Here is a 144,179-nt window from a genome sequence, read left to right on the forward strand (position 1 = left end):
CTGTCCTCAAACTGCCCTAGTCCTGCTTCAGTCTCGTAAGTCTGAAATTGCTGGTATGAACGATCATGCCTGGCATTGAAGAGTGTTGAACATTCTTAGTGTTTTAGTAAGTTATGGAAAAAACACATTGTCTAACAGTGGCAGGGACAGGAGGGAGGCGAGGTGATAAGATGCTCATCACTATGGAAACCTTGAACTTAGGATAGACTAAAGGGGAGATTTGCCCCAAGAACTCTGAGGAGATGAATGTAAGGAGACAAGGAAAGGAAACCATCCATGTAGCTAAACCAGGGTTAGAAAAAAAAAGGGATAATACTTTAAGAGCAAATCAGAGAACCAGGTGAAGTTTATGGTCTAGACATTTATTAATAATTAGTCCCAGTTATTTCTGGGAATTAAGTGACAGGGAGAAAAAAAAAGAAATTTTTAAATACTGACCCATAGTAATGAAAGTTCTTGGCTTCTACAAACTGATATGAAATTTCCCATTTTTTCATTACCTTGTAGGTTACAGTAAGATTTTAGAATCACTGAATAATAGTCATTATTCAGGATAATATAGTAATTCAGAATAATATAGTAATTCAGTATTATTACTATAGTAATAATATAGTAATATTATTGTATAATAATAAAGTAAGTCAGAATTTTAGTTCTGACATACAAATATACCTATTAGTGATCTCTTTGCATTCTTTTGTTTGTTTGTTTTTGTTTTTGTTTTTCAAGACAGGGTTTCTCTGTGTAGCTCTGGCTGTCCTGGAACTCACTCTGTAGCTCAGGCTGGCCTCCAACTCAGAAATCCAGCTGCCCCTGCCTCCCAAGTACTAGGGTTAAAGGCGTGTGCCACCACTGCCCAGCTCTCTTTACATTTTTAAGCAAATTCACTGCCATTTTAATTTGATGAACATAGAGAAGTCTTAAAGTAAGCTAACTGAAATTATAGATGTCAAACATAAAAACATATTAGTAATATTTGGCTAACATAAAAATTCTAGTAATACTTCTGTGAAGTTGGTAGGTAGGAGTCATGAGACTCAAGCCCTTCAACATAAGCAGTGAGTAAATAGTTACACTTATTAGCTTCTATCCATTACATTGTCAAAGACAATGTTGAAGAATGTATATAACTTCTTATTTTTATAACTTATTTATGTAACCAAGTTTTGTATAACATTGTTTTAATATTTTATTATGACTTGGAAAAGGCTAAAATGTAAATGGTTGAAGAAATGTTAGTGATTTTATTACAAAACCAGATTGATAATAGAACTGAATATAGTTACTCATTTTATTAATTATACAAAATACTGGACATTGGCGCAGGAAATCCACAGCTTTACTTCATAAACAGACCTGACGACTATGAAATGGAGTCCATTCTGATACAGTTAAGTATTAGCTAAATCACTTTCACTGTGTTTTTTAAAGGTAAAAGAAACCAGAAAAGCAATGAGAGATTCTGACAGTGGATTAGAAAGAATGGCTGTTGGTCATCATATCCATGACCGAGCTCATGTCATTAGAAAGTCAAAGAACAACAAGACTGGAGATGAAGAGGTCAACCAAGAGTTCATCAATATGAATGAAAGTGAGTCACTACAAACACAAAAGTTGTCTGTCAAAAGTTAATAGTAGCTACATTTCTAGGACTTAATGAATTTTAATTATTACGATAGCTTAAAAGAATGTGAAGAAAAGTTTTTGTCAAAGTTATACAACTGTGGTTCTATCATCTAAAATGTATTTTACAACAAATTATAATTTGTTAATGTGAGGTATCAATCAGTTTTCTCATAAGATGATAAAATTAAAGATTTTGAGCGTTTTTTTTAGTAATATCAATAGGCAAAATGTGCTTTTTAATTTTCTGATTGTCAAGAAGCATATTTAAAAAGTTTAAAGAAACAAAAATCAATCATAATTTCATTCAATCTCAAAGAACCACTCAAATTTTGATGAATTTCTTTTTAATAGTTTTATGCATGTAGAAACATCTTTTCAACTTGACTATTTTGCTATTTTGTTCATACTGTGCTCAATTTATGCCACCATTATAACTGCAAGAAATTATTATTTTCAAAGATATTCTAAATGATTACCTAAAAGTTTCATTGTAAACAAATTATAACTTCTACAGTTTGTACAGATGATTTTAATTTCTAGTATACATAAGATAACATACATAATGCTAAGCAAATCTTTGTTTTTTAGGTTTTTATATTTATTCTTCAATGCATTTAAGCCCTTCTAGTGTCTAACTTTTCTCATATTTTATATTAAAATCACTAACATTATTGACAGTATTCATTTTGTCTAAACATTAAACTTTTATGCTTTAATTAAAATTAAATCATATTGAAATGTCAGTACATTTATCTTAAATTTTCAGAAGGTACTTTGAATAATGTTTTATCATAGTAAAGAGCTTAAATTAATGTATCATTCAGAAAAAGAAACTATAGTTGAATTAGATAAAAATTACTCCTGGTTAGGTGGCACTTACTACCAAATGTAACAGCTCAAGTTTACCCTCAAGGTCCTACAAGGTAAAGAAGAGAACCTACTCTTCGAAGTTGTTTAACCTCCACGTCTGCAAAGAGTACAAGCCAGAACACATGCACAAACACACACAGAAATAATAACTATAACTAAGTATTCTTATGCCACAAGAGGAAAGCCAAATTTGAACTTTCTTTATTATAATCATTGTGATCTTACTAAAATATGTACTGAGTCACCTAGAGCAATGGGTTAGTTGTTAAGACTACATGCTACTCTTACAGAGGACCCTAGTTCAATTCCCACTATCAGGATGTTGTGAGCATAGGGAAGCCCTAAATGAGTGAAGTCCTAAATGAATGTACATCATTGATGTGGGTACACCCATGACAAGGACCAAGACCAAAGACCAATGAGAAATTGGCAAAAGCATTCCCCACATGGGTCAGCTTAGGCATTGGCAAAGTCTTCTTCCTCAAGTTCAAGTGTGAATGCTTACAGTGTGTACAGAAACTAGCAACATCAGCCTCCTCCTCCTAGATATTTTGTAGATTTAGACTGCTAGTCTACAGATACCTCTTGTGCATACTCGCTAACCCTTCCCATGGTGCTGCTCAGTAAAGGCTGTGAGGTTCTAGTTCTTGTTTGGGGGTAGTTGGTGCTACTCCAACAGAGTGCTTATACTCCATCTGACCCCAGCTTTCCGGTATGTATGTCTGTTTGTCATTTCTCTATTCCCTTGCAGGCCCTAGTCAGGGTTTCAGGGCCATCCTGTGTGGGATGCATCACCAAGTGGCTCACAAGTACTTTTAACTACAGTTCCAGAGAGATGCCTCTGGCCTCCAAGGACACCAGCACTTATATGTGCTTGTCCACACATATATATATAATTTAAAAATAAGTCATATACATATATATGTATGTAGATATGTACATTGAGTATTTTGTAATAATGTCGGAAAAATTAAGTTTAAGATATTTTTTATAAAAGTAATCTAAAAGGCATCTATGTGTTGTTTTTGTGAAAGTTAGTTTCCCTAATGCATGACATCGTAAGTTGAGTGTTAGGAAATTGACACCAAGCTTAAGAAGTCATTAGGAATGTAAAGCACTGAATAGAAACGCAAGCTACTGAAGCGTGTCTAAGAACGTAGGGAACATTACAGTAATTGTAAAATGATTCAAATTATCATGGTCATTATGAGGTCATTCAAAAGATTTCATCTAGTCCATGTAGAATAATAGGGTAATCAAGAAGGTAAATGAAAAACCATATTGTCAGTAACCATATAGTGAATACGAGGGAAGTATTGCAGAAGCTTCTGCCTTTGTTGTCAGGTTAGGCTACATGAAGTGTGTGATGACCCAAGGCAGTACTGAGAGAAGAAACCTAAGTACTTGTTCTGTTTATTTTGATATTTAATATAGGCGATGCTCATGCTTTTGATGATGAGTGGCAAAATGAAGTTCTAAAGTACAAGCCTATTGGACGATCAGGAAACACTGGGATGCGAAGCATGGGTCATGAGCATCCAGGGTCACGTGAACTCAAAAGAAGGTAAAGACTATTTCTAAAAACAGTGCTTTTAAAGAGATTTACAAGTTATGTAGATTAGGTTGTGGAGATAGCTCATTCAGTAAAGGTTTTGCCATGTAATCACTGTGTAATACTCAAAATGGACATTAAAAAGAGAAAGTAGCCTGACATAGTAGCAAGCAGCTGTAATCCCAACACTGAGGAAGAAGAGACAGATAGATACCTAGCTTACCTTGTAAATCAAAGCTTAAACAATGAGAACCAAAAATGACCTATATAAGTGCACATAACACACCAACATGAACTTACCCACACATATGTACTCTCATCCTCATACACAAACACAACAATGAAAGAAGTGTGTAACTTTACCTTTTAACAAGTTCTTAAGAATATCCAAGATGTATCTTTTATGAAAAAGGGAACTTTATATTGAATCTAAATAGCCCATACAAATCAAAATTTGTTTCTGAAAAGTTTGTTACACAATACTATTGCATATTATGAAAGTATTTAAAATTCATTTATAATTAAATGCTGAATTTTGACTTGGTAAGAAAGTTAAGTTTTTAAAATACAAAGCCTTTTCATCTATATAAATATCTAAACCTTGTGTGAAATGGATATGTTTGAGCATTTACATTAGGATCTGTTTTACAATATCACCACAGTATATAAAGTTTCCTTAGGATTGTTGGTACCTATTTTTTCTGATGATTAAGTACAGTTCTTAAAATGTATAGCATTTATACATTTAGTACATATTCTGAAGTTAATTCTTGGGAGCTATGACTTGACTCCCAAGTTCTTGGGAGAAACTTCAAGTTTCTTGAAACAGAATAACTCTTGAAGCAGAAATCCAGAGAGATTATAGGGTTGGAGAAGGCCTCATGGAACCAGTGCTGGACAAATGGGCATCGAGTAATTCAGAAGCCGTGTATAGAATTCCATGAGCTGGCATAGTTTCTTTGAAAGTACTTGTTTAGGAATTTAGAGCCTGAATACTTTCTATAAAAAGACTTTAAAACTTGCCTCTATCTTTTTGGTAATATTTGTCTCACATTGAAAGGTTATGGTTAAACATTGTTCAAAGTTTAAACACAAAATCTAGGTCCCAGTTAGAGAAAGTATGTTCATTTGAGATGCTCTGTCAATCTATGGCCCTAGCAGCTGAATTTTTCTTTTTAGTAGTTCTATCCAGTAGAATTTTCGGAAGTAATTTCCACATGAGAACGTGTGCGGGCCAACATGTTAACTATTAGATATGTGTGACTGCTGATTCTCCTTGACACTTGGGTGGCACAACTCAGGAGCTGAGTTAAGTATAAATATTACTTATGGCTATCATTTTTAATAACACTGTTTAAGCTGCAAGTGATTCAGTAAATCTTAGGTAATAGCTCCTACTTTCTTATATGTTCAATAAAGTAGTTGTCCAGAGTTATTAAGGAACTTTAAAGATAAAACTCTAAATTACAGTGGCTTTTAACTTATTTGCAGTGACATATAAATCATTGAGGATTTTCAAATGGTATTAATAGTCATATGTATATTTCTTAGAGAGAAAATCCATCGAAATTCAGCCATTGAGAGTGGAAGAAGATCAAACATTTTTGTGGACAAACTCAATGTCAAAGGATCACCTGTGAAAATCACCAAAAAATAAATAGCCGTGCATTTCATTTGTTTAGTTGGTTATTTTAACAAAGAAAGTCATGGCATGGTGCTCAATAATACACAAAAGACCAATCTCCTGTTGTTAAATCAGTGCTGTACTTTGCAACTTTCTTCTGAATCTGAATGTTCTTGTAAGTTTTAGCTTTAACATTGTTCATACTTTAGGAATAAAATTTTGATGTTCAGCAATGTGGTTAAATTGGTTAACTGTCTATATAAAACTCTTTACGATGTACTAACTTTAAAACACATGCTGATTTCACTTTCGCAGTTATTTTGATAATCACAATATATAAGTAAAACTCAAATATAGTATATATTTTAATAATAGATAATATATGTATACACACACACACACACACATATATATACATAAACCCTTGCTTGGTTTATATGTATATATATATGTTTTATAATGTATATATAAAGAACATCATGGTGATGGTTCTGTATAGCAGTGAATTGTTAAACCACTCTGAGCTCACTGCACCTGCCCAAAATGCTCTGGATTCATGAATGAAGGACATAAACACAGACACACACATACATAGCATTACTTTTAATATGCCTTACTAGCTCAATGGCTGGGCATGTCTAAACCTCCCTTTGGATAGCATACACTACTACCTTCTGGTATTCCTGAGTTAACACTTTTTAAATCTATCTCTGCTACCCAAGACCCACTCGGGGCAGTGGCCCCTGGGGCCGCTTTCCTGACTCTTAATCCTGATCTCTGCTTCCTACCCATCATGGCATGGTCCATCCTATGCCCCTCTCATGGCAGAATTCCTTCTTCTTCATGTTTGGACATGCAGATTCCTGTGTTATTTTAGGAGCAGAATTAAGACAAAGCATTAGAATCAATCCCCAACATTTCTGAACTGGTTCTGTTACTTAGTTCAGCACACAAAAGTAAGATATTAAAATAAAATACATCCAGTGTCTGCTAACACCACAGTTGAGTGGTGTGAATCAAATTTCATAATGTGTTATATAATTAGCTAGCTTAAAACCTTAAAATAATAAAGCTATATTTGAGGTCCAGGAATGGTAGCTCAGACCTCTGATCCAGAAATCCTGTGATGATTTCCTGCCTGTGGGTGAGGCAGGAAAATTGCAGTCTTGGACTTTGAGGTCTTGGACTATAGAGTAAAAGACCCTATCTCAAAAATAAATTATTTATACATATATACATATACACTATTAGTATTTTATAAGAAGTTATTACTTTGAAAAAGAACAGGAATAATTAGTTTCTTTTCAAGAAAATACGTTAAATTACTAATGTAAATGAATTTCATTATAATTTTGGCATACTGTATAGGGTTTGTTCTATATCACACTCATACAATTTATTATAATTTATTTACCTTTCTCTTTAAAATTTTAATGTTGCATATTTCTATCTTGTCAATGCTTAATGAGAGACTCTTTGTACACACAAAAAAGTACATTTTCTGTTTTAAAACTAGAGTAATTGATTTTCTCAAAATTCATTAGATGTGTATTCCTGAGTAAGGTGGTAATAACTTAGTTTTTCCTCTTTTAGTTATACCATTTAAGAATTCAGTTAGCCTTTTTACTCTGGAATTCAAGCGCTAACCTATCTTTATAAGTTGGGGCTGAAGTTTATAAGAATATAGAGAGCTTAGTTCTTTCATAATTTTTATCAAGGTAAAAAATCATCAAAAAAGCTAGCATTATTCTGTACGCCTCATGATGTTCTAAAGAATAAAACTATGTTCACACTTCATTAGATAACTATAATATGTGCTTGTTAATTTTACTGATTTTTGTACTATACTTACTTGGTCATTAAAATTTTTTTAAGTGTGTTCATTCATTTAATTAAAATTAATTGAGCATGTATTAGTTAAAATGGTCCTCTTATGCATGGTTTAGTATATCAATAACAGCATTGGGAAGTTGTCATATTGAAAATACATATTTTTATTTCATTTTATATATGTGTGCATTTATGCACCAGTGCCTATTTGTGTATGGTCTCATGTGCACATGTACGTAGAGGCCGTTGGACAATCTCCAGTGTTGTTCCTCAGTTGTCATCCACCTTATTTTTCAAACAAGGCTCTTCATTGGTCTAGTGCTCACCCATTAAACTTAAGTTGTCTGGTTAGCCAGCCCCAGGAACTTATCTGTCTCCCTGTCCCTGAACTTGGATTCTAAGCACACACCACCACACTCATCTTTTTTATATAGGTACCCAGGATCCAGCTCAGGCCTAGTGCTCACAAGGCAAGCACTTTCCCAACTGAGTCATCTTCCTAGTAAAAGGCTTAATTTTAAACAGTATTTTATATAATTGACTTGATAGAGCAAAATTTCAATAGATAACTTTATCTCTTTTTACTTAAATCATTATACATAGAACTTTAAATAATGATAGTCAAATCTGAAGATCCCTTAATAACTGCCTCACAGTGTAACTTTTAATCATAGCAGTTACAGAATATATAGACACATTTTCTCTTTTGATCTATCTTCTATAGAAATCAAATAAGTATTAAAAGGATATATATCTCTTAGAAGCAGTGACTTCATAGGGAACACATAAATTATATGTCATTTAGAGATTGTCACATAGTGTGCTGTGTGTGGCCCAATTTATAAGTTTTTCCAGGGAGCCTGCATAGACCTTTAAAGAGATACAACTATTAGGAAGATCAAGGTGCCAGATTTTGTTAGTTTTCAAATAGAAGACATGTCTTGATAATTTTCCCATAGGCACGTATTCTTTTAGCATTAACCTTTGAACCTGATGCAAACTGTTCCTCATTCCTTTTTAAACAGTCATTGTCTAAGCCATGTGCTGGATGTGAAATATTTCAAAAAAGCCATAAAGCACACCTGAGTACAATCTCTTTTAAACCCGGGATGTATATGCATTGAAATCCAGCTTAAGTTGCTGAAAGTATTTGAGACAGTTTTGCTTTAAAAGTAAAGCATTGCCCTCCATTCCCAGTAATAAGCAAAAGCCTTTGCTTCCTTGATTGATAGTAAGTGATGGCTTAACCTTAAAATGTATACTGGAAATACAGTAAGAGGAGGTAATTCGGCTTTATGTTAAATTGTTCAGTTTTAGTGCAATGGGTGTTTTTTTGTTGATGCAAAAACTGTTTTTTCTCAAAAGGAATAAGAGAAAGTTTATTGTGGAGCCAATTTCAATGGGCATGAACCAAGAATACAAATTCAGATTACCCTACTAACATAGCACTGTTTTCGGAAAGTCATAAATCAAGGTGTTTTCCAAATATGTTGTTTAGTTCATGGTATAGCATAGCTGGGCAAGTCTGTGATATGTGCCTCAGATGTGCTCTGAATGATATTCTTGAAATTATGAAAAGATTTTTAATAGTGACAAAAATGGGAGAAGCATGAAAGCGAAGTGGGGAAGCTTTGATAACGAAGGGTATCAGGAAGATAAGGAGAGGGACCGGAGATGGTAAGGGGGATTGATTAAATAATTAATTAATTTAGATGAACCTATTTTTTATTGCTTATTTTATTTATTTACATTTCAAATATCCCCCTTCCTGGTTTCTCCTCTATAAACCCCCCACTCCACTCCCTCCCCCTCCCTCCACGAGGGTGCTCACCCACCCACACCTTACCACCCTAGCATTCTACACTGGGGTACTGAGCCTCCACAGGACCAAGGGCCTCTTCTCCTACTAATGCCAGACAAGGCCATCCTCTGCTACATATGGGGCTGGAGCCATGGGTCCCTCCATGTGTACTCTTTGGTTGGTGGTTTAGTCCCTGGGAGCTGGGGGTGGGGGTGGGGGTCTAATTGGTTGTGTTCTTCCTATGGGATTGCAATCTCCTTCAGCTCCATCAGTTCTTCCCCTAACTCCTCCATTGGGGTCCTCGTGCTCAGTCTGATGGTTGGCTGCTGGTAGGGGATTAATTTGATCACAATATAATTGCTGATGCAAAAAGAAATCCCAAAAGTGATGAGAAGATTTATTCTGGAGCCAAATAAGAGATTTGGGAACACAGATTAAAGTTTCCTCCAATACTATATTTTAACATGGTGGTAGTTTCATGTAGATTTATAATAACAGAACAAAGATCCTCATAATCATAAGACATACATTAGTGGAAACACTTGGTAGGTCAGTTACAGCAAGATAGAAATCGCTGTTAGACCTCATGCTGTCTGCTGGCATTCTTCACCTTTGGTTTATGGAAATTAGTGATCTCTTAAATTTATATATTACAAACTGTTTCACCAGATAGCCACAAAGATGGTACGTCAGAGTCAGTCATGGAGTGGCTATTAGAGGGGTAAAGGTAGCCTGGGATAAGTTGTGATTAGACTCTGGACATTCCAAACCCTCCACAGACATAAGTTCGTACTAGTCAGCCTTACAAAACGTTCAGTTTAAAGTGTTTTTTAAACCAGGCTTAAGTGAAGATATTCTGAAGAGACCCTTGTGCTTTGTGATCTACCAGACTATTGAAACGATGGATCCTAAAGAAATGGGAATTGTCCTAGGATTCTTATGCTCCCAGAAGGAAAAGGTGCTATCACATCTTTTCACAGGGTGGGTGGGTGGGTGGGGGGGACACTTTCTCTTTCACAAAGAGATTTCATACCATTCTCACAACTTATCAAGCCACCTTATAGGGTAAGAATGAAATTGGGAGGACGGGTCAGTTGTTGGCAGGACCACACCTTAACCAGGACTGTTGAGATGCACATATCCTTAGTGCTCTATTTAAACTTCAACCTCACTTCAGTACCACGAATGTGAACTTGTGGGATTCACTGGATGTGGTGGTTTGAATATGCTTGGCACAGGGGATGGCCCTATCAGGTGGTGTGGCCTTGTTGGAAGAAGTGTGTCAGTGTGGGGGTGGGCAATGAGACCCTCTTCCTAACTACTCGGGAGTCAGTCTTCTCCTGTCTGCCTTTGGATGAAGAGGTAGAAATCTCAACCCCTCCAGCCCCATGCCTGCCTAGATGCTGCCATGCTTCTGCCTTGATGATAATGGACTGAATCTCGGAACCTGTAAGCTAGCCCCAGTTAAATGTTGTCCTTTATAAGAGTTGCCTTGGTCATCATGTCTCTGTTCACAACATTAAAATCCTAAGACACTGGGCTTCTCTGTCCCTCCTCCCACTGTGGCCGTGTTGAATAAAACTTTTTTTTTCCTGCTTTTCACATTTAATTTGGCTTTTATAAGCTTGTTGAGGACAGATGACTGAGCCTGGCTTGGGACAAAGTTTGTGAGGACTTTGAGGACATGACCACGCCTAAATATAGTTGAGAAGAGTTTTAATTGTCAATATGAGGGAGAGCACAGCCAGAGACATCTGGAAGGGTCCAGACTGAACATGGCCAGCAGAATAAACCAGACCATTGGAGGAGAGGGGGAGAACAAGAGAGGGAGAGAAGAGAAAAGGCCAGCTGGGAACTAAAAGGCCAAGAGAGTACATGGGAAACAAGAGAGGTGAAATAGCTGAGTTATATAGGAATCAGAAACTGGGAGAAGGGAAGGGAAGCCCAGCCACTGAGATGGAGAGGTAGGGGACAAGGTGAGAAGTACTGGGAGAAGACACAGGTTTTAAGTGAGACTTGTCCCAGGTTTCTTTGGGACCTGGTCATGACACAACCCCACTCCAAATTTGATAACAGTTTCTGAGAATTTATACTCATACATGTATGAAATTGTCAAACTATAAATACATAAACCACAAAGGTAGGTAATGAGTGGCTATTTGGCTCCAGACCTGCAACACAATCATGCAAGTTGTAATAGACTTGTATCTTTAACACAAGAGCTTTTTTTTTTTTTTTAGAACCTACTAAACAGCTAGCAAGATACCACGTTTTGTGCCCCATGGCACAGGGAAGGCTCATCCTCTGTAGTTTTTATAAATAAACCAGTGAGAGTAAGGACAAAGAATTGGTAAAGAAGAAATCCCTGGATCACATCAAATCCAGCCATTGCTATTTGAATCTGATCCCCCCCACCCCACCCCCTGTCTTCTACATCCTATATAATTGTGACATCTAATTGGACTATTATACCAAAAGTTAAAAGAAGCAGTAACAATAGCCTAAAAATAAAGGTATTAGATGAGTAGAGTACATTTTTCTTTTTTTGGGGGGGATATTTTATATTTCAGATGTCATCCTCTTTCCCCATTTCCCCTCCCATCCCCCCTCCTATTTGCTTTTACACCATTTTAATTATATGCAAGCATTAAGGTCAGTTCTAGGTTGAGGAACTAGCAATACAATAGATGCAAATAGTCAAGGAACAAACATGACAATAAACAAATAGTCAAAGAACAAGCAAGGCAATAAATTTCCATGAACACTCCCATGATCACTGTTTCTAAGAGCTTATCAGGATGACCAAAATATCTGAGTCTACTTCCCTGTCCTAGGCCAAAGTCATTTTCATGTCCGAAGCCTGCCTACTTGTTCTAGCCCAAGATTTAGATTCCTGCCTGAAATTACTTCTTTGTTCTAGCCTAAGGTTTAGATTCCTGTCTGAAATTACTTTTTTGTTCTAGCCTAATGTCAGAATCCTGCATAAAGCCCACTTCCTTGTCCTTGGCCAATGAGGAGAGTACATTTTAACCAGCTAAAACCTACATTTTTAAAAAACTATATAGTGTTTTCCATCTATGTGTCTTGTACTCCATGAAATATTTCAAGTTAGGAGTATTTAATGTCTTTTTAGCTTTTGTTATCTCTTTGCTTGTTTGATTCCATTACCATCAATTCATATGGAGTAGCTAGATTTTCCCTTTTATTGAAAATACTTTTCTCATATAATATATCCTGATTAGTTTCTCCTATTCCCAGTTTCTCCCCACCTCCCTTCCCACCTGAATCTACTTCTTCTCTTTCAATAGAAAATAAACAGGCTTCTAAGGGATAATAATAAAATATAATGCAATAAAATATAACAAGATAAAATAAGAAACAACACATCAGAATTGGACCAAACAGAAGGAAAAGAGCCCAAGAAAAGGCACAAGAACCAGAGACCCACTCATTTGCACATTCAGAACCCCCATGAGATCACTGAACTGGAAGCCATAACATGTATACAAAGGGCCTGGGGCATAATGTCTATCTGTGGGTCTCTCTATTCCCCTCTGCTTCAGGAAGCTTCTTTGCTGCTGGAAGCACAGTGTACTAATTTTTGATTATAGCAGAATGTCATTAGGAGTCATCTGCTTGCCACATCCTTTCAGTAAATGACTGTGTGGGACATAAAACTATGCCAGAAAGTTCGGTAAGGTAGAGTAGGTCGAGACCCGGCGACTCAGTGGGCACACACCAGCTCCTTGCCGAAACCTGACTTGGAACACTTGCTGTTGTATTTTAAAAAGCGGCTGCCGGATAAGCCAACTGGCTAAGCTGCAGCGGCTCTGCCTAGCTCAGGCGCCATGTTGTGTGCGCCACAGCTAGAAACGGCCAGTCAGAAACACCAGCCAGGCTACCCACGAGATGTCATGGGGGATGGCTCTGCCAATCTTCACACTGTCTCTGCAAGGCTGAGTATTGCCCAGACCATCCCGCCAACCACGCGGGCCCGGTAGAAAAATGAGACTCAAATGCTTAGATTATCCAAAGGCTTTATATATTTGGTAATGATCAATGAGATGCCCATACAATCAGATCTCTCTCTCTCTCCCCTCTCACCCTTAGCTCCTCCTCTTCCTTCTCCTCCCCCTTCCTTTACTCCTCTTCCTCCTCTCCTTAATCCTCCCACCTTAGCTCCTCCTACAACTTGCCATGATTCTCACATAAAAGAAACGTGTCCTTTGGTCATATAGGCTCAAAGCAGGGTTCTCCATGCTAATGAGGTATCTAGAGGCCCAGAGGGCTTAGCCAATAAGCTTCCCTTCCCAGACGTTCCTCCGTGCAAAAGGTATTTAATCTTAGGCCCACCCTGAGAAGTGATGTATGGTTTTACCCGTCCATTTTCTGCTATGACAATAAACTGTTTAGAACCACGGACCGTCTCTTATCAAGATCAGCCATGAGGAACCCGGGGAAGGCCTTTGTCTACAGTCACAGTTTTATTCTTCTGTAGAAGGCCTCTCTGGCTCACAACCACAACCACCACCAAGTCTGCCTCTGCCAAGCGAAGGACAATCACCCATGGGACAAGCCGGGGCTCCCACTCCAGTAGACACTGTCCCCAGCCCACGGCCCCCAACTGTTCTCTGTTCTTCCTTGACTCCCAGTATCACCTGAATTTACAAGAGTCTGAGAATCCCACGGCCCGGCCTCTCCGCAGGCCCAGGAAGCCCCCAACCAGCTCTGGCCTTCCCACCTTTCAGACTCTGCCTTCCCACCCCCAGAGAGGTGTATAGATACCTATGGTAAAACCAAATATCCTTTCCGTCTGTCAGCAGCGGCCGCTCCTCCGCTGGGCGTGGACTCTTGGGGAGGTGGAAAGCCAAACCAGGAAAGTTTGACTGCATCTATCCCATAACCCATGCCATCGCCTGAGCGGGTGCTGGGCCAGCCGGACTTTCTCCCTTCCTCTCTCCTCTTTCTTTCTGTCCTCCTCTGTCCCCCACTTTTTCTGGCTGTACCCCTTTTCCAGGTCCCCTTCCCTTCCCCTGGATAAACTTCCTTTTATACTAAGCTGATTCCTCAGGGGACCGCTTCGCCATGGGCCCGCTGAGGCGCTTCCTCCTGCATCACTGCCACCTGTTTATAAAACACAACAGAAAGGCAGGCTTATGGAAAGGCAGCAGCCTGGCGAGTTCACCAGTCTCACGGGTGGAGGTCAGTAAAGTCATTCGCCTAGGCTAACGTAAGGAGGTTTTATGGTTTTGGACCGCGTGGTGATGACGCGTAAACTAGGCACTGGGATTATGTCCTTATTAGGTACAAAAGCCGAGCTCCTAGGCAGGCACTTCTGGGTGGGTCGCTGGAAACAGGGAGATGAGGACTGAGGATCTGTTAGGCTGTAGTGCCCTCTGAGGGGTGGGGGAGTTTTTTCTGTGTAGTAGGAGTTGTGTGGAAGGAGGGCAGATAGGGTTTTGAGGCTGAGGGGTGGGGTGGGGTGTGTTGAGCAGGGGTTCTAGCCTAACACCACCAAAATAGAGAAAACAGTTGGTTCACATCACCATTTTCAGCAGAGAGAGAATATGGTCTGGCTTGAAAGGATCCTTCCAGTCAGTGTGTTGAGCAGTTACTGAAAAACAGCAAAGACAAAAGCAATGAAATCAACCCAGTTCTCATGACAATAACCCCAGGAAGAAATAGCCCTGTGGAGAGGTGGAAGGAAGTGGGAGGTTGGCATATGCCGGTAGATTTAGATGACAGGAATCAGCCAGTGGTGCCAAAGTGACTGCATCTTTGGCTAGGTCAACTGGAAAAACAGAGATTCTTTTCCTAAGATGGAGACTGTGTGAGGAGGTTTGGGGAAGATCTTCGGATATGTCACAAGATGCCTTGTGAGATGTCCAAGCAGAAGTGTCACAGTGCGGTTTTGTGGAGAGAATGCACAGCTAGTCTTACTGACGAACAATAAAGAAGGTTTTGAAGAAAATTTATTTGTAATTCAACATTTATCTTCTCATTCCCCCCCGATATTCTCTGATGCTGTACTAATGAATACATTTTGTGTGCTCCATTTAAATTGTTATAAACGTTTTCTCATTGTCATGTGGGTAAACAACTATGTTTAAAATTTGCTGCTTTTGTTTCGTTTTGTTAAAACAAGTTCTCACACTGTCTAGTCCAGACTGGCCGGGAATTCAATGTAGACCAGGCTATCTTGGAACTTAGAAGAGATCTGCTTCCGAGGTGTTCTTTTTAGAGGCGTGTGCCACCATGCCTTGCACATTTTTTATACAGCGATGGTTTTTATTTTTTCCTTTAAAGACAAAGTGTTCAGACTACCTGCCTCAGTAGTAATGACACCTCCCTGTGACAATCCTCTGCATAAATGGCACTTTCTCCTCCTGACCAGCAGAGGGCGCGCGCTATCTCGAGCTCAGACAGAGGTGCCTTTCCTTTGCCTTCCTCTGGCCTTCCTCCTGACCTTCCTTCCGGAAGTGCTCCTGGAGCTCGGGTAGCCGGCGTGACTTTGAGCACTTCCCGCTCTGCTGCCGGCGCCAAACTCAGCAGAGCTCAGCAGAGCACAGCAGAGCAAGAGACCTGGAAGTGGCTGTTCCAGGCTTGTCATGCAGCTGCTGCGGATCGCCGCAGCCCTGGGGCGTGGGCCGCTCCCTCGGGTCCCTGCTGTCCTGGGCTGGCAGGGAAAGCAGGTATTGGTGCCGGAGAGCTTTCCAGAGCCGGGCAGGTGGCGACACCCTTCCTTACCCGGGGTCTTGAGCAGCTTGATATCTGACTTCCCGAGTCCGCATGCTAGCTTGGCCTTGCGACCCGCAGCTCTGCGCTGGGGTTCCACCTCCTGATGGGTATGATCTACCTTAAAGAGACGTGCCCGCGAAGGTCAGATGAAAGTTAGTGTCCCTGGGGCTCGAATCCCGGATTTTTGACTCTTTATCCAGTGCTTCTCTTTCTAATGGGTATGGTTGGATGCTCTCTGAACGAGTGGGTCCTATTCAACTTCCCGGTGCTCTTCTCCGGTCATGTTTCCCAGTCAGGTATATAGATTAAACTTTGTAAGTCTTTGGAGTGAGATACTCAGAGCAGGGAAGCCATTGGTAGATGTGGCCCCTTAACCTATCGCGGAGCCCTCGTTTGTTTTGCTCCCAAATGTCCCTGTGGTTTAACCATCCAAGCACCTGTCTGCTTTGACATGTTGCCAGTTTCCCTCTTCCCAGAAGTGTTTGCCAAGCGTTTGGGTGTGCAGTTTTGTTTTGATTCAATAAATACATCCCACTCCCCACTGTAAAGTTGACAGGAACAACTACCACCCCAAAAGGCACTTCATTGGTTTCGTGCAGGTGAAACTGGAAACATTTTGGGGTTGTCTTGAGGCTGCTAGTTGGGTAGACTTGTGTGTCCTTATATACCCCTGCTAACTGTGAGTTACAGGACAGGGGAAGACAGGAAGTCTAAGGAATTCACCCTAAAACTTGTATTTCTTGTTAAAGTGGTCATTGAGGTATAGTTCTAGTTTTATGATAGTGTGTATGTAAAAGTTAGCCACGTGACTCAGCCATAAGTGTCGTTGTCACGTATGACAACCTGAGTATCAGTCTTGGGACCCACACAGTGGAGGGGTGAGAACGGAGTCCTTCAAATTGTCCTTTTGACCACCCCATGACTGCTCTTCCAGAGGAAGAGTTGAATCCCCAAAACTGACATCTTTGCTCAGAGCCATTCATGATCTCTTATAATAGGTGTGTTAAACTGAGCTTTTAAAACTGTTTTTTCAGGCTAATTGGAAGACCTGCCGGTGGTGTTCGTCAGGACCAATTCCCAATGAAAAAATACGAAACATCGGAATCTCGGCTCACATTGATTCTGGGAAGACGACGTTAACAGAACGTGTGCTGTACTACACTGGCAGAATCGCCACAATGCACGAGGTGTGTGCTTAGCGATTGATTTCAGAGCAATTCAGAACTCGATTTTAAGAGTTCTGTACTTATAGATTCATAAGCTTCACAAAACCTCGTTTTAGGATGAAGACAGTGGTCACAGGGCAATGGTTCTCTACCTTCCTAATGTTGGGACCATTTAATACAATTCCTCGTGTTGTGGTGACTCCAACCATAACATTATATTTGTTCCTACTTCATAACTGAAACATACTATACATATCTGTGTTTTCCAGTGCTTTTAGACAACCCTTGTGAAAGGGTCATTTCACCTCAGAGGGGTCGCAACCCACAGGTTAGAACCACTGTCACAAAGGCTCCTTAGGCAAAGTCAGATGAACAAAGGGGAGAGGTCAAGCCGGCTTGAGATGTTACCATGAATAATCTAGAAGTGATCACTGTGAGTATCCTGAGTAGATGTTGAGATGGCATCACGGACCCTTACACAGCTGTCACAGTAGTCTGAAGCATTTTAAGGAAGGATCTGTGTTTATAACGTTAAATGGAAAGTGAATCTAAAAAGTGCTGTCAACGGGGAAAAAAAAAAAAACCAGCTTTCATCTTAAAGGAAATAAAAGTTCTTAACTGGAGCCATTTTGAGTGACTTTGGCTCAGAAACAGAGTTAGGTTGTCCCAAAAATCATGTTCCAACATGCAATCAGTTTCATGATGTTTTAATTTTATAGAACAGAGAAAGTCAGATATCAAGGCAAGTTTAAAATGCATTGGTGGGTACACTGGAGAAGCGAGCACAGAGAGGCAGGGGACTGTTCTACAGGCCCAGGATGACATTCTTAGCGTTAGGATTGGCAGATGCTAGTTTCCTGCTAAGTTAATGGCTTCTAAAAGGTTTTAGTTTATTCTCATGAGGTGTTACTTCAGATGCAGAGTAGGGCAAGGCATGGCCCAGCACAAGGTAAGTAGCCCCTGAACCTGCACAATTCCAGTTTCTCTACAGTAGGAAATTCTGATCGGTGCAGCAGTCTCTGGAGGCAGACTCCTCCTAGGAGTTCTGCACTCACAGCCAGACATGGCTTCTTTTCAGGAATTTTCATTCACAGCACTGATTATAAGCTCTACTAAAAACCTAACAGAAAAGCATTGTTTAAAATTATTGACACGCCAACCCACTGAGTAACTTAACCCTTGCTCAAACTGTTCTTCAGTCCCCTAAAGCATATCCTTTCAGAGCTAAACACCCCCATTCTGTGCCTCACAGTCCGAGCGGAACAGAGCGGAGAGGTCTGCTGCCTGAATATCATTAGTTCGTAGACTCTGCAAAGCCAGTAGCCAGCAGTTCAGGGGAAACAGATGGTGGTCCCAAATGCTCGTCAGCTGCCAACAGGGACAAGCAAGCATGAGACTGAGACAGAAACAACAGTTTTGTGAAGTGATACGTAATAGGATTAGGCTCATCTTACAGTTGTGTACGTTAGCTTTGTTTTCTGGTTCCATTTCAGTCAAGATTTCTTTCTTGGGATGAAAGACAAAAATGTGGATTTCTGTGGTCATGTTTAGGTGAAAGGTAAAGATGGAGTCGGTGCTGTCATGGATTCCATGGAACTAGAGAGACAGAGAGGAATCACTATTCAGTCAGCAGCTACCTACACCATGTGGAAAGATATCAACATCAACATTATAGACACTCCAGGTAAGCGGGCCCTTTATTTTGCATTTTCTGTGAGTAAAAATGTGTGTAATTCTTTTTTCTACTATGACCTAATTCATCTTTGAGGATCAGATTTTAAAAGTGCAGAACTGAATTCCTACCAGATGTGGGACTTAAAGCACTTCGCCTATATGTTGCTTCTTTGAAAAACAACACAAGAAAGTAAGAAGGGCTCTCCCTTGACCACAGCTTTCCCCAGTGTCCTTCAGAAGTAATCCTGTTGACCCTTGAACCCGATACTGGGTGCGTAAGATGGGTCACACGAGGAATCTACATCACAGTTTAAAGATGCACGTAATGAGCAGAGATGAAAGACTTCTAGTGTCCTGGCTTGTTAGTTTTTGCCAACTTGACATGCTATCATCATATTGTCTGCAGGTGAGTTTGTCGGGCACTTTATTGATTGCTAATTGGTAGAGGGTCAAGCCTACTGGGGCCACAGTCCCCCACCCCCTGAGGTGGCCCTGAGACATATAAAAATGTGCTGAGCAAGCCAGTAGGCAGCCCGTGTGGTTTCTGCTTTAGTTCCTACACCGGTTTCCCTCATGATGGACTATAACCTTTAAGCCAAATGAAGCCTTTCCTTGCCACATGGCTTTGGTCATGATGTTTTATCAGAGAAATAGGAAACGAAATGTAGAACTTGTTACAGGTTGTGGCATCTGCTGTGACAGACCCGACCATGTTGATTTTGAGAGGGTTGTAGAAGGACTTTGGAATTTTGAACTATGAAAGTCGTTGAGTGCTTAGAACTTAATGGGCTATGGGGAGTGCTTAGAAAGTAGGGACGCTGAACAAGCTGTATGTAGGTGAGTGAGGCCTGGCTTGCAATGTTTCAGAGAGAAGCAAAGACTATCAGGGCCACTTGTGTGATATTTTGAACCAAGAATATATGCTGTCTAGTCAGCTGGGGCTAAAGAATCTATAGTGGTAGTAAGTACCACTGAATTAAAACATTTGCTTTGTCGGGACAGTCCAGGCTTGTCAGCTGGAAGTGAGAAGTTAGCAGCAATTAAGAAGAAGCCAGCATCATTGAAGAGAAATCTGGGATTATTTCCCCAGGATCAGCACAGAGATGCTGTGCTGTTGGCAAAGATTTCCTGTCATGCTGGTAGCTGAGCCTGGTAATGTGTAAGAGTCATATAGGTAGTACTGGTTTTAAAGGCCTGAAGGAGTCTTGGAGATCAGGTGAGGCTTGGTGTGAGTGCAGCCTCAGTTGCAGTAGACGCAGGATTGACAGGTTCGTGGAGAGCAGTTGAGGCTTGGTGTCATGTAATAGGATTAGCCCTGAAGACATCCTAGGAGAGGCTGTGGGTGAAGGCACAGGCCAGTTTCAGTGTAGACCCCAGCATTTTGGAGGTGACAGTACAGTAGGATGAGCACCAAGGATAGCTGGCAGCTGTGGAGCAGAGCTGGCCTGCACCTCGGAGAGGAGCTGTCTGTGCTGTGGAAGGTGGAGTCAGAGAACTGGTTGTGCTCAGGCCCTTTGGAACTTTTACATTGTTGAATTTTGGTTTTGCTTTGCTTTGATTGTAACTGTGTCCTGACTCTTTCCTCTTAGAGTAAGAAAGTATTTAACTTGTTTTGTGATTTTTTTTTTTTTTTAGCAACCCACAGTTATAAGATCTTAGATATTTAAGAGAGACTTTAGACTTTTAAAAGAGACACTGGGTTTTCAAGACTTAAGACTTTTAAAGTTGTTTTATATTGTGATACTGATATTAACATGAGGTCTTGAGGATAAACAAGAAAGAAGAGATTATTGTTTAAGATTGTTGTATTGTTATGTGGCGTTGACGGCGTTGGTTAGTTTTTTGTCACCTTGACACAAACTAGATACAAGTTTGCTAGATAAACCCTTTACACCCCATGTTGGTTTTGGTCAGTGTTTTATCACAGCAATAGGAAACCTAACAAGAACAAGTATTTTGTATCTTAAAAGTTCAAACTGTTCTTTAAAACTCTCCCTTGCTGATTTGTCTCCTTTAGGCCACGTGGACTTTACCATAGAAGTGGAAAGGGCCCTGCGGGTCTTGGATGGTGCGGTCCTTGTCCTCTGTGCAGTTGGTGGCGTCCAGTGCCAGACCATGACAGTCAGTCGTCAGATGAAGCGCTACAATGTTCCCTTTTTAACCTTCATTAACAAACTGGACCGAATGGGCTCCAACCCAGCCAGGGCTGTTCAACAAATGAGGTACTGAGCCCTGGGCATGTTGGCCTTCATATTCAGGACAATTCATTCCATTATTAAGTTGTATCCTAAAGTTTCTTTCTTGATTCAAAACTGCGTTTCTGTGAACTTAGTAAATGGAACATAATCTCAGTGGTTTAATTTACCCTGTGAAATGGGGAAAATGTATCTTGTATTTCTAGTGCAGTTGATTCCAGAAAATCACTACACTCTGCTGCTGTGCTGCTATTAGGGAAGCTGGAGATGCTGGAAGTACTTATGTTTTCTTTAGGTAAACTAGAGGGAGGTTTTCTTCTGAACAAATGTAGCAAATGTAGCATCGTGCTCCTCTCAGACTTTACCCAGCAGAGCTGGTGGGCACGACTGAACCCTTTGTGGTGGTAAGTGGCCTAAGAGCTGTATATCTGATGACAGATATACAGAGGATGTATTTGCAAATGTGATAGTGTTTGAAATCTCTTCTGGGAAAGTAAACAGGGTTTGGTCCTTATTGATGGTTAGCACTGGATGAACTCTTTTGTTTGTTTATTTTTTCGAGGCAGGGTTTCTCTGTGTAGCCATGGCTGTCCTGGAACTCACTCTGTAGACCAGGCTGGCCTCGAACTCAGAAATCCAGCTGCCTCTGCCTCCCAAGTGCTGGGATTAAAGGCGTGCGCCACCACTGCCCAGCTAGATGAACTCTTTTCACTAGTTCTTGTCCGGATTTCGAGAAACTTCTCTTTCTTTGTGACTTGATTACTTGGGCTCTTTGTGTGACTCCTGTGTATCTTTTCTCAGTTTGGGGTGCTCGTGAAGCAGATTTTGGGACTTTTGGATCTGGCTTTCATGTATCGTCTTCCGTCTTCTGTCATGCTTTCTCTCCCTCCTCTTGGGCACTGGCTCTTAAGAGCTCATTTTTATTCATTTTGTGTGTGTGTGTTTGTTTGTTTGTTTTGAGTGTCTGTGTGAACAATCAGTGTTTGTGTGAGCCCATAGCACTCACACATGGGGATTGAAGGACGGCTTTGTGGGTGGGGTCTTCTGTGTTTACATGGGCTCCAGTAACCGGGATTTTCAAGCTTTTTATCAAGATTTCATGTCATTAGCAATGGAGCAATCATATTGGCCCAAAAAGAATTCTTGCAATTTTTAAAAAGCTCATGAATTTGATAGTCTTCTGTGCCTTTTCTGTTACTTTGCCTTTTAAAAATATTCAGTAATTATGTAGCTAATTTTCATAAATTTTTCATTTACTGTAATATCATTTTCATAGAGATACTTTTCAAATCTCTAAGTTTGGTCTGGGAATATAGCTCAGTAGTAAAGCACTTGCCTAGTATGTGCCTGGCCTTGGTTCAATCCCCAGCACTACAGAATCTTAATTAAATTTTATTTTCTTTCCTCGGATAACTATTCTTAGATATTAATACATCTCTTTTAAAAATAATTTTTAGGCCAGGCAGTAGTGGCGCATGCCTTTAATCCCAGCACTTGGGAGGCAAAGGCAGGCAGATTTCTGAGTTTGAGGTCAGCCTGGTCTTCAGAGTGAGTTCCAGGGCTACATAGAGAAACCCTGTCTCGAAAAACCAAAAAAAAAAAAAAAAAAAAAAAAAAAAAATTTTTTTTTAGACTTTTATGGAAAAGTATCGTTTATTCTCCTGTTGTAATTGTTGTCTCCAAGGTGTACTTTCTCAGTCTGCTAATCTAGGCCTAGCCCTGGAAGTTTCTATCCTCTATACAGTCTAGTCCAGGCCTAGAATATTTTTAACCTCTGAGACTTACTGAGTAAGCTCACCCTTTCTGTTCTTTCTGAACTCTGGTTGGCTGGTTCAACTCAGATGTTCTGGCTCAAACTCCTCTCCAAGCTGACTGATTCAATCTGACTTCTCTCTTGGCTTCTGACTGAGTTCCTGTACTTGGCTTTATATTAACTTTGGCAATCTGTTCTAATCTTCCTTCTGCTCACTCTCTGGCTCATTCTTCTTCATCTGAGTCTAGCTTGTTCTCTCTTCAACCTGCCTCTCCAACTCTCCTGGTAAAACTGCCTCCTCTGCACTGCTCTCTCTTAAGTAGCTTCCCCTTTCCTCCCTTGTCTCATGAGAGTTGGGCATATCCTATTCTGTTAAATCTTTCTCTGATTTGTCACTTTGTCTGCCACTCAATCATACATCACTTTCAAACATGGCTGCTTCCTTGTACAAACTAATTTTACCTTCAAAGGTGTGTGCTAAGGTTTGAGCAACACCACAACTAGAAACTGTTTTTTTTTTTTTTTTTTTTTTCAGCAAATAACACAATCTTGGGATCAAATATCCTGCAACTTTTATTTATGTGTATGTGAGTCTCTGTAAGTATATGCCATTCGTGCAGATATACAGGGAAGTGAGAAGGAGGTGTTAAGTCTCCAGGAGCTGGAGTAACAGGCATTTGTGAACTCCTTGACAGGTCCTCTAGAAGAGCAGCAAGTGCTCTTAACCACTGAGCCATCTTTCCAGCTCCAAATTTTCGGTTTGAGAATGAGAACTAGATTCTGCTGTCCCACTGTCTTTTAATGTCCTAGTCATCTGCAATTGATTTTTCTGTCTTTCCCTTCTGTTTCCTTTCAAATGCTTCATGAGCATTTGAGGGAGTCTGGGGTAAAAGATTACTTTGTGTTCTTTGTTGTTCCGACGGGCTAGCTTTTTCAGCTCCTTGAGTTTGGTGTCTGTGTGTCTTCTCTTCTGCTGCTGCTGCCTCTCAGCCCTGATGTCTGCCGTGGTTCTTTTGCCCTTTTCCCTCTTGTCATTTCAAAGTAATTTTGAGAGAAGAAGCAAACAAATGTTTTTGTTTTTCAGATCCAAACTGAATCACAATGCCGCGTTTGTGCAAATACCCATTGGCTTAGAGAGTGAGTTTAAGGGAATTATAGACCTCATCGAAGAACGAGCTATTTACTTTGATGGAGACTTTGGGTAAGTCCTAAAGTACTAAAACCTTATATTTTTAAAAACATCAACATCAAAGAAAAGGAAGACCTAAGTTGAACATAAACTAATGATCTTTTTGAAATGTGCCTGAATGTTAATGACTGAATTGTAACGTAAATGTCTGATATGCAGGAAATCTGATATGTGACCTGCAAAGGGGTCAAGACCCACAGGTTGAGAACAACTGCGCTAGGGCCTGAGCAGGAAAGTAATGAACATACCAACTATAACAACTGAAAGATATACTTAATAGGTAACAATGTCAGTCCAAATGTATTAAGCCATGTATATTAAAATGGAAAGCCAGACTTGATGGTACAAGCTTACCATCCTAGCACTTAGGGGCTGAGTCAGGAGCAAGTTTCAGACCAGTACTGGCTACACAGCAGGATTCTGTCTCAAAGCCCTCCCTATCCACTTCAAGACAGGTGGCGTGCTTCAGAATAGACAAAGGCTGTCTGTCTTAGTTCCCTTGTTAATAGAATTTTCAAAAAATTAGTCAGGCTTCAGATAGGTTAGCTTGAAAATTAGCTGATGTTAACTTTGTTTAAACTATCTTTCTCATCTAAAAATTGAGATAGTAGAAACTTTTGTGTGGGTATTAGCAGATCTCTAGTTTCATGCTGCTGTAATTCAGGTATTAAATAAATGATGTTTTCTTTGCTTTGCTTTCCAGTTAGATGGCAGTAAAAATAGTCCTGTAGCCACCCTGAAAAGAATTTTAATCGCTTATTTAATTAATAACTTTTCTAAGAGTTTTTTGTTATTTTTCCTTATTTTGAGACAAGGTCCCTCTCTCTCTGTGTAGTCCTGACTGCCTAGAACTTACCATGTAGACCAGGCTGTTCTCAAACTCACAGAGATTAACTGCCTCCACCTCCTGAGTACTGGGATCAAAGACATGTGCCACCACACGTGGCTCCCATGACCATGTGTTCTGTGGCTCATTTTAATCTCTAGAATAAGATAAAGCAGTTTATATTAAATCGGGAATGATTTTATATTCCATCATGTATCATTTTGGAAAACATGATAACACCGTAGTTGTTAGTCCTACCCTTGATGTTGATATGTTTAACTGAACATTCCTAGAGTTATGAAAGTAAAGCATTCTTTGTCTTAGTCAGATTGTTCGCTATGACGAGATTCCGGCTGAGCTGAGGGCCGCCGCCGCTGACCACCGGCAGGAGCTGATTGAGTGTGTTGCGAATTCAGATGAGCAGCTTGGTGAGCTGTTTCTGGAAGAGAAAATCCCCTCGGTTTCTGATTTAAAGGCAAGTGCTCTCAAAAAATAGGTATTCTTAAAAACAGTTTTTTTAAATGTGTTTTCCCTGCATGCAGTGCCTTTGGGGGCCAGAAGAAGGCATTGTGTTCCCTGGAACTGGGGTTACAGATGACTGTGAATGACCGTGCAGGTGCTTGACTTCAACCCCTGTCCCCTGGAAGAGCAGCCGGTGCTCTTAATCTTATATAGTTAAAAATGGGTTAATTTTGGGGTGGAGAACATAAATTCTTTTGTTAATGGGCTTTATTAATGAAATTAATAAATGAGTAAAAATATTTAATACAATTCACTTCCATAAAAAAATGAAGATTCTTGCAAGAGACTTTTGAATAAACATTTCCCCAAAATAAGATATTCAAGTTGCAGTACTAATCACTAGAAAAATGCAAATCAAAGTCACAGTGAGCTATCCTTCATGCTACTAAGATGAATGTTATTTAAGACTAACCAACCAACCAGCTAGCCAAAGAAACAGAAACCCAGGAAGCATGTATTGATGCAGATCTGGCAGAGTGTCAACCCTTGGGCCTTTCTGGTAGAAATGTAACAAACACAGTATGGCAGTAAGCCTCTCCCTGGAGGCACATCTGAGAAAGAACGTCCCAGTACTTGAGTGGTATCAGCAACTCCAGAAGCACTGTCCACAGCAAAGTATAGAGAGGACACTTTAATGAGTGTCCACTAAAATGAATGAATGTATAAACATTATGCAGTCTGTACATATAAGTATTTTTTATTCCTAAAGAAGGCAAAATTCTGCGTAATGTGACTATGTAAATGAACTAGGAAGACATTTTGGTGAAAACACTAAGCCTCTGAGATAGTTGTTTTATGATTTTGTTTATGTGGTACACGAAGATTTGTCAGATTCATAGAGAGTAGAGTGAGCTGAGTGTGCAGACCTGGGCCTGTAATCCTGGTACCTGGAAGACTGAGATGGATAATTCCCACTTGTTCAGGGTCATCCTGGGCTACATAGTGAGTAGCCTGGTCTGAGGAGTGAATATTTTTTTCTCAAAAAGTCAAAAATAAGTAAAGTGGTGATTACATGAGTTGTTAGCCTTCATTTCAGGGAACTATTGTTTTAATTTGAGAAAATAAACGTTTTAAGGATGGATAATGATGAGAGCTGTATAGCACTATGAATGTACAGAATGCTGTTGAATTATATGCTTCAAAATGATTAAAACGGTAATTGTATGTATTTTATAAAGACATGAATCTTTTTAAATCACTTGTTATGTGTAGCAGAGATCAGATTGTACATAAGATGTGACATATAAATGTAAATTCAATAAATTGCACTCAGACACAAAAAGAACCCTGTGCAGATGAGGGTCCGTATTGATTTTCGCTGAAGTGTTAAACTGGAACCGTATCTTGTAATGTGAGTTCTTTTAAGGAGTTAGTGCCTTCGCCTTGATGAGTACAGAGCACTCAGAAGACATGTTGGTCTAACCCTAAATAAAGACAAGTATGTTTTGGGAACCATAATAGACCAGGATGTCTATTATTAAAATACGTCAGGTTTTTAAGATTACTCCCAAAGGTTTAGTAACTCACTGGAATTCACAGCATGTAGCATATAGTTTAATTCCATTGAGATAAAACTAAGCAGAGGGAAATGGCATAGGGGACAATCTGAGGGAGGCATGTGTGAGCTCCAGGGGAGCCTCACAGACTCAATTCCTTCAGCAGTTGTGCAGCACTGTGGAGCCTAGGCTGTCTGTGGTGTGGTTGCTGGTATCCCAGCCTTGGAAGATGAGACAGGAGGACCCCAGTTTGAGGTCAGCCTGGGTTACATAGGGAGACCATGTCTCAAGAAATCCAAACCAAGCTGAACAAAGCAAAACCAACAAAGAGAAACGCAGTGTACAAGGTTTTTATTGGGATCTACTTAGCATGTACTCAAATTTTGGTCTTCTGGAAGGAAGGTGTTTAACATATACCACGTTTATACAGCATCAGCAGAGCAGACTACTGTTACCAGTTCAAAAGGATGAGGGACTTCCTGGATACCCAGGACTCTGCACAGGCCTTTGTGGAGAGCCCAGTCCTCAGTGTCTGCAGATTGGGTGGGCATGCGTTAGGTTCTGTGCTGTGGTTGGATGCTTAGTGACATGTTGTGAAATAGCACCTTAAAGTATGAAAATGTTTGCTATGAAAAAGCAAGTTTTGGAAAATGGAGACTTTGTTGGACTGTTTTATAGATGGTTTTAATTTACCCTGCCTTCCACCCTCATATGGTTTTGTGTTTTATAAATGTAGACGAAGCGTGGTAATGGTACAGTGTGTCCCTATCTGTATATTAGAAAGAAGTGGGAAGCCATTATAGTGAAATGGCTTGTGATAGTCTTTCTTTTCCCACAGCCATTTCTGAGTCCTCGAAACAGTACAAGTATTCTTGAGGTAATTTTAAGCAGTCGCAGAGGTCAATGTGTTCACAGATGCTCAGCCCACTCATTCTTGTCATTCAGCCCAGGGCCCAGCCTAGGGAATGGTGCCACCCACATCTAGCGTGGCTCTTCCACCTCAATAAATGTTACCCGAGGAACCCCCCAAAGACATTTTCAGAGGTTCACAACACCCCCCCCACACACACACACACACATCCCTACCCTGGGAGTCTGAGCTGTGCATTAAAAACTAATCTTCACAAAGATTTACAGTAAAAACAGTCCTATCCCATAAAACCATTTCTCTGCCCCATTCTAAAACATGTTAATTTCTGATAAATTTTCCCAGAGATTTGGTTTTGGTTTGGTTTGTTTTTGAGACAAGGTCTTACTAATACAACCTTAACTAGCTGGCCTTGTACTCATAGAGATTCAACTGCCTCTGCCTCGAGTGCTGGGACTAATAGTATATGCTTCCACATCCAGCTTTGTGTGTGTGTGTGTGTGTGTGTGTGTGTGTGTGTGTGTGTGTGTGTGTGTATGTGTGCGCGCGCACATGTCTTCTCCCTCTTATAAAATTATTAGCATGCAGTTTACAGTATTCTATATGTCTATTTTATATGTATGTACCTCTTTGATACCAAATAAAAAAGAATGATTTTAGGAGTGTCAAAAGTAATTGTCTCATAAATCAACTATTGGCCCTCTCATAAGAAAGACAATTTTTCCCTGTTTTTCAATATTCTGACTGAGTCATTGTGCTGTTATTTTTGTCCCTTCCCTTGAACCAGCACTCTAGAGTATCAGTTCATTTGTTTGTTCGTCATTGACCTGGAGCATAAATTGTTAACATGAGTCATTTTCGCTTGTTCTGTAGCTAGCAATCCGGAGAGCTACGCTGAGTAGATCCTTCACTCCTGTGTTTGTGGGAAGTGCTTTGAAGAACAAAGGCGTCCAGCCTCTCTTGGACGCTGTTTTAGAATACCTCCCCGATCCGTCTGAAGTCCAGAATTACGCTATACTCAATCAGAAGTAAGTATTGCCACACGAATCCCGGGCTATGAAAAGACACTGTAATACTAGCTAGCACACTATGAAAAAGTTTAAGGATTGTTCTTTCATTTGGTTTTGTTATTTTCTTTCCTCATTCACAAAAATCACCATAGTTGGATATCAGTTTTAGTGTTCAGGAAAATGCTTACTGTGCAGGTTGGTCCCATATCACTTGTGACTTAGAAGTGTGATTTGTTTTATTGTCTCTCAAGGTTTAAAGAATTAATTTTTTAAATTTAGTATCATTCATTTTCAGTTATAGAATCTTTTTATTTAAAAACAAACAAACAAACAAACAAAAAAAAACAAACTGAAATTCAGGCCAGTGAGATAGCATATCAGATGAAGGTGTCAGCTACCAAGCTTCATGAGATCATTTTGACTCCCAGAACCCGCATGGTGGACGGAGAGAACCAGCTCACAAAAGTTGTCCTCAGACTCTTCAGACATGTCCCCACCCATGCATAAAATAAAATAACACAAAATAAATGAACTGTAAAGTAACAACAAGGAAAGACGCCTTTGTAAGGCTCTCGTGGATCATGGCTCTGCACACTCTCTCAGAGTTCAGTGTTTTAATCTATTCTGGTCCTGTCCATAAGTTACAAAGCCCTTGGGACTCGTTCTTCTTACTGAACTCTTTCAGTGAGACTTATTTGTGTGTAAACCGGAAACTGTCAGCAAGCGTTCTTTTCTCCTTGCTAAGAACAAAGTGATGTGGAAAAAGCAGTAAGGTCTGGATAGATGGCTCAGTGGGGAAGCATGCTTGCTGAGGAAGCCTCAAGAGGCAAGTAAGAGCCACGGTTTGGTGGTGTGGAGACAGGAGGATGTCTGGGGTGTGCTGGCTGCCAGCCTAGCTGCAGGTTCAATGAGAGACCCTGTCTCAGAAGAGTAAGACCAAGAGTGACCGCAGGACACCTCTGGCCTCCATGCATGCATGCAGATACATGCATATCTATATACACGTGTGCTCACCACCACACATACACCGCACATAAAGATTAAGTGTTATAGTTCATAGTTTTATATTTCTTTCCTTTTAAGTGACTCAAAAGAGAAGAACAAAATTTTAATGAACCCCAAAAGAGATGATTCCCACCCATTTGTAGGCCTGGCTTTTAAATTGGAGGTAAGTTGCTATTTAATTTACTTACTGCTGTCTGTAGAAGTTTTCTTTACTGGATTTTTAGCCCTATTATAAAATGACTCTCTGTGCCCATGTGAGAGATAAGGATTGTTTCTTGTTTTTGGATGCAGTAACTCTTTGCAGTCTTAAAATATAAGGTTTTCAAAAATCATATTGTATATAACTTTACCTGGGTATTTTCATTTAATATAGATATAAACGTAATCCATGTTTCTACAAATTGTTTGATCATCTACTTTCTTGTTTTGTGTTCTGGGCCAGGGTCTTGTATATAGCCCAGGCTTGCCCCAAATTGGCAATTCTCTTGCTACAGTGTATTGAGAGCTGGGATTACAAGTGTGTCCTACCATGGCCAACTTACTTTTAACATTTTGAATGTCAGCTTAGTATTGTATTAAATAGCTGGGGGGGGAAGGGTTGGCAAAACACCTTTAATCCTACCACTTGGGAGGTAGAGACAGACGGATCTCAGAATTTGAGGCAAGCCTGGTTTACATAAAGAGTTTCAGGATAGCCAAGGCTACATAGAGAAACCTGTCTCAGAAAAATAAAACAAAGAAACAGAAAAAAAAAAAAAAAACCAGTGTATTAAGTAAATTGGCTTAAAATTATCTAATTATTGAACATTATTATAAATAATAATGGGTCCACTTTTAGGAAAAAAGTTGTCCCGAGTTATGAAGGAACTCAAACCAGCTCTGGTTTTAAAACCCGTAATCTACAAATAGTTGGAAATGCACAGCTATTACAGTTTGTGTAAGTGGATGGGGTGTAACTTTATAATGTAGTAGTATTTAGATTTTAATAGTTAAGATGGTTACTTATTTTAATGATGTATTTGTTTTGGCCCATGGGTGCCAAAGAGGGTTTTGATCCTCTGGAGCTGGAGTTACAAACTGTTGTTAGTCACCGTGTGGGTGCTGGGAACTAAATGTTCCTAACTGCTGAGCCATCGCTCCAGCCAAGATACCTACCTATTTTTCTTTTTCTTTCTTTCTTTCTTTCTTTCTTTCTTTCTTTTTTCTTTCTTTCTTCCTTCCTTCCTTTCTTTCTTTCTTTTTTTTTTGACATGGGAAGTTGTAATTTTTTAAAAAACACATTTTTTAGATTTATACAGAGACTTCATTTCATTTCCTTTTAGTAAACAGCAGCTAATGGCAAACTGATGGAACAGTATTCATTTATTATTAATAAAACCCACATTTATTCAGATATCTATGGTTATTGCTTATGTCCCCTTCCTGATGGTATCTCGTTCAGTTAACACATTAGATTCTGTTATCATTTTAGGCTTCTGTCACAGCTAGTTGTATGTCACCTCGGCATAAGCTAGAGTCATTTTGGTAAAGGGAGCTTCAACTGAGAAAATACTCTACCAGATTGGCCTGTGGGGTTTGTTCTTGAATGATGAGTAATGTGGTCGGTACCATCCCCAGGCTGGTGGAGCAGGCTAGTATCTGCACCCCTCCATGGCCTCTGCATCAGCTCCTGCCTCCAGGTTCCTGCCCTGCTTGAGTTCCTGCCCTGACTTCCTCAGTGCTGCATGTGCTGGAACTTGAAGCTGAAGCCTTCCTCCCTAGTCACACCGACCATAGTGTTTATTACTGCAGTGGAAACCCTAACACAGCTCCTGGGACTGTTTCTTACATTGTTTTTCCTCCCTTGCTTCCCATGCCCTTGACATTTTGCAAAAGTACTAGCCAAGGATGTCTTTCCATCTGAGACTCTGATGTTTCTGTGAGGATTAGATTGGTTGATTGGTGACAGAGATGGCAGCAAAGGAAATGTCATTCTTGTCACACATTAGGCATGCAGATTTACTATTATGCTAACCTTGATCACCATAGGCTTTGTCAGGGTTCTTCCATATAAAATTGCCTTTCATTTTCTCTCCCATTCTTACTACACTGCTTAAAAAGAAGTCATTATGTTTGGCTGTTATGTGCCTTCTCATGAGGAAGGAAGCATCTACCACCCAGATAGGGCACAAGTGACAGAGCAAGGTGATGCACCTGCCTGAGTCCGTGGAGCATGGTGGACCAGTGAGTTTTGAGTTTACTGGGGCAGCCTACAGGAGTATGGGTGGCCCCTGGACAGCTGCAGCACTCAGTACCCAGCCCTTCATGGTTGAGGCGTCCTGAGAGCTGCATCCATGGAGATCTCTGCCCAGTTGGCAGGCTGCTGCACCCAGTGTTCTTTCCCAGAACCTTTCTGCTTCCAGCCACAGGGAGGGCTCTTGAATCTTAACAACTTCTGAGCGCCCTGAGTCCTGCAAGGTTTCTTAGTTCCCTGAGTCTCATGAACCAGGCTCTTCTCTCCAGGTAGGGATGTGGAGGAAATGGTTCAGTTTGGAGAAAATAGCTGCTTTCTATGTGTTTATAGAGCAGCCTTACTTTGTTTAAGCTTTATTTTTCCTCAGTGTTTTGTGTGTGAGGGTGTAGGCACATGGGTGCAGGAGCCCACAGAGGCCAGAAGAGGGCACCAGATCCCATGGACTTAACAGGCATGGCATGCTGGGACCTAAATTCAGGTCCTGGAAAGCAACACATGCTATTAACCACTGAGCCATTTCTGTCTGCTTTTTTTTTTTTTTTTTTTTTTTTTTTTTTTTTTTTTTTTTGTAAATGAAAATACAAACTTTCATTCTTTTATAATTTAGGCCAAGGTGTTTTACTTATTTATACAAACTTGACAACAAGCTGGATTTTTTTTATTGGATATTTTATTTACATTTCAGATATAATCCCCTTTCCCCCCACCCAGGAACCTTGTATCCCATTTCCCCTCCTCCTGCTTCTATGAGGATATGCCCCCACCCACCCTTCCACTCCCACCTCCCCATCCATGATTTTCCCCACACTGGGGCGTCTAGCCTTCACTGGACCAAGGACTTTCTCACCCACCTATGCCTGACACTGCCATCCTTTCCTACATATACAGCTGGAGCCATGGGTCCCTCCCTATGTGCTCCCAGGCTGGTGGTTTAGACCCTGGGAGCTCTGGTTGGTTGGTATTTTTGCTGTCTTCATGGGGCCGCAAGCCCTTTCAGCTCCTTCAGTCTTCTCTCTCATTCCTCCATTGGGAATCTCATGATCAGTTTAGTGGTTAGCTGTAAGCATCTGCCTCTGTATATTTCAGGCTCCGGCAGACCTCTAAGGAGACAGCTATATCAGGCTCCTGTCAGCATGTACTTCCTGACATCCACATCAGTGTCTACCTTTGGTGACTACACAAGGGATGGATACCCAGGTGGAGCAGTCTTTGGATGGCCTCTCCTTCAGATTCTGTCCCACGCTTTGTCTCCATATTTGCTCCCATGAGTATTTTGTTACTCCTTCTAAGAAGGACCATAGCACCCACACTTTGGTCTTCCTTGTTCATGAGCTTCATGTGGTCTGTGAGTTGTATCTTGGATATTGCCAGCTTTTGGGCTAATATCCAATTATCAGTGAGTGAATACCATGTATGTTCTTTTGTGATTGCGTTACTTCACTCAGGATGATATTTTCTAGTTCCATCCATTTACCTAAGAATTTAATAGCTGAATAATATTCCATTGTGTAAATGTACCACATTTTCTGTGTCCATTCCTCTGTTGAAGGACATCTTTCCAGCTTCTGGCTATTATAAAGAAGGCTGCTATGAACATAGTGGAGCATATGTCCTTGTTATATGGAGCATCTTCTGGGTATATGCCCAGAAGTGGTATAGCTGGGTCCTCAGGTAATGTTATGTCCCATTTTCTGAGGACCCGCCAGACTGATTTCCAGAGTGGTTGCACCAGCTTGCAATCCCACCAACAATGGAGGAGTGTTCCTCTTTCTCCACATCCTTGCCAGCATCTGCTATCACCTGAGTTTTTGATCTTAGCCATTCTGACTGGTATGAGGTAGAATCTCAGAGTTGTTTTGATTTGCATTTCCCTGATGACTAACAATGCTGAACATTTCTTTAGGTGCTTCTTGGCCATTCGAGTTTCCTCAGTTGAGAATTCTTTGTACCCCATTTTTTAGTAGAGTTATTTGGTTGTCTGGATTCTAATTTCTTGAGTTCTTTGTATATATTAGATATTACCCCTCTATCAGATGTAGGATTAGTAAAGATCTTTTCCCAATCTGTTGGTTGCCATTTTGTCCTTTGACAAATGTCCTTTGCCTTACAGAAACTTAGCAATTTGATGAGGTCCCATTTGTCAATTCTTGATCTTAGAGCATAAGCCATTGGGTTCTGTTTAGGAACTTTTCCCTTGTGCCTAGGTATTCAAGGGTCTTTCCCACCTTCTCTTTTATTAGTTTCAGTGTATCTGGTTTTATGTGAAAGTCCTTTATCCACTTGGATTTGAGCTTTCTACAAGGAGATAAGAATGGATCGATTTGCATTCTTCTACATGTTGACCTCCAGTTGAACCAGCACCATTTATTGAAAATGCTGTCCTTTTCCCACTGAACAGTTTTAGCTCCTTTGTCAAAGATCAAGTGACCATAGGTGTGTGGGTTCATTTCTGAATCTTCAATTCTATTACATTGATCTTCCTGCCTGTCTCTGTACCAATACCATGCAGTTTTTATCACTATTGTTCTGTAGTACAGCTTGAGGTCAGGGATGGTGATTCCCTCAGAACTTCTTTTATTGTTGAGAATAGTTCTCCCTATCCTGGGATTTTTGTTACTCCAAATGAATTTGCAAATTGCTCTTTCTATCTCTTTGAAGAATTGATTTGGAATTTTGATGGGGATTACATTGAATCTGTAGATTGCTTGTGGCAAGATGGCCATTTTTACTATATTAATCCTGCCAATCCACAAGCATGGGAGATCTTTCTATCTTCTGAGACCTTCTTCAATGTCTTTCTTCAGAGACTTGAAGTTCTTGTCATACAGATCTTTCACTTTCTTGGTTAGATTCACGCCAAGGTATTTTATATTATTTGTGATTATTGTGAAGGGTATTGTTTCCCTAATTTCTTTCTCAGCCTGTTCATCCTTCAAGTAGAGGAAGGCTACTGATTTGTTTGAGTTGATTTTATATCCAGCCACTTTGCTAAAGTTGTTTATCAGGTTTAGGAGTTCTCTGGTGGAAGTTTTAGAGTCACTTAAGTATGCTATCATATCATACTATCATATCAAGTGAAATTTTGACTTCTTCCTTTCCTATTTTTATCCCTTTGACTTCCTTTTGTTGTCTAATTGCTCTGGCTAGGACTTCCAGTACTATATTGAATAGGTAGGGAGAGAGTGGCCAGCCTTGTCCCTGATTTTATCGGAAATGCTTCAAGTTTCTCTCCATTTAGTTTGATGTTTACGATTGGCTTGTTGTATATTGCTTTTACTATGTTTAGGTATGGGCCTTGAATTCCTGATCTTTCTGAGACTTTTACCATGAAGGGGTGTTAAATTTTGTCAAATGCTTTCTCAGCATCTAATGAGATGATCACGTGGTTTTTTTCTTTGAGTGTATTTATATAGTAGGTTACATTGATAGATTTCCGAATATTGAACCATCCCTGCATTCCTGGGATAAAGCCTACTTCATCATGATGGATGTTTGTTTTGATGTGTTCTTGGATTCGGTTTGCCAGAATTTTATTGAGTATTTTTGCGTTAATATTTATAAAAGAGATTGATCTGAAGTTCTCTTTCTTTGTTGGGTCTTTGTGAGGCTTAAGTATGAGTGTGATTGTGGCTTCATCGAACAAATTGGGTAGTGTTCCTTCTGTTCTGTTCTGTGGAATAGTTTGAAGAGAATTGGTATTAGGTCTTTCTTGAAGGTCTCATAGAATTCTGCACTGAAACCATCTGGTCCTGGACTTTTTTTGGTGGGGAGACTTAATGACTGCTGCTATTTCCTTAGGGGTTATGGGACATTTAGATGGTTTATCTGTTCCTGATTTAACTTTGGTACCTGGTATCTGTCTAGAAAGTTGTCCATTTCATCCAGATTTTCCAGTTTTGTTGAGTATAGGCTTTTGTAGTAGGATTGGATGATTATTTAAATTTCCTCGGTTTCTGTTGTTATGTCTCCCTTTTCAGGTCTGATTTTATTAATTTGAATACTGTCTCTGTACCCTTTGGTTAGTCTGGCTAAGGGTTTATCTATCTTGTCGATTTTCTCAAAGAACCAGCTCCTGGTTTTATTGATGTTTTGTATAGTTCTTTTTGTTTCTACTTGCTTGATTTCAGCCCTGAGTTTGATTATTTTCTGCCGTCTACTCTTGGGTGTATTTGACACTCTTTGTTCTATAGCTTTCAGGTGTGCTGTCAAGATGTTAGTGTATGCTCTCTCCAGTTTCCTTTTGTAGGCACTTAGAGCTATATGTTTTCCTCTTAGCACTGCTTTCATGGAATCCCACAAGTTTTGGTATAGTGTGTCCTCATTTTCATTAAATTCTAAAAAGTCTTTAATTTCTTTATTTCTCTCTTGACCAAGTCATCATCGAGTAGAGAGTTGTTCATTTTCTACGTGTATGTGGGCTTTCCATTGTTTTTGTCATTATTGAAGACCAGCCTTAGTTTGTGGTGATCTGATACAATGCAAGGGATTATTTCAATCTTTTTGTATCTGTTGAGGCCTGTTTTGTGACCAATTATATGGTCTATTTGGGAGAAGGTACCATGAGGTACTGAGAGAAAGTTATATTCTTTTGTTTTAGGATTAAATGTTCTATAGATATCAGTTAAATCCATTTGGTTCATAACTTCTGTTAATTTCACTGTGTCTCTGTTTAGTTTCTGTCTCCATGATGTGTCCGTTGCTGAGAGTGGAGTGTTGAAATCCCCCACTATTATTGTGTGAGGTGCAGTGTTTGCTTTGAGCTTTAGTAAAGTTTCTTTTATGTATGTACATGCTCTTGCATTTGGGGCATAGATGTTCAAAATTGAGAGCTCATCTTGGTAGATTTTTCCTTTGATAAGTATGAAGTGTCTTTCCTCATCTTTTTTGATTACTTTTGGTTGAAAGTCGATTTTATTTGATATTAGGATGGCTACTCCACCTTGTTTCTTGGGACCATTTGCTTGGAAAATTGTTTTCCATCCTTTTATTCTGAGGTAGTGTCTGTCTTTGTCACTGAGGTGCATTTCCTGTATGCAGCAAAATTCTGGGTCCTGTTTTAGTCTGAAAGTCTACGTTTTAAGGAAAAATGATTGTTGCTTCCTGTTATCTTTGTTATTAGAGGTGGAATTATGTTTGTGTAGCTATCTTCTTTTGGAGTTGTTGGAAGATTACTTCCTTGCTTTTTCTAGGTTGTAGTTTCCCTCCTTGTGTTGGAGTTTTCCATCCATTATCTTTTGAAGTGCTGGATTTGTGGGAAGATATTGTGTAAATTTGGTTTTGTCATGGAATATCTTGGTTTCTCCATCTATGGTAATTTAGAGTTTTTCTGGGTATAGTAGTCTGAGCTGGCATTTGTGTTCTGTTAGGGTCTGTATGATATCAGTCCAGAATCTTCTGGCTTTTATAGTCTCTGGTGAGAAGTCTGGTGTAAGTATTATATGTCTGCCTTTATATGTTACTTTACCTTTTTCCCTTACTGCTTTTAGTAATTTTTCTTTGTTTTGTTCATTTGGTGTTTTGATTATTATGTGATGGGAGGAATTTCTTTTCTGGTCTAGTCTATTTGGGGTTCTGTAGGCTTCTTGTATGTTCATGGACATCTCTTTCTTTAGGTTGGTTGGGAATCTTCACTCTCATCTATACCTATTATCCTTAGGTTTGGTCTTCTCATTGTGTCCTGGATTTCCTGGATGTTTTGGGTTAGGAGCTTTTTGCATTTTGCATTTTCTTTGACAGTTGTGTCAATGTTTTCCATGGTATCTTCTGCACATGAGATTCTCTCTTCTATCTCTTGTATTCTGTTGGCGATGCTTCTTGCATCTATGACTCCCGATCTCTTTCCTAGGTTTTCTATCTCCAGGGTAGTCTCCCTTTGAGATTTCTTTATTGTTTCTACTTCTGTTTTTAGATCCTGGATGGTTTTGTTTAATTCCTTCACCTGTTTGGTTGTGTTTTCTTGCAGTTCTTTAAGGAATTTTTGTTTCCTCTTTAAGGGCTTCTACCTGTTTACCTGTGTTCTCCTGCACTTCTTTAAGGGAGTTATTTACGTCCTTCTTAAAGTCCTCTATCATCATCATGAGAAGTGATTTTAATTCTGAATCCTGCTTTTCCAGTATGATGCGGTGTCCAGGGCTTGCTATGGTGGGAGAACTGGGTTCTGATGATGCCAAGTAACTTTGGTTTCTATTGCGTATGTTCTTGTGCTTGCCTTTCGCCATATGTTTAACTCTAGTGCTACCTGCACTCACTGTGTCTGACTGGAGCCTGTCTTTCCAGTTATCTTGCTTATGTCAGAACTCCTCAGGGTCCAGATGTCTTTGTGATCCTGAGTTCCTGGGTGGAAAAACTGCTGGGACTCAGGCCACCTCTGGGATCCTGAAATCCTGCTGCTCTTAGTGCAATGGTTCCTCTAGAATGGCTCAGGATATGGTGTCTTCATGGGAGCAGACCAGCTAGGTTTCTGCCCCAGGCCAAAGGACCAATCGAGGGGCGGAAGGAGAGTGTTATTCCGGAGGGAAGGGGTTTGGGTCCAAGCTGGATTTTTAAAAGCAACTAGTGACTTAAACTTTGTAGTAAAATATCAGTCTGTTCATTTTTCTTTTCATTTGTAACTTGGGGACTCTGTATATTTTGTTGACATGTCCTTTTACTTTTCTGGTTTTGTCTGTGCGTTGTAAATACAACTGGAGGGTGTTCCGATGTGTGTTGTGAGGTTGGAGGTTAGATCTTTTCTCTTCCTAATATTTCTTTTTTATATATTTAAATATAGCCTTTTTTTTTTTCTAGACAGAGTTTCTCTGTGTAGCCCTGGCTGTCCTGGAACTCACTCTGTAGACCAGGCTGGCCTTGAACTCAGAAATCCTCCCGCCTCCGCCTCTGCCTCCCAAGTGCTGGGATGCACCACCACTGCCCGGCTTATAGCCTTCTTTTTTAGAGAACATTTTTATTTGATAATTGTATTCATGCCTGCAATGGATTTTGATCATATGTAACCCAGATCCCCCTCCCATTTCATGGACCCTTTCAGTGCTTTCCACTCCTATGTTAATATGCTTTTTAAAAAGGATTTATTTATTTGTGCATATATTTCATGCTTATAGGTGTTTTGTCTGTATGTACATCTGCACACCAGAAGAGGGCACCAGATCCCATAGGACTACAGTTATAGAGGCTATGAACTGGCATGTGGGTGCTGGAATTAAACTCAGGACCTCTCTCAGGAAGAGCAGTGCTCCTAACTGCTGAGCCATCCATCAAGCCCTCCTTTGTTTTGTTTTGTTTTGTTTTTTAAATAACCCACAGAATAAGGTCAGTGCTTAACCACACGTGCATAGGTGTGAGGCGTGGGCAACCTACTAGTCACTATGCCTGTGTCTCTAGAGGTGCTCCACAGAAAATGCCAAGAACGTGAAATTCGAAGCTAGGATCCACAGGAGAGAGACCATGAGATGCTTGTTTTTCTGGATTAGAGTTAGTGAAGTACCGTAATGTGTGCATGCTACATAGAAAATGTACATGTGTGTGTACATAGAAAACCAGTTGTCCAGTTGCCATTCTGAAAACAGTTCTGTTCATTTCTATTAACTATTTTTTCCTTTATCATCCATTAGTGAACATATTTTATACCCTTGATATTTATATTATATTCTTATGAATTGTTAAAGATAATGTGTTCTGGTTCTCTACCAATTCTCATTACACTCTGGTATTCCTCCCTATGGTCTCTTCCTCTTCCCCAATATGCTCCGTATACTTTCATGTTCTGTATATGCTTTTAAAGCTAGATCCCTCATTGCAAAGAAAAGATTTTTAAAATGTCTTTCTGTGTCTGACTTATTTTGCTTAATATATAGTCTCTAGTTCCATCTATTTTCCTGAAAATGGCATGGCTTTTGCTCTTTATGGCTATATTGGTAAACTTTTACATATGAGCATTTAACGTTTTGTATCAGTTTTTTTTTTTTTTATTACTGTACTTTTAGAGAAATGTCTGTTTTTACACATCTTTCTAAGTGAACTTTAAGGTCACTTAATTAAAATTTCTGTTGGGAGCTGTGAGATGGGTCGGTGAGCTAAGGCTGTTAGCACCAAACCTGATGGCCTGGGCTTGTTCACAGAACCCATGTGGTGGAAGGAGAGAGCTGATTCTTTACCATTGTTCTCTAACATGACTCTGGCATGGTGGTACCTAACCTGCCCCTTCCCTACCCCCAAAATACAGAGAAACCTCTACTTGTAAAAAATACATCTCAAGCACTTCCGTTGGGATTTTGTTTCTGTCCTACTAACTATATAAGTTAACATGATAAGAAATGGCAACTCTTTAAGTATGTATCTAATAGTCCAGCGTGGAACAGCTAGTCTCTTCATAGAACTCTTGTGTAATTCCAAATAATTGTTAAAGGTTGCCAAAGACAGGTAAGGGTATATTGTCTTTATAATTACACTGTATTTTTCATACCATATTGTATTAAACTGAATTTTTGAAATGTTAGAAAGCAAAAGATACCTTAATGTAAACATTTTTTATTAGAAGCACAAGAATATATTGGATTCTGGTACCAAAAAGATGGATTGGCAACAGTCATTTCCTTGATCTTATTGATATTTCAATGGTGCTACAGTGAAATGATATTCAAATGCCTAAGTAGTGTGACAGTAAACCGAAATGTATGTAAGATAATTTCTAAAACTGAAAGAATATCTGGAGGTAGCTAGAAAGCTTTCCTTTCAAATTCAGTTTCCTTTGTTCTTCTAAAAACCCAATCTTGACTTGTAGGCAGGCCGTTTCGGACAGTTAACTTATGTCCGCAATTATCAAGGTGAACTGAAGAAGGGAAGCACCATCTACAACACGAGGACCGGAAAGAAAGTGCGAGTTCAACGCCTAGTGCGCATGCACGCCGACATGATGGAGGCAAGTATATGGCAGTAGGAGAGGCAGGCTTGCCTTCCTGTCTGTCTGTACTGCACTGTGCATTCCCGCCGTGAACATGCGCTTTTCTCGATTCCTTTGTACACAGCTGTTGACTCTGACCAGCACCTTGTTGGAAGGTGTTAAGAGCTTGGTTTATGCAAGTTAGTAGGTAGCTATACTTCCTCAGAGGCCAAGGTTCAGGAAGAGACTTGGCACAAGATTTAGTATTTTCCTCGAGAGCATCTTTATAAGATGCTGGCAGTAAAGACCCATTTATTCAGGATGGGAAAGCAGACTCACAAGGCCAGCCTGGAATACACAATAGAAACTCTTAGCCATACAGCTTGCAGAAGCCACCTGAACATCTGTAACTTCTTGAGGTAGCCTGGGTTTTTGACTTAAATACACCTTAGCCTTTTGTAGTCCTTATACACAGGCCATGGCAACAATACAAGTGCATGAGGCCAGTCCTCTCTCTGGTCTAGCTGTGTCCCAGGGAGTCATTGAAGTGAAAAATAGAAAGTTTTTGGAAGAAGTACCTTTTGTCTCTTGGAAGATGAATAGGTAGTCACAAAACTTGCCAGCAGCAAGGAGCAGGCTAGAGAGTTAAAAATTGTCACAGATATTTCCTGCCAGACTCAAGCAAATATGTATCATCAAAGAAAGACACGCACACGGCAGCTGTTCTGAGTGACCTGAGGGGGAAGGACAGTGACTCGGAAGCCTGGAGGCAGCAGTGCTTTGTTCTGGCTTTCCTGTGTTTTGCTATTGCTTGCATATGTGAGAAATTAAAAATATTTTTAGCACAATGGCTTCCATTCACCTTTGTTTACAAAACTTCCTTTGAGTTTTCCTTATATGCCTGTCCTGTATGGTCTCACTGTCCTGAGGCAGTACAGTATAACCCCTGCTTTTAAAACAGAGCAGTTAAAAAAGCCATAGCTCTGGAATTTCCCACTGAGTGTAAAATTTTGTCAGTTGAGATAGACAGTGTCTTAAAGACCTGTGGAAGACATGTCTTGGTATGATTGCTGGTGTTGGATTTGCTCATTGTCTGTAGAATTGTCTGTAGCATTTATGCCTTGCTTCTGTGCGGTGTGTTTACAGTGCAGTTGCTTCATACTGCACCTTGATTATTTTTATGTTCAAGTATAATTTGCACTGTATCTTTCTTTAGGATGTTGAAGAAGTGTATGCTGGAGACATCTGTGCCTTGTTTGGCATTGACTGTGCAAGTGGAGACACATTCACAAACAAAGATAACAGTGACCTTTCTATGGTAGGCCACGGACTGCAGCGCTGTTCATCACTTGATTTTCAAAGGTCTACTTGTATTTACTCTGTTTTGTACTGCAGCAGGATAGCTACAAAGGTTTGCACTGAGTGCCCTTTGTTGGTTAGAGCTCTTTGACAGTAAGTTGCATAAGTACTTTGTGTGGGCTTACTTATCTGGCTTTTCTTCGTAAAACATTCCACAATCCTCCAAAGTTTAATGTGAAGGGAAATCTCTACTACATAACACTTGGAAAGTGTCGCTCCAGCTCTTCCTCCCTGAGATCTGCTGCCCACCACGGGTGTCACTAATTATTGTCACTATCAGGCTGCTACTCCTAGTGAAGTGCTGCTTACTAAATCAGGAAATGGAGAGATCTCTTCCAGTAACCTAGGAAAATATAAGACCAGACAATAATATTTAAATAGACTTGGGGATATGTGTCTATGGGGATAAATAGACAATGTGTCTATGCTTAGAAGGTATTTTAGTTACTGTTCTGTAGCTGTGGAGAAACACCATGATCAAAGTAACTCTTATAAAAAAAAAAAAAAAGCATTTAATTTGGGAGTTGCTTCTGGTTTTAGAGGGTTAGTTCATGATCATCATGCTGAGGGAATCAGACAGACATGATGTTGAAACAGTAGCTGAGAGCTTTACATCAAGATCTATAGGCAGTGGGGGTGGGTGGGGTTGGGACTTTTGAAACCTCAAAGCCCACTTCTAGTGACATAGTTCGTCCAACAGGGTCATGCTTTCTAATTCCTTCCAAAACAGTTCCAGTAACTGCAAACCAAATAGTCAAATGTATGAGCCTATGAGGACCGTTCTCATTCAAACCACCACAGAAGACAGGGTGCCAAGAAGACAGTCAGATGTAGTGCATTGAAGACAGCTGGCTCTTTGAATTCAGAGGTTTCTGAAGGACCATGAGAGAAAAGCATGCTTAAGCAGTTCCTGCCTTCTCCCCACACCACTCAAACTACCTTCCTTCTTCTATAGCAGAACAAGGTGTTCTACCCTATGCACAATGGTGACGCTTGCCTGGCTTCAGTGACGAGTGGGAGTGCAGTCATTCACAGTGGTTCCCTTATATCAGAGCCGGTCTATTTAATAGTTCCTTGTAGCATGTGATGAATTACAATTTTATAACCTATTTTCATATAATGGTCTCTGGGTTTTATAAGTTATTATAAGACTGCACAAAACCCATAAGTCTACAGTTTTGAGATCCCAATAAGGACACTTTATATTTTAGATTAGGCCTTATATAAGTGCTTGCCATGGGCTGGAGAGATAGCTCAGTAGTTAAGAGCTCTGGCTACTCTTGCAGAGGAACCAGGTTGGGTTCCCAGCAGCTATATGGTGGCACAAAGCTACCTGACTCCAGTTTCAGGGGATCTAGTACACCTACTGTACTCACAGGCTACTGCACACACTTGGTGCACATATGTACATGCAGGCAAAACACTGTTACCCATAAGTAAATGCTTGCCGTTGCATTATGAAGTGGTTGGTTGTTGTGGGAATTTCTCACTTCGACAATGAAGTATATAGGTCTTGGTTAGTCTCACTTCTGCCCAGTACTACTGCCTGGTCCTTGGCCAGGTGACTTTATGTTCTTTTTAGTAACTTTAGTTACTTGACTTGTAACGTGAGGATACTTTCTGCTTCTTAGAGCTGTCATTGATCAAATAAGATGTATATATAAAAACTCTGGCCCCCCTTCTGGTTCCTTTATTGTAAATAAAACACATAGGACTGGAGAGATGGCTCAGCAGTTAAGAGCACTGACTGCTCTTCCAGAGGTCCTGAGTTCAATTTTCACCAACCACATGGTGGTTCACAACCATCGGTAATGGGATCTGATGCCCCCTTCTGGTGTGTCTGAAGACAGCTACAGCGTACTCATATAAATAAAATAAATAAATCTTTAACTAAAACGTTATAACTTATTAGAAGATTGCAACAGGAAATGTAGAACAAGCAATAAAGTTACATGCCCACAAAAAGAAAATCGTTCATATGCCCACATTTAATTAGCTTCACTGTAGTGATTACGTTAAGTAGGTAGATGGATTAGATCAAGGTAGATGGATTAGATTTATTTGGGGAGGGAACAGTTCATGCACATACACACCCATGTTTATTAATGTTACATTCGTATCTTATTTAATACAAAACAGACTAAGATCGATGTGATCTAGCCTAAGATGTTGGCTAGGATTTGCCGTCTGTCTCATTATGTACTATATCAATCTGTCATTGACTCAGATACTGCCTTTGAATTTTTTTGCTTTTTTTTTTTTAAACATTTTTAGGAATCGATTCATGTTCCTGAACCTGTCATTTCAGTAGCAATGAAGCCTTCTAACAAGGTAAGAGTTTTAAGTTTCAACAAGTTTCTCTAAGCTGAGCTTTCTTTTTGCATTCTCCATATTGCATGTGGCATCATGTACAAATTAGCGTTAGCTGGTTTCTGCTGCTTCTGTTGGTGTTGAGATCGCGCTTTTAATTTAGTGGTCAGTTCTAGTAAGTCTTTAGTATAGTTCAGGGCATAGGTAGGATTTCTCAGTAGCGAGTACTTTATAACCTTATCATAACACTGGCTTCTAAATGCTAAATCTATTAAAAAGGGGAGAGAAAGGTGTTTGTCTGAAGTCACAGTAAAACTTCAGTCAGTACCTTGGTCAATTAAAAGCTTGTGGATTATAATGCCGTCTTAGTTAGGGTTTTACTGCTGTGAATGGATACCATAACCAAGATAAGTCTTATAAAGGACAACATTTAATTGGGGCTGGCTTACAGGTTCAGAAGTTTAGTCCATCATCATCAAGGTGGGGGGATAGCATCCAGGCAGGCATGGTGCAGGAGGAGCTGAGAGTTCTACATCTTCATCTAAAGGCTGTTAGTGGAAGACTGACTTCCAGGTAGCTAGGGTGAGGGTCTTAAGCCCACACTCACAATGACACACTTACTTCAACAAGGCCACACCCCCAAATAGTGCCACTCCCTGGGCCACACATATACAAACCGTGACCAATGCATTTCTAGATTTGTGGTTGTCACAAAGTGTCTCATTATAAATCACAAGTCAATAATAAGACTCTTTTTTTAACTTCATAATTAGGCGTGATATCATTTTCCATTCAACAGAGTCAAAATTGTTGGAATGTCTTGCATTCATATTGCTCTCTGTCGGAATTGGTTCAGTCTTGAGCCATAATTGTTTAGTTCCTAAGTTGCCTTGTTGAAGTTAATTCATTAGTGAATTGAGTGAACATTTTAAGACTTCTTGCCATCCAAAGACTGTCATTTACAGAGCGTAGTTGGATGCATTATCCTGTAACGCACATTATTAACAGCTACCACTTTGTTTTGATTAACCTTGGGATTTTTTTAGATCGTTTTTCAATATAGAAAAGAAAGTCAAGGCAGCAAAGGACAAGAAAGCAGCCCGTCCTTTCAGAGTCTTGTCGGGGTGACGCTTGTCGTACCCCTAAAAGATACCTTGACTTGTTTCAAGCTCTTTGCTAAGGCTTGCTAGCAAGGGTAGAAATGACAGGTGTCTATACCTTTTATTCCTACAGAGTTTTTGGGAGATGTGTAATAGTTAATAACTTGCAATAACAGAAAGAAATCAAGATGAACCAGGGAGATTTGGGGGATGTCTTTGCCATCTTATACGTGCAAACACTTATTGTGTATGTGTATTCGTGACGGTCTGAGGATGACCTCATCTGTTGACCAGCACCTTCCCCTGAGTTTGAGATAGGGTCTCCTTTGTTCTCACCTCTGTGGGTCAGGCTTGCTTACCTGCCACTCATCTGTCCACAGGAGTACTGAGATTACAGAAGTGCTGCTGTAGCCATGTCACCTGGGTTCTGGGAATTCAGACTCAACTCATCTGACTTGTGATGCAAATGCTTTACCACCTGAGCCATCTTCTCAGCTCAGGGTAGTCTTTTCTGGAAGTTCTAAGGGAAAAATAGTCTCTTTGCTTACTCGTGTTTAGGGAGATAATTGGGCTCCTACAGCTATGATTGGGGTTGTCTCCATTTCTTTTTCACCTCAGGGCCATTCCTAGCTTCCAGATGCTGCCCACCCACCTTTTTTGGCCTTTCCCCTATATCATATTTACATTTTATGTCTTTATTTTGAATTATGTGTGTCCATATGTGTGTAGATACATGCATGTTGTGTGCAGGTCCCTAGAGAGGTCAATGGTATCTGATCTCCTGGAGCTGCAGTTATAGGTGGTTGTAAGCCACCTGACATAGGTGCTGCGAACTGAACCCTGGTCCTCTGGAAGAGCAGAACGTTCTCTTAACCACCGAGACATCTCTCCAGTCCTCCCTCCAGTCCCCTACCGTGTTTAATGTGGGCAACAATGGTTAGGTCTTTTCCTTCTCTCCTGCCTCTCTTTCGTTGCCATGGCTTTACTCCCCCTTCTGCTTTCTTCCATCTTTAAAGGCTCTTGTGATTACACTGAGCAGCCTACTGTAACAGTTCGTGGAATGGTCCCTGTCTTAAGAGTTACGAGAAGTGGACTTACTATCCTGCTGCTTACTGTGTGGGATTACATCAAAGTTCAAAGTTGTTTCAGATGACAACCAAGGGGATTATTTCAAAACAGAAACAACCTGTTGCTGTTGGTCTTAACAGTGTGGTTTATTCTCTTGCGTTTGCAGAAGGTCCTTGGTGAGCATGCTGACGGGGTTATTTGGAGGATTTCTAGAAGCGTCAGGTTCCACAAAGGCAGTGTCCACATCCACAAGTGGATATAGTTTGGTTATTGTGGTAGGAAGTGATAGGGTTAAGTCTAGGACCCTTGTTTTCTGTTTTCATATGGAGAAAAAATCTTGTTCAGGTTCCAGGGCCCTGGTCTCTTGGCTGTGGTGGCCAAGGCTACAGTTTCTCAAAAAAGCTGTAAGTAGAACTAGATACGGATCCTCTTTGTTTCTTACTTGCCAGCGTATGTGCTTGTATTCAGTAACATCTCAAAATACAGTTGTTTCCATGCTTAATCAATCCTATACTACTTTTCTTCCTCTTTTAAAGAATGATCTGGAAAAATTTTCCAAAGGTGTTGCCAGGTTTACACGGGAAGACCCCACATTTAAAGTCCACTATGACACCGAGAGCAAGGAGACAATTGTGTCTGGAATGGGAGAACTGCACCTGGAAATCTATGCTCAGGTAAGGAGCGCCATGCAGCTGCATTTGTTACTGTGTGTACCTTGTTAAGTCAGGAGTGGGGTCTGGCAAGGGGACTTACGTCTGTAGAGCCACTCTGGGAGGTGAGGCAGGAAGATTAGTAGGAACACAAGGTCATCGTCCTCAGCTACATGACTAGTTGAAAGACAAGATATAAAGTCCTACGTCTCAACAACTGTAAACTGATGGAGCCTCTGCGGGTTCTACTGTGGTTTACACCCAAGCATGGCATACTGCACTGCCTCCCTGCTGTGCTATAGTTTTGTTTTGTTTATCTAAGCCTTTATTTGTTAAACATTGTAGGCTCTAGGAACCAAAAATCTGGGGGTTGTAACAAGACCTTCATCCATTCCCAGTCCATAGTCAAGTAAAGCAAGCCTTAAGAAGATAGCATGTTTTATACCTACCTCTCAGGACATTTCTTCAAGAGGACTGGAGAGATGGCTCAGTGGCTAAATTCACTTTCCGCTCTTCCAGGGGACTTAATTCAGTTGCTACCACTCTTGTAGGACAGCTCTCAACCTCCTGTCACTCCAGCGCCAGTGGATCAGTACCCTCTTCTTGCCCACACACATCCATGGCAGCATGGTGCGCCCGCGCAAACACACACACACACACACACACACACACACACACACACACGGACACAAATGAGCACTTAGAAATTAAGGGCAGGGCAAGGTAGCCGTTAGTCCCAGAACTTAGGAGGGAGGCTGGATGGTTTTTCTGAGTTCAAGGCTAGCCAGGTGTATATTATAGAGTTCCAAACACAGTTACACAGAGAAGCCCTGTCTCAGAAAACAATGTATTAATTAAATTTTAAACATGGAGTCAGTCCAATATAGATAAAAAGAAAGTCTCCCAAGATCAAATGTAAGATTCTTATCATGTATTACAAGGCCCGACAACAGACTTTATGTTATTCATAAAGTTTGTTATTTCAGTGACTGTGTACAAATATGAAACTTTGTAAATTTTAGCAGGTAGAGCATTTGGTACTAAGTATAAACTAATGAGTCAAAATTAGAATTCACTTATATAAGGTATGTAAAGGTAGTTTGTGTTGTTAGAATATCACATCTGATTCTTGCCAGTTATTAAAATAATTTAAAACTTACTGTTCATTTATTTACTATATTACATCGAATGTTACTATGGTATTTTTTTTTTCTTTCATTTTAGAGAATGGAGAGAGAATATGGCTGTCCTTGTATCACAGGAAAGCCCAAAGTGGCCTTTAGAGAGACCATTGCTGCCCCTGTGCCGTAAGTACACAATGCAATTAGACTCTATGAGACTGAAGTGGACTTTTTATTAGGAGATATACATAGTACCATTACTGTTGGAAAGACATTTTTCTGTAGTACTATTCTTTATTACCAACTTTGCAGCTCGGTACTGTAGACAAGACATACAGGGTAGCACTGGTATCATTGGGCCTGTTCGGCTAGACGCCAGCGAGGACAGTCATACACATGGTTAAGGAGCATGTGGGCCGTTGTCTCCGGCTTAGGGTATTGTTCACTCTGCTTGCACTTCCTTTGGGAGGCGGCTGTTGTGCTTTACTTTTGTGCCGTACTGTGGATGCCACAGAACTTGCATTTGCCAGGGAATAATCTCCTACAAGTAAAGAAAGTTAATGCCATTATGAAACTGGAAAACATAATTGGGTTTATATTTTGTTGACGATACTATTTAAAATATCTTCAACGGCAGCAAATAAAGATAAGTCGTATGTTACCTGCGATGCAATGTCGTGGAGCAGAATGGTGTAATCTAACTCAATGAAGTCATCATTTCTTTGCTATGACCAAAAAAAAAAAAAAGGTTAAATAATATCATGGAAAAATGACATCTTAATTTTTTTGCATTATTGTTGATTTATTCACTTCAATTTAGCCTGACAGAAAACTATTTTCTTACTAGAATAAACAAATATTCTGTCAAACCATTTTTAAAAATCATTACTTTGCATTTATTACTCTAAAAATTGCTTATCTGGCTTTTCACTCTCTAGTTTGTGGCAGCTATTCAAAAGCATTTCTGTATGTAGCTTTTTATTTATGGTTCCTAGTGTCAATAATGGCAATGGGAACTCAATTATATGACATTCTTTAGCAAACTGACAGTAATAAAATGTAATGACTAAGTTATCTGATTTTACAATGAAAGCTTTATTCTGTGCTGATTGTTGCTCAGGGATAAAAATCAGCATCTCTGCAGTGAGCCGCACAGAACCACTGCATCTGTGTAGCTGTAGACCTCACTCTGCAGTGAGCCGCACAGAACCACTGCATCTGTGTAGCTACAGACCTCACTCTGCAGTGAGCTGCACAGAACCACTGCATCTGTGTAGCTGTGGACATCACTCTGCAGTGAGCCGCACAGAACCACTGTATCTGTGTAGCTACAGACCTCACTCTGCAGTGAGCTGCACAGAACCACTGCATCTGTGTAGCTACAGACATCATCAGAAGTTTCCTATGCTCCATGAGGCTGAGGCTTCTGAACACTTGTTGCTGTGCTGAGACTCCAGTGGGCAGCACATGCTCCTGGGGCTCCTCCAGCTAACCGTGCTTACAAATGTAGCCCAGAACCACCCTTCTCCACAGTATCTGAAGTAAGCTGTCCTTTGACTATATCAGCAGAGAGTTCCCCTTAAAGTCATTGTTTACATGTATGAAATCCTACATGTTGGATTTTAATAGGTACAGATGTATATTAATATACATGAACTAAGCAGTATTTAAACCCTTCTGCTGGGGCTTTCATTAATACTGTTAAAATACAGTGAAGATTCACAAGTTTATTTTTATAAGCATAAAGCCACTGACTTGTCTGTTGGTGGATATAGCTTGAGAATTCTTCATTATGGTTGTATGGCCTGTACATGGCCTGGGTTGATAGTTCAGGACCTTTAAAGGCTTGCTGTGGCCAAGGTTGGTTGGTATCTGTGAATGCATTTGGAAAGCAGACTCATTCTCTTTCTCAAAATGCTGCACTATTTCATAGGCTTTGGCCTCTGTCTCCAAGGGCTGTAGCCCACTGTGCTTAGTGAGTGCTTACAGAGCCCTGAAGACAGAGCTGGTGTGCAGTTGGTTGCCTGAAAGCTGAAAGAGGGCAGCAGGAAGCCCTTTTCTCTGAGAGTTTATAGAAACCATCTTTTGTGCTTCTCAATATTCATTCTTCTTTTTCTGTTAGCTACTAGTTGAATTTCCCCTTTAACCTAAAAAGGTAAAAACTAAAGAATGTATTCCTATGTATTTCTGCCCTAGGAAAATTCATTTCTCCATAACCATGGTGTCAGGCTTAAGAAATCATAAGGCTAGTAACAAAACATGAGGACATAAACTGTGACTAAAGGGATTAGAGAAAAGAATCCTGAATGAGCCAAGAACAACTAGAACTACTCCAAGCTTACAGAGACCACAGTGCCACGATTCTCTCTAGGGGGAAATGCCAGTCTTGTCTCTGGGTAGCCATGGAAGCATCACTCAGTAAAGGGAAATGCAGTGAGCTCTGCAGTACTTGGCAAGAGCAACTCAAACACTCTACTTAGGCTGCTGAAGGGGCTACTCTTCTAAACTACAGAAAACACACATAAACATAAAACCCGTCAGATTTGGCTCACAACTTGATAGTTTTGGAAGTGCAGCTTCACTTGTGAGTGCTATAAAAAGTGGCCCTCAGGACCTTTGGAAACCAAATTAAGAACAGGATGATTCATTGAAAGTGTATAGTGTACCTGAGTGTTTTTGTTGCACACACTAATAAAGCTGCAACCCTTTTACTCTGGAATGGATCTGAATAAAGCATCACAGATAACCAAATCTGAATTGCTTGGCATGAAAGATTACGAACCATAAGCCTGTGAAGATGCAGTCTAGAAACTATACATTATTAGAAGATATTTCATAGAAAACCCTTAGCCTTGCTCACATTCACTGCCCGTGTCATGTGACCCCAAAAAGCACGCTAACCAGAGGCGCCTGTTGGGGAGGCAGATGTTAGGAACAGGCCCATGGCTGCACTCTGTCTGATAAGCCACACAACCTTCAGGGCCAGGGTTGTTGCTTTCCCTGCTTCCTCTAACCTGACTGAGCAGGGCCTTCAGGCTGCCAGCCTCACTGATTTCAATACGAAATGGCAATAGGAACACTATCCAGTTATGAACTTCAGTACCTTGTCAGTATTACTGTTAATAATACACTGTGTAGAGACTACGTACCACTTGCTTGACAGTTTGAATTTTTGCCATTTTATACCATGTGTCTTCCGTTGAATTCTGCCACATTACATAACCACAGGCGACCCAGGCTAAGTGGTGGACTGGCTTCATTTGTGGAGACACATTTCCAAAATTGTCTGGTAGAGGAAACATTTAAATGCTAAATGTAATTATTAACCTTTTTAGATTAAAAATCAAAAGCCATAGTTATGCTATCTAATATGGGTAGACACTAAATTAAGCCATGAATGTATAAAATTCGAAAGCCTCTTTTTATTGCTGGATTAGATTAGAAATAAGTATTTTTGCAAAAATCAAGTTATTTCCATCATAGGTAACATCAAACAGTTTTGCTGATGGGTAACAGAAGTAGATCTCAAGTTTGCAGAACACAATTTCCCATGCTTTATGTATGTACCTGGAATGTTGTGTGCTTGTAGTGGTTCCTTCATAGACATGAGTCTTTGATAAAATGTGTTATCTTCCTCGTCTGGGTTCTTGCCAATTTCTCCTTCGAATGTAAAGCTGACTTCTGGTGCAGTGCCTTGTCCCATTTGAGGGTAAAGAACTTCAGCTGTGCAGTTCACTGTAACTTGCTGTTGGGAGCATTTTTACAAAAGTAATACAAAAGATCAGTCTTATGGATGGCCATTCTCTGTTGTAAGTTCCCAGGTTCCAGAATCTTAGGAATTTTAACCCTGTTAGTGGGGTGTTGGTTTACAATGTCAAATTTTAGTCTGGCTGCCTACCAAAGGAGGACTGGTTCCTTGTAAGTTTGCTCCTCACTCTTTCTCTCTGCTTGTGAAGCCACTGTTTCTTCCAAATGTAGACAGAACAGTCTCTCCCTAACATAAAGGAAGGGCTTGCAGCTGTGGAGATGGTTGTCCAGCAGCTCGATGCCCTTTAGGGGATTTCCTCTTGTTGTCTCCTCAGGGAGAGAGAGGGCAAGCTTCCCACAGCTTCAAGGTGGCTGTGCTGCAAACTACAGTGCCTTTTACATTTATTTCATTAATGATTTGGCAGGCATTCAAGTTTTCAAACTTTCCTGTCCCACTATTGAAAGATCAGTGGAATCACTGTTAGCTGTTCTATTGTTCCTGAATTTCTAAATGTACTTAATTTGAATACCCAATTAAAAAACAAAATAAAAGGCAGGCATGAGAAAGCAGTCATGACTGGAGAGTAAATTACTTCTTTCAATCATACAAGGCATGAATTCAGACTGTTTGGAATTACTTAAGGGTAATTTATTTGAACTGAAATACAGACTTTTCTAAATAATTGAAGAGGAAGAAAGAACTCTGGCAGCCCACACTGTGTCATGAAGCTTTGCCTGCAGAGCTGTGACTGCCTAGACTCAGAAATCTCACTGCAGCAGGGAAAGCCAGGATCAAACCCTCAGCAAGAATGAGCTAGAACACTGAGAATCGAAGTACATTCTAGAAAAGACATCTCACTTACTTTTTGGATAATTTCTTCCATAGAAAATTTAAGATGGTACTTGTGCCCTCTTCCTGGGATATCCTAAAATCAAGAAAAATGTAGTGGAGAAAAGAATATTGTAATATATCAAATCTTTTTAGTTGGGACATTCTTATTTCATGGCTGGAAGGGTGGCTGGTGGGAAGAAACACACAAAAGCTTTGTTTGCATCTTTTAAAACATACAACAAGGGGTTTCCTTCTAACAGTCCTCACGAATGTATATCTTACCATCCTTCATCACCCCTGCCCCAAGCCTGACCTCTCCAGGAGGCCCTGCTATCAGGTGTTTAGCATCAAACTTGGCAGCATCTAGCAAGTTGATTTAGGTTAGTGTAGAAGACGGATGGGAACATGCAGAGTGCACAGATGCAATGGCAGTACATACACCTTTGGAAAGGTTTGTCTTAAAGCCAAGGGTACCAGAGTGCTCATCGAGTAAACGATTTGAGGTGGATTACTGCCAAGCACCCAGAGCCAGCGTGAGTGCTGCTTATGCTCTCTCTTCTGTTCTGTCAAACAATACTTCAAAAATCTTATGGATAGATAGATAATTTAGATATTTCCCTTTTAAATGAAAGACATATTTGGAGTGTATATCTAATTATATTATCTGGTACAGTTTCAAAAATAAAAATTATTTCTTTGTCGGCCAAAAACACCCTTGATCTGTAAGAAAATAAATAAACAAACAAATAAATAAACAAACAAACAAATAAGGGACACTCAGTAGGTGAGGCCCTTAAAGCCTAACCCGGCTTCAGCAGAGGGAAAGGCTTCATCTAAGGCAGGATGTGGGCGGCTAGAGCCTGGCAGCAGCCTACACTGCTTTTGTCTTCTTACCCGGGGCTAATTTCGCACGTTTTCTCTTCATTTTGGGCAAAGGACTCAAGAGTTCCTCTTAAAAGTTTATGGAGTTGTTTGGAGGCCATGGGCTTTTGTTGGCCAAGGCTACCAGCAGATTGAGAAACAGTAACTGCTTCCAGATTGTTTAGAATGCGGCTTCTCTAGACCTCTTCTCACCCCAGGAAAGGGTGAGACACCCACCCCATGGATTTCCCAGGTCCGCAAACTAATATGCACAAAATCTGTCTGCATAGGTTCTCTGCCTTACTGTGAAAGCAAACTGTTCTGGGGTGAGTCCCATTTAGAGGACCGCATAGGAATGCTATTCAGAGGCGGAGCAGGGGGCCGCGGCCGGGATGGGGGTCGGGGTAGTAGGGCGAGCCGATCCGGGCTTCCCCACCTCGCAGACTCACCTCCTTGCTGGCCTGCTGGACTGTCTGCACCAGGAACACCTTGTGGGGGCTCCCCTGCTGGTAGTTAATGCAGTTCTCTGCCACCGAGGCGGCCCTGGACGCAGCATAGTGGGTGGGTGGGATTTCCATCTTTGGGGAAACAGCACGGGCTACCCTAGTTCAAAGAGATAACGGCGGGTGCGGACAGGGTCCTGTCAGCAAGTAGTGGGTGTCCCCGAGGTGGTGGAGTCGGCAGCTAGGCTGGGCGTGCGCGGTCTTCAGCGCCTTCCTTCCCTCTTCCTCCTTCACTCAGGAAACTGTTTGGGCAGTGGCTCCGCCGGGAGCCTCGGCCCCGCCCTGGGGTAGGCGGGTACCTCCTGGAGAAAAGCCCGGGCTTTCCCTCAGGCTGCCTCGGGCTTTGTGCAGGTGTGGGAGGGGGACTGGGAATTCAAGAGGAAAGGAAAGGGCTTTCTGGCCTTGCCTCGATGGGTGCTCTTGAGGACTTGAGCTGCTGCCTGTTGAGGAACCTCTGGCTGTTTCACGTTCCGATTAGAGTTCACCTTTCCTTTTTCAAACCGGCCCCACAGGGCAAGGGGCAAAGTGCTCCAAGTGTGATTCACGCCTTGGCTCTTTCCATTGTGAGACTCCAGGAACGGGCTTGCTCAGCTAGGTTCCTTCGGAGGTAGATCCAGAGTGGGGAAGCAGAAAATCCATGATAAAAAGTTGGGAAACTGATTGGGATCAGAGGAAAAAAATGAAACGTACCTGTATACATACTTCCCCTTTCTCGCTGAGGTTAGAAATTCAAGGCTTAATGGACATGAACCACCACTCCCGTCTTCTTAAAATTGTATTTTTATGATTTTTATGTGTGTGTGCACATGTGTGTGCAGGCACATCAGATTCCCCAGGAGTTGGAGTTCTGTGCAGTGGTGAGCCTCACCGTATGGGTGCTGGGCACCAAACTCAAGTCCTCTGCCTCAGCTGCCAAGCCAACTCCCCAACTCCATCTCTTCTTCTTAAAAGATAGATTGTTGGAGGCATTTTAGGTAGACTGTCTGTGTATAGTGACACTCTGCAAAGAAGGGGAAGGTGCTGTGTGTGCGGGGTGTTGCTTTCCTCGTGTGCTACTGAAGTTTTCCTATAAATAAGGACTTTCTTGGGGCCAAGTGGATTATTAAATACTAATCAGTACAGTGCGTTCCCCATGCTTTCTAGTTATGTTAGCCATCAGCTATGAAGCAGCTAGGAGGTACTGAAAATGTTTGTCTTTTTCTTTTCCTTTGAATAAATATATCATTTAGCTGTAACTCAACCCCTTTTGGGGTGTTTGTGTGTGTATGTGTGTGTGTGTATGTGTGAGTATGGCCCTCCAAAGTCAGCATTTTAAAGTCTAATGGATAGTCAATGATTCTGTATTTAATAATTAGTATAGACTGTCATGATAGCACTTGAGTTTTCTTAAAATTGTAACTATTACTTAAAAGGGAAACTTACCTTTTCATTTAGATGTTAAAGAAGTTGAGTATCATTTCCTAAAATACAAGAATATTATTCCTAGCCTTGTGCCTTTTTAAAAAATGTTTTTAGAAAAATTTACCTTCATGTTAATATATGTGTGCATATTGCCCAAGCAGGTATCAGTAAAAGGTGTCAAATTCCCTGGATCTGGAGTTAGGGATGGTTGTGAGCCACCATGTTGTTGCAAGGAACCAAATCTGAGTTTATCAGAGCAGAAAGTGTTTTCAACCACTGAGCTGTCTGTCCAGCCCCACTTGGATCTTTAAAGTCTTAGTTACCTACTATAATCTCACCAGTGGTAGATATTCAGCCCATTATCCTCAAACTTGAGTAACGTGTAGATTGTCTTCAAGATAATGAGTTATTATGCATCCCCAGAATCAGATAATTTATACTACTGACTCTATATTACAATATAAACATTAAACAAGATTAAAAAAAATACTGTGGCTTATAACTTAGTATGAATATAAAATCAAAATCTCCAGGCATGGTGGATCATGCTTTAAATCCAAGCACTCAGAAGGCAGAGGCAGGGGGATCTCTTGAGAGTTGCAGACGACTCAGGGAAAAATAGTCTCAAAAAAATGTAAAAAGTAAAAATAAATCTACAAATTATAGATATAACCTCCCCCCCCCCCCAAAAAAAAAAAAACCATATGACATGGTATTTTGAATCTTTTACTGGTTGCCAGCAGTGTGGTTCTAGGTTTAGTCCTTGCCCCTCAGCCTGCCTACCCAGTCAGTCTCCCCTTTCAGTCTGTTTTCATGCAGTACCCGCCGGGGACACCGCTGTGAGCGTGTCAGTTAGGGGTCCAGCTGGTTTGTATTTTCCTATTAGCACTCTAGGAAAATGTCTGGTTCAGGCTAGTGCTGTTGATGCAAACCCTGGCTCTGGAGGTAGGTAGCAGTCCATTTGTCCAGTTGCTTAGCCTTTCTCTCAGGTCTCACACCTATAAAATAATGATCAGAAACAGAATTGCTTTCTGGGTTCAGTTTATACAAAGTGTTTAACACAGCCTGGCACTGCCATGATCTCTCACTTGTCTCCTCTCATTCATATATGATTGGCTGTGGACGAGTCCTTAGGACATTGCTGCCAAAGAACCAGCAGTGCTGGGGTGCCCTGCCTGCCCCATCCAGCTTTGCAGGTGCTGCTTCGAGTGCCCTGGACTCGAGTTGTTAGGCTTTTCAGTTAAGTGTAAGTAGCCATGATTAGTTTTATCCACATAGTTAATCTGTGTAGTACAGATATAGACTATTTTATCATTAAAATTTGTCATACTTTATTTTGTATGTGTACAGGGGTATGTGTGTGCTGAGAGGCAGGAGTGTGGAGGTCAGAGGACAACTTGAGGGACCTTGTTCTGAATCTACATGTAGTCCCAGGGACTGAACTCAAGTCATCAGACTTGGCAGCAAGCTGGTTTCCCTGCTGAGCCATCTCTTCAGCCAAGGCTGTTTTCTAGGGATGCTGTGTTGTTAGACTGAGACTGACTGCCCAGTACCTCAGGGAACACTGAGTACATGGTGGAGCCTGTGTGCGGCATTTGGACCCCCTCCTCTGTGCTTCTGACCCAATCTGACTGGATCATGGTGTTTCTTTTATCCTCTGCTGTACTCTCTTGCTTCTGATGGATGCTATTTTTTCCCTCCCAGGAAGATTCCATTCTTACTCTTTGGGGTTGCCCAGCCCATCCGGAAGCGGAAGATTTTTTGAAGGCTGTTGGACACAGTTCCACCCGAGCTGTGTAGGAAGTCTGCCCCTTCCAAGCTTACATCTGTTACCATGATTGGCATTGCCTTTCCCAAGTCACTCACAGACTCACTTATTAATGTCTACTATTCTCCTGCAGATATTGTAAATAAAAAGTGATTGTCCTCTGAAAGTTTCAGGTTAAAGGAAGAAGCAGCTGGCTTGTGTCCTTATGTTTCCTAAGAAATAGCCGCCTGTGAGCTTGGGTCTCTGATGGACAATACTTGTGTAAAGTACTTTGTCCAGTGGCTTAAAGTAAACACTAACTTGTGTTCCTTTCTCTTTGAAAGTCTTCTTTTTATGTTCATCACTATCTTTTGTCATTAATCATTTTCAGGTGTTAATTATTACATCTGGCTCACAATTGAAATCACCGAAGTCAGTAATGCTAAATATTAAAATCAAGTAGGAACTGCCTAAATGATTAATTATGGCCATCGGAGTTCTTATTTCCGAGAAAGTCCTTGATTACTGCACAGTGTGGCACGCCCGGGCAGTGTTTCAGAACTGGTTGAGCTCTTTGGAATGTAGGTTATTGGAAACCTTAGAATGAGCCTTCTATTAGAAGAAAGAAACAACTTGTTTAGGTGGTATGTCTCATTTTCACCCCCCGAGTAAGAACAGAAAAGAATTTCTTCTAAGTAGCTTCTATAATAAAATTTTATAGTGTGGCCATCACAGTCAAAAAGGAAAAAGGAAAAAAGACAAAACAAGACACCCAATGAAATGTGGGTTTTTGTGTAAATCAGTAGGAGTTTATTTCATTTTGCTAATTACTAATGCTGTTTGTTTTCTCCTAATCATGCGCAGGTTTGACTTTACACATAAAAAGCAGTCGGGTGGTGCCGGCCAGTTTGGAAAAGTAATAGGGGTGCTGGAGCCCTTGGCCCCAGAGGACTACACTAAGTTGGAGTTTTCCGATGAGACATTTGGGGCCAATGTCCCAAAGCAGTTTGTTCCAGCTGTTGAAAAGGTAATGGTGAGCAAGGCTCTGCGGCACTTGTCTCTGTCTGAAAGCAGCTTATTTGGTATTAAATTATACTTGTGTTCTGTCGTGTTTGTGTCTACCGTGGTTCCTTGTAGTTAACCGTCTTTACGGAACCGTCTAGCTTTCCATCTTAGACCTCCGACTCAGTTCCCATGCTCTGTTAATCATATGTGTAACCTCTCTTCATAAGTTGGTACTACCACACTGACTGTAATCAGTCATTGCATTTATAGTAGTCTGTGGCGCTATGGAAGTTTGTGAGTGCTGTTGTAGGAATGCTCCGTCGCTAGGAGTCCCAGCGCCTGGGTTCGGCTCCCACAGCCTTTCTGCTGCTGCTGACCCTACTCCTTGATACATGAGTGTTCAGAGCTAGTTTGCTTCTTTGAGACAGGGAGACTATATGTATCTCTGAATGGCCTCAAATTCAGAGATCTGTCTCTGCTTCCTTTTTAAATTTGTAAATTGGGAGTAAACTAAGTTACCTGTACCCTTCACCTCTATTGAGGCAAGGTAAGGCGGTGTGGAGGAATTGCAGAAGGCAGTGCACACATAAAGGCCCAGTGCTTACTCTGCTTTCCTATCACTTGCTTAAGGCCTCTGTACACTCTAAGAAATTGTTTATTTTGTGGACAGCTGGTTATAATTTTGTTTTTCAGGGGTATAGCATTTTTTGGTAATATATTTTATTTGGTATACTCTTTTTAAGATAATACTTTGCCATTCACACACTTGTAAATATCAGACGACTCAAATTCACACAAGAGAAGAATTTACATAGTTTTCATCATACATAATGTATAATTTTGAAATGTCAGAAGTGTAATCCACTGTGCGCGTAGCTGTGTGACTGAACTGGGGGAGTTCTGTAAGTGTTTAAGTGACTGAAAATGAATTGCAGACTCGCTAGCTGTGCTCTTGAAATCTATGCAGTATTTTTGTATATGAGTTATACCTCAGTGAAGCTGTCTTTTAAAAGGTGAGTTGTATTTGGGAAATGAAATTCCCTTTAATTCTAACAACAGTTCTAATTGTTGTTAAGAACAACATTTTTATGATGTGGTTTTTATGATGTGATCTGCCAGTAAGGCAGAGCAGTGATGTAACAGGGACTCGGGACACAGCCAATGCTTACACATAGATTGGTAAGGTTAGCGACCATTTCCTTACTCTGGAATTAAGGTCCTGCTGTCTCTGTAAGGGAGCGTGAGCACTGAGTCAGTCCTGAAGTTGAGATTATGGGATGATGATGAGTGCTTTTAGCTTCATGTTTCATCCAGCTCACACCTTGAGATCCTGTACTTCTCTACAAAAGTGCTTATGTAAATGCCGCACTTACTCAGAAATAATTTTGAAAGGTGAAAGACAGCATGTATCCTAAGAACATTACACTTCTGAGCAATAACCTCTTTTGGCATTTTGGGCAATTCACTGTAAGTGAAATCTCATTGTGGTTACATTCATTCGTTATTAGGGGTTTTTGGATGCCTGTGAAAAAGGGCCTCTTTCTGGTCACAAGCTTTCTGGGCTACGGTTTGTTCTGCAAGATGGAGCACACCACATGGTTGATTCTAATGAAATCTCTTTCATCCGAGCTGGAGAAGGAGCTCTTAAGCAAGGTATGTAGTGTGCTAATGAACTCTGTATCTGTCTTCCTTGGGAGAGCATCATAGTCTCAGAAGCGGTACTGTTGGTCTTCCCCTCCATCAGAATTTGGAGGGAGGATGGGAGCTAAGGATGAATACTTACAGAGTATTTGGGTGTGAAAGGAGATGGCTGTGTTCTCTTTCTTGCAAAAATCAAGAAAGAGCTCTAAATTATCTTCCCTGTTCTAAATTATCTGGACATTTATTTTTGATGTGTTTTAAATTCATATATAATGTAAAGTTCTAGTTTCAATAGAGAAGACAAATGCTCAGAACTTTAAGAAGTATTTTAAAGATAAATTAGTCATGTTATTTTAACTGATTTATTTAAATGTCAAGGAGCTCATACATTTGTAAGTATTTTTTTAAATATCACATTTTAAACTGTTAGGCATTATTATGAGAACGGAAAAGTGTTTTGAAAGATTTCAGTAAACCTTATCCATAATATAGACTTCCTGCTAAACTGCTAAGTCTGTCAACCTTACATTTGCTCACACATCATACATACATTTATTAAAACTGTGAACTAGAACTCTGAGATGTTGTGCGCAGGCATATCTGATTTTTTTGCTCTTAAATCGGGGGAAACAAATGGCAGCAAAGTAATTTGACATGAGAATTATCCAGCAAAAGAACCTCACACCTGCCCTGAAGTCAGAAAACTCATTTTCTCTGCCTCCTTATGTATATCTGGTATTTGTCAGTTCCTTAGTAATGTATAAAAGTGTCTTTATATAAGACATAAGATTCACATAACAGCTCAAAAATATTTTCACCAAAGAGTTAAAATAGTCTGGGAGAATTAACTTCTTGATCTATTTTGTAAGCATTCTGCAAATCAGAATTCTATTGATTCTGTATGAAATGTGAGCCTTTTGAACTGATTTTGGTCTTAGTTTGCATCTCTGGTTCCTGTTAGGCAGTGGCTGGGAGGGCTCTGCTCTCTACACTAGCTTGTCAATTCCTTATTTTAGTAAACTTAGTCATTATAATCTAGTTTGCTGTTGTAAAAAGAAAGAGTGACCTCCATTTTCTTTATATCAACTGTGTATTAAGTAGGTTCTGTAGTCATGATGTAGGAATTTGATCAGTCTGAAGAAAAAGAAAATGATGTGGATGTTATTGAGCATAACTCAGATTAGAATACCCACCTTTTGACCTTGAAATGTTCATTACTTTAATACATCTTAAGTTAAAAAATTATTAGTTTATCACTTTTTAGAAATGCAATTGAATTAAAAAGTACCAATTGTTTTATGCTGGTTCTTGACTAGAAGATTGTAACTTTCATGGAAGTAGAGGTTAGATAAAGCTAAGATTATCTGGTTGACAGTTAACATGATTTTATCCTTTCTAACTCTTCCTATATTTAAATATAAATAAATATAGATGTATTTGCCCCTAATAGGCACATATACCAATGACAGCATCAGTGAGATATGCATAGCTGCGCAGTGGATGTGCAGACAGAAGTCTGGGTTACAGCTGAGATAACAGGTTGTACAGACAAGCCAGGTATTAGCATGAAAATAGCTAATTTGGGTTCTTCGTCTCACTATTTCTTCATGATTAAAGCCAAAAATATATGGGACTATATTTTATTCATAAATAAATGTAAATATTTGCCAAAAATAGAATGTAATTTTAAAAAGAAAACCATTTAAAAAGAAAAGTCATTCGATTTGGAATAAAAATGAAGATTAATTTTTAAAGTCCTTAAAAAGAGGAAGTTTTAAAATGTTAAAAGTGGATACCTTTGGGCTGGAGAGATGGCTCAGTGGTTAAGAGCACTGACTGCACTTCCAGAAGTCCTGAGTTCAATTCCCAGCAACCACATGGTAGCTCACAACCATCTGTAATGGGATCTGATGCCCTCTTCTGGTGTGTCTGAAGACAGGGACAGTGTACCCACATACATGAAATAAATAAATAAATCTTTAAAAAAAAATGGATGCCTTTAGTCCCACAAGAGATAGGCAGATGTATGAGTTCATGGCTAGCCTGGTGGTCTACAAAGCAAGTGGGACAACCAGGGCTACACTGAGACATTCTGTCTCAAAAAAGCAAAACAAAACAAATTAATAATAATTAATGTAATTAAATAAAATCAAGTATAGGAAGTTCTTGCCAAACAGTAAAGAACTGGTGTGTGTGTGTGTGTGTGTGTGTGTGTGTGTGTGTGAGTGTGAGTGAGTATATCAGTGTATCAGTGTATCAGTGTATCACTGCATGTGAGGGTTTCTGGATAAGAATGTTGCTTGCTAACTGAGCTTGGTATTAGAGTGGCTTATACTTAGATTATTGTGTCTAGTATTATATAAAGTAAAATATACTAAAATATGTGACATAGTATCAAAATTAGGAGATAGTTTAGATTTTTATGTATGACAGTTTAAAACAAAATTTGAACTTGCCTCAAAGATCAATCAGTGATGTAACTTAAAACTGAATTGTGAAACTAAATGTGCTTGGTCTGGTTTGGCTCTATGTCTGTGAGTGTTGCTATCACCTCCAGAGAGAACACAATGCTTATTTTCCCAAGCACTGGGAAAATAAACAGTCGGAACCATGTCTTTACCTCGCTGACCCAGCAGTCTGTTCTCTGGGATCTCTTACCATTCCATGCCAGGTTTCGGGCTCTCTCCTCTCCTTACTGTGTACAAATAGGCCCATCACTTGAACTTCCCCAGACTGCCTGGGAATATTACTTGGAAATGTACCTCGCATACCTTTAGGCGCCGTGAGTACAGTCCTTCCTGCTATGTGGCCTTTGACCTAGAATTGTGCCATGTCACTTATTTCCCAACATGTTTGCTTCAGTTGTTGCTCATAAAATTTATTGATTCCTTGTGTGTACTGTGTTATGTTGAGTACATGAGTGTCTTGAGGGTTTCAGCGCGGTGAAGAGACATAATGCCCATGGCAGCTCTTACAAAGAAAACATTTACTTGAGGCCAGCTTACTGTTTCAGAGGTTTAGTCCATTATCATCACAGCAGGAAGCATGGCAGCATGCAGACATGATGTTAGAGGATCTGAGATTTCTATACTGTGATTTGTAGGCAGTAAGGAGACTGGATTCCACACTGGGCAGAGCTGGAGCATGGGAGGCCTCAAAGCCTGCCCCAGCAGGGACACACTTCCCCTAACAAGATCATACTTACTCCAACAAGGCCACACCTCCTAATAGTGCCATTCCTTATGAGCCAAGCATTCAAACATAGGAGTCTCTGGGAGCCATACCTATTCAAACCACCAAAGCGAGTGAGCTTATCTTCACGGTTGTTGGGGGCCGACTTTTAGCAGAAAGCGGCTATCAGCTTTGCAGCCATCTTGAGCCATATACCCTGACATGAGACTTGGATTACAATAGCCTACAACAGCTGAGAACACTCCGATAATCTTGGTTTAGATACCTTGAGATTAAAGGCGCGTGAGATTAAAGGTGTGTGAGATTAAAGGTGTGTGATCTAAGAGTATGACTTAGAAGTATAGAGATCAGAGTTAGAGACAAGACCTAAGGGCATGATTAAAGGTGTAACTTAGAGGCGTGGCTTAGAATCAGACTATAGAAGACAGAACCAGACAGACGAGAGAGAGAGAGAGAGAGAGAGAGAGAGAGAGAGAGAGAGAGAGAGAGAGAGAGAGAGAGAGAGAGATTCATACACATCAGACATTAGGTAGAATCTGCCCTCACCCTCCCTCTTGCTGAACCCCGACCTGCAGACCGGAGCAGTAGCTTGGGCGGGGATACAGTGGCCGCCCAAACGTGGGTCGGCCCAGGCCTCAACATTTTGCCTGGGCTGCAACACACAGTGTGACCTTAGAGCTGAGAGAATTGAGATTCGGAGCAATTAGTTTCATAACTCAGGCTGACATACTAGTTTGGTGGAGCTTAAGGTTAAACCTAGAGTCGTCTTAGCCCTTGACTACCTCCTCATTCAGCCACTTAACACCTGGCCTTCTGATACGACTGTTTTTACTAGTGGATTGAGATAGACTCACCAGTGTTTCTGTTACATAGACTTACTGGGAATTGGGTATTAGAATCTACAGGTAATTTTAAGAGTGCTATATTCAAATACTGAGACACTGCATAAATGGCATAGAAACTTGAACATCTCTGGAGTTTGGTACCCAGCTGAGGTCCTGGTGCCAATCCCCTCCTGGTCCTGAGGGTTGGGATTACATTGTTACTCCAACAGTGACCACACTCAAGTCTGTAGTGTCTTTAGAAGTGCTTATATGAACATACTGGAATGGTTTCTAGTTAATGTCTTATGAACAGACTGATGCCTCTGGGAAAACTATGGTTATTTTAAAACAAAATAGCTTCTGAGTTATCTTTCCTGTGTTTTGTTTAAAACCTTTTATTTGGGGACAGTGCAGCCAGTCTGTGGCTAAATATTCTGCTCTAGCCCCACTACTAAATTTTTGTAAATATTTGAAGTGTAAATATTTGAAGTTTTATTTTAGTTTTCTGTAAATATTAGTCAGTAAGTAACTAAAAAGTGTAATAGTTGTGTATTAGATGGGACCAAAAAACACACAACGAGTTTTATGTTAAAGTGGATGTTAACATCTAGTCTGATATTGTTTTAGTTATTGGTGAAGAAACTTAAGACCTGGATAGACTGTTTTCACAAGAATCAAACAACTTGTTAGAGATGGAAACTGAAAGCCCAAGTCTCAGTCAGGCAGGGGAATTGGTCAGCCTAGAAAAAGAAAGACTTCTCAGAAGTGACTTGATTCCTCTAAGCACCTCTCCTGCCCTGTGATAAGTTATTGGGGTGTGTGTGTGTGTGTGTGTGTGTTTGTGCACGTGTGTGTGTTTGTGCCCGTGTGTGTGTGTGCGTGTGTGTGTGTGTGTGTGTGTGTGCGTGCGCACATGAGTGCTGAGGACCAATAAGAAAGAATGGGTTTATGTTGGTCTCACAAGTAATGATTCCAGAGAGAGCAGTTAACATAGCCTTATAGTTTACATAGTGCTGGACTTGATGATTGATGTTTTCTGTGCTCTGTAGTTTAATGAGATTTAAGGAACTTTTCAAACGCATGCTAATGGAAATACACCAGAGTTAAATGTTATCTCTTTGGAATTTTTACATAGATAACTGTTACCATTACTATAAAAAGAAAAATGAGTCCAGGGGAACTTTAAGCTTATCGTTTTGTACCTTTGGGAAAGTGCCATCTGTCTCATGTAGAGCTGGAGAGAAGTTCACTTCAATAACTAATATACTTAACTTTTTTCTTTCTGTTTAAACCTAGCCTTGGCAAATGCCACATTATGTATTATTGAACCTATTATGTCTGTGGAAGTTATAGCCCCAAATGAATTTCAGGGAGCAGTGTTCGCAGGAATTAACCGGCGCCATGGAGTGATTACAGGGCAAGACGGAATTGAGGACTATTTCACACTGTATGCAGATGTAAGTACATCATTGATAGTCTCTCGGGTTTCCTTCACACTGTAGCTCAGGCTAGCCTGGAACTCACAGTAACCTGGTGCCTCAGCCTTATCAGGTTATCCCTCTTTGGTCACAGATATGTCTTACTTTAATTAGACACAGAAGGTAATCAATTAGTTTTGGTTTTGGAAATTGTGGAGCAAACTGAAACATTTGCTTTTGAGTTTGTAGCTTCTACTTTGTGGCAATTTGTGTAATTTTCTGTGAGAGCAACTTTTAAGTGCAAAAACTAAACATAGGATTCTTTATATCTTGGCTATATATATTTTGGTGAGTTTGTTTTTCATAGGTATATAATTACTTTTCCCCTATTTTAACCTTATTTGTATAGCTGCTTTACTGTGCTATAGTGTTTAATTCCCTGATCTTTACCTGTCTTAACTTAAATCTCACAGAGGAGAAAGTATCAGTCACTTTATAGATAGCCTCTAGAAAGATGCCGTCAGTGTATCATGTAAGACACAAAGGAGGGCTTGGATGCAGCTCAGTGGTATGCATGCACTCGGCCTTCATGAGCCTCTGGGTTCTGGGCCCAATGTCACACACACACACACACACACAGAGAGAGAGAGAGAGAGAGAGAGAGAGAGAGAGAGAGAGAGAGAGAGAGAGAGAGAGAGAGAGAGAGGCGCAGGCAGTGGAAACTCATTAACATTTTTCCAGAAAAAACACATGTGAATGTGAATGTGTGAACTGGAGGTAGTGTGGGGATAAGAAGGGAAGACCATCAGTGGTATGCAGTCTGAATAGAAAAATTTGGTATAATTATACCTGTCAAAATTATTTTCAAATAGAAATTCCAATCTGGGATAAGACAGAAGTTGCTCTGGCTTTTGCATTTTTTAAACTTAAAATTGTCAATAGAAAGCTAATTGTAAGGCATTAAATTGATATAGCCCTGTATTTGCCTCAAACATTTTCAACAAGTGGTGCTAAAATATTTTTTTATGTTTGTTTTTAGGTTCCCCTAAATAATATGTTTGGTTATTCCACTGAGCTTAGGTCTTGCACAGAGGTAAGCAAGTTAAACTTCACTTAGGTGCTCTTCCAAAGAGCACTGCACATTAACTACATCCTGACTTGCATGAGCCAACACCTCTCTCTGTCTGTCTTGAACCTGCAGGGAAAAGGAGAGTACACAATGGAGTACTGCAGGTACCAGCCGTGCTCGCCAGCCACACAAGAGGAGCTCATCAATAAGTATTTGGAAGCTACAGGTCAACTTCCTGTCAGAAAGGGAAAAGCCAAGAGCTGACTCTCCTCACTTTGAATAGACTGACTGTTTGACACCAGACTTACTTACGGATGATGGAATCTGGTAGAATGAATTCAGATGGCGGAAACAAATTTAGGAGCCCTGCTGTCTCACGTTCAGGAGCTTCATATATATGCAAAGATAACTATGTATTTAAACTGTATTGACTATTTTTATTGTTTAGTAAAGACCTTAAATAAAATTATATTATTACTGAAGTATACTTAATATTATTTAAGGGAAGAAGAGAATAATTTTCAGCTTAAATTATATATAAATTTACTTCACATTTTTTTTTTTTTTTTTTTTTTTTTACATAAGGGCTATGTGTATTCGGCCTCAAAATTCACAGACCTCTCACCAAGTGGTAGGGTTGTGGGCATGCAACACCATGCACATGTATGTACATCTGTGGTTTGTGTGTGAATGTACATGCCAGAGGTTGTCTTTCGTAGTTGTCCTCGAATTTAGTTGTTTTAGGTAGTCTCTCAGTAAGCCTGAAGCTTCTGTGTTGCTGAACAGAAAGCCCCAGGGATCCTCCTGCCTCTGCTTCCTAGCACTAGGATTACAAACATCTGCTGTGACCACCTCTTTTCACATGGCTCCTGGGGGATTGAACTCACGTCCTCATGCTTGCCTGCCCAGCGTTTTACTTACTGAGACAACTCTCCAGCTCCCTAATTTTTTTTTTTTTATCATATGATGTAGCATTCAGAAAAGTTGGAAAAACAGTACAGAATAACCATGTAGCTTCTGCCATTTCTATTCAAGAGTCAACAGTTTTCAATGGTTTGCTTTTCAAATAAGTTGTCCATTGTCTCTGTGGCATACATTGATATTTTAAAAGTCACTCTCCTGAGGTTGTGATAGTAAATGTACATCCTGACATTTCGTGGGGTATCATCTCATGAGGCTTTCTGCTTAAAAGAGAGTCGTTATAATCTTACTAGAGCACCTTCAGAGTCTTCATTGGACTATGAAATACTAAAAATAGCAGGCAAGTGGCCTCAGTTTGTGGCTTCTCCAAAAGTATAACCACCTCTGCGTTGCGGTACAGAATTGTTGCAGTCTTGTATCAGACAAGAACAAGGCATTTACATGTGCTCTCTTTAGTTGTATTCATAGATTCCGATAAAATAGACTTTGAAGAGTTGCTCCTTCATCATCATGATATATTGTAGGTCCATTTGAGTCCTGAGAGTTTGGTCTATATTGTATTCATTAAGATTAAGAAGGAACAAATGTTAAGCTTTTGTTTCCAGAGGAAGTTGGCTTTTCTCAGGCTGTTCTGTATCCTTTTAAGAATTTTCTCATCCCGAACCACTAATGCCACATACATACCCTAGTCTGTTATACTTACTGCATAAAACTAGATAATAGAGATAACCTAAATTGTTTTTATTTCCTGTGGGGTATTTGACAGACTCTCTTATATGGCAAAGACTAGCCTTGAACTCCTGATCTTCCTCCTGCCACCTCTGGTGTGCTGTATCATAGATCTGCACCACCTTTTACAGAGTTTTTGATTTGTATAATTTCAGGATAAAATTTTATGGCCTGCTTTTAAATTAGATGCATTATCTAATTTAATTCATATAACCCTGTGAATGCTGTGTCATTGTAACAAGAGCAACTGTACAGAGATAGTAGATTCTTTGAAGGCCATGCAGTCATTAAGTTTTCAAATAGATACTGTGGTTCCAGTTATTCAGTAGCTTCATGTGTGAATGTGTGTGGTTATACCAGAACATCAAGCCTGGGGACTGGTTTGCTTTAGGTACTATGAGTATATTCTCAGTAAGGAAATAGTCTCATAGAATTTAATGCAGTCTCTGAATATTGAGAATAATCAGAAAAGTGGGTAAAATTGTGTATGGTGGTGGAGAGAAGTTAAGTTATAATAAGAATCCTGGTATCTAATCCATTAGTGACATTTCATAGGCAATGGGAGGCCCACATGGGAGTGTGAGTGAGTGGAACAGGATCCCATAGAAACAGTTCCAGTAACAGCCCACATCTGTTGCTAGCTCATTAGTGATAGACCGATGGTAAAGACCAAACAAGTCGATAGCATGGAAAAGATTAATGTGATATTAATAAATGAGGATTCTTAGGCTACTATTTATAAAGGATAGTTTTAGCTAATTTAAAGAAAGTGTTAGCTTGTGTTGGGGAGAGGCCGCACTAGAGGCCTCACTAGCGACTGTCACCTCGCCGCACTCTCCTGACTCACTTAAAAATTCTCTGGAGCTTTAAGTGAGGACCCAATTCCATCTCTAGATATCCAGGCTCCCTGGAACATTTCCAGTTGATTCCAGCATGCATTTGATGTTAAAGACTACTACAGTGTTACCTGTACATTTTTTTCAATTCTAATGTATAATATCAATATCATTTTGTGTGATACCACTTTTGGGCTATTGCTCCATCAGCTGATAACAGATATTAAAGAAATACATTTGAGTTTTCTCTTATTCTATTTCTTCCTGCTTAATTGCTTGTGAATCAACAATATTTAATCAGTTTTGAAAAGTAGAAATCTTTGCATTTTAGTATTTTAACATATGGAATTTTTAATTTGGTGCAGCCACCAGAAAGGAGTGAATTGTGACGTGTTGGAATTGCCCCATTGCAGAAGGTAGCTCTTTGCATTGCTGGAATGATACACTGTTGAGTCAGAATTGTAAGTCTTCAGCTAATTTTGCAGTGTTTCACTGCAGTAAGCAATTTATACTCCCAGAAATCTCATGCTTAGATTAGGGAGTATGGCGGTTGAGTCTTGTTTAAAGTTAGGGAAGGTCACAGAACTGACCAGAAATTTCTAAACTGAGAAAAATCTGTAATAAACCATGGGGTCTTAAAGGACTAACATTCAAGTCCAAGTACAGGCATTTAAACTGACCTTCAAATGAACTGTCTTAGTGTTCTGTTTCTGTAAAAAGCCATGGCAACTCCTATATGAGAAGGTGTTTAATTGGGACTGGCTTATGGTTTCAGATGTTTGATCCATTATCGTGGTGGGAGCATGGCAGCACACAGGAAGCCGAGGTACTAGAGAAAACTGAGAGTTCTTCATGTGGACATGCAGACAGCAGGAAGAGAGAGACACTGTGCCTGGCTGGGCCTTTGAAACCTCTAAGTCCATCCCCAGTGACACACTTCCTCTAACAGGGCCACACCTCCTAGTCCTTTCAAATAGTGCCACTCTCTGGTGACCAAGCATTCAAATCTGTGAGCCTGTAGGGGCCATTCTCATTCAAACCACCTTGTGTACTATCTTTAAAAAAAAAGTCATTCAAGTAGGAAAAATTGAAACTGAGTAGAGTAAGATGGAGTTGTGGACAAAATTCTGCTACTACTTTTGATCTATCTTGAAATTCTGAAAGTTCTGGAGCCGTTCAGTGAGTGTGATGCTAAATGCAACTGCGGCTAGCTCAGTGACTCAGAATTTACACTCCTAAGGCAAAGAGGGCTTGGGGAGTTCAGGTTTTACTTTGTGCCAATGCAAATGAAGTGCTTGCTCTGTTGTTAGCTGGTGAAATCAATGTTAATGAAATCAAGCTCTCAGCCTCAGCTGTGTTAGCAAAGATTCAGCTGGAGCTTTGCACACAGTTCCTCTTCACGCTCTATCAAAATTGGCCAACTTCAGGGTTATGTTGTTTGCTTACTTGGCTAAATTTCGGTCACTTGTAAGCCTGATGGAGAATGTCTTTTGAAAGTAAGAAATACCTTACTGGGATAATTTATCTTTTCAGCAATGCAAAGGGCTACCTTCTGCACTGGGAAAATTTCCAGCATGTCACAATTTGGTCCTTTTGGATGGCTGCCGAATTTAAGATTCCATATGTTAAAACACGAAAGCTGAGCTACCTTGTAGGAAGCGGTTGACAGAACGGTTAGAGTTCACAGGACAGCAGCGTACTATGATGTACACAGTGCTCATAGGATCTATGTTGAAAGGTCGTTTAGGGAACTTTGGTTAGAAAACCTATCTGTTGGCTTGATTTTGGCTCAATGCAGTCATTACATATTGCTTCTTGGGTGTGTTTAAAAAGTACTTGTCTTCACTGTTGCCCAGGTGGGAGAGCTTCTGTGTGCTTTCAAGGATTATGCAGGGGATTTAGAACTTGTTGAAAGGAGTGGATATTGGGGAGGTAAATAGACAACAAAACAAAACAAAAAAACCAACACACAATTAGATTTGCTTCTGGTTATTTTGTTAAGCACCCTTGTCTAAAATCTTTATCTGTACAGTAAACTTAACCATTAGCCAATAGTGCAGACTAAGTATTATGATCCATTTTTAGTGGTTACCTTGACAGCCATAAGAAAACGGTGTTCCCTCTGGAAAACCATGTGGACAATTTGGGTCTCACCTAGGAATGTACTATATGAGAGTCTGGGAACTTGGGGCAGTAACAGCAGGAGACAGCTCGGACAGCCAGCATTACAATAAACAGCAGTCTATGTATGACATTGCTAAACTGGGCTGTTTATGTCAGGTGTATTGACTGCATTTCAAGCCTCTGGTATTTTCAACTCTAGGTGGGCAGACTGGGACATGACTTCATCATCCATCATAAGGCCACTTCTGTGTGCTTTTTTATTTTGAGGCTAATGCCTCAAAATAAAGTCAGTGGCCGAGGAACCTGGCTCAAGGGTTTAAGACAATGACATAAATGTTCTACTATTAAAATTTAATAATTGTGAGAGGCAAGCGATGGCAACCTTCCCTGGATGGGTTCTTCCCTCCCTGAGGTGATACGTCACTGAATTTGATTGTTACATATTATGTTGGCTTTTATAGATTATTTACACCAACACCGGGTCCTGGTTGTCCTGATGGATAAAAATAAGTGTCTGGTACTTTCTGAGCTATATCTATCAACGTTTAAGTGTGTGTTTATAGCTTTCATCATGTGAGACAGTGTGCTATTTATAAGATTTAAATCAGCATTGGGGTTTGATTTAAATTACAGGTTAGCCCAAATTTCCATGCGCACCAAAGTTTGCAAACACATTTTATTATTTAGAAATATAAATATTTATTTGAAAGTGTGTATCACGTTAAAAGGGAGTATTTGCCAGAGCTTAAGTCTTTCCTTACCATTTACTTTCGCTGAAAAAAAAAAAAAAGTTGACATAATAAGTAAGAACAATTTAGTAACATAAAATAACCACAATACGTCCAGCGTAATGAAAAATACAAACTCAGTGGCAAAACCTTTTCCCAAAGCAATCGTTGATCCACCTGCCGTTTGGTGGATATGCTGAGACTGTCAGGCCCAAGCAGGTAGGTGCTCGCAGAGTTCAGCACCAAAGGCAGGTCAGGTGAAAAACAAGGCAGGCTTCTGAGCATCTACTTCTAACTGCGAGCTTGCCTGGGTTGCTGGAACGCCTGGACCTTTGCTTTTATACAGGAGTGATGACGCAGGGTAGTGGAGTCATTTTGTTTAGATTATAATAGAAGCAGATCGTTTCTTCTCTTTAGAAATTATTGAACTCGTTTTGTGCCATAGCTGATCCTTCCACGGTTCCAGAGCCTTCTTCTGGGCTCTGTAGCTCTTGACAATGGTAATTTACTTTAAGGGGTTTACCAGGGTACCAGACCAAGTGAATACGGCAGGGAATGATTTCCTAGGAAGTAAAGGCCTAAATATTATTAACTTGAAAAATTTAAAATAAAAACAATTCGATATACAACTTCGCATCTTACCTGTGTGGAGAATTCATGAAGTAGAACAGTGAAGTCAAAATCAATGCTGTCATCATCCGTTTTCTAGAGAAAAGAAAACAAGAGTTAGTATAACCAACACCCGGGGGTTTTGTAAGCTCAGGATTTGTGAGGCTGTGTCACGTGACTCCTGTGGGCGGTGCCTCAACGCTTCTGCTGCAACACCTTGGTGGTGCTCCTGACCAAGTTCGAGAAGTCACAGGTTTTGTTTAGGTTTTGTCATAGAGGTCTGGTTGAAAGTCCTTAAAGCTTTTTCTCTCTGGTATTTATGGGTTTGGCTGAAGTCTGTGAGGATTAGGAGAATCAACTGGTAATCTAGGTACTGTATATGTACCTCTGATGTGTTCGCTGTGCTCTACTCTGAGAGTCTGGAGAAAAGCACGCTTTCTACCGTGCCTGCCACGGGTCAGATGCGGCGCCCGGCCATCGATACGTGTTCTCATGTGATTCTTCTGTCTTACAGGATTCAAAACTAGGTCTGACTCCAGCCTCCATGTCCTTCATATGTGTTGCGTGAAGCGCTCCCATAATGTTAAAACCAATACATTAGGTATGTTTTGGCTGGCGGGTATTTGTCCTCACGCTTCATTTTCTATAAACTTTAATAGTCAATTTCCTAGTTAGATTTTGCATTATTTTTATAGATCAAGGGTACTTTTCTCTTTACTAGTAAAAATAGGGTTCTTTTAAAAACCTCCGGCCGGGCGGTGGTGGTGGCGCACGCCCACGCCCCAGCACTTGGGAGGCTGAGGCAGGCGGATTTCTGAGTTTGAGGCCAGCCTGGTCTACAGAGTGAGTTCCAGGACAGCCAGGGCTACACAGAGAAACCCTGTCTCGAAAAACAAAAAACAAAAAACAAAAACAAAAAACCAACCTCCGGTCTTTAGAATATAGCTTTAAGTCTTCTACCGGGTTTTTAATGAAACTACTAGAGATATGAAACTACTAGAGGGGTGACGACAGAAAAAGACTTGATGCTGGGCTTTGCCTTTGCTGTTCTTTTTTTTTTTTTTTTTTTTTTTTTTTTTGGATATTTTATTCACATTTCAGATGTAACCCCCTTACCCTATCCCCCCCACGTCCAGGAACTCCCTATCCCATCCCCCCTCCTCCTGCTTCTATGAGGATGTACCCCTACCTACCCCCCCCCACTCCCACCTCCCCACCCTCGAATCCCCCCCCCCTCACTGGGCATCCAGCCTTCACTGAACCAAGGATCTCCTTTCCTACCTATGCCCAACAATGCCATTCTCCCCTACATATACAGCTGGAGTCATGGGTCCCGCCCTATGTGCTTCCAGGCTTGTGGTTTAGACCCTGGGAGCTCTGGTTGGTTGGTATTGTTGATGTCCTCGTGGGGCCACAAACCCTTTCAGCTCCTTCAGTCTTCTCTCTAACTCCTCCATCGGGAACCCCTTGATCAGATCAATGGTTAGTTGTGAGCATCTGCCTCTGTATATTTCAGACTCTGGCAGACCTCTAAGGAGACAGCTATATCAGGCTCCTGTCAGCATGCACTTCCTGACATCCACATCAGCGTCTACCTTTGGTGACTGCACATGGGATGGATACCCAGGTGGAATGGTTCTTATCAGTGGAGATTTTCAGAAGCCTTCTGCACTAGGTGAGGAGAAAGCTGAAGAGGAAGATGCAAGAGGGGCGGATGTATCGGAGACTGCTCTTGTACGGGACTTTCTTGCATTAGTGAGTAGGTTTCTCTCTGGCCTGGCAGTATAGTATACACAGGGGTGTTCAAACAACTGAGGCACAAGCCGCACAATCAGAACTCACCAGGGAAAATCATCTTTCATTAGAGAATAAGTTACCGGCCCTCCTTTTACAGCTACCCTTCTGCACCTGTGGGCTGTGCAACCAAGAACAGAAAATATAAATTCTGAGCATGTGCAGGCATTTTTTGTTGTTGTTGTTGCTGTTCTCTAAATAGAACAGAATAACAATTGATAGAGCCTTTACGCTGTCCACGGGCACACTAGAGATAAAGCACTTCAGAGAACACGTGAGACTTGTGAACAGATACTGTGGTGGGCTTGGGCCAGGCCCACAGATGCAAGGGGCTGACTTCTCAGTTTGTATCACTTGGAGGCGTGTACTCGGCCTCGCTTGGCGCTCACTTGATGACTATCTTTTCTTCAGAAGGAAAAGCTGATCTTTCCCAAGTTGTCCATCAGTGGACCCCCTGCTACAGGCCCGGCTCAAGGCCCGGCCTTCCCAGGTATTCTTAAACCTTTAAAACTGATTTTATTTATAGATTTTTTTTTCAAGGCAGTACTTTCTAATTCTGCTTTTGAAAATAACATTTTTTTAAACATGTGTCTTTGAGATAAAGCCTTATGTAGCCCACACTGGTTTGGCACTCTATAGCTGAGGCAGGCCTTGAACTCCTAACCTTCCTGCTTCTACCTCTTAAATAATGAGATTAAAGGCAAGTACTACCATGCCTGGCTTTAAAAGCAGCATTTTTGAATGAAATTAAGATAGTCTTCAACCTTTAGGTAAAATCAGGCTGGGCTTTATATAAATAATGGACTCCAACTATACTTACTAAGTCATTTTACTTAAACCACAGACCAGTACCTAGACTGTGTGTGATTCAGGGAGCCCGCCTCACATGGGGACGCTGTAGGTTCATTTCTGCAGTGACAGAAAGAAAGGTATTACCCATGTTAAATGTGTAAGTTAATGATAATCTGCATAACTACAATGTCCTTACTAAAGCCACTAAAGCAACGCTTGCATTGCTGCCTGTCTGCCTCCTTCCTTCAGAAGGATGGGCCTTTGAAACCAAGCCCAAAGCACAGCATGTTACAGAACTGCAGAGGTAAACAGTATACCTCCCAGTCTGCCCTTACCACATCAAGCCCTGCCAAGAAGTCATTATTCTTAATATAATTCAAAAATAACCTCTTTGGTTTCTATTCAAATTATCACAATGTCAAGTGCTTATATTCCACATTATTATTATTATTATTATTATTATTATTATTATTATTATTTCTGTAACTTAGCACTTTAATCTTCCTGGAAACCATGAGGGAACCTTGTTTGACCCCATCTTTGTGACCCTCCGACATGTCCCCTCTAACTCCTAAATGGACAGACTAAGTCCTAATAGAATCAATGTGGTTTTAGTAGATAGAGTAAGTAGGCTTATACTATTAATGTACATGATCGGAAAGAGACTTCTCAGCAGAATAGATATGACTGGTGAGGTGATTTCTGTTATGTATCTTGGGCTAGTGGAGGGAGAGTGTAAGCTGGCATAAAGTCTGGAACCGACTAATAGTGAGTGGCAACCTGGTAGAGTCTTAGGGTTAGGGTTACATACTTTTAAATGTGAAGTGGAAACTTAAGGGTTCTTTGGAAAGTTGGTTGGATGGTGTTTTGCTGGGGCAAAGACGTGAAGGAACGTTTCGTTAAAGTGGACACAGGTGAAAGACTAAAGCAGACTCGTGAAGGAAGCAGACATTGGTTAAATGATGTTCTGCTAAGACAAGCACATGAAAGGGCTTGTGAGAAGGACTCTTCGCTAAAGGCACACATGTATTGGTCTGCCTTACATTGCGTAGTTGAGCTGCATTTGTCAGTACTTCATAGAGAGAAATGGACTAAAAACTTCTGGTGACGCAGCCACACTTACAAGGACAGATACCCTCTATTTCCTGCAGCCTCCCTGCTCACTCTGTAGAGCCATACAAGCCTTGCCACTCCTTCAACCCATCAGCCACCCGGCTGCCAGGTTTCCTGTCTCAAAGTCCCTTCTCTTGCTCCCTGTGCCTTTTGGCTTCTGCTCCAGTGCCAGCTCTGGTTCCATTAGCCTTAATTTGACTATGTAAGTTGCCTTTCAAGACCCTGTATTTCCTTTTCTCTGCTTTTTTTTTTTTTTTTTCCATAGCACTCCCCCATCACCATTTGATTGGTTTATTAACTTTTTAATTTGGCTTTTTTTTCTAGAATGGTCTTATTAAAGTTGACATATGTGTTTTGTTCACTGCTGCCTCCTCAGTCAGTCCCTAAAACAGTACCTGGGCCGTTGCAGTCACTCAGATATTTGCTGAATGAATGAAATGTAATTAAAACTCTCGCCATGATGGTTGCCATTTCTTTTGGTTCAGCCCAGAGCACCAGGCGAACTGTGGCTTGGCTGGCCCAGCTAAGGTTCAGGTTCTTACCAGCTGCTTCACACTGCTGAGCTGGACCAAGTAGTAGTGCAGAAACTGGGTCGTCTTCTCCCACATCACATATGAGCTGCCGAGGAAAGCCAAGTCCCACAGGGGTCTCAGTGAGGGGTCAATGTGACCATGACTGTCTGAGAGAAGAAAGAAGCACACTTGTACTAAGACATTTTTAAGACAAAATCTGAGGGGCTGGAGTAATGACATCAGGGATGTGGTATTGGATCACCTCACAGCAGTATCCTGATTGGGACGTGTGTTTAAGATGGGCTCCAGTTTGCTATGCCAATAGTATAAACGTTCTCAATGGCAATTGTAGCACTATGCACATATAAACCAATGCTACAGTGACATTAAATATTAATTTAGACATGTGCTAGTTGAGACAACATTAACTTGATGAAAAAGTCCAGTGCCATCTTCTTGTTGCCTGAAAGTCGGTACCATCATGTCCTTTAACTACTGACTTTAAAGCTAACCAGTGAAGTGGCAGCTTTCCAGCTGCTTTTTGAACACATGAAAAAAAAATTAGCTGGATTTTTCCTGTGCCATTTGTTTCTGAACCTTATGTTTTTTTTTTTTTATTCAGCAAACACTTAAAACCCACTCAATATCAGACTTCAAGAGGTAAGGATACAATGGTTAATTACTTTTAGAAAGTCAAACTTTAGTGATTAATTTCTAGGATGATGTCACAGATCACCACTGTGGACAGGTTGGTGAAGACAGCTTCTGTTATGGCCTGCCAACAGTGCAGAACCACAATAGGGCAAGCGTATTGGAATCCTGCTTTAGGTAAAGTAAATGTTAGTGTACATCCTATAGGTTGGTAAAACAGAGTTGTCTGGTCTGTGTGATACACCAGTCAGAGATTATTCCTTGATGACATTGGTGCCTTTAGGTGACATAGAGGCACAGCTTGATGCAAAGGACAAACAGGCAGGGGCAAGGTTTCTTTGGGTTGGAGAGTTTGGGGAAAGGCTCCAAAAGAATGAGGTTTTTTTCAGGGATTTGAATCCTGGTCTTGTAAGTGGGGGGTACAGTGAGGGGTGGGTGAGTTAAAGAGGACACTGAAGGCTCAGACTCGGGCTGGTCTTGAAGGGGCATAAATAAATGTCTGGCATCATACTATGAATGGCCTCGTGTGCAGAACCAGTGGACATGGACGCTGTCCGTATTAAGTCTGTACAGGACGGACAGGAGGCACCTGAAGCCTATGACCTGAGAGGTCCTGTTGGAGTAGTCCCACAGAAAGAGTGGATGACTGAGTTTGAAGACAGCAGAATGGGTCCCAGATGTTTTCTGGAGGCCAGCTTCATAGGAAGTGGCAAATTATTAAATGTTAAGAGATGGGGGCAGCAATGACCAAAATTTCTAGTAAACCCTACAACAGTAATTCAATTTAAAAGGCCCTTGTGGGGGAAGGGAATGTAGATGTTTGGTATTGGATGTATGAATTTCGAGGTTAAGAAAAACTATAGGAATGGATGATGGAATAGTTTCAGGTACACAGAGTGTAGAAGATGGGTCGGGAATGGCTGATGCAGAGAATGTGAAGAGAGTCTCCTTTTGAAGAGTGAACAGAGAGGAAGGAAAGGGACAGTGACTCTGTGAAGCACAAGGTCAACAGAGCACCATCTCAGGCAGGATTTCAGAGATGGGAAGAGTACTGGTGGTCAAAACCATCGGAGAAGCTAGAGAAACCAGAATCCAGAATATAAGGAAAAAGATCCTGGGCTGAGAGATGGCTTAGCAGTTAAGAGATTGGCTGTTCTTCCAGGGGACCCTGATTCCATTCCCAGCACCCAAATGCTAGCTTTACAACCTTGTGTAGCTCTAGTCCTCAGGGATCTGGTACCATCTGGTCCCCATGGATGTTGTTCATGTGTAGTGAATAGACATGCATGCATGCAGGCAAAACACCCACTCCCATAACAATAAAAAATGTAAAGATTCTTGGATGAGAGATTGAGAAGATAAGAGTTGGTGGGGTGTGAAGTTGTGGAAGGAGTGGGTTGGATGTGGGGGTCGGGGAAAGAGCTTGCCACACAAGCCAGAAGACCCGAGTTTAATCCTCTGGCTGCACACAACGGTGGAAGGAGAGAGCTGACTCCACAAAGCTAGCCTCTGCCCCCGACCCCCTCACCACCCACAGAACTCAAAATAAGTAAAAATTAAAATTTGATGAAGCGAAAGTTTCATGCTCAGTAGAGCAGATAGGAAATTTGTCTCACTGCAAATGCAAGAGGCAGGCATGCTCTTCTGCAGAAAGGCAGAAGCTTGCACACTGCTGTTGAAAAAAAAAAAGCATGAAGACAGAAGCAATGAGAGCTCTAGGGGCCTGGCACTTAGGAAGTGCTTTTAGAAGAAAACCTGTTGAGAGTAAAGCTGAAAGCCTTGGTCTCCTCTGCTGTGATCCACTGTTACACGATTGCTTTAAGTGCTTGGTCTCATCGTGCTCTTCCGTTACCATCCAAGTGCGGCACACTCAGAATTGTGCACCGCCATACTGTCAAGTCCAACAAAGGTGACTCTAACCAGTTCATCCTGCCAGGACATGCTAGTTAACAGGCAGCTGTGAGCTTGAGGCTCTTACTTGTAGGGACACTTCAGACTTCTGCTGTCTAGCAGAATTACTAATATTATAAGAATGCATTTGTAGTTTCTCCTTGATGTTGAACCATTAGGGTTCCAGGATGTGTTCTGCAGGACTGCAAAGCTGGTACAGTGACAGGAACACCTCTGTTGGGGTTCACTCTCTCAGGGCTCTGGCAATCTTTGCCCTGTCTTTTCCAGTAACTGAAACTTTCTTCATGCGGCCCACCAACACTTAATTCTATCTTACTGTGGCTTTAGATCTGTAATAGCCAAATGTGTTACCCTGGGAGATAAAAAGATCTCTACTAAATGTCAGCAGTGAGGACACGGTGACAGGGTGAGTGCTCGAGGCAAGATGGGGCAGGATGGACTGTGTAGCTCCTCAGGTCTTTTCTTCTGCTCATAGATTGTGTTCATCTGTGAGAAGCTTGTGAATGGGCCAGAGAAAGTGAAGCCATCCTAATAAAAGCAGAAGGGAAAACAGTGTGGAGCCAGCATTACGTCGCCCTGCTTATCAGTTGCAGTATGAAGTTCAATGCCCTAGATTAACTACTGACTAGAAACTGCTAAGACTTGAACTGCTTACCCCAGGCCTGGCTCCATAGCTGGATTCTATCTAAAACCGACCCTTTGGGGTTTTTGTTTCTAGAAATGATTATAAATTCAATTGATTACAAACATCCACTGTTACTTTGTTTCAGCTACTGAGTATATTTAAAAAAGTCATTTTCCACTTAAACCGGATAGGTAGATTAAAGGAGTCAAAATACTGAACAAAAGTATAATTTTCAACAAATAATAGAAATAAATTTTAGACACTCAAAATAGGAATATAATGTGTGATTTGTCATGTCTTTTAAACAGGATAATTGTATTTTGTACCTCCTATTGATAGTCTGTACCTTCTAAGAATGGAGGGCAACTACCTCAAATAAGGTTTATCCTGCACTCATGCAGTGACACAGGACTATGCCCTCGAAGGAAATATGAGAAACCATCAGGCCACTAATATACAGCTCACCTTAGAGATCCGTGAGCTTTCAGCACAATGTCCCTGGTCTGTTCAACCTTCACACAGACTTTGCTGTATCTGTCTAGTAAAGCAACCTTTGATCCTAAGTAGAAAATTTTGCATGCACAAACACTCAGCACCACTGCTGAATTTACAGTCAGAGCAGAACTCACATTTTGTTGATGAGAAGTAACCTCCACTATGACTGAATTATTTATGTATTTTTGTGTGGGGGCACATGTGTATCTGTGCTTGTATCTCTGTGTGTCCTGGTCCATGCATGGAGGCCAGAAGAGGGTGTTTGTGAAATATGTGGCTTCCTCCATGGGTGACCAAATCCAAACTCTGTTCCCCATGCTTGTGCAGAAAAAATGTTCTTTGCCACTGAGCTAAAGATAGCCCCCAAGATTTTGTTTTGACATTTTATGGTAGCCAAATCTAGGTACACTGTAGAATGGCCCCTATGAGTATACAGGACTTAGTAAGTGAACAAGGTCTAAATGAATGGTTCTATTGAAAAGTATTGGGCATGCTGACAAGAGCCTGATATAGATGTCTCCTTAGAGGTCTGCCAGAGCCTGACAAATACAGAGGCAGATGCTCACAGCTAACCATTGAACTGATCATGGGGTTCCCAATGTAGGAGTTAGAGAAAAGACTGAAGGAGCTGAAAGGGTTTGCGGCCCCATGGGGAGAACAACAATGCCAACCAACCAGAGCTCCCAGGGTCTAAACCACCAGCCTGGGAGTATATAGGGAGGGCCCCATGGCTCCAGATGTATATGCATGGGAGGATGGCCTTGTTGGACATAGGTGGGAGAGGAGACCCTTGGTCTAGTGAAGGCTGGAGGCCCCAGTGTGGGGAAATTTGAGGGCGGGGAGGTGGGAGTGGGTGGGTGGGGGCACATCCTCATAGAAGCAGGAGGAGGGGGGTTCTTGAGTGGGGGGGAAATGGGGGAAGGGGATAATATCTGAAATGTAAATGAAATATCCAATAAGAAGAAAGAAAGAGAAAGGGGGGAAGAGAAAGAAAGAAAGAAAGAAAGAAAGAAAGAAAGAAAGAAAGAAAGAGAAAAGTATCCCAAAGCTAATGAGAGTGTGGCAAATATTTCTAGAAAATGTCGTATACAATGTCAGCAGTTAAGAGCCTGTACTCCTCTTACAGAAGAAAGTCTGCATCAAACAGCCCCCTACCACCTGTAACTACAGCTCTGGGGATCTGCTGTCCTCTTCTGAACTCCATGGGCATGACTACTCACATATGCACATTGACACACATGTGTACACATACACACACACACACACACACAGGTAATTAAAAATCATTTTTAAAGAGTAAATGAGCCCTATTTCCCAAACTAAAAGGGGAAATAAGGCCCCCATGTAACTATGGGTTTCTAAATATTAGTCATTAGTTCACTTATTCCAAGCAGTATGAATATCTTCAACAATATATTCTGAATTCTCATAGCATAGTTCTTTGGCTCAAAATTTGGTCCTTGTTGTCAATGAAGCATTGGGTGAGAATCATTCGAGACTCTGATGTTAGAAATGCAGGCAGCAGTCTTCATTGCTGGTATTTAGTTAGTGTCAGTAAGTGGGGGCAGAGGCAGGCAGGAGAGGAGCCTGAGGTTCCTGGGTGTGGATGAGGAATTGAGGGGTGTCTGGGTAAACGAGCAGAGAGTGTGGGATGGAGAGTGCTGCAATGGCCAGAGGTCAAGCTCCTACCCTAGTGCAAGTCCAGAGATGACTTCTGCGGCTTGGGAAATTGGATTTGCCAGTAAGTGCTGAATGTCTCCTGCTGCCCACACGCTCTGTTGAGTGCCAAGATAAATGAGCAGTGCTGCACTCCAGCTGAGTCACTGCAGAGGGCAGGGCACAGCTCTTGGAGAAGGCTCCACTGTCCATTAACCACTGACCTGAAGTGAGATAAATATGGCCCCTACGGCAGCAGCCCAGAATGGCCCAGACAGCCAATCAGCCAGCCCTGGGGAAGAGGGGCTGAGCATAGGCACAGGGTGTCTTGTCAACTAAACCTCCTCAAGGCTAACAGCAAAACAAAATGTCACCTCAGGTTCTAGACTTCCCTGGAATCTGCACTATAATCTACACACTTTTTTTTCCCCCAAAACTTGTTTCTTTTTTGTAGAGTCAGCTCTTGGGTCCTCATTCTAGGATGCAAATGGTCAGCTAAAGAGACTCAGCTTTGGGGAGCATTAGAAGAATATAGAGATGAACAGAACATGACACCCTCGAGCCTTGTTTAAATAATGAGACATCAGAATCCACAGTGGTACTGATTATATATATATCCTGATATAGGAAACCCAGTTACTGATTCATACCAGGTATGCTGACGGTGCCCAGAGGAGTCTTCAATTGCTTCATCTGCTTGTAAAGCAGATAATCCTTTTCTTGTCTCTTCACTTTATCAAAGAGCTGTGTGCAGGTTACGTTAATGGCCGGTCTGGGTTTTTCATTCTTGAAAAACACCCTCGCAGAACATTTGCCCGAATGTTCCTCACCTTCCTGCAAGAAAAGTTTTGAAGTTACCCAGGAAGGTTCCTTCTCACCTGTGCTCACTGCGGTTTACACAAACACACCGAGCATGAGTCCAGTGAGTTTGTTAACTTTATAGAAGGTGGGTTTTCATGCTTATGGCCCTTGTTTAATGTGAACTGTGAACTGGCTAGAACCCAGAATCACCCGGGAGATGGGCCTACCGGCATGACTGAGGGGTTATGCTGTGTTGAGCCTCCCTGCTGTGGCTATCTGTGATCCTGGATTGTATACATGGAGACAATGAGCTGAGCGGCCCATGGATTCATCTCTGCCTGCTTTCTGGTTGGAGGTGCAGTGACTTCCCTGCTGTGGTGGACTATGAGCCAGACCAATGCTTTGTCTGGAAGCTGAGACACAGCAGTACAGTAGCCTTCGATCTTTGCTGGCCCTTTAGTGTTCACTTCCTGATTTCCTCCGTACTTAATAATGCTGGGTATCGTGCTATGAAATAGCACAGATGTCTGTTGAGCCCTTCTTGGCTCAGACTTCTAGGGTAGGGCTGCTTTGCTCTCTCTGGAACCAACACTTAGTTGGTTCTTAGAGTACATGGGTATTAAGCTTACTAACTTGAATTGGAAGACAAAGCTGGTTCCTATTAATGAAAACACATGTATGTCCTTGCATGAATTTGTTCCTTTCATTCTGTTTAAAGACCCAAAATGCTGATGTTTAAAAAGGAACCCACTCTCTGTCGTAAGCTCTCAGTACTTGAATTGCTTCCTGTCTGAGCTCAGCTACTCACCCCTGCTATAATAATTTTGCCTACCTATTCTGAGATCTAATCCAAGTTAGATACCCCAGTCATCCTCATATTGTGGATTCTGTGTGCACCCTCACTCACTTCAAATCCGAAAACATCGGAGATTCTCCTGGACTTCGGTTGTCTTCTCTTCGATAGTAATTCTTCCCCATTTTGGTAAAGGTTCTTTAACCTGAGCATTAAAGCCAAGGACCTATCCCCAGAAAAATGTGCATGCTCACGCCACCAACACTAGACTTAGAATGAGGAGTTCACAGTCACTGGCCAAAGCCCCACCCAAGCCAAGCCGTGGGCTCCTAGTCTGGGTGCCCTATCCAAATGTGGCTGGTGGAACAGCCGAAGCAGCCACCTTCATTTCTTTTCTGTGGTTTAAATGGCATCCTGATTAAAGCAAGATGAACCAGAAATAAACTCGAAAGGCCCACAGTGAAAGAAATTATAATCAAGTTGGATCTTCAACAGAAGCCTGCTTCTAGAACTAGTTCAAAAAACCAAAATAAGCTTGCCATGGGGCAACTTTTCTCTCACAGTGCCTGTTCTGGGTGGGAGGAGGGGCTTCTGGGGCACATTAACATGCTAACTGCTGGTGCTGCCTAGAAGAACTGAAAGGCTCCCTCAGAGCAGCCTTCCTGCTCCTTTGGTGTCTGCCATCGCCAAGGAAGAGGAAAGGAGCTGGGTACAAGGTCTCCTCTCTTTAGCCCAGCAGACAGCTCCATGGAGGCAGTGCTGTGAAGAGGAACAGCTGACCTCCGCTCCTGCGGCACTCTTAGTGGACTTACTATATTCCAAGTCCAGAGGAACCTGTTGTCGGTCAGAAAAACCCCAGTAATCATTATCCCGTTAGCTTTGCTCTCATGCCTTCAGTTTGCAAAACTAGAAATCAAAGGCATCTTTCTAATCCTTTGAGAGAAATAAACTACAAGGCTAATAAGCCTAGTCTGGGTTTATTGGTTGTGAATTCTAGTAAGCTTTCTTCCAGAGGCATTGAGTTAGGGATGGCATGCCTTATCCCGGATGCTCTGCCTCCCTGTGACCCTTTGATGTGCTGCATGGCCTGAAATTCCCAGGCTTAGACTCAGACCACCACTGTTGACAATCTGGGCTGGCCGCTCAGCCTTGCTCCTCACAGGGCTGTTCATCTGCTTCTGATTTCCACATCTGTTTTTCTGCTTACTCTCCCCTAAAAATGGGGTGAAGGCAACTTAGCAAACCATGGGCTGCGTGGCGAGGATTGTAGGGAGGAAGGCAATGCCTGCAGCATGCATGGGCCCTGCTCTGTGTTCTGTGCAATGCGTCTGTGTGTGTGATTCTTTAACCTGATATGGAATTGGCCTCGTGCTATGCCAGCCTGCCAACTAGAAATGTCACCAGCTGACAGGAAAAAGAACATATTGGCATTCCATAGTGAGTCATTTAAAGGACTATGAAGTGTGAGTAGGGACACCCATGGGAGCTGTGAAATTTACTCCCAGGGGCCCTAAGGAAGGGGAAAATGATAGGTATGTGGACACTTTTAAATGCAGATGTATAAAGCGCTCATTGTTGAAGCCATTAGTAAGAGATCAGAAAAGGGAGCCGGTCCCCAGGCATGCTCTAGGAATTCCAAACTGCCACAGAGTGCAGTAGCCACAGAACTGCAGCCTGACATCAGGGACTTGAGTCTTGGACTAGGACAGATATGTGATCATCTGGGGTTCTTCTAATTTGCACGACCCCTGTTTATATGGCTGAGACTGCATACCTGGAAATTATGCGCAAAGTGGCTCATGCTAACTTTCAGAATAGTACACCTGCCAATCACAACGGTCTGCCTTCACATGACAGGACTTGTACATCATGAAATGGTACTCAAAGAAACACAAATGCTGGGCACAGGAGACCTCGCTACAAGTCATTGGTCAGGGAGGTCCTGGAGGTACCCAAAACAGCATGACTAAATAGTAGGACCCTGTTACTCAAGACACCATCATGGTTGCAGAAACATCAAGAAGTCAGTCTCAAGCTGACCAGGAAAGGCTCCCTACTGGCTGGTTCTCACAGAGCTAGAAACTGCTCTGCAGGCTGCTGGAGGAGAAAGGTGATCAAGAACCTCAGCACCCTGTAAGCTACAACATGGCCTGCCAGGAAAGCACCATTGACACAATGCTTTTGGAGGTAACCAGTCAGTTTCTGCTAAAGTGTGAGGTCTGCCCTGCGGGAGTGACTTCACGTCTGATACTGTACGCCTTATCTTGGGAAATCGTTGGCCTCAGGGGTGCTGTTTCGATAAATGGTCACATTGTTACACTGCCGTAACTATTTATGTTTATTCCCTTAGGTCTTTGCCACTTTTAACCTTGGTCGGATAACCTTCCTTTTGCAGCGAGAAGCAGTTAATGCTGAGACTCACGGCTGGCCAAAATGCTGAGGATAAATGACTGAGTTCTCAGCCACAGATGAGCAAATGGAGCATCTATATCAGCATCCTCATCCCAGGCTCCAGGAACATCAAAGAAGAGTGTGCAGAAAGGATGGAAGAGAGAGAAGGGTGGGGATGAAAACGACAGAAAGGCTGTCTTCGTTCTAGGAGCGAGAGCTGCTATGGGAGCCCTGGCCGTTCTTCCAGATGACCCAGGGTTGATTCCCAGCACTCACACTGGCTCACAACTGTCGGTCACCCCAGTTTTAGGAAGTCCAATATCTTCTAGCCTCCAAGGGCAGCAGGCACACACCTAATGTACAGACATACATGAAGGCCAAGCACCCATATGTAGAGAACCACTTTTTAAAGCTGTCTCTTTCATGACAGGGCAGATGCGGTGGCCTGCTGAGGCCCCACCCCTAGCTGAGAAACTATTGGCAGTTGAGAAACTATTGGCTGCTGGGGAGAGGAGACTCACTTTTCCTTGGTGATGTGGCCACTGGAATGTTGCCCGTGCCTCAGTGGATGGATCCCGATACATTTGTATGTGGTCAGTACTAATTAGCTCAATGGGCTATTCCTAATAACAATAATGGGCTTGAAGGAGGAAGGTAGGTTGGTGGGTGTTGGGAGTGGGAATTGGAGAAAGACACCAGGGGCTGGAGAAGTTCAAATACATTGTATATGTATGAAAATTTGAAAGAATAAATTAAAATATTTAAAAATGAAAACTGAGCATAGTGATTTCAGAAAAGAATTGACTATAATTGTAAAAGTAACGAGTCTCCTCAGCAATCCTGCCTTGCCTGTAGGCCACTTCCTAGTTCCTGCCCATCCCCCTGCCCTCTTGCTGCATGCTCAATAAGCTATTTTTCTGTCCTCATGAAGGGTAAGGTCACTTGCCACCTGTGGGTCCGCCCCACTGCTGCGGTGGGCACTCAGTCCCCTGGGCTTTGTCCCTCCATTCTTGCAAACAAATAGGATGGAAAGAGAAGATCTCCAGGCTTCATTTGTTCATATTCACACTTCTTTCTCTAAATACAAGCACCACTTATGGACCTTGCTGATAGGCTGCATCGCCAATTGGGGTGGCTTACCTGCTCCGGGTTATATTGCTCTGTGCTAAATACCAAGTCCACTTTGCAGCCCTCTTGAGGGTCCACCTGAAATACAAAAGCTTCATCTTAACACACTGGGAACAATACAAGCATTTTCATATCAAGAATATTCTTGTTGGGTTGTGGTGGCACTTGCTTTTTAATCCTAACACTCAGGAGGCAGAGGCAGGCAGATCTCTCTGAGTTTGAGGCCAGCTCACTCTACATAGCGAGTTCTAGGATAGCCAGGGGCACAAGTAAAGCAAATCACGTTCTTGAGGCCAGAGAGGTGACTCAGTGGTTAAAAGCATTTTCTCCCCTTTCAGAAGACCCAGGTTCAATTCCCAGCACCCAGATTGTGGGTTACAACTGTGTGTAACTCCAGTACCAAGGGAGTAAGTGCCCTCTTCTGGACTCCAAGGGCACCAGACATGCATATAATGTACTTACATACATGTAGATATGTGCTCATACACATAAACTTTTTTTAAAATATTAAAAGCATTATGTTTGTGAGCACCGTGCTGTCCCAGTGGAGTTACTGTAAATATGCCTCAGTAAAGCTGGAGGTTCCTGAAAAGGAGAGACTTTGTTCTGACTGTACTGTTTTGCTTATGATTTGGTACCTACTTAGAAAGATGGAGCTGGGGAAAGGATGTGGTGGATCCAGAGCGGAAGCTGACTTTTGTGAGAGTAGTTAAATGAGAAACAGGCATGTGCACAGGCAGGGTGGCAGTTCCTTTGCCCCCTGGGTGTTCTGTACCTGCCCCAGGCCCTGATCTGGGCGTCATCAGGAGCATAGGTGAAGGCTTCCTGTGTCACGCTTGGTCAAATAGAATACAGGCAACAAGGGAACAGTGAACTTTCAGGTGAGAACAGACAGAGAGTGATGGGCAAGGGAGGTGCCCGAGACAATACAGTATCCACGCTGGGGGCTGAAGGATAGTCGGGCAGCCGCCATGTCTAGATCTGGTGATGCCCTACAGGCAGAGATAATAGAAGACTTTTCAGATCTTATGCTCTTTGGTATAGTCTCGATATTAAGTGTTCCCTAGAGATCCCGGGCTAAAGGCTTTAAGGCTTAGTGCCTCAAGGTACCACTGGGAGAGGTGGGACTTTAAGAGGTAGGGTCCAATGGCAGGTCTTGAGGCCACTGACACATGCCACTGCAAGACCTTAGTCTTCCTTTTTCTACCCTTTCCTTCCTGGCCACGAAGTGGGCCTGTGATGTGCTTTCTCCCCTCAAACATGGTGAGACGGAGCCATCATGGAATGAAACTCTGAAACTGTGAGTCAAAAATAAAATGTTTTCCCTTTATGAATTGATTGTCTTAAGTACTTGCTGCAACCCAAAACTGATTAACACAGCCTTCCATTGTAGCAGGCAGGCAAACTCCCTAAACTTTTCATATGCATGTTTGCATGTTTTAACCTCCTGAACTACTTCTAGCATATATTTTTAGGTAAATTTAAATTATCTAGAATTTTTATATTATTTGCCATCATTTTAAAAAACAAAACAAAATGACCATTCATTAAAAAGTATTATCCAGAAAAAAAGGGAATTTTGTGTTACATAGAACTGAAGTCATTTCATATAATGCCGATTAATTGGAATTTTATCAACATTAATTTTGTTTAAATTTTGGCTCAAGTACACAATGACTAATCCTGGTTGTTTTATCTTAAATAGATCAGATATCATCCGTCCCTACTATTACATCCGGGTAAGAGATAGGAGTGAATGGCAATTATTTGTGTAGAAAATATTTGAATATGAAAATACATGGCTGTTTCTGGAAGGGAACGGTGTTTGTCTGGAGTTCATTGTAAGCTTTCAACATGTTACCAAAGCCACACAGAAGTCTGTCTGTCTGCCCATTCCTACATCAAACAATGGGAGCTAAGAGACAGACTTCCTAGCCAGCTTTCCCAGAACCTACTTCCGGTATGGAAGCCATTAATAGTCAGTGTGGCTGAGGGGAGTCTGGATGTGAGTCCTAAGTTTAGCAAAGTTTTCTGCAGCAGACAAGGCCCGAAGTAACTTTTGAAAATTTCTAAGTTACATTTCTTTGGCATTTGTGTGTGTGTGTGTGTGTGTGTGTGTGTGTGTGTGTGTGTGTAGGAGGTTGGGGGGGTGGGTAACTTGCAAGAGATGGTTTTCTCCTTCTACCATGTGGGTGTCAGGGACCAAACTCAGGTCATTAAGCTTGGTGGTGTCACATACACACACACACACACACACACACACACACACACACAATGCCTCTAACCTGTAAGTCCCACTTGCTCCATAACAAATAACATCCTTGGAACGCTGGGGCTGTTGTTCATGTAAGAATGTAAGCTCCAGGCATTCGCTTCTGTAAACAAGCTTGGTTGCACCAACTGCACAGGATATGTGCTTGGTCACATGTAGGCAGGATGCATGGCAGGGTGTATGCTTGCCTCTGATTGGACGAAACCAGGAAGTATATAGCCTTGTGGAGTCTGCCTTTATAAACCTGTGACTAGTATAAATTGGTGCCATACTCTACGAAGCTGTCTATTATTATCCATGGTCCTGGTCAGTATTTAATAAAGCCTGCTTGAATTTGGCTCAAAAAATTGTGGTAGTGATCTTATTCTCAACTGGTGGGATTAACAGTGCAAACATTTATAGCCACTAAGCCATCTTACCAGCTCCTGCACTAACTCTTGAGCCACTGTTAGTTCCATAAAAAAATGTAGAAACAAAGGGTAGGAGTTGGTATTTCAGAGGGAATGATCAGAGCCAGAAGAAGGCAACTTTTCCTTGCCCTCAAGTTCTAGGCCTTTAAAGGCTTGCTGCCCTGACTCTGGGCCCCCGCCCTTCACTTGTGACCCTGAGGACCTGGCATATTCCCTAGGGAGTCATAACCTCTCCCCTTCCCCCCATCCCCCCCCCCCAAGTGCTGTCTTCTCTGTAGGAGCCAGAACCAGAACGGCCCTCAGATTTTCAGATGAGGCACTGTAAAAGAAGAGAAGGAAGAAGCCAAGCAGATGGGAAGCCTTTGAGATATGCAGGAGGACTTAGCAGAGTTGGCCGAAACAGAGAAGTGGATTCTGCGTATTTATTGATTTTTGTTGTTTGTTTGAGATACAGTCTCACTTGTAGCCTTGGCTAGCCTGAGAAGCACTGTTTAAAACTCACAGAGATCCACCTGTTTCTGCCTTGGAGCTCCGGGATTAAAGGAGGTGGGAGGCTTAAGAGACTATTTGAACGAACAGGAAACACATGAAGCTAACTGAGGGCTCAATAGACTATTCTCTGGTAGGAGGGGGAAGGAGAGAACTAGGGCCAGGTTCATTAAGGCTCCCAGCTGAGTCAGCCTCTCTGAAGTGTTACTTTCTTTGCTATTTGCTTATTGTAACTAGATACCCTTGAATGCGTCTATATTGGATCCCAACTAGGATTCTAGTACTTTTAGTTGTCCTTTATCGTGTATCAAGGCTCACCCTTATCTAATCTCCCCAAAGCCTCTCCCTTCTTCCTTACCCAGAGTCACAAGCTACTTAGCTGGCCTGTGAGAGATAAGCCCCTGGAATCATCACAAGGAGGGCGTCTCCCTTCATCTGGGATGGGCAGGAGCTTTGACTCTTAATGTCCTTGATTGGCAGCCTTCTCATTCAGCAGGACTCACTCTAGGGTGACAGAGTGTCTGCCTTACTCCAATCCTAGGCTAGGTGAGGGGAAAGCAGGCAAAAACAATACCATTGTCTGCCCCCGGGCAGCCTAGAGCAGAAAGGACTCATTTATATGCCACTGTGGACACGGCGATCTGATTACAGTTGACTTATGAGGTTTGAAAGGATGACTGATCCAATCTAGGGCTCTGGAGGTGATGTTTGAGTTCAACTCTGAAGACGGAGGAGGAGCTGACTTTTGGGGTGGGAAGGGGAGGGGGTGAGTCATCACACACAGGGGGGGAGGGAAGGTTGAAGTGCCTGAGGAGCAGCCTGGGAAACTGAAAGACAGACAGACAGACAGACAGACAGACAAGCTAAAATCAGAGCAGGAAGCAGCTGACTAGGTGGGCAAGGGTTACCTAGCAGGTTAGAGTGAACATGACTTATGGATGAGGGGTGGTGGGTGGGTAGGGGGGGCTTTAAGAAGACTTCTGGTACAAGAACAAAAAAAAAAGGAATACCCACAGCAAGGAGGTGGGATGGAACAGGACACAGGAAGCAGGAAGCTTCCCTAGATGACACAAGTGCAGGGGGACTTGAGCCAAAGTGGGGACCATGAAGTGCATGTGGTCAGAAGTGCATGCTGCACTGACACAAGTCCCTTAAAGGTAAAAAAAAAAAAAAAAAAAAAAAAAAAAAAAAAAAGGGGTCACTAGAGAGGTGGCCCAGTGACTGAGAACACTGGCTGCTCTAACAGAGGTCCCAGGTTCAATTCCGTAACCTGCATGGTGGCTCCCAACCATCCTTAACTCTGGTTCCAGGGGCTCTGATGATCTCTTATGATGTGTGTTCCTCAGGCACACATGAGCTGCACAGACATACACACACATTATGCACAGTGCTATTTGATGAACCATCTACCACATATATGTGGTTCTATAAGATTAATATGCCACTCCGGTTGAATAAAAATGTAGTACATGGGCTGGAGAGATGGCGCAGTGGTTAAGAGCACTGTTTGCTCTTTCAGAGGACTTGTGTTTGGTTCCCAGCAGCCATAATCACAATAGGTGGCTCACAGCATCTGAAGTCTAGCTCCAGGGGCTCTGTTGCCCTTTTCTAGTCTCCATGGCTCCTAAACACACACACACACACACACACACACACACACACACACACACATTAAAATAATCTTAAAAGTATAATCTCTCAAATTACATATAATGTACAACACTTGATAACACATTACTATGTTCCTGGTCACATGGTTATCCCATCTACCTTTGTGTGATGACACACTATAATGGTCATACAAGGACAAATGGCCTTCCACTGCAATTGTCAGTACATATCTCCATTGTTAAGTGACAAGTGACCGTAATTAAATGCTAGGAACACATTTTATATTGAGACAACATGCTAGCATCAAGGATCATTTGAAATGTTCCTGTTTGCAAAACAACAAGAGACATCAGACTGGGCCAACACTGGGCACTTCCTGAACACTCTCTATGAGCTAAGTATTCTAAGACAGCTCTGAAGGCCTGTTTGAGCTCACCAGAAGGAAAGTCAAAGTAAAGAGACTGTGGGTTGTCACTGTGCAACTCCTAGATACTAACCATGGCAAGGTAGATGGGGTCTGCTGTAGGTCATGATTTGGGGTTACAACTGCCCTGCCTGGCTTGCTGGGAAGTTAGCCTGGTACAGCCTGGAGGTCAGCAATCTTCATCATTGATCAAACCAAATCTGTATGGGCACTCTCCAACCTAGAAACCCTGCTCTGTATGTCTCAGAGAAGCTGTGAGCTGATTGGCAATGGGCTGACACACGAGGCTGTTCACACTATGTTGTGAGGTATGCCGGTGTTGGAGGCTGACTTTAAGCAGCTAACATGGCGGTGCCTGCACGGAATAGTATACAGCAAGCCTAGCAAACAAAGCAGGCATGTGTCCAGCAACATGGACAAATCCTGAAAACCCTGATTTGCACACAGACCAACATATCTTCCATAAAACAGTTACAAATAGAATGTGCAGCTGACATTTGGAAATTGTTGTCACTGGAAGGGTGGTGGATATGGGGACAAGCATACTCTCCCCCCCCCCCCACCCTGCTCTTGCCACTAAGGAAAGTTAAGTATGGGCCTTGAACCAGGAAGTTGCTTCCTCAGCACCTCTGACCCCCACCCTATCCCTGCACCTTCCCCAAAATAAATTTACAAACAGGCCTTAAACACACACACACACACACACACACACACACACACACACACACACACACAGAGAGAGAGAGAGAGAGAGAGAGAGAGAGAGAGAGAGAGAGATGGCTCAGCAATTAAGAGCACTGACTACACTTCTAGAAGTTCTGAGTTCAATTCCCAGCAGCCACATGGTGGCTCACAATCATCTGTGATGGGATCTGATGCCCTCCTCTGGTGTGCATGAAGACAGTATACATACATACATCATATACACATACACATACACATACACATACACATACACATACACATGAGATAAATCTTAAAACAAAAGCAAAGAAACACAAAGCACTTAAAAGCATCAATCCAACTCAAAGTGACTTGGTGTAGGTGCTCCACCTCATAGCTTAGCTTAATGTTTTCATAGTTTTCTCACTGTTAGAGCAATTGGGTCCAGGGATGTGGAAAACACAATACAAGGTTTTAAATCCAGCCCAACTCCCAGATCCTGGGATAGCTACTCATGACCAGCTGAGTCCCTCTTGCCTACCACACAATCTCTTTCTGCATCTTGAACAATAGGCTGCTTGCTACATCTGTGTTGTCAAAAGCGAGACCATTAAATTCATTTTATTGGAGCTGAATCCAACACTGTGCAGAGGGGAGCCAGCCCTAGCTTTCCCACCACAAGGAGCAGGCTGCAATGAAGAACAGAGTATCTAATACCCAGCATCATGCCACCCAAACTGACCATCTGCAAAACAGATGAGGCCATCCCACTTTTCTTAAACATAGCCAGAGGCAGAGAGCATTATTCTCCTGTTCTCCAGAATAAAGTTCTTTACTAAGAAAAGGCAAACAAAGCAAGTTGTCATGTGACTGCCACAGTGGCATTAGCAGCTCCTTACTGCGGACTTCTTTTTAATTCTGGCTGAACAAAAAGCTTATGTGTTCCAGCCTAGAATATAATGCCTTACAACCTGAACCATTAGCAGTGCATAGGTTATATTTGAATCTGGGCTTTGTGCAGTTTGTTTGCAGATTCCTTCCTGCCTGCTCCCCAGTGGCCACGGGAAGAGTTGTGTCCGCTCCTCCTGGCTGTACTGTCCTCCTTCTGGCTTCTTGCGCTTGATTTGCAGTTGCTTGGCGGTGTGGAGGCTACTTTCAAAGTCCTGTTTGAGAAGCATACAATGTGGTGCCTTCAGATTCACCACCATCACCATCATCGATCTTTCTTTTTTGGTAAGAGAAACACTCCTCAGATCCTTTCCAAATCAATACCATGTCTTTATTTAGTACTTATGTATAAAAGCAACCTGCAAGGCACAGCGAGTGGATGGATTAATTTCTATGCCTGTACCTATTACAGTCAGATAAACCCATCCGTCTATCTGTCTGTCTGTCTGTCTGTCCATCCATCATCCACCTGTCTATCCATCTATCTTGCCACACATCCATCCATGTACATCTACCACTCTCCCTCTATGCCTACCTGACTTCACATAGATCCTGTGCAGGGACTCAGTCACCAAGCCCTTAGGTAGGATATTCTCACTATTGCCATTTTTATACATGAAGAAACAGGCGGCTTGTCCCAGAACAAGGAATTGCCCAGTCAAGAGCTCTCAGTTGTCGCACGTGGCCTATCCCCAGAGCCCATCCTTCCCAACTGCAAGCACAGAAGTTATAAAAGCAGATCTCAGCAGTCCCTTTTAAGGAAAGGGAGACTGCAAGCTGGCTGCTGGTGTGTGTGCATGAGGAAGAGGTGGGATGAAGCCTTGGCCAGAAGTGGACCTTGTGCTGTGCCTACAAACCAGTTCCTGGAGATGAGAACCTTTCTCTGGGAGGGAGTAGCCAGGAAGAGTCTGTGTGCTTGATTGCTAGGGTATCATAGCAAAGCACCACAAATTGAACAGATAGTTTTCCTCTCACAGTTCTGAAGACTAGAAGCCCAGGGTCAAGGTGTCAGCAGGACTAGCTCCATTTGAGCTGCAGTTGGAATCTATCTTTCCTCTTCCTGGCTCTAGGTAGTAGATGCCAGTCCCTGGCATTCCTGGCTTGCAACTGCATCCCTCCAGTCTCTGCCTCTGACTTTGAATGCAGTTCTTCCCTCTGCTGTCTGTATCTATATAAAGACAGAAGTCATTAGATTTAAGACCCAGGATAATACAGTATGACCTCATCATCTTTTGATTACATCTCCCAAGACTCTCTTTACAGTAAGGGAGCACTCACCAGCTGGGTTAGGACTTCAATTTCCCTTTGGGAAGATACAATACAATCCTTAACAGGTTGGACATAAAGATACTCTGAGACTGTAGAAGGAACCCTAAGGATAGACCCTTTTGGATAAATTGTGAATGGATGCATGGCTCAGGATAACTGTGGAAAGTTCCAGAAAAGGACCAAGACAAGCAAGAGAAAGAAAAACTGCTCCAGACAGAAGTGAGATCCACTACCCAGCATAGCTGGAGAGTTAACTAACACATTGACATGGGGTAGACTTGGGGTTGAGGGCACAGTACTGGGCAGGGGCCAGGTTAGAGGAGGTCTCTTCTAATGACATTATTCTCATGTTGTGGGTATTCACCAGAACACCCTAGAGGGCTTGCTAAAACCCTATGTGCTGGGCCCACCCACTGAGGATTAATTCAGTCAGTCTGGGGTGAAGTCTGAGAACTTGTATTTCAACAAATCCTAGCTGGTATTAAGGCTGTTGGCCTCAGGACCACACTTGGAGAAGTTCTTTCTAGCTGCTGGGTGGAACTACTGAAGTTCTGAGGGACAGGAAGTGACCAGTAAGTCTAGCAACCAGGGTTCACATTCAGTAGTAAAGTGAGGGCATCATCAGAATCAGGGAAATAGGGGAATTCCTTTAAAGTGTGATCAGTGTGAACACCCAGCATCTCTGGAGAATCAAGATATGATACTTCAGAAATCAAAGTGGCAAGTCCACCCTCTGGCTCAGTAGCAACTGACACACTATCTATCAATCAAGTATGGGCTAGTTTCCAATTTTTAAAGGAAATTCACTCCTTATTCACTTACTTATTCATGTCCTGTTACATGAATAAGTACTCTGCTGTCTAATATTCCCTCTCAAGTACAGATGTTTTAAACAGTGTGACCAAGGCAGTTTATATAGAAAAGCATTTCATTTTGGGCTCATGGTTTCAGAGGGTTAGAGTCCATGGCCATCACACTGGGGAGCATTGCAGCAGGCAGGCGGGCATGGTGCTGGGTAACTTCGTCTTGTCCACAAGCATGTGGTAGAGAGAGCTAACTGGGAATGGTGGGACTTCTGCAGGTGAGATTAAACCCTTGAGAATCTTAGGGGTCAAAGTTCTCCGCTCAGTAGTATTCTCCCACACATCTCCAACCCGACTTACAAGATCCCATGCCTTACTAATTAGTAATTAAACGCTGGACACCCTCGGAAGCTGGGATTTAAATCTTTGTTGTAATTCAGCCAATCTCATAGTTAGGGCTTTGGTTTGGTTTTCTACAACTTGAACTCCATGGTTGCTGGAGATACCCTTCCACGGGACACTGAGAAAACTTTAGACTTTATACACATCTGGGGCTGGGCAACTGTATTTCTGAGTTTATCCAGTGATGCTAGAAACAACAAGCCAGAATCATTATTTTCTTTATTTCTCAAGTTTTATGTGTAGAGTCCCTAAATTCTTTGCTTCTCACAATAAGTGAATCTGGATAATCAAATGCATTTATCTCAACGAGTTAGTTAAATGATTCACACCAGGATTTTCGGTGCTTTCCATGCTTGCAGGAGAGGCTTCAATATCTATAGGCATCAGCAACTTGGGAAGCCTGTACCGAATCTGTAAGAATGAGATTTAGGGCAGACATGGTGGTGTGCAGTTTTAATGAGAGGCAAGTGATCCCGGTGAGTTGGAAGTCAGCCTGGTCTACACAGTCGAGTTCCACAGCAGCCAGGACTATGTAAAGAGACACTATCTCTAAAAGAGGCTTGAGGTTATTAGAATGGCTTCCAGGCTAGTTAGTCCAACAATGGCTGTCTCCTAACAGAACGGCCAAAAATCTAGTAGATACTTAGTCCTTGGGGCTGGATGTCTCAGCCAGTCCTCGGTCTATGTTAGAGTTCCAGAGAAGCCGTTCTAATACCAGTAAAGAAATACCTCAGCATCAGGGTAGATAAACTTGTCAGTGAGAGTGAGGGAAACAGGCAGACTTTTAGGTGAGCTGCCACCAGAAGATGTGGCCCAGATTTAAGGTGAGTCTTCTGGCTTCATATGATCCAAGATTTAGGGTGGGTTTTCCAACCTCAATGAGTCAATCAAGAAAAATCTCTCACAAGCGCACCCAGCTGCTTGGGTTTTAATTAATTCCAGATGTAGTCAAGTTGACAACTGATATTAGACATTACTGCAAGGTTGTGTTCTAAGATGCATAGTGGATGCCTGGAAACACAGACAAGAGCAAGCCCCATATGTGGTGTTTGTCCTATACACGCATGCCTACGACACTGTCAATAACTTAGGCACAGTAGGGGATTATTAGGCCAATCTTGGTTGTTAAGTTTATTGGATTGAGAAATGCCTAGAAAATTAGTAAAGCACACTTCTGGGTGTGTCTGTGAGAGTTTCTGGAGATGATTGGCATGTGATGAGTGGAGAAAGTCAGACACACCCTGAACGTGAGTCTAACAAGCTGGAGGTGCAAATGGAACAGAGAGATGGAAGGAGGAGGAAGCTTACATTCTCAGGACTTCTCTTCCTCTGGATCTCTGTAGCACTTTGTTTAGAATTTATTTAAAATTTTTAAAGAAGTTGAGTGACTACTTTTAATAGTAAATTTTGTTCTCTCATAATTCCATACATGTACACCGTGTTCTGGTACATTTGACATCTTGGGCAGGCATTCTTACTGCGGCCATTATCTGTGGACTCTAGATTGGTCAGACTTTGAATATACACTTGCATAGTTACTCTCTGGGCCTTCGGTCTCACGTTAGGACTGAATCATTGGCTTGTTTTTTTTTTTCTTAGAAGTACAAGTTCTGGAAGTGAGCAGCTACTGGTTCATGGGCTTTCTATTCTGTAGGTGGCTGCCTTGGGACTATCCTGCCTCTCATTGTGTAAGGCAAGCTAATAAATCCATACAAAATTATATGTACATTTTATCTGTTCTGTTCCATGAGAGAACTCTGGCTAATACAGTGAGAATGAACAATAATAAAATAGAACAACTATAATATTCAATAATAACATTTAACATTTTGTTAATGTCAACTCTAGCATCCTTAGTAGATGAAGTTGCTTCACCAGAAGCACCATGATGTTGTAGCAGGTGATCTGATAACTAGGATAGCCATCAGGTGACTAGCAGGCAGGTATCATTTACAGTGTGGGTACACTAGACAATTGGGTGATTCACATACAGGGTGGGACAGAGTGGGCTAGCATGAGATTTCAGACTATCAGGATGAAAAAGAATTTAAAACTTTGCAATTATCTATTTCTGAAAACTCCAACTTAGTATTTCTGCTACTGACCATCAGTAACAAACCACAGAGAGCAAGAACCATTGTGGTAGTGCCGGCTGCTATATATGGCATTTGTGTAGGCACCAAGAAGTAAAAAGCACAGGTTCTAAGCACAGCTCTACTAATTCAGGTCTTATTTTCAGTAAAAGCTGTTCATCATCAACCACAAAGTTATTTTCATACTAATGGATCCAAGATGGTTCCCTCTGTATCTAGAGAGAATCTTCCAATAGTACTGGTCTCTTCCTTTTGCTTCATTTCTGAATTATTATATAAACCACTGGTATGTGAGGTGTGAGTATAAAAGTATAAGAGAGTATAGAAACCAAGGAACCAAAAGAAAAAACAGCAGCTGTGCACCTTAGGAGCACAGTCACAAATTTAACCCTTTAAGCTCATTTATAACACAACAACTTGAATGATGAGACACCCGAAGCTCACGCGTGAAAGGAATTCCCGTGCTCCAGCAAAATCCTGTTTCCTTTCTTCTCTCTGCCATTGCTGGCTAAACCCTATCCTCACTCCTTTCGTCTTAGGGCCACATTTGGGGACTTTCCATCATGGTGGGAAGGTGGGGAAATGAGAAGAAGCAGGTTGTACTGTCAAGAGCTCAGAGGCATCTAGTCTCCCCTCACACCACACTGGGACCCACTGGTCTAACATTCTGCTTCTAAATGTCCCCTCTGGCTTCATCCTTGGTGAGAAAACACAAATGCCATGCTGTTCCAAGAAAGGCAAACCTCCCATCTCATGAGGTTGCTTTTATGAGTCAGCCTCAGTTGGAGAAAAAGAACTCGTTTGTGACTGAAAATTGTTGTACCATTCTTAGGTTCTGGACAGACTGTATATTACATTATACCCTGGAATTATGTTATTGCATTTGCTCCTTCCAGGCAAGGGTTGATAAAACAAACTGAGTTTCTATTACAAAAGTCGGTTACTGTCAGAACAGGCCACAGCCAATGGAGTATAAGGAAATCTTTTCCTGTGGACATCATGCATTAGCAGCCTGACTCAGTGGGCCAACATGGAAGGTTCCATGTTACCATTTGGCAGAATCTGGATATGAGTTCTTGACCTGGGGTAGAAAACTAGAAGGGAAATTTCCAGGACCTGTCCACAGCTTTGCTCATCTCTGGACCCATGGTGGAAGGAAAGGCTAGATATAAGAGGTGCACAGTTTCCAAGGTTTCCTCTGTCCAGTGAGGAGGAAGCAGAAGGGCCTTGGCCTGGCGGTCTCCACATTTCCCAGTGACCTCAGCTCCCTTGCTGCTATTGTGCTTTCATTTAACAGTTATCTGAACCTTGTCTCCAGCAAGGCCTTGTCTGAGTGTAGCTCAGGAGCTGAAGTCATGTGACACCTCCTGACCTGTAGAAGCTTACGGTGTAATCCAAGAGGCAGTCACAACCACAAAGAGAAAACAAAACTGGCTGTTCAAAAGTCAGGTCAGAGTAGCACCTGGCCCATCCCAGGAAGTGGGGCAGATGACAACAGGTGGTTCCAGTAAAATACTGCTACAGTTTCAAGAGTGAAGCAAAGGGAGCAAGGGCAGCCATTTCCAAAGAATCGTAATGCCTGGTAACGTGGGAAGTGTCTCCAAGGGCCTCCGGACTGCTGTGCTTGGGCAAACAGTGACTCTATAGACATTATGTTACAAAATGGGATTTCTCATTAATCATTATGGGCTGGTAAGATTATCCTGGTTTATTTTGGAGGCAGAAGATGTGACACAGATGGCTTTGAGGATAAGAGACAGAACCACGAACCAGGAGCACAGTTGGCACCAAGAAGAGGCAAGGCAACGGGGCGTCCCCTAGGCCCCCAGGGCAATGAGGCCCTAGGACACTTTGCTTTCAGCCCTGTGTGACCCATGTCCAACCTCTGACCTCCAGAACTGCAAGTGAATGGATTTCATGTTTCGAACCCACTAGCTTTATGGTAACTTGTTATAGGGTGATAAGAAAAGATAGGAGAATTAGTTGTGATCCCTAATGTGATCTTTGCTGTGGACACGTGTCCTGGGTTAGCCTGTGAATTCATATACATCTTCTTTGAAAGTACATACAAGCTTCTCTTTCATAACTGGATTTCAGGGGTGGATGATACCTTGAACACCATAACAAATAACCCAAACTGTACGCTTGTTATCCCTCCTAACCAGTGTGGGCTTGGCTCTCTTCTTTAATAAACCATTCTCCAGATGAGTCGCCAATGCCCTGGCTGCATGTGTGCATATCTAAGCAGAGAGTGGCTCACTGCTTAGCAGTCATTGAAACTGTGTATTATTTAATATTAAAAAATTATTCTGGGGGACATTTGCTGGAAACTGAATAGTTTCCAGTAGCACCATTAAGAGACTTAAAGGAAGATTTTAGGGCAGAATCCCGTGCAGAGCGATCACCCCCCCCCCACCAGTATTTATTTGGAGCACTGCCAATACCACATGATTATAAACATCCTGCTCTTACTTGTAGGAAACCAAATTTGTGTTGCGAAGGGGGTCGGGGAATATGAACAAAGCCAATTTATTACAGAATGGTTGAGAGCGTGCCTACTCGCTAACTCATCTGGGTACAGTTAGCTTAGGTGATTTGGGGCAAGTTGCAAAGAATGCCAGGCAAAATTTTACCCCTGCTGGCATTTCCCACCCAATGCAGTCCCAGACTCTGCCCTCTGAGAGCTGGAATGATGGGGCAAAGACTGTACTGTGCCTGAGCAGTTTCCTGCCAGGGCAGGAGTGTGCTACCTCTCTGCTCTGTGCTATGGTGTCTGGAGATAGCATGGGGTGACGCTGATTTGGCTGTTGTCTTGTAAAGGCCCCAAAAGCAGTTAAGAGCCTTTTTTTTTTTTTTTTTTTTTTCAGTGAAAGAAAACTTGCCTTCACTTTCCTCTTTCATTATCTTTCCTTCTGCATATGCACCACAGCCTCTTGAGGTCCCCAGTGTTTGCTTCCATGTAATACGTTCTGCATAATGCATTGCTTTCCTATTCTTAAGACTGACTCTGAATTATTGACATTAATGGAGGCAAGCCTTCAAGAAGAGCCATAATTAGGAGTCTAATATTGGACTAAAGTGCACCGCAGATCGAAAAGTGATGCGGTTCTTTCTTAGTGGAGCATGTGCACTTGGATCTGTGCGGCCCAGGGGACAAATTTTGCTCCTGCTTCAGCCCCATGGTGCTTTAAATCCTGGAAATACAACCACTGCTCTACCTTCTGGCCTGACAAGGGTGTCTTGATGCTTACCAAAAACCAGATGGCTTGCCTACGGGCTGGCTACTTGAGATTCACTTACTAACGTAATTAGAAATCTAATGCTAATGGGAAAAGGAGATAACATATGAAAGGTAAATAAATAAAATATCCAATTAAAAAAACAGATAATGGAACTGGCAATTGTAGTCGAGCAGTTGAGCCTTTTTGTCAACAATTTATAACGGGGAGTCCTTATAATCCTCAAGGACAAGGTATTGTAGAAGGGGCCCATGGAATTTTAAAGCAATATCTTCATAAAACAAAAAAGGGGGAGGTATATCCCCATATATCACACATTTATTTAAATCATTCTCTTTTTAATTTTTTTTTCTTTAAAAAAATGGATGCCAAGGAACTCTCTGCTGAGTGTCTATGACACCCTACAACTAGGCATACTTATGCCTAGGTGAAAAAGAAGGATCCACTTACTGGCATATGGCATGATCCCAACCAGGTATCTAATATGGGGAAGAGGACATGTTTGTGTTTTCTCTGCAGGATGCTGAAGGAGCATTGTGGCTGCCAGAATTATTGGTGAGACATGCTGTTGCTGAGACAAAGAATGATGTTGAGTGCCCCGACAATGGTGACTGGGGAGCTGTATTAGGCATGTTCCTGACCCACCTTTGCTTGCCTATATCCCAGGTGGGACAAGCTTCCTTGCCTCAAGTTTTTACACCTTGTGGGACAGAGAATCAAAAAGAGAAGTTATAATGACTCTTGTATTTTTGTTAAAGGTGACCAGTTATTCGGACTCAATCATGTCCTGGTCTAGAAATCAATCCAATATGGGGAACAACAGTCTACTTTTGGAAGACTGGATCTGGACTTTGTCAGAGACATATTTGGAAGTTAGCTGCAGTTCTCTATGATGTTAAGATACCAAGAGATAAAGTTGGGACAGGATCTGGATTTCGAACAAGGGTTAGTGCATGCTTTAAGGTTCTTTTAATTGTCACGTTAAAATTACTTTTGTCTCTTCTATAGTATTTATTGTAACTTGCATTGACTGTATACTTTCTAATTGTGTTAATTTGTTGAAACCTGGCATGTCTATTATGGGGGATCTATCAGCCAGATTTTGTCTTACTGCCCTGAGTATTAGAAAACCTTGATTTTCTGAAAAAAGCTTGCAAGTGCTGGAGGAAGTAAGCTAAGCTTAAAGCAGAAGCAAGAGGGTAGTGGGCTTGATTATTGCTGGTATAACAGCTTTTGTGTCAGGGCCATTGACCTTATTTGCTTCCTACTGCTTTGATAGAGACCATGACCAAAGGCAACTTGGGGAGGAAAGGGTTTCTTTGCTCTACACTTTCCCAACACAGTCCTATCATTGAGGGATGCTGAGGCAGGAGCTCAAGCAAAGGTCACATGGCTTTATGGCTCCCTATGGCTTGCTCAGCATCTACTCTTAAAAAAAAAACAAAAAAACAAAACAACCCAAGACCATGTGCCCAGGGCGGCACCACCCACAGTGGGCTGAACTTTCTACACCAGTCATTGAGAATCATTGACAGCCCCACAGACTTGGCTGTAGGCTGATCTGATGAAGACAGTTTTCTCAGTTGAGGTTCCTTGTCTTTGTCAAGATGACAGAAAACAAAATAAAACCAAAACAACAACAAGCTAGCAAGCATATTCACAAAAATCCAAGTTAAATGCTCCAGAAACAATTGATGAGGTTGTCTCTTCAACGCTTGCTCTTTTGAGTGAGCCAGGATTGTGGAAGAAGGGGAAGGGAAGGCTGGAGAATTATGTGTCATACCCTTTCCAAGCACCCCCCCCCCCACCGAAACAGAAACTGAGATGACGTGTTATAGACACGCTTTCTTGCTAGAAAAAACACCATGGAGTTCCAGTTAAAGGGTCCTCCATAAAAATAAAAGGATCCATTTGTACTCACTAGTTTTTATTGGAATAAAGCTCCTTGCCCTGTTGTTTGCATTGTGTCTGGACTAGGATAAGAAATGAAGTGTTTGTCAATTCCCGAAAAAAAGCTGATTCCAGAATGAGTTGGTTTTCTTAGGAAGTATACGCCCAGGAGACTGTCCTCAAATCCCAAAAATTCAGTGAAACCAATGTATCCAGTAAAGGAGAAACTCCCTAGGTACTGGTTGGCCTGGAATGCCCACTGTGGTCCTGAGGCTGTGCCATGTAGTAGCAGGAAAGTTGAAAATTTTGGTCATGAAAAGGTAGTGTAGGGCTAGGAACAAGGTGACATCAGGCAGAGGTAGCAGAGAACACTGGCAGCTGTAAGGTCTCACAGCTAACCATTGAACTGATCACGGGGTTCCCAATACAGGAGTTAGAGAGAAGACTGAAGGAGCTAAAAGGGTTTGCGGCCCCATGAGGAGAGCAACAATACCAACCAACCAGAGCTCCCAGGGTCTAAACACCAGCCTGGGAGCACATAGGGAGGGACCCATGACTCCAGCTGTATATGTAGGGGAGAATGGCATTGTTGGGTATAGGTGGGAAAGGAGATCCTTGGTTTAGTGAAGGCTGGATGCCCCAGTGTGGGGGAATTTTTGGATGGGGAGGTGGGAGTGGGCAGGTGGGTGGGGGCACATTCTCATAGAAGCAGGAGGAGGGGGGATGGGATAGGGGAATTCCTGGGTGGAGGGATAAGGAAAGGGGATCACATCTGAAATTTAAATAAAATATCCAATAAAAAGGAATAAAAACACTGTATAACAGAGTGAATAAACAAATAATAATAATAATAATGATAATAATAATAATAATAATAATAATAATGATAATAATAATAATAATAATAATAATAAGAAGAAGAAGAAGAAGAAGAAGAAGGAAAAGGAAAAGGAAAAGAAAAAGAAAAAGAAAATGAAACCAGAGATCAGGTCCTTCGTCTTTCTTAAACCATAATCTGCAGTGATTACTGCATCTGACCACCAGAGGTCAACAGTGTTCCTAGAATGAAGTCTCTTGAAGCATTAAAAAGAGAATTGAGGACATCTTAGAGCTGGAATCATTTGCGTGCCTGGCTTTCATGCTTTTGTTTGTTTTGTTTTGTAAGATGAAATATACAGCAAGAATTGTGTCCCTCATCAGGACCTAGTTTATGCACACGTATTTGAAACACCACTCTTGGTTTTATCATGCATTCTCATGGTCTACAGCCCGTATCATTTCATTACATAGAGTTAGGGATATAGCTCAGTGGTAGAACACGTGTCTAGCATGTATAGGGCTGTAGACTCAATCCCTAGAACCCAAGATTAAAGCAACTGAACTCACTTAAATTGATTTAATAAGCTGCTGCTGGGCCCTAACTTTGAAAAACTCACTTAGTCCCGGTCACTCATGTTCAAAAGAAGTACTCACCCCCAAATGAAGAGGGATCCCTTGAAGAAGAATCACTTGTACTTCTCCCTCTTTGACATCTACTTGCTCCCCCTGGCCCAGTCCCAGGTGAAGGGCAGATGCAGTGTGACAATCTAGTATGGTGTTCTACCACCAAAGTGCCTGTGGGATAGACTGAAAAGGAAGGGTGGCCATCTACCAAGCCTTCCTTTGTGGAATGAATGCTGTGGCCACTCTGTCATTGGAGTAGAAGTTCCTACAACCACCTTTCTGGAAGTGCTCTCCACCAGGCTGCGTTTGTGTTCTCACTTGGGTGGCTGAGCACTTCAAAACCACAAGAACACCAGAAACAAAACAAAACTAAACTAAACTAAACTAAACTAAACTAAACTGCCTTTCCTAAGGATGCTAGCCCACGTCTGAATTAAGGCAAAAAAAAAAAAAAAAAAAAAAAAAAAAAAAAAAAAAAAAAAAAAAAAACGTAAACAGTAAACAGCACCTGCTACAGATCCCAGGAAGCCAGGCCTCCTCATTTCTCCACTCTCACAGAGCCTTGCATGCCCTTGCCAGATGTCTATCACCTCAACCCTGGCCTCCTTGATCGTCTTTAAGGGTGGGCTTTTAGTAACCTTTGAAGGAAAACAATTTCACTGGATTTGTGGAAGAAACTGACTCCTGGTACACTGGCCTAGTCTCCTTGGCCCCCACAATCACATAAGAGTTAAATTATCAGGGAGGTTTAGGGGAAATGTAACATTGTTTCTCGGGGCCTCGTGTCCCGCGTTTATCTGTGTTCATGGGCACACACCGCACACAGCCCTTGGGATGAGGTAGGGTCACCTTGACGTTCAGGAGCACCACACCACTACAGACAATGAACACGCCAAAGCTCCTGCTGAAGGCAAAGGAAGTGAGCTTTCTTCCTTCAGGTTTTGAGAGCTAGCTTCTTTCGTAAAGATGCCAAGGACCCCCTTTTCAAGGGGTAGCTTAAAAAGCACAAAAATGCAAGGTATTTTAGAATTTTTAAAAAAAATTACACTTGTTTATTACAGGTGTGCATGACTGCCATAGCAGGCACGCGGGAGTCAGAGGACAGCTGGGAGGTCAGTTCTCTTTTTCCACCTCTAGGGCAGAGGAACAAACATTGTCGGGCTTGCCAGCAGGCACCTTTACCCAATGGCCACCTCACTTAGTCCTATTTTATGATTTTTTAAAAATTATATTGAATCGAAGGAAAATAATTCCTGGTATTTGATAATCGGCATACTTTGTCAGTCTGGGGTTTTTGTTTCTTTGTTTTTGTTTTAATAGACAATTCTTCCCCCCAAATAACGAGGGAGGCTGTCTTCAGAGATCTTCTGTCCTCTAAGAAGAAGAGAAACTCTTACGTTGTGACTTCATTTCTCTGGTGAACTAGTAAAGGCTGGAGCCTGGAGTAGGAAATGTCCCTGAGACAGTAAAGATTGTTTTTGTTGTTGCTGTTTGTTTATTTAACAATCACAATAGTTTGCCTCTTTCTAGAAACAAGGAAGTAAGGCTGAGAGTGGAAAAGGTGATTCACATTATCTGATGCTAGGTCCTTATCATCCCACCAATTTAAATCTTATGCTTGGCTCTGCATAAGATGTAAGGCTGCGAGTCTGTGGCTTTGTGGAACATCCGGGAGCCTCATTGCCTCGGGACTCTGCAGTTGTATAACTTAAAAGATCTGTTTAATGAAGAGAGCAACGTGGCTTTATTCATACAACTCCGTATCCACAGCCACTGCCTGGAAATCAGTAAGCAATCCACGAGCTGAAAAGTTTTCCGTCGTGGTTTCAGTTATGCCGAAGATTGCTGCCCTGTCACTCCCTGGTTAGATCAGAAGGACACCAGAACTACAAGATCCCTGCGCAGACCCTTGAGTAAACTTCACCACTTTATCCCAAAGCCTTGCACGGTGGCCTGCCATGAACAACGAAATTCTAGAAACTTGTCTGCGCTGCAGAGAGCTGGCTTAGCTCTCTGACACAACCCCCTATTTTGGTAGAAGGCATAGAGTCTAAGCCATGGGTCGATTGGGTACACACTGCGCATGCCAACAGCCTACCCACGCAGGGTATCCCGACCAGGGGCTGTTGTTCGTGGGACCCTTTTCTCACGTTCCCAAACCTGCTAAGTATTTCTGGCCTCGGAAATATCAGAAAGGCAGAGGCAGCGTTGGAGGGCTCCGCGACACAAGCTCGGGCTGGGAGCGCTGTGGTCGCCGAGCGTGTCCCGCCGCGTCGCGGCTCACTCACCCACGCGCGGCCCTCCTGCACGGCGGCGAGCACCCGTAGCGCGCTGGGCGAGCCGGCGCGGAAATTGAAGAAGTGCAGCGCAGCGCGCGCCGCCAGCTGGAGGATCCCGCGTGGCAGCCCCACGGCCGGGGACTGCCGGGGGACGTCGGTGTACTGCGGATCCGCTGAGGCAGCAGCGGCCAGTGCGAGGCTCGGCAGCAGCCAGAGGCTCAGCAGCAGCGCTGGCGGCGGGGGTCGACGGGGCTGCATGGACGCGGGAGGCGGGGGCCCACGGGGCTGCGTGGATGGGGAAAGCTGGCGCGGAGCTCCCCAACCCGGTTCGTGGTGCTCGCGGAAATAGGCCACGGCGGCCACTCCCCTCCGCCCCCGGGTCACCACCCTTCCTTGCCTCCTCTGTCCAAGCAGAAGGACCAGAAGGCGCCTCCGGGAGAGCGGGTCAGAGAGCATGTCCCTGATGACGCGGTGAGAGGGGACATGGGACACTGGGGCGCCTCCTTGAGGGCACACCCCACTCCAGCTCTGGGAACTTGGCTTGTCGCCTGCGGCTGCTGCGATTTCCCAACCCTCTGGTTTTAGAGTGAATCCATCCACTCCAAAGGTTAGTTGCAGGTGAAAGAGGAGACAGGTGGTGACAGGGACCGGCTGGCCTCAGGCCTTGATGGGGAGTTTCAGAAGAGGCAGCTGGGGACAGAGAAAGTGTGCTGAGGGCGGGAGCTGGTAGTGAGCACCTGCCGGCGGCGAGGCAGGGAGGAGGGGCGGTGGGCGACAGGACAGAGGTTTTGAGAATCAAGTAAATTAATTAGTACTGGACAGGGGCCTTGGGTTGAAGCCAGCTTCGAATGGAGTGAGGTGTGAAATCAAGGCGTCAGTGAAGAAGGCAAGAGGTAGCTGTTGTTTTCTAAACCACACGAAAGAGAGAAAGCCCTTTGGGGACCTGCGAGATAGCTCAGGAGTAAAGATGCTTGCCACCAAGCCTGACGACTGGAGTCTTCCCAGGACCAACACAGTGGAAGGAGTGAACATACTCAAGCAAGTTGTCCTCTGACCAGCACCCACCCACCTATGACACAACAAATTAAGTAATAAATGAAATGTAAGCGAGACAGAAAATGAGAAGCCCCAGAACAACCAGAGATACTCAGGGGTCTAGTCCACTTCATCATCAGCGGTCTCCAAACTGACGGACCAAAGAATGGTTGAGACTCAGTTTGTTAAATGCTGCTTGTGATGCTGGGAGATGCCTGCTGAAGAAAGGGAGCAGTTGGCTGGGTATCTTCCCTGCCATTCCAGCCCGCAGACACCTTACTGCCGAATACTGCCTGCCATCCACCTTAGACTCCAGAACGAAAAGACGGGATTCTGCAGCTAGCTGTCCTATGATCACCTAGCTACGAGCCTGTGGATAGAGAGCGCCTGTCCAAACAATACTCCTCTTTGTTGCCCATCTGTGGATTCTTTCCCTCTGCAGATTTATGAAACACCTGGACCATGGGGAGATAAGGATGAGCAAACCAGATAAACATCTGGAGTACACCTACAGTCCATGAGGCCAAGCGAATGTGTCCTGTGCTGTTTGCAATAGCACGCTCTGCAGAAAATTGAGGAGGGAGCCAGAAGTCTTAAGAGAGTGACTTAAGCCAGGTCAGGGCTGGCAGTCATATCCAGAGGGACAACAGAATCATTGGGGGTAGGTGGAGTATTTCAAAAAGGCCCCCACACTTAGTTTCCATTTTCTTTTCCTCTCTCTTACCCTGTCCCTACACTAACCATGGTCAGTACTCACATGTTCACTTGGAAAGCAAAGTGAACATCGGCCGTCAGAAAACATGTATCTCCTAGTGTCCATGCATGGCCAGGACAGCTGTTCCCCTCCTGTCACAAATGCCAGTGAGCAGAGATGGATGGGGTCTTATGTTGCACCTTATACAGAAAAACAGGAAATCAGAGAAGGGCGTGGATAAACATCCTAAGAACACGCTGCCTTCCATGTCACCGAGGCAGCAGGAGGAGAACAAGGCAGACAATCATCCCGGAGCTGCCATACCCTTCTGCTCATGGGGTCAGCCACATCTTTGAGATTAGAGATGACTGTGCCCCCTCATCATCTTCCCTGAAAACTTCTATCATTCTATAAACATCTAGGCTGAGGGACTTTCCTGGAATACAGAATCTAGTTGATGTCTTCTGCATTTGTCCAGGGCATAACTCAGAACAAGTAAGCTGATTCCCAGTGTGTATGTACGTACTAAGCTGTTAACATACACATGCAGATTCTTTTTGACATTTAAAATTCACTTTGAATTCGAAAGTGTCCCTATCTGTATCCCCGGTCAAGACTTCCCAGTGCCCACTGGATAGTCATGTATGTACAGAATACCTCTGAAGAGCCAACCAGAAACAGCTACCGTGGTTGCTTCCGGATAATGGAAGTGAGTGGGCTTACAATGTTGGTTTTTTGACCTGTGCTATCAGCCCCAGGTTAACCAGAGTCTGGAACCCCTGCTTGGAGCCAGGATACTCGGGTTAAGCTGAATTTCCCAAGAACAAGAAGTTTCTGCCTTACTGGGTGATTATGAAGTTCAAGTGTGCTAATATCCACATGTGTGTGCTAAGCACAAAGTCATGGCTATTTGAAATCGCTATCACTGTTGTCGCTGCCAACAAATTAAAAAGAAGCTTGACAACAAATTAAAAAGAAGACAGAATATTGACAAAGAATAAATCCAGCTGTCACGTTCTTTTTATAAATGAAGAAGGGGTTGTGATTTAAAAAAAAAAACTGCTGGGCTATTTAATAAAGGCTATTCAATAAAGACATTTCCTCTAACCTCTGTAGCCTAGTCTTTCATAAGTACTATTAGCAATCAAGCCGTCTATAAATCTATATTCCTTTGTTATTTCTGCCCCCTGGGAAAGATGAAGGTACACGGGTTTGGCAGACAGACAGGGGTAATTCCAACTTGACTACATATTGCGGAAATTCAGTGCAGCCCAGACAGGATGGGAAAGAAAGATGTTTATTTCTGAGTCATGGAACCAGGGACACTAGTGGAGAAAATGTAGCTTGTCTGATTCCTTTGGCCTTCATTTCATGTTCTAAGAGGCCTTGGCTCTTGTTAAGGTTAGACTTTGTGAACTTACACATTCCCTATGCTGTGTCCCTAGCCCATAATATCTGTCTCACAACCCCCTGAGGAAGGCTCTTGGCTGTCTACAGAAAAACGGGAGCCCTACTTGATAGTGCCAACTGCTTTCCTAGTAGATAAGGCCTCTCAGGTCTCAGCCATGGAGTTGCTTTGGGTTCATAGAGGACTTCATGGTGTCACTGACCCACCTGAGGCTCACAGTAAGACCCTAGGGGTCCTTGCTTAGGATCAAGACCCTAAGTTTGGGGCTTCCAGCACCTAGCCACATTATCTTAAACTCGACAAGGGAATCAAAGGCTGCAGGGCAAAGGGAGATGGGCTGTTGACCACATTATCTTAAACTCAACAAGGGAATCAAAGGCTGCAGGGCAAAGGGAGATGGGCTGTTATCAAGCCACTAACTAGTTTTCTAAACCCAGGAGGTTAAGAGCAGAGGCTTCCCTGCAGAAGCAAATTCTTTCTGAAGGTGAACTAGAGACCAGGAAGGTCCTTCCCAAAAACATGATGTAGAAAACAGGGTGGTCATTTTTTTCTTCTGCCACCAAGGAAAGATTTCCAAGAAACTAGTATGTGATGTTTGTACTTCAGAACCCAAGTGGACAAGGCACTGTCCAGTGGAACTTTCTGATGAAAATGTCATATCTGCATCAGGTATATGTAACTTTAGCTATGCATCAGATATGCCAAATGTAGTTGAAGAAATTCTAATTTAAATTTACTTAAATAATCTTAACTATTTGTGTCTGGTGACAAATTTGAGAGCACACTTGGGCTGACTTTTGGTTGTGACGTCTCATTTAATGAAATGGCAGGTGATATTTTGGGAAGCCATACTTTAAACGTGGTGTTTCTTCTCACAGGATGAGCTTGTAAGTCTCCACAATTTAGTGGAGTGCACTGGGAACTAAGAAGTTAGGCTGCTCGCTCAGGTTACATCATCCTAAAGACAGGGAATAAGGCCAGGTTCACTCCAGGTGATTCTTCTCTCTTCCACAGCTTCAGGTGTTACCAGGGTTGTTTGAGTCAAAGTCTGAGCCCTGACAGTCCTACCAAGCTGACATGGCCACTCACAGAGATAATAGTGAAATGCAGAGAGAGTTATATTGGGCAGAGGAACAAATGAGGAGGTCTAGTGACCTACAGATCAGCTTTTATGGTCCTGATGCAAGAGTTAGGCTTGATAGAGGGCAGGAGGTGTGTGCAACCAAGCAGTCTTCTCCAGTGTGCCAATGCCCATGACTTACCCATCAGGTCTTCTGCTCAGTCTGTCCTGCAGGCTGGTCTCATGAGTGTCACAACTGGGTGACATCTATTCTTGGGAGGTAAACTCCTTGAGTTTGTACCAGGTGCCAACCTTTTCTTCCCTGAGAATGGGATTCCCTAGGAGAAACTAACTCTTTGGGACCACTGTTTCAATACTGAGAAACAAAAAGAGGGCATAGCACATCTCCTTAGAGATCTTGCTTTTGTCTGAAAAAAATGCATATAATTTGTGTTATGTATATAATTTGTGTTATATATATAATTTGTGTTATATATATATTTCACATATATATTTGTTTTATATATATATACATATATACAAACATATAGACACACACATATGTATACACTGCTACAGCAGAGGTACAAACAAAGGGCTTCCCCAGTTCTGGCTAAACCATGAGTAAATTCATTTCATTTTACCAATTCCAATTTCCTAGTTTATTTTGACTTAATAAAAAAAAATCACTCTCCCAGTTTTGCTTGAAATACAGGGAAACTGAGGTGGTGGTTTATGTACTCATGTATCTAGTAAGAAGCCTGCCTGGAATCAGGTCTTCATAAGTCCAATACATGGTCTAGGAGAAGATTGCAGCCTAGCTTAGGACCCTATGAGTAGCAGCTAACCAGAGACTTCATAGAAACTTCTGTAGTTCCTATTGATGATTAAGTATCAAGTTTCCTACGCTCAAATTATTTGATGATCTTGCTACTGCCTGAAAGTTCACAGTGGAACCTGTGTGTGTGTCTGCTCTGGATGTGGGGGCATTACTAAGCATGAGGTGATTAATAAATAGACTTGTTATTCAATTTTGTACTCCATTTAGCTGCGGTCAGGAAACAATTCTTTTAAAATTCTCATGTATTCAAGTTAGAAGGTAAAGGTAATTTAAATGATATGGATTTTCAGGAAAAAAATACTTCTCTTGCAAAGACTTTATAAACCCATTTTGACAAGTAATTGCCAACAGATGGTTTTGTTTTTTTTTTTTTAATATAATGAAATGGAAATAATTACTAACCTCTGTTAGATTTTGCAACTTTCCAAAGCAAGTCATCAGTCTTGGCGTGCCATGCTAGCTAAGAAGATGGTGTCTGTAAGCTAAGTCCTATGGTTCTGGTGAACTATGGCATAATTTTATTTCCTATCAGACACTCAGGGCAGGACATTTGCCATTCCAAAAATGAATTGACATAGTATCTGTCATCTATAAACTGAGATATCAAATACGTTACACAAAGGGACTACTTTATTTTTTTTTTCAAGCAAAGGACATTAAAATAAAGCTTGAAGTAATAATCTTTATTATTTCCTGGATAACAAGCTGATATAGTCATCACAGAGAGAGACACATAAATACAAAGGATGCTTCCCTTTGTTTCCTTTGTTTAGTCTTTATATGCAAGACCTTAATGCTTATAAGCTAAATTTGCACAGAGTATATTATCAAGGCAAACCAAAGCCACCCCTTCACACCACAAAGGAGGTGAACTGCCCACATACCATGGCCTAGATAGCACACAATGGGTGAGAGAGCGTGGGGATCAGTATTTCTCCTCCTTCACATTCTTGCCATTTCGGGCATTGCTGGGCATGATTACAATAGTGGAGATACACACCCGTGAATTGATAAGGAAATCACCTGGCTAATGGGGACATAACACAATCACCTTGGTGATTTAGGATGCAAAGACTCCAGCTGCCTGAGTTCTTTTGAATGTGATGATACCATGGGTGGATCTTCATGTTAAGAAGCTGATCAAGAAAATCTGGATTTGTAGGTTTTCAGACAGCTAAGGGCAGCTGTTCCAGACATGAGGGGGTGCTTGAGAGAACTCGTGAGAGGGACATCAGGAAGGATAGCAGTGAGCTTGGCTGGAACAGTGTCAGTAACTTTCAGAGAGTGAGGAGAAGTAGAAGTTTGAGTCCCACAATGGACACCTGGCTGGCACACATTTCAAAAGCTTGTGGGCTGCAAAGAGCTTATACAAGGTGAACTCGATTCTGGGTACATTGGCCTCCAGTTCCAGGGTATCTGATGTCCCTAATGCATTCTGACCCCTAAGGTCCCTTGCACTCATGTGCACTTCACCTCCCATACTTGGACAACAAGAACAACATATTCTTTTAAAAAGAAACAAAGGAACTGAGAAACGTGGCACAGAAGAGTGGTGTCTGGCCCCAACACAGTTAACCTGGTTGGTTCGGCCTCTCCTGTGCAAAATGATAGGTACAGAGTGGATTGTGTGATGTTTGGAGCTCACGTCCACTGTGCAGCATCCTCATTTAACTGCACCTACCTCTAAAGAGAACTTGGTTAAACTGTCTTGCCTTTGGGTAAGTAACATTTCCTACCTTCTGCAAGAATCCTCTGACCACCATGCAGGTGCCTTATTAGTAAGATATTCTACATTTTTAGAAATCCAAACCCGAAAAGATGAATAGTTTTGAAACATCTGTTGTTTAAATTAAATAAAGCTATTGAATGTTGGAAGTTTGGTAAATTATACAACTCATTTTAAATTGTGAGAAAGCCGACGGCATAGTCCAGACAGGCTAGGGTATGCCGAAATAACAGGGCACCTGTTTGTGAAGCCTTAGTTCTAAGGCTCATTGTGATTTCGTTGTCTTAATTTTATGAGCCAGGCAGGCAGAGCAGACTTTAGTGGTGCACTGAGCATCGCTGACAAACGCCAAGGAAAACAGAGTAAAGCATAGTTAGGTTCTTAGTGCTTCTGACCAGGAGTGACAAAGTTGCTCCAGCTTGCCTTTTATTACGCAAGGTCAGCAATATGGCTCAGTGGGCAAAGGAGCTTGCTGCCAAGCATGATGATCTGAGTTTGCCCTACAAGACCCACAAGGTGGAAACAGAGAATCAACTCCATGGTCTTCTGACTTCTGCCTGTGTCCTGTGTCACATGAATGTGTGCACATAAACATATCAAAAATACATATAAATACAATACAAAACCGGGTTTAAAAAAAATGACTGGCAGATAATGCCAAATATGTTTAAGATTTTAAAATGTATTTTTATTTTACATGTGTGAGTGTTTTGCCTACACAAACGTTAAGTGTGTGACACTCGTGTAGTGTCTGAGGAGGCCAGAAGAGGGTGTTGGATCCCCTGGAACTGGAAACTGGACCCAAGTCCTCTGAAAATGCAGCAAGTGATCTTAATTATTGAGATCTTTCTAAAGGAAAAAAAAAGGGGGGGGTGCTTTAAGAAACTTCACGTCACTCACACACAGCCCCATGCTATCCTGGGTGACTTATATTTTAGTATTCATGTTGGCAACATGAACACAAATATATGATTCAGTTTTTCCCTTTTTTATTGGATATTATATTTACATTTCAGATTTTAATCCCCTTACCCCATTCCCCCCACCATCCAGGAACCTCCTATCCCATCCCCCCTTCTCCTGTTTCTATGAGGATGTGCTCCCCCTTCCCACCTCCCCACCCTCGAATTCCCCCCCCCCCCAACTCGGTGTTCAGCCTTCATGGGACCAAGGATCTCCTCTCCCACCTATGTCCGTCCGACAAGGCCATCCTCCCCTACATATACAGCTGGAGTCATGGGTCCCTCCCTATGTGCTCCCAGGCTGGTGGTTTAGACCCTGGGAGCTCTGGTTGGTTGGTATTGTTGCTCTCCTCATGGGGCTACAAACCATTTCAGCTCCTTCAGTCTTCTCTCTAACTTCTCCATTGGGAAACCCTTGATCAGATAAGTGGTTAGATGTGAGCATCGTCCTCTGAATATGTCAGACTCTGGCAGACCTCTAAGGAGACAGCTGTATCAAGCTTTTGTCAGCATGCACTTCCTGGCATCCACATCAGCGTCTACCTTTGGTGACTGCACATGGGATGGATAACCAGGTGGAATGATCTTCAGACGGCCCCTCCTTCAGTTTCTGTCCCAAACTTTGTCTCCATATTTGTTCCCTTGAGTATTTTGTTACTCCTTCTAAGTAGGACCGAGGCATCCACACTTGGTCTTCCTTCTTCACAAGCTTCATGTGGTCTGTGAGTTGAATCTTGGCTATTTCAAGCTTTTGGGCTAATATCCACTTATCAGTGAGTAAATACTACATGTTTTCTTTTGTGATTGGGTTACCTCACTCAGGATGATATTTTCTAGTTTCATCCATTTACCTAAGAATTTCTTGAATTCATTATTTTTAATAGCTGAGTAATACTCCATTGTGTAAATGTACCACATTTTCTGTATCTATTCCTCTGTTGAAGGACATCTGGGTTCTTTCCAGCTTCTGGCTATTATAAAGAAGGCTGCTATGAACATATTGGAGCATATGTCCTTGTTATATGTTGGAGCATCTTCTGGGTATATGCCCAGGAGTGGTATAGCTGGGTTCTCAGGTAGTATATGTCCAATTTTCTGAGGAACCACCAGACTGATTTCTAGAGTGATCGTACCAGCTTGCAACCCCACCAACAATGGAGGAGTGTTCCTCTTTCTCCACATCCTCGCCAGCATCTACTATCACCTGAGTTTTTGATCTTAGCCATTCTGACTGGTGTGAGGTAGTATCTCAGGGTTGTTTTGATTTGCATTTCCCTGATGACTAAGGATGTTGAGCATTTCTTAAGGTGCTTCTCTGCCATTAGAGTTTCCTCAGTTGAGAATTCTTTGTTTAGCTCTGTATCCCATTTTTAATAGGGTTATTTGGTTGTCTGGAGTCTAATTTCTTGAGTTCTTTGTATATATTGGATATTAGCCCCCTACTGGATATAGGATTGGTAATATGATTCATTTTCAAAGCATGTCATGTTACTGAAGTTGTTGGAGTTAGATCCTGTGCTCAGACAGTCTGAACAGTCAGTATGCCAATTAGATAGAGAAGTAATAGTGGAAAACAGAGGAGACCAGTAAATGTAGATACACTGGGAAGAGTAACAAGTAAGGACATCTAATGACTACTTAAGTCCAATTTTGGGAGTCCAGACATGAGATTTAGGTTTTGATAGGGGTAAGAGGTATGTATAACTAAGAAGTTATGATCAAGCTGTGGTCCTGCCCATGACTGATCTAACGTCATTTCATATACACTCTCTCCAGTGAGGGTTCTGACAACTTATCAGACTATGGGAAATCTCTTCCCAGACACATCCTTTCTCTGGCTGATAGCAGACTTCAGCTTCTCCTTCTCCAGCGTAAGATTCCAAGGAGCATTCTGATTTTTCAGGCAAAACTGAATCAATAGTCTGATGCCAGAGAGATATGTTGTTATGGCTGATCTGACTAATACAAAAACTTCAGCTCTTGAGTTGGCTGGCCTCACCTCCAATCATCACGGGTAAGCATTGGGTTATTTGAAATATCAGTTCTCCACCTCTGGAAAACATAATGACATCTGGGAGAACTTAGACATTGTCATAAGCATCCTGGAAGAAACAAAGATATCCTCAAGAGAACAGAGCAAGAGGGGGTCAACAGAGACCTCTTAGGTACACGGGGATTATCAACTTCCATTGAACTGTTTAGGAGAGATAACGGATTTTCACATCTCCTTCAAACTTTCCTTTCTCTAGCTGGTGTGTCTTTCTTCTTTCTGAGCAGTTCTTTTCTTCTTTGTGAAGCACAGCACTGTGGCCTGTACCCAACTCCCCTCCTAAAGTCTTTGAGTCTCTCTGGGACGGTGTTACAGGAATGCTGTTAAGAGCCACAAATCCTGCACATCTTAAAAGGAACCAGGAGGAGAATTAATAAGGAAAAATAGATTTATTTATAGTTTTGCAAACCAGAGGGAGGGACCTTAGGTTCTTTCTGTCTTCTTGTGTGTGAGTTATAGCTTCAATTTTGTAGAAAAAAAAAATAAACCAAAGCCTGAAAATATTTATATGTTAATTTAACATGAATGTAAAATCTCTTCCTGGGAGCTAAGTCTCCCTCTTGTTGGCATGAAGGCCTCAGACTTCCTTTTAACCCAGCATGGGATGCCGAGGGGATTTTAATTCTTTAGGGTCCACTGTTTTTCTAATCTGATCGTGAGAGAGAAGAGCCCAAGCGTTTCTCTTTAGAGTATCTTTCCTACAAGGGTCACAGAACATTGCTTGCAGACTCTGCCTTGGCAGTATGAAGTCTGAGAAAGAAGAGAAGGAGTTGGAGTATCACGTAAGTGTCCCTACCACTGATGACTATGATAAACAGCAGAATCACGGCAGTGTTAACCAACACTTTCTGGTTGAGCTGGATGCCTAGCCCTTGACTGGTCAGCCTACAAACAAGGAATCTAAGGCTTAGAGCGTTGATAACCTATCTGAGTCTTACAACTGGAAAGGTAGAGTTAAATTCAGACCCGAGTCTGACACCCATCTAACCCACACATCAGCACTCCAGACTTTGCAGGGTCAATCTCTGGGCTCTGTCTTTGGTATCTATCATGTCTTAGGCTCACAGCTCCACCTTCCACATTGTGTATACCCCATCCAGATACAGGATACTCTCCAGACTCCTTCATTCAGCATAAAAACTGTTCTTTCAGGGATAGACTGGGGTATACACTCTACTCTTTGAGAATGTAATGTTCGAATCCAACACTGTTCAGGCCACAGTATCAACAGCATCAGCCGTTCCCTCTCACAGATACTCACAAGCAGCCCACTGAGACATTGCCTGTGAATCTCAAGTTGGTAGACTTCCAGGGGCAAGGGTTCTTACCTGAGGAAGTGAATTTACACCCAAGTGGCTGTCGGTGACCATACATCCTATTCCCTACTCCTTCCCTGCTGTCTTCTGAGTATCCGAGAGCCTTGCTATAGAACCATCTCCATCCTCAGAACTCCAGCTTCTGCCATGTGGGTCCTGATTTTCTCTCTTCAGAGCCCTTGGTATGCTGGTATCTCAGGTTCTTGGGCCTGAACTCTCCTTAGAGCTCCACCACGCTGTTGTCTGTTTGTCTGTCTGTGGTGTCAGTGGTTTCTCTAATAACTCTATATTCTCAACAATCCACCTCAATGTCCTTCTTGAATCCCTATCCCAGGGCCTTTGACATTCCAATGCCCCTCCCCTGCCCACCATCGATCTGGCTATTCCTGGAGGATGCTGTTCACCATCTTGTCCCTTGTTTGCTTTCCTTACCCTCCTATCAGGACTGAGATATCAGGAAAAGTTCAGGTCCATGCTCCCATGCTGAGAATGGCCTGGAACCCAGGCAAGACACCAAGATATACTAAATTCTAAAAGGAGATACTGTGCTTCAGAGAATGAAGCAGCCTCTGAGAAGGGAGACAGGGAGGCCAGTCTCCTTCTGAGAGGAAAGGATGGTTCACCCACCTCACGGCTAAAGCTACCGGCTTTCTGGCCATTGTCTCATGGTTTTCTATCCATTTAAAAACAGTCACCTGCACATTGGAGAGAAAATAGATTTTTCTCTGTTTGACTAAACCGTAAATAAATCTACTTTCTGTACCAATTTCTGTGTCTTCATGGTTTTAGGGATACAGGGAAATGAAGGTAGTCCTGTAGATCTGAGTGCCTGGTAAGATCTGAGTCCCTCAGAATTTTGATTCTTTGGCGTTGCCAGCATGTTTGATCTTCAACTTGTTCCTTCCCTGTTCTGTTTAATGGCACTTTCCAGAACTCCTAGGAGTCTTATGTAAAATGAAGCAGCAAATGGAGGATGTGTGTGTTATAAAGGAAGATATGTGTGGCCTCTGTAAAGTATAGACCCATGGAGTTGAAAGGTATTGGACAATACTCAGGGTCACTCTGTCCCCTGATAACTGTGCATGAAAGGAGGGCTGTGTAGGAAGGGGCTTGCACTAAATCATGCCTTCCACATACATGCTCAGGTATGTTCAGAATGCATCAATGTATCAAGACTACAAGTCCCGCCGGGCTGTGGTGGCGCACGCCTTTAATCCCAGCACTTGGGAGGCAGAGGCAGGCGGATTTCTGAGTTCGAGGCCAGCCTGGTCTACAGAGTGAGTTCCAGGACAGCCAGAGCTACACAGAGAAACCCTGTCTCGAAAAACCCAAAAAAAAAAAAAAAAGACTACAAGTCCCATTGAGGGACTAGGAGTTAGATTCTCAGAAGGTAAAAAGATAAGGGGAGGGACCATAGCTAGGTGACAAAGGTGGGGAACTTCCTCATCCTCATGGCCAGAGATGAAAAGCCCTGCCAGTAGATCCTCTTCTGATGGACTGGGCAGGTGGATCAGAACACATTTTCCAAACAGTTGTGGGTCGATCAACCATCCTGTCTTTCTTCAAACTGACCAACCCTAAGTTAGAGGAAGAAGATCCTTCAGAGACTTAAACAAACAAGTATCCCTTGAGAAGAGACCAGATAGTTGGCTTCCCAAGTCCCCCGTCTGCTTTGTGGAGGGTCTTTCTGTGTACCTGCTGCATGTGTATGTTGCCTCACACCCAATGAAAGCCTTTGTTCAACTGCTGATTCTGTGAGCTTCTGTTAGGCGTGTTTGAGATTTCTCTGCTGTTGCTTTTCGAGCTCAAGATTCTTCCCATATTTCAGTTCTCTAGCTAGCAGAGAAAATGAAAAGAATCAAGACCTCTAGACTGTAACAGCATGATCAATATAATGTGGATTTTTTAATAAGGCATTACTGAAATTGGACGTTTTGACCACATTGAGTTTTCTCGTAGGTGAATGTATTTAAAGGTCTTCCCATGGAAGGAGTCAGGAGCTCATGCTCACACAGACATTCCCCTGAACCTTCTTCAGGAAAGCCCCTGGGGCCTCAGACCTGCTAGCAGGTACCCACTCTGCTTCCATTCTGGACTTAGAGTCTAAGTGAGGTTTTACATGGAAAGTTCTGAGTGAGTCCAGAAACTCAGTCCAAACCAGGAATATTGGTTAGAGACCTGGTTTTCTGGTTTTGTTTGTTTGTTTGGTTGGTTGGTTTGGTTTATGTCTTAGTTAGGGTTTTACTGCTGTGAACAAACACCATGACCAATGCAAGTCTTACAAAGGACAACATTTAATTGAGGCTGGCTTACAGGTTCAAAGGTTCAGTCCATTATCATCAAGGTGGGAGCATGGCAGCATCCAGGCAGGCATGATACAGGAGGAGCTGAGAGTTTTACGTCTTCATCTGGAGGCTGCTAACAGAATTCTGACTTCCAGGCAGCTAGGAGGAAGGTCTAAAAGCTCATGCCCACAGTGACACACCTAGTCCAAAAAGGCCACACATACTCCAAAAGAGCCATACCTCCAAATAGTGTCACTCCCTGGGCCAAGCATATACAAACCATCACAGTTTGTTTGTTTTTTTCCATGCTAATAATACCACCTCCTGAAATGTTCGAGATAGTCAAGATGTCTACATCTATCATCTGGATGTCCCTTTTCAGGGTCCATATTGCCAGTTATTCTTAGCATGTATCATCTGCAACTAAAGGGATGACTCAGAATGGCATTACATGGAACTTTTGTGACTATTCACATTTTAACATCTGTTCATACACTATTGGCTGTAGCTGTGTCTGTACTTAACAGGCCTAGGGTGCTATTTCAGGAAAAACACCCAGGGACTAGCCAGATGGCTCAGCAGTTATAAGCAGCACTCACTGCATTTGCAGAGCACCCAAGTTCAGTTCCCAGCACCCACATGGCCCGGTACAGTCATATGTAGCTTCAGTTTGCAGGCATGTATGCAGGCAAAACACTAATACACATAAGATGAAAATAAATCTAAAAATTTAAATTGTCCTGTCTTTGTACATGGCACAGGGTAACCTGGTACTACTACCCATTTCCCCCACATTTCCCAAGGCAGATACTCTGAATTATTCAGTCTTACAAATGGAAACACTTATTCTGTAACTGTACTATCTTAAAACTAAAACAAGCCTACAATGAGAAATTCTGCCTGAACATGGGTTCCATTGGGTGTATAAAACCAATGGTCACAACCTCAGGCTAACAGAATTGCTCCATGAGGCCTCCAGCCACAGAGACCTTCATGGATGCAAGAGTAGAGTCCACCTGTTGGCTTGATTGTCTTGGCCACTGTTTGTGGAGACCACATTGCTGGCACTTCTCTATGTCATAGCAGCGATTACCTGTTGTGTTTGTGGAATAAGAGAAATTACTTAGGCCTGGCCTTGCAGATAGGCATGGCTGCTCTTGCGGAAGAAAATGAAATGGACAGGCTCATTCAGGTGTGCAGAAGACAAGGCTATATAAGGTCATCTTGAAAGGACCATTCCCTGTTTATCATTAGGACAGTAATGTGAAGAAAACTCTGGAAATGAGGAAAGATAGAAAGACAGGCAAGTTTGGGAAACTTGAGAAAGGAAAGCAGCTGCTCATCCAAGCCTTACTGAATTCTCTCACCTGCTCAAGAGCAAGAATTCCACCATGATTAATATTTGCAATAAAGACTGAGGATCTATAGATAATAGTCCTTTTTGTGATGGCTATTCATGGTTGTTACTTTACCACATCTGGAATTAACTAAAACACAAACAGTGAGGAATTTTTGATTAATTAAATCATGTGAAGTAGGAAGACCCATTGTTTTTTATAAGATCATGCCATTTTAAAAAGATTTATTTGTTTATTTATTTATTTATTTGTTTATTTATTTAATCTATATGAGTACACTGTAGCTGTCTTCAGACACTCCAGAAGAGGCCATTGGATCTCATTACAGATGGTTGTGAGCCACCATGTGGTTGCTTGGAACTGAACTCAGGATCTTTGCAGGGGAAGTTAGTGTTCTTAACTGCTGAACCATCTCCTCAGCCCCAGGAAGACCCATTTCTAATTTGGATTTTTGAGGTGTGGAGAGCGACCTTTAATCTGGGTCACAGCTTTTGCTGGTAGCCTATATAAAGGACATAGGAGACAGAATATCTCTCTCTCTCTCTCTCTCTCTCTCTCTCTCTCTCTCTCTCTCTCTCCTTGCTCTTGCTCTCATTATCAGTCCATTCCTTCACAGGCATTAGAGCCTACATCTTCAGGATTCTGGCATCTACTAAAGACCAGCTGTGACATCCAGCCTTGTGGACTTAACAACTACAGCATTCTTGAAACTTTTGTTGGCAGTCAGCCATTGTTGGACAAGCTGGACAACAGCCTGTAAGGAATTCTAATAAGTCTCATATGTATATATAGATTAATTCTATAAGTTGTGTTTCTCTAAAGATCTTTGACTGATACACATTTGGTACCAGGAGTGTGTCTAGAGCAACAGAAGTATAAGGATGAATTTTTTAAGTATCTGGACTAGGCTTTCCATTTGCCAAAAGCTATAGTTTCTGAGGCCTCTTCAGTTACTGATGCCTCTTCTGGAGCTTGGAGAGTACTGAAAGCTCATGGTGTGACCTATTTTACAAACTTTAGATAAATGTGTTGAAAACTTGAATTCACCAATTGTGAAAGAAAGGCACTATATATTTGGTAACTCTGTATATAATAAAACTTTTTTTTAAAAAAAAGTGTTGAAAAATAAGGAAACTGATGATACTGGTTGGTTGCTTTTAGCATTTCTGGATAAATTGACAAAGGAAAAGAATGAGCACCTTGATAAAATTATCCAACTTCTAGCATCCCAGGATACAGTGAAGGACAGTGAACTCAACGGTACCACTGACCTGCTTCAGATGAGCACAAACACTCTAAAGGTCCCTAAGTGTGCTCTGGAAGAGGATCTCTCTCCACAGAACTCAAGTTTCAGAAAATAAAACCAAAGTCCTCATTATATGGCAGAATTATATCAAAAATTCAAGCCCCAACCTCCAAAGATGTTAGTGTTTCAAGTCGGGGCATTAATTGGTAAAGAATGAGATCCTGTATCTTGAGATGGGGATGTGAGGGAGGACCGTATTAAAGCTGAGAACTTGGAACCTACAGAATGTCAAGTGTTTATTTCACCTGAGGAAGTAGTCGCTCTACCCTCTTGCCTCAGAAGAAGGCAAGTCTAGGCAAGATGGATGTCCCTTGGGTCCCAGCAATAGTTGCCTCTAAACCTGTAATTAGATTTAAGTCTAAGAAAGCTTCTAGAAGGGAGATACAAAGTGTAGTCCATGCAGACGTGTGCTACACTACTAAAAAGCATAATGAGTTTGCTAAGTCATTCAAACAGAGGTCTGGGGAATATGTGTAGGGACCAATTTCAAGGTCATGCGGTCATGGTGTAAGAAACATGAAAAGGATCAGGCTGTTTATGGATATGTCCCACTGAATGGAGATTCTAGATTTAAGAGGAAGACTCACACAGTTAAAATGACATTGAATTTTTGTTTAAATGATTGGTTGAAACATTTGTCAAAAGGTGGCCTATTGAAAAAGAGTCAGAGTTGCCTGATATCCTTTAGCTTAGTGTCGATGAAGGGATTTTAAGGCTCAGGGAAATTGCAATGCTAGAGTGGGTACACTGAGAAAAACTTAATCCTCCACAAGAAGAAGGCCCAGAACATATGCTTTCAGTAATACCATATGACACAAAATGCTGAGATGGGCACTAGCACATCTGAAGAGCTTTGTGCTCTCTGTGCCAAACCTTAGGGTTGGAGACACTGCTGCTCAGCTAGGTGAATTAAATACAACGAGTTTAACTGGGCCCCCAAGTAGCAGAGGCAACATGGTAGCATGAATCACCAAAGCAAGGTGGCCATAGTTACTGTAGTGAGGAGTGCAGACAATGTAATATCCATAATGACCTAACCCATAAGGGTCAGCACAGGCAAGGTGAATTTTATGGTGTCGTGACTCCTAAGTATCCTTGGCACTAACTAATTAATCATGGTGTTTACAGACATGAAATAGATAAGAAGCCTACTAAATTTTCCTTTGAGCTTTGTAAGTGGAAAGTTTCTCAAACAAATGAAAAAAGTCTCCATTGGATCATGGCCAAAGGAAATCTCAGCCCATGAACCAATGGCCAGATTTCAGCCAGTATGCAGACCCAGAACCCCTTGAATGAAGGGATGACCAGGTTACCCTAAAAAAAATGACATTGATAAAATACCTAAGAGTTTTACTGTTAGCCTTTCTCCAGTCCTTCCCTAAAGGGACTTGCAGCCTTTTACAAGGGTAAGTGTACACTGGGGGAAAGGAGACAACCAGACTTTCCAGGGTCTATTGGATACTGGTTCTGAATTGACACTAATCCCAGGAGGTTCCAGGAAACATTGTGGCTCCCCCAATTAAGGTAGGGGCTTATGGAGGCAGGTGGTTAATGGAGCTCTAGCTGAAGTCAAACTCACAGTAGGTCTAGTAAGTCCTTAAACTTGTCTACTAGTTTCCCCTAGTTCCGGAATGTACAATTAGGATAGATATACTTGGAAGTTGTCAGAATTCTCACACTGGTTCCCGGACCTGTGGAATGAAGACTAGTGTGGTTGGAAAGGCTAATTGGAATCCTTTGGAGTTGCCTCTGCCAAGAAGAATAGTGAATCAAAAGCAGTGTCAAGCCACTGAAGGAACTGCAGTAATTAGTGCCACCATTGACTTGAAAGATGCAGGGGTGGTGGTTCCCACCACATCTCCATTTAACTCTCCTATCATGCCAGTGCAGAAGACTGGTGGATCATGGAGAATGGCAGATGACTATCAAAAACTAAATCAGGTAGTAACTCCAATTGCAGTTGCTGTACCAGATGTAGTGGCATTAATTGAGCAGATTAATGCATCTCCTATGCTATGTCAACTACTGATCTAACAAATGCCTTTTTCTTGATACCTGTCTGTGAGGACCTCCGGAAGCAATTTGCTTTCAGTTGGCAAGGCCAGCAGTATACCTTTATGGTTTACCTCAAAGTTTTATTAACTCTCCAGCTCTGTGTCATAACCTAGTTCAAAAGGATTTTGATAGTATCTTTCACAAAATATCATATTTGTTCACTATATTGACAATGTAATCCTGATTGGACCAAGTGACCAAGGTAGTAATCACTTTGGACTCATTTGTAACATATGTGCATCAGAGGATGTAAAATAAATTCAATCAAAATTTAAGGGCCTTTTACCTCAATGATATTGTATCCAGTGGTATAGAGCTTGCAGACATATTCCTTCTAAGGTGAAGGATAAATTATTTCACTTGGCTCCTTCCACCACTAAGACAGAAGCACAATGGTTAGTTAACCTGTTTGGATTCTACAGACAAAACATTCCTGACTCAGGTAAGTCATATAATCCAGTCCATATGCCAAGTGACTCGGAAAGCTGCTATTCTGAAAGGGTCCTGGAACAGGAGAAGGCTCCTCAACAGGTCCAGGCTGCTGTGCAGGCTTCTCTGCCCTTGGGCCAATATGATCCAGTAGATCTGATGGTACATGAGGTGTCAGTGGCAGATAGAGATGCTATTTATGGCCTTTGGCAGGCATCTATAGGTGAGTTATAGAAGATACCTTTGGTATTTTGGAACAAGGCTCTACCATCATCTGTAGACAACTACAGATGTTCTCTCTTTGAGGACCTTTGATTGGTGTGTGGAATACCAGGGTTGTTTTGATTTACATTTTCCTGATGATTAAGAATTTCTCTGGTGAATAAGGATATTGATATTATTATTTTTTTAAGATTTACTTTGTTTTTATTTCATGTGTATGTGTTTTTGCCAGTGTGTGTGTGTGTGTGTGTGTGTGTGTGTGTGTGTGTGTGTGTGTGTGTGCAACATGTGCCTGCAGTGCCCATGGAAGTCAGAAGAGGGTGATGGATTCCCATGAAATTGGAGTTGCAGACTGGTTGTAAGGTGGTGCTTAGAATGGAACCTGGATCCTCTGAAAGGGCAGCTGCTCTTCACTGCTGAGGCATCCTTCCATCCCAGTGGGATGAAACATCTTAATTGTGGTGAGATTATTTCACAGGTTGGGTCCTGGTCTGAATGAAAAGGGGAGGATTAGCGGACACAGGCTTTTGTTGCTGTCTGCTTCTTGATAATGGGTGCCTTGTGACCAGCTTCTGCCTGGAGCTCCTGCCTCTGTTACTCTCCCATGATGATGAACTGTAAGCAGGACCTTGGATCCAGAATAAACCCTTTCTCCTGTAGGTTTCCTTTTTACAACTGTTTTATCTTAACAACAAGAAAAGAAACTTGGGTTTTAATAAGCCCCAGCCTTGGGTTTATTAAATCTATCTTTTTAGTTGTTAGGTTTTGTCTCGCTTCCTTGACTCCATTCTTCTCTTTATTAGCTCATTCTGCTTTTCTTATTAGCTTTAAAATTTCTTGAACTGAAATCTGTCATTAATTGTTTTCTTTTCTTTGAGAATGTCCATTTTCATTTATGTTCTTTGTTAGCCACACTCATGAGAGTGGAATTTTTTGTATATTTATAAACATTTTTATTATTTTAAAATATTTATTTCCTAACTCATGAATATTTAGAAAAGAGTGAAATACATTGAATCTTCTTGTTTATTTTTATTTTATTTTATTGCAGTTAGAGACCTTGATCTGAATAATACTGAAATTGCTTTTGTCTGTGATGGCTTTGAACCTCTTGTATAGCTGAGGATAGTCTTGAACTCCTGGTTTTCCTGTGCTCTAACTTCAGGTGTACTCTCTGCATCTGGCCTTGTATTTAGATGTCTAGGAGATAACTTTTGTTCCTTAGTCAATGATTGATTTGGGAAGCTTTCACATTCTTTAAAAGTTTTAGGTGTGACAGAAAATAATCTATAATGTTAGGTACATGGTTCACTTGTCTAAAAATTTAGTTCTTAATTCCTTCATGGTAGTCTCCCATGTTATTTTTTTTTCTTAATTTTTAAGTGTTTGGGAAGTCCCAGACCAGCACTCCTTTTTACATTTTTGGATCAAGATTCCTTAGCTCCAGTAGAAATGTAAATGTGAGCTCTGTCTCCATAAGTTGGATGGGCTTGGGGCTCGAGTTCACATAGAAAAACCATCTTCCATTTTCAGCACTGCAAAACAAACACCAAGAAGCAGAAATTTTACTCTGCTTTATTCAAGATCCACAGGCAGATGACAAACTCCCTGACACCATCAGTTAGGTTTGAGGCATGTGTATGTGCATAGTTGTTCCAGACCCTGTTTCATGGAATTCCTAGGCGTATACTACATTTCTTAGACTGATTAGACTGACTGATGTCCCATGGATACCTGGTTGGGTCCTGGAGACCTAATGATCACACCCCACACAAAAGCAAGCTTTGGTTCGCTCTGTAGCACATGACTAGTACATTTCAAACATCTCCTTTTGAACTTGACAGAATCATTAATGAGATATTTTAAAACTTCACCCAACTGGCTTCAGCTGTTAACTGACTCGTCCAGAGCTGTCCTGAATAACTTATTCTGTACTTGAGAAACTGAAAGGAACTGTTTATCGTTGATTTGTATTCCCAGAAACAGATATCAGCTTTAATTAAGATAGACTTGTTGAGAACTAGGTAGTCTGAAGATCTCCCTCCTGATTAAACAAAAACAAACAAAACCAAAACAACAGAAACTATATAATCAATGGAACAGGGACTGTACTATTTTTTCTACTGTGTCATTATACATTACAACCTACTGAGCAGATTGCAGTTTACTTGACCTTCAGGTATCCTCAGAGGTGGATGGAAACTGAGATAGGTCCCAATTCAGGATTATAAGCACTTTGAATGAAGAAGCAAAATAACCACAATGTGCTACGCTCAGGGGAAGTAGAAACGAACTAGGGTGATTTTTTTTTTTAATGTAGAAACACAGGGTTTCCCTTTGACTTTTTGATGAAGGCAATCATTTTGAGTGCTGAAGGCATTTGACTTCATCCTTACTAAGGAGTCACACTTACTTTAGTTTAGTCTAGCATAGCCCTGAACTCCACTTGCCTATTGACTCACTTATCCTTCTAAGGATGGGTAGAAAATCTCCCCAAAGTAGGTCAAGGGAGTTCCGTCTCTAATCTGCCTCCCTCCTATCTGCTCCCAGCTCCTCCTCTTCTCCCTAACTTGCAACTGCACCTTGTTACTTTCGCCAACATTATTCCTGTCAATCAAATTAATCCTTAAATGAATGTAGTTTAGTGCTTGATTGGCAGGATTGTTTGCTTATCCTGACCTGCAGCTTCAGACACATAGTCTCCACAAGGTGAGTACTGCAACAGCTGGAGCACAGAAGTCATATCACCAGAGAGAGCTAACATTTTCTAAGCATCTGCGCCAGACACCAGACTACGAACTTTAAACTAGAGTCTATGAGAGCCTCGTGCCATCTCTGTGAGCTGGGAGCAGGTCATTTAGTTTGCATTTGCAACTTGGCAAGGCCCGAGTCCTTATGAACTGTTGATCTGCTAGTTCACCCTGTAGTGTTCAGCATGCTCTGTTCCATAGCCTTGACCTGGAAATGTCTAGTCACTTGAGAGAATCATTCTTGGGAGAACCATTCTCTTGTGAGAATGATTTAATTCTCAAATGCAACAGTGTTGAAAGTTGATTCTAGTGGGAGATGTTACATCCGTAAGACTCTTCATGAGTAAACTAGGAAGTGGATTTGCTGTATAGGTGAGTGTTTGGTCTTCTCCACTCCTGCTCTCTCTCATCCATATGGTGCCTTCAGCAATGTTATTGTACAATGACAACAACGACAACAACAACAACAGAACCAATAAATAAAACCCTGTATTAGTCAAGGTTCTTGTTATGGTTTGTCTGTCCTCGGCCCAGGGAGTGGCACTATTAGAAGGTGTGGTCCTGTTGGAGTAGGTGTGGTTCTGTTGGAGTAGATGTGTCACTTGTGGGTGTGGGCTTTAAGATCCTCATCCCAGCTGCTTGGAAGCTATATATATGTGTGTGTGTGTGTGTGTGTGTATTCATATATGCATATATATGCATATTTATAGCCCAATAATGGCTGTTTACCAACAGAAAGTTCAAGAATCTAGTTGCTCAGTCCATGAGGCTAGATGTCTCAGCCCATCTTCAATAATGTCAGAATTCTGAAGAAGTAGGCTCTAATGCCAGTGAAGGAATGGATTTGCCAGCAAGAGCGAAGGCAAGCAGACCCCTAGGATTTTAGTTAATTCCATATGTGGTTGACAACGAAGAATACCCACCACAGCCACAGCATCACATCAGATGTGAACTTTCACGTGGTGAACTTCCAGCCTTTATCACTGAGAGACCAATAGACTTCTGTTCACTCTAAATCAATGCTAGTCTGACACAGAGACGACCTGTTTTCAATTGCTGTGATGATACACCATAACCAACGGCAAGTTGGGAAGAAAAATGTTTATTTGGCTTACACTTTCACATACAACTGTTCATCACTGAAGGAAAGTCAGGACAGGAACTCAGACAGGGCAGAAACCTGAAGTCAGTAGCTGATGCAGAGACGATGGAGGAATGCTGCTTACTGGTTTGCTTCACCTGGCTTGCCTAGCCTGCTTTCTTATAGAACCCAGGACCTATGCTCAGAGGTGGCCACACCTACAATGGTCTGAGCCCTCCCACATCAATCACTAATTAAGACAATTCTCTACAAGCTTGCTACAGCCTGATCTTAGTGAGTCATTTTTATCAATTGAGGCCTCATTCTCTCCAGTGACTCTGGAGAGACATGGAGAGACTCTGGATAAATGGCTGGACAGACATGAAGCTCAGAAGATCCTGTTAGGATGTGACCTGGGCTGAGATCAACTTGTGTCAAGTTGTCATAAAAACTGTCTAGCGCACAGCTCAAACAAGCTTCCTCTTTGTCTTATACTCTCAGCAAGATGCTGGTGGATGTTTCGATCTCCGACTAAAGGCAAGGAAGGATCAAGGCTCTAACAGGGGAAGTCTTGAGGAAGCTCAGTCACACTAACTGGATCATTCATTCAACATTTAGCCAACATGCAAACTGTACAGATGAGATAGCCCTTTAATGATGTATGTAAGTCTTCATTTGTTTTCTTCCCAGAGAGGAGAGATGCATGGGTTAAAATAATCAAAGTTTATTAATAAATTCTAGAGAACATGATGCAAAAGAAAACTCCAGCTGTGTTTAGGATAGAGATTTGTATGATTCTATCCTGTGCTGGGTGGTAGAGAGTGAACTCAGATATTCAATTTATAAAGGATGGTTTGTCACAGAACCATTTATTCACGCACCAAGCATTTACTGAGAGATTCTGGTATACTTGGGCCAGGCATTATGAAATAAAACAGTAATCAAAATAGATATGGTAGAAATCAAAGCTTAGTGGGGGAAGAGGATTCTATATAGTTGTATATTGTGATGAATTCCTGGAGGAAGGGCCATTGGTTCTAGGAAAGGCAAACTAATCTAAGACAAAGAATTTCCTGAAGAGAAGTGACACATGCTTATGAGACTAGGTAAAGGGGGTGGGGAAGGGAGAGAGGTGCAGGTAGAGGAGCAGCCTGGCTTCATGGTCACAGAGTGGCCATATGGAGTACTTGAGAAGCTCACAAAAGGCTCACATAGCAAGGACAGGCATCCTGTTAGAGCAGAATAAATGGCTGGACAGACATGAAGCTCAGAAGATCCTGTTAGGATGTGACCTGGGCTGAGATCAACCTGTGTCTTGAAGGGATCACATGGGCTGCCCTGCAGTGAACATGCACCCAAAGGCGGAGGCTGCTTGAGGCTCAGTGAGAACATGGCGCTTAGGACACTCAGTCAGGGGCTTCTTCCTCTCTGTGCTCACCAATGTAGATGACGTCAAACTACAGGACATTTGGAGAGGTTATCCTTCTCAGCAACTTGTTGCCAGTTTGCAGAAAGGTTTTGAGGATCTTCTAAAGTCTCAAAAGCTCCACAATATTTAGGAGTGCTAAATATTGTTCCTTATATATGGAAATGAGCCCTCCAAAACCACACAGGCCCATGTCTTGCTATACCCCAAGTGCTGTTTTGGAAGTGGCTTGTTTGAGATTTCTTCAACTCTAATTCCGCTTTGCTTGAGAAAAATCCCATAGCCCAAAGGGGCCTGACCTAAAACCACATCTCCAAAACCCTAGTGCTTTATGGATTATGAAGTCCATTCTTATGTCTCTCTGGTTGACCTCTGGGGCTTCTTACATCTTTGGGGATTAAATATGAATTTTCTGGAGACTTCCAAGAAAACTGTCTTTTACATTTTAATAGTGGAGAGTTCAGTTATTTTACCTAATGGAATGGTTAATTTATTATTTTTGCAGTGTTAATTTTTAATCACTATTAATATGGTACCAACCATCTATAATTTAAAGCTTGTTCTGGGAACTTGTTTTTAAATTTAAAGAAACTATGATGACTATATGTTGGATTCAACAATCGAGCATGTTAACATGGAGACAAATTATACTAAAAAGTACTTTGCTGTTTGCTAATTAAAGGGAGATGTTTGTCACATTGGAAGACATTTCTTTTACTTTTTTCACCATCTTGGAACTCATCGAGACCACCTGGAACAGCAAATGTATCTTGAAGGCTGTAGCCATTTCTGCTTTTAGTGGGAGTTCTGGCAACAGAGGGGGCAGGAAATGGAAGAAAAAATGAGCAAGTGTCTCTTTTTGGAATGGAGATGAAACTAAATCCTATCTGGGCAAAACATAAATGTACAGTCACAAAGAAAAACACAAACTCTCAGTGGCAAACCAAACAAAACCAGAGTACCAGGTTCTGAGTACGGATGGAAAGATCAACAGGATTCATGCTAAATTCCTAAGCTGCCTTCCTGCCAAGGCCATTGGGCACAGAACCCATGTGTCCTGTAGGCATAAAGGCCTCAAATTCATGGAAAAAAATAAGCAAAATTGTAAACTCCCTGTCTTCTTAGGAAGGTATTGGATATCTGTGTTGAAAAGAACAAACATGGACCATGGACCTGTAAGGTCAGGGCACGACAGGAAGCTCCTTCTGATCTGTTCTTCAGGTCACGTGAGTGGTCTGTCCCCAGGCCACCTGCTCGATTTCCCTGTGGGTTGCCTATGAGCTTCTTTGATCTAAGTGGTCTTTCATCAGATCTCTCTAAGCTGATGGTTCTGGAAGAGGTGAGACACATCCTCAGAATGAAAATTAATGAACTGAAAATGCTAAGCAATTAGTTGCTTGAGGCCATGGCAGCAAAATGGATGCCCAGTTGGTTTTTTTTTTTTTTTGTTGTTGTTGTTGTTTTGTTTTCAATAACCATTAACAGAACTCGGTCTCCTCAGATAATGTGAAGACAACAGGATCAGACTACAGGTGTCACCACAGCTTTTTCTGGAGCTGCTCTTTTAGGAGCTCTTGCTCATGGAACAGCACCCACATTCTCCCAGTGCTCCTTCTGGAAGTGTCTACAATTATGTCCCCAAGGGTCCTTGATACTTGCTGCTTTCTACTTGCTCACTGTGGCTTAATGATTCCTTGTCTTAGTTAGGGTTTTACTGCTGTGAATAGACACCATGACCAAGACAACTCTTATAAGAACAACATTTAATTGGGACTGGATTACAGGTTCAGAGGTTCAGTCCATTATCATCAAGGCAGGAGCATGGCAGCGTCCAGGCAGGCATGACACTGGAGGAGCTCTGACTTCTACATCTTCATCCAAAGGAAGCCAGGAGCAGACTGTCTTCCAAGAAGCTAGAAAGTCTCAAAGCCCATCCCTCTCAGTGACACACTTCCTCCAACAAGGCCACACCTCCTAATAATGCCCCTCCCTAGGCCATGCATATTCAAACCTCTCTCCTCTCAGGTTTCAGCTCTCACAGGTTACTTAGTGGTAGTCTGGACCACGGCCCTCTCTTTTTGTCCACATAGAACCCTGCAACTCCCAGCTTCTCCACAGGACTGAGTTTCCTGAATGCAGGGACTCTATGTCAGTTGCCTCAGTGTGGAGGCTTGTTGGAACAAGACTTATGGAGACCATTTTGCTGTGAGTTGAGACCACACAAAAATGTTTCTACACATCAAATCATACTACAGAGCATGGGAGAATTGTGAAGAAACGGCAGTTGGAGCCTCACCCTCTTGTTAGGTACCTTCTAGAGGAAATCGGAAAGAGCAGGCTTCCTGTCTCCCCAGACCTGAGACTCAGAGACACTATACTATTAGTTCTTAGGGAAGGTACAAGCGAAATAAGTGGAGTGCTGATATGCTGACAGGACAGACAAACCCATTTAGAACAGAACTCAAGATAAAGCTTCCTAACTGTCTCTGACTGGGATAGGATAAACTATTGATGACCAGATGCAAAATTTAAAAATTTTCTTCATTCTAAATTGCCTCTGGTGAGTCTACTAGTGAATCTGATGAATGCCAAGATCTCTGTTTAGGATGCATGTAGTAAAGAAAAAATGCATTTCAGCACACACAAAACACACACACACACACACACACACTCCCAAGGAATCATTTTCTACAGTTTAAGAACCTTGGAAAGACTGTGCTGTTCTTCTTGCAGTTGTCTTATTTCCCAGAGTTCAGATGCTGGAGTCATACTTGCTAAAGGGAAATACTTATAAAACAGTAAGAACACTGCAGCTCCTGGAATCTCACAAATGTGAATGAAAGCAAAGTATCAGAGCAAAGAAATGGGTGAGTCGAAGGCGCCACATGTGAGTGTCTGAACAAATGCTCATTGAGACCAAGAGTTCTCCTGAAGAGCTGGATAGACACGAACTGATGGGCCCAGTACTGAGTCTTAGAAATTGTTGGAGACAGGGAAGAGGGTGGTGGTGGTGGTGGGTTGGTGGTTGGGGTACCTGGTGGTTTTGGGGAATGGATGTATAATATTCCAAAGCTAGAAATCACCACATGGAGCCATACAAATGAAGACTGAGCATAGGCATTATCTTGGTGGGAAAAAAGATAATCAGTATCAGCAGCCATTAAGGAGTGGACAGGACAAGATAAGCACCAGGCGGGTCCCCTCCTGCTGTCCTTATGCTGGGAAGGAAAGAAAAACCATTTCTCAACCTCAGTTAAAGCACAAAAGTAAACATGAGAAAACATGATGTCAACTAAATTTGTCCTTGGTTGACCTGTCAACAACAGTGTCCGTTGGTAGAACACCATGTTCCCACCCCCAGCATGAACATAATCCGTGAGAAAGATGCTAGACTTCTGAAGCCAGTTGTGGGAAATCCACACCTTTTCCAGTCCCCACTGAGGGGGTAAGGTCAAGGCCCACATTCCAAGTTGTCCCAGTCTCTGCTCTCACAGCATGGCTGCTTGATCATAAGTTGATATTGTCCTTCATTCACATTTCACACAGTACCATTGTCATATCTTTGAAAGCAGGAGTGAGCATTAGGGATGCTCACTCCTACACTTCTACATGTTCATGTAGAACATGTTGCAGAATAGGCAAAACGCGGCACAAGACATACCAAGACCAAGTTCTCAGCACCAAGGAGATTTATTTGCCCCAGAGGAACAAAAGGCAGAGAAGAAGAGACAAAGACAGGAGACATAAGACAAGGGAGAAAAAAGGGGCAGGGTAGGAGAGAGATATTTGCCCTGTAGGAACAAGGGACTGCCTCTGGATAGAGAGAAGACAGTTGTGGTCTATAAAGGGAAAAAGGAAAACCCTGTGTAAGGACAAGTTGGTTTGTTTTGATTGGGCATGTTAATTAGGTGATCCAAACGAGGGCTTTTGATTGCTGGGCTTCAGTACTTTGAGAGCTGGACCTTGGTGGTCAGCGTCAGAAGGAGGAAGTGGCCCAGTAAGGGAATAGACCCTCGTGACTAGTTTTAGGAATGCAATCTAACAGTTTAGCAAGGCAGAGGGAATGGGGGAAGGTCAAGACCTGCCAGAATCATGTTTGCCATGCTCTGGCCTACTAGAGCCCTTCAATAGGTTAGAGCATTTCAGAGAGAGTCAGAAAGAATGGCTTGAGCCAGGGAGTGTGGTGCTTCATGCCAGTTAAGCCCTCACAGTGTGCAAAAGATAATAAGGTGGTTGTTCATTCTTGTCTTTACTTATTCCAACTTTTAGGGAGTTATCTGTCAACAGAGAAGGTACTCACAGTTCATCAGATCAGTAACAAAAGCCTGTAGAAGGGGACTTTTACTCATTCCCCACAGCAGTGTCTCCTTCCTGTCTGTCCTGACACTGTTGGATCAGGATAAAGGATCAGCAGAGTTCATCTGGAGTTTACTGTACTGGTTGTGAAATCCCCAGAGCTTGCACATGGCAATCCTCAAGGGAGGACTTTGACTGATCTAGGTGAATTGGAGGGAAAGAATCACAGATGTGTGGGGTTTGTTGAATAAACAAAACAAAACAAAACTCCCTGTGGGCTGAAAGATGGCTATTTCCCAGCCTTCGCCTTCAGACTTCAGAGAAACGAAACCCGGTTTCAACAGCTCTGGCTTCTGGCCACTCCATGTGTTCACCTACCTCCAACCCCTCAACCCCCAACCCCGCATCCCCCAACCCCTCACCCCCCAACCCCTGTTGGTGATTCTTCAGATTTAGTATGGACTCTTTGCTTCCTCCTCTGAAAGGTGAAATTTAACACTTCGGTTCTCTCCCTTCTTCCAGTGTTTGCCTTTTGTTTGTTTGTTTGTTTGTTTGTTAAATAAACCTTCCAAATTGACACACTTGGAGTTACTGTAATTATTTTCCTAGCTAAGTCGTGAAGTGAAAGCTGATATTGTCTTTGTCATCTAACAGTTTTTCTCACTGGGGTTAAAAACTAATGCTATGATTTAATTTACACATAACCCTAACTGCCCCCATGCTTCACCAGAGTTGTTGACGCCCTCTTCAGAGTTCAAACACAGCAGGAAACGGGTTTTACTGTCTAACACATTTCATTACAGGTCCATGAGCCTGTGGCTTCTTACTTCAATCATCTTGTCTGAGTCCTGTGTTAGCGTTCTCTGCTTTGTTCCACTCATTTTGGTGAGATGTATCTTCTGTCTCCTCTGATATAAAGTGCACTTGTGTTCTATAGGGTTGTTCTTTGTTTTTTTCTTCTGATATGTCTTTCTATATACCTCTATATATTGCTTATCTATCTATCCATCCATCCAGAGATTAAGACACAGAGTACCAGGTATCGTAGGCAGGCCTCAAAGTCACTATGTATCCAAGGATGGCTTTGGCTTTCAGATATTTTTACCTCTATTTTCCAAGTGTTGGATTATAGGTATATTCCACCACACCCCACTTAAGAGATGCGGGGAATCAAACCCAGCACAAGCACCCACCTGTGTTCAGTACAGGACTTTAATATACAATGTCTTCCAATACCTCTCAGGGCCCCGTGGGGCTAGCCTGTGAGAATTTAAAAACATTTCCAACAGACCTATGGGGCACACGAGAGTCCAAGACACCAAAATGGGGGTCTTAGTACCTCACACATGCAAATAATGCACACGCCGCCCACGAACATAAACAAACAAACGAACGTGGATTTTGTTTTTTAGCTTTGTTTCCTGTTTTCAAATGGGAAAGATGCTGCCAAGTGGTAAATAGTGCTACCCTGAATGCCCAGTCACTGCGCGGTGGAAAAAGATTCATTTGGAGCATTCAGAGGGAACTGAGATAGGATAGGAAAGGCGGAGTACGGGTGGGGCTTGGGTAGGTGCTATAAGATGACAGAAATCAGGGCTGCCATTAAGAAGCCCCCAAGGCAGGGGCGGCCTAGAACCTGTTAAGAACAATGGCTACCACTTTTCAGTTTAAGGTTTCTGGGCTTTGTTCTTTCCTCTCCATATTACTCCAGAGCCTACATGGAGAGTCTGCCCTATCTGGCGAATTTACAGAGGAAGATTTGGGGACAGGATTTAGCACAGGGTGTTAGTTTACAAGCGATTGCACTAGGCTCCTCCCAGGGATCTAGCAACAGCTTACGTCATCATCTGTTGCTGCCAAGCAATAGGTTTGGGCTGTGGACTGCTCACTGCTCCAGCTCTCTCTCTCTCTCTCTCTCTCTCTCTCTCTCTCTCTCTCTCTCTCTCTCTCTCTCTCTCTCTCTCTCTCTCTCTCTCTCTCTCTCTCTCTCTCTCCTTCTCTTCCCCTTCTCCTCTCCGTTCCCACGTGTTCTCAGCCAGTCTCTCATTCCCCACTCTCCCCCTTTCTGTCCTCTGTGCTGCACCCCCTTTTTCTGCACTCACGGCTCTACTTCCATGTGTCTTCCCGTCTACATGTCCACTCCTCTGCCTCTACCCCATCTCCAGGTCCTCACTCCTCTCCCTTCCCCAAGTAAATACCCTTCCTTTATACCAGATCTCTCTTCCCCTCCACTCTGGCATGGTGTGGGATGCAAGGCTTAACCAACTACAAGGCTGATATTATGCCTTTCCTTAGGTATGTGCCTAGGGTCAGACACGCCTCTCTTTTTCCTCCTTTCCACCTCTTTAAGAAAAAGGTGTCTACCTTCCATAGTCCCGCCCTTCTGGGTGCAAAGGACGCTGGGAAGTGTAGTTTTTAGCAGGAAACTAGCGAGGATAAGGACTGGTATGGCAGGAATCTTGGGCACTATTGTCCATTCTTGCCCCAGGCTGCTCTGTGACTGTACTGGGAAACCTCTGCTATCTTCTCTGGGAACATAAGTGGAGCCTGTGCCGGATCTGAGAAATGCTGCCTAGGAGAGGCCTAGGGCATTGAAAGGAAGTCAGAGAGGCAGGGGAATGAAGGAAAGGAAGAATGTCTTACAGGACTCAGGCATGTGGGATAGTTTCGGCCGCTGGGAAAGGGTGGATCCTGTGAGAGACCCATGAATCCCGAGATGTTTGGAGAAATAATGTAATTTAAGACAAAGTCTTTGGCCATAGGGTGGGGCATCCTGGACTAATGCTGTTTTACAGGCTGATGTAGGACCTGATTCAGAGTCAGAAGCTTTCAAAGCTAAACCATATGATCTGCAGAAGTCATCCAGTGGCTAAATCTCTTTCATTTCTGATATTTAAGAGTGGAAAGATATGACACGTCTAGGCTCACTGTTCCTCTCAGGTTGCTCCACACACTAGTGACGTACCCAGCCACAGGATTGGCTCATTTTAATCTTAGACCCGCTTCTGAAGGTATCTGGCTCATCACATTAAAAGGGAAGTTCAAAAGTCAAGTGCATCGTGGACATATATCCAAAGGACTCGGCATCCTACTACGGAGACGCTTGCTCGACCATGTTTATTGCTGTTCTATTCAGGACTATTGCCAGAACTTGCAAACAGCCTCCATGTCCATCAACAGATGGTTACTTATCAGGAATATGTGGTACATTTATACAATGGAATATTATTCCACTGTTAAAAGTTGAATTATGGAATTTACAGGTAATTAGATGGAGCTAGGAAGAAAATCATCCCGAGTGAGGCAACCCAACCCAAAAAGCCAAATGTGCTTTTCATTCTCTTATATGTGGATGGTTAACTTTTAGTCTTCGAAGGCATGGTACTATCTGAATACAAGAGAGGTTAGGCTAAGGAACGAGGTGGGAGGGAAGGACCACACAAGGAAGAAGAAATAGAATGTATAGCTGAAGAGAAATGGTGGTCAATCAAGACTAGAATAGGAGGGTTAAATGGAGATGGGGGAGCAGGGGGTGTAAGGGGGGGAGTTTGGGAGGGACAGCCAACACTAGAAGCCATTTCTGAGAGCTTATATGGAAATCTACTACAGTAGAAGGTTCTTTAAATATATATATATATGTGAAGGAAATATATATATCTGTAGCAGGGCAAAGTTCTCTCCATCTTGTCTCAGCTGGGGCCATCTTTGTTTTAAACTGAAGCTGACTCCTTCCCCTTTCTTACGCCACCATGAAAAGCCCCATGGGAAAGCACCCAATCCTGTTCTGGAAGCTCAGGGTTGAAATGTCCTAGCTAAGTCCATGTTCTTGACTCTTGTTTGCTTGCTTCCCCCCTGCAAATGCCGACCAGGATGTAGTTTTTCTGTGTTCTCTGCCTTTATAAACCTTGTTGTAACGTGCACTTGGGGCTGCTCTGGGAGGAGTGTTTTTCCCGGGCAGTCACTGGCCGCCTCAATACAGACTTTAAGTGTGAACTTCGGTCATGCTGAGTCGTTTTCTGGATCTCTACCCCAAACAAATCGAGTTGCCAAATAATGCAGGGAGACAGAACCCCAACTAAACATCTTTTGCCACCAAATGAAACCTCCAGTGTTAGGAACGGGTTATATGTAATTAAATTGTCGGCCAAAGGGTCCCAGTGGAAACCCACAAACAGCTCAAGTGGTCGCCGAATCTTCTGGTTGTTTCCCACAGACTGATGGTAAGGCTTTATTGCTAAAGATAATATCTCAATATCTCGCTGAATACAGAGAAGCTGGTACCTAACTAGACTCTTCACCCCTAGCGACTAGTGTTCATGGTACCGGAAAGTACTCTGCATATTACAGTGAGGAACAGTGAACACCGACCGTGCTACAACCCTGCAGTCTACAAAGGTCCCTGCAGGATAAACTGGTATGACACACAGATGTTGAAGGAGAAACCAACCACTAGCGGATTGGATTTAAGGCCCACTCCATGAGATGGATCCTATGCTGACACTGCTCTGAGACTCTGACACTGCCAAGAATCTGAGACTAGATAGGCCATGGACCTAGGAGAAAACCAAATACTATTGTTCTGCCAAGGGAACACAGCAATAAAGTGACTCTTAACAACATTCAACTGCACTCATAGATCAACGTCTCACTCAGCCATCATCAGAGAATCAGCCACCCTTCTGTAGTGGATGGCAACAAATACAACTGGACAATGTGCATACAAAGAGTGAGAAGCCTTGGGACACTCAGTCCTAAATGGCGTGTCTCCATGAAACTCCTCCCCTTGGGGCTCAGGGAAGAAGAGGTGGAAAGAGGGGCTGGAGGACACCAAGGAAACAAGGCCGTCAAGACACAACAGGCCTGACACACAAATGAGCACACAGAGACTGTGGCAGCATGCACAGGGCCTGCACAGGTCTAAGCCAGGTCCCAGCACTGAGAGGAAGAAGTAGGCTCACATCCCCAACCAAGACACTATCTCCAATTAACGACTGCTCCAAAGGAAAATCGGTTTCTCCAACGGAGTCTCACTGGGTATACAAACCACACTTCAGGATAGGCCCCAGGCCCAGCAGTAAACGGCCAGCACCAAAGAAACTCAACGGTGGTTTTTTTTTTTTGTTTTTTTTTGTTTTGTTTTGTTTTTTTTTTGTTTGTTTGTTTGTTTTTGTCTTATATTGCTTTGATTAGTCTTTTTTTTTTTAAACCTTACTGGTCTTTGCTTGTATATCATGGTTTCTGAATTTGTATTTTTCTGGTGTCTGTACACGTCTGTGTGTGTATTTTTCATGTTCGTTGTCTGTTTCTTTGTTAATTTTGTTTTATTCTTGTCTGCTGTTTTTATTTGTCTCTTTGTTTTCTTTAGAGAGGAAGAAACAAGGTGTTGAGTTGGAAGGGGGGGGAGGATCTGGGGGATGTGGGAGGAGAACCGTAATCAGAGTATATTGCATAAAAATAACTTCATTTTCAGTAAATAAAATAAAAGGGGACAGCATATGAGGAACAACACCCAGTGTTGTCCTCTAGTCTTCACGTGGACACACTCACTCGATGCATATGTGCATCGTGTACCCCACACACACTAAAAAAGGGGGAGAATAGTACTGACAATGTGCTGTTTGTTGACTCTTTAACTCAGTAGAAATTTTTTTAAATATGTGGGGTTTTTTTTTGCATTAAGTTTCAGATCCACACTTTTCCTTACCCAACGAACTTTGCGCCCTTTATATAGTTTTAAGAAAAGAAGGATAAGCAGATATACATTTCACAACTAGCACGTGACCGACTGTAAGCTAACATCCCACTACATGCCAGCGTCCCTCAGCCTCACGCCGCCTTCTTGGCCATAATGAGGAAGTGAAATTGCAAATGAATTGCAAATGAAGAAATCTCACCCAGGGGTGATTTCTTCTTGGGCTACCAATTAGGCGGTACAGACTGCGGTGCCAGGGGAAGGCCAGAACTTGTCATGGAAGGTGAAGGCTGGGTGAGTGTAACGAGTCATTTCCTGTCCCCGGAGAAGGGGATTGTGCTGCAGGGTAAAGCGCAGAGGGTAGCGAGCAGTAGGGAGCGGGCGCAGGCTCACACCGCACATGACTGGCGTGCTAAAAGAGCCTCCAGAGTCAGCAGCTGTTAAGGCACAAATTGCCAGTGACACCGTGGAACTGAGTGATGGTCTTGCTGGAAGGAAAGCAGTATTTATAAAACTCCTATCCATATTTATGAACCTTTTCACTCAATCCTGGGGTCTTCACTGTTCTGTCTGGTGAGGGTGCCTGAGTGGTAAGTAGCAAAATGTTTATTCTAAAAAAAAAAAAAAGGACTTCTCTTTTATTCTTGAGAATTTTATGCATTTATACAAGGAAATACCATAGCCAGCACCATTTCTTCCCTCTCCCCTCCCCCAAGTTCTTCCCTACATGCCTGCTTCCCAACTTCATGTCCTCTTTATTTTATTTTATTTTATTTTATTTTAAAACACCCTAAATCCAATTAGTGTTGCCTACATACGTATAGGAGTAGGGCCATCCTCTGAAGCATGAGAAATCTACTAGTGGCCACATGGTAAAAAATAAAAATAAAAAGGTTTGCTCTTCCCCCACAACTATCAACTGCTAATAGCTCTTTAATGAGGGATGGGTCTTGGAGATGACCTACCCACGCATGCATGCTGGAGGTTTGGCTGGCTTGATTTTGTACAGGTCAGCACAGCTGATGTGAGCTGAGTGTGACAGCCAGGCAGGCCCAGGAGTTTGCATTCCACAGCTCTCCTCAGTGTCCAGCCCTTACAGTCTTTCCTCTTCCTGAATGCTCCTAGAACCCTGGTGGCGGTGGTGGGACACAGGGGTTGAGAGAGAGATGCCCACTGAGAGCGAGCACCCGGTCACTTACTCTTGGCACTCTGGCCAGTTCCGCATCTCACATTAACCACTGCCCACCGTGAGAAGAGGCTTCTCTGACCACGGTTGAGAACAGCCTGGGTATACAGACACAGAGATTTAGAAGGCCACTCGACAGCATGACAGTTTAGAAAAGTGTCAGCTGCAGCCTCTGCTCTAGGCCTGTGACCTCCCAAGCCGTGGGCTTTTGACTGAGATTACAGCACCAGGCTTCTTCACATTCCCACCCTGATGCTCCCAGCCTGCCCATCACCTCAGGCACACCACTTCCAGGTATTCTGAGGTATTCCAGGTATTCGGACATCATCGTCTCTCTTGCCCTTTGGCTTCTCAAAAAGATCACTTTTGTGCTCCATACACTTGCAAGCTACATTCTGCATCTTGGTTTGTGTTTCAAAGACCATTGCACCTTCTTTCAATTCCCAGTCAATCCTTTGAAAGGAAAATTCCCTAATAAGTTTGATTTCACCAGGTTATTTCAAGAATTGGTGAACATAAGCACAAAAGGACTAGCTTTTTCCTTAATTACTCAGGCTGGAAAGATGGCTCGGTGGTTAAAGAATGTATACTGTGCTTTCAAGGGAGTTTGGTTTCCAGCACCCTTGTCAGATGGCTCATAACCACCTACAACTAAAGTTCCAAGACTCCAACACCCTTGTCTAACCTCCACTGACACCCCTCCACATGTGTGTGCATGTGTGTGTGCGGGCACACATACTTAAAAAAAGAAATGAATCTTTAAAAAAATGATTACGTCTTGCCCACATCTTTTTTCTTCATTGCTGGGGACTGAGTCCAGGTCCTTGAACATCTCAGGCAAGCATCCGATCAGTGAGGGACTTGCTCAGTTCCACGCACTTCTTTGTCGACGTACTAGCTATGATATTTCCCACTACAAGTAAATCCAACTTAAAGTGGTTTACGTAATGCTACATTCCAACAGTCCAGACTCAGTTTCTCTAAGTATGGTGAGGTATTCAGCAACAATGTTTATGATCCAGGTTTTATTGTCTTTCAGCTCTGCCATTCTAAATGTATTTACTTTATCCAACATCTTCAAGTCTCATGATTGCAAGATGGCTGCCATAACACCAGACATCAACCATGATACCCAATTGTATTTAAAACCAGCGGGGGGGGGGGGTGGGGAGGGAGGTCCTTTTCAGAGAAGTTCCTTTGATTAAGAAAAAAAAGCATTTAAAAAACATTTCAGGTTTTCTATGGAGCCATTATCCAGAATTAGGTCAAATGTCTTAACTGCAAAGGAGCTTTGGAAATGAATGTGTTTTTAAATTCTTCATCGAAAGATGCTTCAGCCAGTAAGAAAATAGTATTTCTGACTATTGTGGCCCGTGGAGGAAGTCTATGTGTTAACTCCATTTTGTCTTCACACCTTGAGCTTGGATTCATAGAACTGTTTGCTTCTGAACGC

The 144,179-nt window shown here is 42.2% G+C and overlaps 4 protein-coding genes across 8 annotated transcripts in view; 2 read left to right on the top strand and 2 right to left on the bottom strand.

Moving 5' to 3' along the window:
• The window catches only part of Mlf1 (myeloid leukemia factor 1), a 26,660-nt gene extending 19,101 nt beyond the window's left edge, over positions 1-7,559 (top strand). For 3 of the 4 annotated variants that reach the window (XM_034500337.2, XM_034500336.2, XM_076932491.1), the window contains 3 exons: positions 1,432-1,591; positions 3,931-4,060; positions 5,600-7,559. In XM_034500337.2, the coding sequence (XP_034356228.1) occupies positions 1,432-1,591; positions 3,931-4,060; positions 5,600-5,705 (396 nt within the window). In that variant the 3' untranslated portion in view covers positions 5,706-7,559. The remainder of the gene's footprint in view (positions 1-1,431; positions 1,592-3,930; positions 4,061-5,599) is intronic. The other variant, XM_034500338.2, reaches the window with a different exon arrangement.
• Positions 7,560-15,773: 8,214 nt separating this feature from the next.
• Gfm1 (G elongation factor mitochondrial 1) lies at positions 15,774-67,186 on the top strand. Its single transcript, XM_034500214.2, has 18 exons — positions 15,774-15,995; positions 17,076-17,228; positions 18,759-18,891; positions 20,899-21,103; positions 23,914-24,030; positions 25,169-25,319; positions 28,604-28,758; positions 29,824-29,908; positions 40,758-40,895; positions 42,073-42,174; positions 44,490-44,546; positions 47,230-47,367; positions 48,568-48,650; positions 58,420-58,582; positions 60,069-60,213; positions 65,514-65,674; positions 66,675-66,728; positions 66,837-67,186. The coding sequence occupies exons 1-18, from the start codon at positions 15,912-15,914 to the stop codon at positions 66,966-66,968; spliced, it is 2,256 nt and encodes a 751-aa protein (XP_034356105.1). The 5' UTR covers positions 15,774-15,911; the 3' UTR covers positions 66,969-67,186.
• Positions 48,678-54,639, bottom strand: Lxn (latexin). 2 transcript variants are annotated; one of them, XM_076932492.1, is made up of 7 exons: positions 54,354-54,639; positions 53,075-53,137; positions 52,032-52,209; positions 51,614-51,750; positions 50,220-50,336; positions 49,127-49,189; positions 48,678-49,005 (listed from the first exon to the last, which is right to left on the bottom strand). In XM_076932492.1, exons 1-7 carry the CDS (start codon positions 54,480-54,482, stop codon positions 48,907-48,909), a joined length of 786 nt encoding a protein of 261 aa, XP_076788607.1. In that variant the 5' UTR covers positions 54,483-54,639; the 3' UTR covers positions 48,678-48,906. The 2 variants fall into 2 exon arrangements, with proteins under 2 accessions (XP_076788607.1, XP_034356106.1); XM_034500215.2 differs by lacking the exon at positions 50,220-50,336.
• A 4,789-nt stretch (positions 67,187-71,975) lies between the features above and the next one.
• Rarres1 (retinoic acid receptor responder 1) lies at positions 71,976-108,002 on the bottom strand. Its single transcript, XM_034500533.2, has 6 exons — positions 107,558-108,002; positions 87,326-87,391; positions 82,851-83,034; positions 76,893-77,029; positions 72,685-72,747; positions 71,976-72,605 (listed from the first exon to the last, which is right to left on the bottom strand). Exons 1-6 carry the CDS (start codon positions 107,804-107,806, stop codon positions 72,456-72,458), a joined length of 849 nt encoding a protein of 282 aa, XP_034356424.1. The 5' UTR covers positions 107,807-108,002; the 3' UTR covers positions 71,976-72,455.
• Positions 108,003-144,179: the final 36,177 nt, after the last annotated feature.

The sequence above is a fragment of the Arvicanthis niloticus genome, chromosome 4 (assembly GCF_011762505.2).
Source record: "Arvicanthis niloticus isolate mArvNil1 chromosome 4, mArvNil1.pat.X, whole genome shotgun sequence".
Classification (NCBI taxonomy): domain Eukaryota; kingdom Metazoa; phylum Chordata; class Mammalia; order Rodentia; family Muridae; genus Arvicanthis; species Arvicanthis niloticus.

What these genes read in the sequence shown, in the direction of transcription:
- Lxn (XM_076932492.1), bottom strand. Translation starts at nt 54,482, where the DNA reads ATGGAAATCCCACCCACCCACTATGCTGCGTCCAGGGCCGCCTCGGTG. An exon ending in TGGAAGAAATTATCCAAAAA is followed by an intron (nt 52,210 to 53,074) that starts GTAAGTGAGATG and finishes TGCTCCCAACAG; the next exon opens with CAAGTTACAGTGAACTGCAC. An exon ending in CTATATCCACCAACAGACAA is followed by an intron (nt 49,190 to 50,219) that starts GTCAGTGGCTTT and finishes TTTTGGTCATAG; the next exon opens with CAAAGAAATGATGACTTCAT.
- Rarres1 (XM_034500533.2), bottom strand. Translation starts at nt 107,806, where the DNA reads ATGCAGCCCCGTCGACCCCCGCCGCCAGCGCTGCTGCTGAGCCTCTGG. An exon ending in GGGCACCGTCAGCATACCTG is followed by an intron (nt 77,030 to 82,850) that starts GTATGAATCAGT and finishes TTCTTCTCTCAG; the next exon opens with ACAGTCATGGTCACATTGAC. An exon ending in TCAGCAGTGTGAAGCAGCTG is followed by an intron (nt 72,748 to 76,892) that starts GTAAGAACCTGA and finishes TCTTTTCTCTAG; the next exon opens with AAAACGGATGATGACAGCAT.
- Gfm1 (XM_034500214.2), top strand. Translation starts at nt 15,912, where the DNA reads ATGCAGCTGCTGCGGATCGCCGCAGCCCTGGGGCGTGGGCCGCTCCCT. An exon ending in ACCTGGAAATCTATGCTCAG is followed by an intron (nt 47,368 to 48,567) that starts GTAAGGAGCGCC and finishes CTTTCATTTTAG; the next exon opens with AGAATGGAGAGAGAATATGG. An exon ending in AGAAGGAGCTCTTAAGCAAG is followed by an intron (nt 60,214 to 65,513) that starts GTATGTAGTGTG and finishes GTTTAAACCTAG; the next exon opens with CCTTGGCAAATGCCACATTA.